Consider the following 144,179-nt stretch of genomic DNA (forward strand, 5'->3'; position numbering starts at 1 on the left):
AGAAATAAAGGGACGTCAACGAAGTGACCATTTTTATTTTTTTTCTCAAAAACTAGACATTTGCACGGGATTTCGACTTCGGATTCGCAATCTACGCCCCAAAATTAGTAAGTACTGAATTTTTCATCTAAAATATCCGTTGGTGGCATGTTCTCCATAATTACCGTCCACCCTAAAATGGTTCAGAAATAACACAACGAATGACAAATCGAAATGGTACTCACTTTGAAGATTCCGTCCTGCACTGTTTCCACTATTTTCCGGCATTTCTTTCACCGATGGAAATGGAAATCGAAATTTGGAACCACCCGGCGAGAATTGACAATTGGAGGTTAGCTGATAGAACACAGAACTTCGACATCGAAACGCGCCGTCAACGCGGACCATAGAGTGGGAGTAACCGAGATAGCATTAGCCGAGTATACGCCACCTGGAGTAGATTAGGTGAACCTGTTTAATGTAAATCCGATCTCAATCGTCTTGCCGTGAATAGTCAAACCGTTAACCGGACTTAGTAGATTTCACCGTGAAAAATTTAATCCCCTATTTCATCGTGGATTCAATTTTTCAACCGAAGCCCGGGGGATGTAACGAGAGGGTAGTTTTCAAACCTACCCCCTCATTTTAGAATAATTATTTTAGTTTTCATTTATAAATAATTTTGTTTTGAATTAATTTTCCGAGAAATATTTTCAATTTCCAATTCAGGATTCCGACATCGTTCGGAATTGTAAACATACCGTACCGTTTTTATTCCGTTTTTATTTCCTAAAAACGATGTCGCACCGTATAAAACATCCTGAATTGGAAGATAACCGAGTTTTTTTGTTCGCTAGCACAGATAAGTCGAAATTAAAACGTCTTCATCGACGCAAATTTACCGAATTTCGACTGTCGGGCACATCTGATTTCCGCACCCCCCTGTGGGTATAAAATCAGATGTTCCCCCGCAGGCCACTTCACTTACGATTAACCTGCTGTCACCTAGTTTTTCGCCTGTTACGAGAACTTGCCTACGACTAGTGCCGTCCGCCATATTAATCAGAAGATTTCTTTTAGTTTGTTTTAACGAATAGAATTACAATTTTCTTTTTTTTTTTGTTTTCTTATTTACCGTACGTGGGCGATTCTTTCTGTTTTACGAGTGCAAGTGGCCAAACCATAGGTAAGACGACACTCCGTTATTTTTTTTATATAATATTAGAACTTCAGCCTCCCTCTATCCCTTCCTACCCCGGGTTAAGTTCCACCCCTACTGCTAAAGCACCCCGCTGGCGTGGATACTCAGGGGGTGCGGAGGCACTTTGGAGTGGCAGAAAACCTTCCTTTATCCCTTCCTACCCCGGGTTAAGTTCTACCCCTACTGCTAAAGCACCCTGCTGGCGTGGATACTCAGGGGGTGCGGAGGCACTTTGGAGTGGCTAACCCTCTTTCCTTTCCCGTTGTTTCGACGCTCACCTCAGTTGTTATCGAAGAACCCCGCTGGCGTGGATACTCAGGGGGCGAAGAACGCACCTAGGGGTGAGCTGTTGTAAATCTGGGCCGTCTTTCATCCCCTAACCTGGCTGAAGTCCGATATCTGTCCGTCAAGTGTACGTCTCAGGTTCTGGCTGGCGAACTAGTCCGTTAACCCCCGTATAACGTTTGAGATCGGATCCCGTGTTATTCCGTCCGTCTTGCCCCTGTAAATCTCACCGATTTCGAGTCACTGTAAAAATTTTGTAGTAGTGCCATTTGTGTTCCCCTTTTTCGAATCGACAAATAAAAGTTGTATACGTTGATTCTGCCTATCATTGTGCGTCGCTAACACCCTAGACACCAGGGAACCCTGTCTCCGGCTAGTAGCTGCCAGGGTAGGTTTGCTATTCTCCCTTAAAGAATAGCTGGCGCTCGAGTACACCGAGGAAAAACCCGTTACAACTTCTTTTTCAAATAATTTGAGTTGCTAGGGGGTTTTTCTAGGAGAGCGGGCTATGATAGTTATTTTTTTGACAGATTGTAAAAAATAAAATAAAGAGACATACGTCGATTAGAAATTCAAACATTTCTTGTATTTAACACTCTCTTACCATCATAATTTTTCTGCAACCTCCACAATTCATCTCTTTTCAATTCATCCGCTACGAAAATCAATGCGCCATATAAATAATAATTATTTGGGAAGCTGCTGAATACTTCTATGTTCGATTACCGATGACAATAATGCATTAATAGGAAATTAACCAATAAAAGGGTTCATTAACAGCTAATTTCGTGTACGTTTCATTATTACGAGGTCGGCGGAAAAAGATGTTTATTAGTCTTTTTGACTGTTCTGTCAGACTTTTGCAGTCCTATCTTACTATTACCTGAATCCCAGTGCGGCTTTCGACCAAATCGAGGTACGGTGGACCTAATTTTTAGACTGCGGCAGCTGCAAGAGAAGGCCCGTAAACAACGATCAAGGATCTATAGGGTAGGGAAGGAAAATAGCTCTAACTCTGTTAAAATTGAACGCCCCAACAATCCACGTCAGGTTAAGGGCGAGGGGAGGCGGTCTTTCACACACAGCGCTGCAAACGTAATGTCAGCTCACAGAACACACCCATACTCTTGACTTACTTTATGTGTCAGCTCGCGTCATCCAACTGTGAAGTGCCTTTCTTTGTTTGCGACTGCGCTGATCTAATTTTTGGTTAGGTAATTTCTGTCGGTAAGTCCAAAATGTCAATGCTTGTTTAATTATTCATTTTACTTTTCTGACAATATAACTATTCTTTTTGTGATGATACGATCCATTTTCAACAATTGTGTAATATTTTTTTTAATTCAGATTAATTACAGAACGACCGTTTCGGGTAATACCGCTCATTTGAGCGCCATGACCCTGTAGTGGTTTGTTTACTGTTGTAGATATGCCAAAAATCGTCAAAGGCCCACCGCGAAGAACATACTTTGTCAGGTCCATCAAATGAAGATCAATATGCAGACTCTGTTTCGACAGTTACCAATAACCAAAAACTTGTTGATGGTCGAAGAACTGAAGAATCTTTTGCTGCTATAGCAAGCACTCCTATAAAAATTATTTTAGAGGATAAAGAAAAAATAGTGAATCTCAACAAGACTGGAAAAGATAAATAATCAAGACCAGTTCCAAAGAAAAGAAGAACCAACACATGAAAGAAACATCTTACAAGAGGAAAATTTTACTATAAAGTTCTTCAGAGAGTGGAAATGAAGAGCACTTTTGCGACGATGACAGTGAAGACGAAATGAAGTATTTTTGTGACCAAAAATAAAATATTATCATATCTTATTTTGTAATTGTAGACTTCTATTGTATGTATTCCTGGATTAAAATGTATGTTACTTGGTACTTATATTCCAAAAAACATGTTTTAGCGTTATTAACCCGTACCCTGACCGGCATTACCCAAAGTCGGGGGCAATGCCGCTCAAACAAGTTTTCTTTAATAATGTTTTCCTACCATTGGTCGGTCGAAGATATATGGTTTTTTGTTGAATTGTTGATTACTCGCTAATTGAAGAATTTGTTACTTTTCTCTATTCTGATTTATAATAAATAATTTAAATGATATACCATGTTTTCCTGAAGTGAACGCCATTCCCCCTGCCTACCCTACAGCCTACATCGATTTAAGTAAGGCCTTCGACTCGGTGAATCGGAGAGAGCTATGGAAAATCATGGGATGCCATTGAGTACCCAAAAAATTCTTAGCAGTGTGAATAAGCCTTCATACCTACAACACCGCTAGAATACAGAATAATGGCTCTACAACCGACCATTTTTTAACCAACTCTTGAACTGTTCAATATTTTCGCCATAGCTGTCTCGATAATTGCTACATGAGTATGCCTGTAAGAGGTGTTGGAATAAGATTCAGATTTGATGATGGCCTGTTTAACCTGAAGTGCCTCAGAGCAAAAACCCGTACAAAGTTTATCACGGAACTTCAATATGCAGACGACAGCACACCTATCGCTAGCAGTTCAGAGGATTTACAGATAATGTTGAACACCTATAAAAATATATACGAAGCGTAAGGCCTTAGACTCAATCAGCAGAAATTGAGTCGGTATCGTGGCAATATATTTATTATTCAATTCTTACAAATTGCTACAGTTTCGAGGAACGGTTGTCCTCTTCTTCAGGCTAAAAAAACAAAACAATGAACATACAGACTTCATCGAGTACGAAGGGAGGAGGCAACCTACCAACATATAATGAAATTAAGAAAAATAACGACATCAGCGGTATAACGAGAACAGATAGGGCATGACTCTACTCTAACCTAAAAAACGGTGTAGAAATCATATGTACTGTGGACGACTACAGAAAAACCTATCAACAATAGTCACAGAATAAACTACAACTAGAGGTTACAAAATACAGTTTCGTGAACAAGTCAAATTTTAGAAGTGACACAGACAATTTAAGTAATACATATTGCCATCTCATCAATGAAATTAAAATTTGGAATGGATAGTTGTTGACGAACACAACAGTGTTGTCAAATGTATGTTTCTCTTTTTTATCCTGTGACTGTTTGTTTGTGATCTCTACGCTGTTAAGTGAGATCACATCCATTTGACTTGTTCACGAAACTGTATTTTGTAACCTCTAGTTGTAGTTTATTCTGTGACTATTGTTGATAGGTTTTTCTGTAGTCGTCCACAGTACATATGATTTCTACACCGTTTTTTAGGTTAGAGTAGAGTCATGCCCTATCTGTTCTCGTTATACCGCTGATGTCGTTATTTTTCTTAATTTCATTATATGTTGGTAGGTTGCCTCCTCCCTTTGTACTCGATGAAGTCTGTATGTTCATTGTTTTGTTTTTTTTAGCCTGAAGAAGAGGACAACCGTTCCTCGAAACTGTAGCAATTTGTAAGAATTGAATAATAAATATATTGCCACGATACCGACTCAATTTCTGCTGATTCTTGTTTTTTGGCAACTAGAAGTATTTCATTGCTTAGACTCAATATCTACAAAACCAAAATCCTGGTAAGTCCGCCAGAAAGTCTTCAAACAGATATCAGCCTGGAGAATGAAACTCTAGAATAGGTCGAGCAGTTCAAATACTTGGGAACTTCATAAATACTAGGGCTAACCTAGACACGGAAATACACAACCGTATCAATTCGGCATCACGGGCATTCTGGAAGCTAAAGGACACAGTGTTTCAAAATTACCTCAATCTGAAGACCAAGGCAGCTGTTTACAAAGCAGTGGTCTTCCCAACGCTTCTTTACGGAAGCGGAAGCTGGAGACCCTACAGGCGACATATTAAACAACTTGAACAAACGCAACAACGTCATCTAAGACAGATAATGCACATCAGATGGTTCCACAAAGTTTCCAATGCAGAAGTCTTGCAACGCGCGAGTTGTACAACAATTGAGACTCATCATCATTCATTTCTGTATCCCGTTACCGGGAATAAATCTACAAAAAGACAAAAAAAAAGAACAGACTTATAATTCCTTAGGGCTAATTGCGACTGTGTGCCCCCCTGTGACTGAAGAGGAAGAGACCCAACCGTGGCCTACAGATCCTTCCACACTCCGGGCATGGATAGTCACCAACCAGATCTGGCCGCCGCTGTATTCTTCTCGAGTCTCCATTATAACTGTGCACCATAGACCTCCACTGTGACCTTGCTAACGCTAGTTGTTCCCAGTTATGATTGGCATTAACTGATTATATGGATTTATGAAGTGCATTGAAATATATTGAATTCACAGAGGGAGCTCGGAAACCAGGAGGCCAGTACAAGCGGTTTAAGGATATACTACATCAATCCCTAAAATCAGAAAATGCCAATCATAACTGGGAACAACTAGCGTTGGACAGGTCACAGTGGAGGTCTTTGGTACACAGTTATAATGGAGACTCGAGAAGGATACAGCGGCGGACAATTCTGGTTGGTTACTATCCATGCCCGGAGTGTGGAAGGATCTGTAGGTCACGGTTGGGTCTCTTCAGTAACAGGAGGGCACGCAGTCGCAATTAGCCCTAAAAAATTATAAGTCTGTTCGCACCTTTATTTAATTTTTTTTCTTTTTTTTTGTCTTCTTGTAGATTTATTCCCGGTTACGGGATACAGCAATGAATCAATGAGTATCTTACAGTCATTCAAATTTGGATTAGTCCTGTTTTTGGTAGTGATTCCGATTACATCTACGTTTCGGCCGAGATTACGACCTTCTTCATGATTCGAATAGGTGGACACTTCTTGAAGTCAGAAAAGGGCACATGTACACACAGGTACATAGGAGTAAATTCTTACAATACAAGATCTTACAGAAATACTTTCCAATTTGCGATCTCTAAACATCGATTTGTGTCCCAATAATTGAATGTATTCATATAGAGAGGTCGAGTCAGTAACACTTTTTATCATGATTATATGAATTGATGAAAGACCACGAGAAATGAGCTTAATTAAATTTATCTACGGTGATTCAAATCACTTATCAACCGCAATGAGAATACCACCGCCTCTAGAGCAGTTACACTCGACAAGATTCCTATCAAACGATATAGGTACCTCATAATAGCTATAGGAAATAACTCATAACTTCTGGTTGCACCATTCAACCAAGTTTCAGTTAGAGTTATAACAGAATACTGACATGTAGGGGAGTTGCTATAAGTGAGGTTACTTGGATGCTATGCAATACCTTATAAATCATCCCCAATATTTTTCAAATCGCCATGTATGAGGAATGTCAATGGAATATGAGGCGACAAATGAAACTTTTTAACACTTGGCTCAAATAGTAACCAGTTCGCGAGAGCACCTGCATCACAAAGTATCGCTCGGAATCCAAGGCCAATAAAATTCAATGCAACTGAACATTGAGAGGCCGATGCCAACATAAAATATGAAAACTTTTATCAGTAGATAAATACTTCTCTATATTCATCGATGCGATTGAATGTTCCTTCGTTAATCGAATTCCTATTCTTAATCGATACTTAGGGTCTCAGGAATATCGACTCGTCAATAAAAACACCATAGACTCTCAAAATTATCGGGACTGCTATCTAAATTCACCTAAGCTCCAACCGCAGGTACCGGTTTTCAGATTCAAAATATCTCTGTATCAGTGTATCTATATAAACTTGCACGGAAATTTCAAACAGTTACTTTCACATTGAATTAAACCGAGTTCCACTTCGATTTCAGACCACGGACGAGCATTGTTTAGTGAGACTACCGATCGTAAAGAACAAGAGGTGTAGGTGTGAGTGATAATATTATTAATCTCTCTATCAGGTAATTGCTGAATGATTCAGTTGACAATTATTTCCATTCAGGCCGAAACGATGAATTCATAATCGAAGTTGTAATTCAGTTTTTAAGTTGTATGATCAAAAACGCTCTATACTGTCCTACAAGTTTTCGCTTAATTTTTCATCCATTGCATGAATGTTTACTGCAATTTTTTCAGAATTTAGGTGAAGTTTAAATATAAGGCGGTAAATTTGGATTAATAGTTCAAATCAACAGTGTTACGATGAAAAATTCTGCAATAAAAATTAATTTGTGTTAAACAGAAATCTCATCAATGACTGGAACTCCTGATGTCATAATATTCAGGATCCAGGGCGAGTCAAAATAGTTCTGATAAATCTTGTATCGAAATTTTTTTTTTTGAGGTGGAGGTGAGTGTCTTTGATGCATTTCTCAGAGTGCATCCAATATGATTCAATATAAGTGTGACGAAAGTAGTAATAAAAGTCTATTTTTCTCCAACAATCCACAGAAACAGATTCATATTTGGCTTTTCATTTTGGAATAATGAATATAGCTATTTCTTTGAAGCCTTGAATTTGAATATCGTTATTTGATGACTTATAACTCTTTTCATAGGCAGATATTGTTGTTCCGGAAAATGGATAAATCCATATTTATTTCGTCATATATTGAAAATGTGCATAATTATAAATGACAGTTTTCTCCGTTCCTTCCATAATCTGCATGACGTAGACGAAACATTTCAGCGTACATCTAGAGTGAAACTTATCATATCAACGTGAAGACAGAAATTTTCATTTCTATTCATTATGTATAGTTCTACAATGTAATAGGTATCTATCCTTTATTTCTGTCCGCTACTATATTACCCTCGAGATCTCCCATAATCTAATAATAATAATAATAATAAAGGTCTTTATTTCTATATCTCATATAACAGTAGTGAAATGTTTACATATTAGAGGGCGAGATTTAGTTCACATGATCTTGGGCAGAATACTGAATTATTAATTAATTATTAAAAAACTGAAACAATTCCAAAACCATGCGTCATAATGATTTTTTTAATTTGAAATATTTTTTATGTCAGTGTGGACCATCGATTGATAGTTACCAAAATTTGTTTTGTTCCTATTTTGAAGGCAATTTTGCAAATAATGCAATACAGTTTTCTAATACCTATAATGTAAAGATATCCCTTGTTCGGAGTTTTTTGATACAAATGAGTTATTTCGAACATTATGAACACAGTTCATAGGGTAAAATAATTTGTGTATCGAAAACTACCCTCCACCAACCCTTCGAAATTGAACTATCTTGATACAGTATGAAAACAACCCGTTGCTCGGGGTTTTCCATGGAAATGGGTTGTTACTAACATGCCCAACAAGACCTATAGGGTGAAATATTTTGTGCATCAAAAACTACTCACTCATCAACCCTCTGAAGTTGAACTATCTTGATACAGTAAAAAGTGTAAAAAATAACCATTGCTCGGAGTTTTTTAGAAATGGGTTGTTACCAACATACTCAACACGAGCTATAGTTTTGAAATATTTTGTGTATCAAAAACTAACCCCGCGAACCAAAAAACAAAAAACACCGAGCAAGGGTTATTTTTCACACTTTTTACTCTATCAAGATAGTAATAATAGTATGAAAATGGGTTAATACCAACATACTGAACACGACCTATAGGATAAAATATTTGTGCATCAAAAACTATAGCCCCACCTACCCCTTGAACTTGAACTATCTTGATACAGTAAAAAATGTAAAAAACAACCGGTGAAATAATTTGTGCATCGAAAACTACCTCCTGCTAACCCTAGAAGTTGAAGTTGAAGTACTCACTAAACCTCCGAAGTTGAACTAACTTGATACAATAAAAAGTGTTAAAAATAATCGTTGCCCGGGGTTTTTTGATAAAAATGGGTTCTTACCAATATACTTAACACGAATAATTATAGGGTTGAAATATTTTGTGCATCAAAAACTACCCCACCTTCAACCAAAAAACAAAAAACACTGAGCAATAGTTATTTTTTTACCACAGATAGTTAAATCAGAGGGTTGGTAGGGGGGGTAGTTTTTAATGCACAAGAAATCTGTGTGTGCCGATATTCACCTTTAATATTATTGTTGGAACGAGAAACATTTTACTATATTCAGTATGTTGGTAACAACCCATTTCCATCGAAAAATCCCGAGCAGCGGGTATTTTTCACACTTTTTACTGTATCAAAGTATTACAATTTCAGAGGGTTGGTGGGAGGCCGTTTTTGATGCACGAAATATATCACAATATGAGTCTCTTCATAAACTTTTTAGGGTGTTCACTCCCAATCTCTGAAACAAAATCAATTAAAAATGAAATCAACGATTTGCTCCTGCGTAAATTCTTGCACTAATTTGTCAGGAGCAAATTAACTAGAAAAAATTGTTGCCTGACAATGAACTCAAAATAAATAACGTTGAAATTATAATTCTTTGTAACGTTTCGGAGTCTATATCAGACTCCTTCATCAGACGAAAAAATCTACTTTTGAAAATCTTCTGAATTGTCGCTTTTTGTCTGACATTAATTGTCTACACACAGAAACAGAGACTGCACAGAAACGTTGATTCATTTAATTTTGAAATTACCGGATGACAGTTCCTTCTTTAGTAAATTGATCCAAATATGATCTATTCCTATCGAACAATTTGCCAAATTATTATCTTGATCTAATAGAATACACGTAGACTCTTTAATTTTTCGTTTAAAATGGTCTGGTTCTGTCATTAAAATTTTTGTGTTGTCCCAATTTTTTCTAGTTAATTTGCTCTTGACAAATTAGTGCAAGAATTTACGCAGGAGCAAATCGTTCGGAATAAATCATTTGTATCAAAAAACTCCGAACTTAGAGTATGTTTTTGGGCGATTTTTAGCGTGTTTCTGGTTACTTGTGGCTTGTGGTTATATTATGTCATCTGAAGTTAACGTTGTATTTTAGCGTGAAACCGCCCAGCAAACCCTGAAACTCAGCCACTGTACAAAAACTGTACAGCGTTTCCTGCACTTGACTGCGCCGATGGTAATGCAGAAACTGTACCAAAACGGGCTGTTCCGCTGAACTGTACAGTACAAAATGCATTTGACATACAGCCACAGTACAGCGTAGCTGCACTTCAAATACAGCGATGGTATTGCAATGAGCTGCATTTCAAATGCAGCAGTAATGTGCGGGAACTGTACAGCAACCTGTACTTTGAATGCAGCAGTCACTGTGCAAAAACTGTACTGCAAGCTGCCCTTCGAATGCAGTAGTCTTAAAAACACATTTGAAACCCAGATGGCGCACACATCACTTTAGTCGCTGCGTTTCCCATCTTTCTACTCTATAATTTTCGCTCAAAATGACAGAGGATAGAGCAAATTCATGTTATTCATTTATATATTTTTTAACACATTTTTTAGATGGAATGAAAAAAAAATTCATATTGGTTGATATTGTTCATGCAAAATTGAATTTTCATGTAACATATCAGGACTTGAGTCGCTTGACTCCATAGCACAATCGTAAGACTCTATTCACACCACGAGTTTTTACCGTCAAGTTTTTACCGGGAGACAACTGGATGAAAAATTATTCATCGGGTTTTATCCGTACGATAGGCGCATTGTGCTCTTGAATCTCGCGGCGATAAGCGCCGCCGAAAGTGCAATCCGGTTGTTTTCGGGTGCGAAAGTGAACCGGAACTCGTGTGAAGGATCCTATTATATCAATATTATACGGTGCTTTTCTTATTCATTGAGTTTGTTCCTCAATTTTACCTTTTATAAGGATTCTAAGGTACCAAGTGAATTCTTAGGGACCCGAGAATTGAGATTGGAATGCGGATCATTTGATAATAAATGTTTGCTATTCGAACCTTCGTACTTATATACATTGCTAGAAACCTAAACCGAAAGAAACGACAACTCTACCTGATCATAATGAAAGAATCAGTTTTTTGCTCTTACATCAAGTAACCAAAGCTAACCTTAACTAACCTAAGCTAACCTAAAATAAACGAAGAATTAGGAGAATGGAGAATTGAATTGAAATTAATAAAAGTATCTTATTTCATCTGAAACTTCCATCGGCTAAATATGACGGTGCCAAAGAAATCTCTTTTAGTCATCAATATTATTCATTCTATGCTCACAACTGACAAACATAAAATTAGAGTATAATAAACATTATCCAGAATACACTTGATTGAAACTAAAGGTGGCGTAACTTTTGAACCTAATTTTGAAACCACTTATATTGAATTCGCCCCGTCAAATTACACAAAGCTGCCACTAGAATAGACTCAACATTAGAACTTCAAAATGCCGTTACTTTTGGACAAATGGTTTTCTAACGTTGAAACCACTTAATGAACTCGTCTCCTCAGAATACAGAAGATAGAATACCTCCTGTACAAAAAATCGACTTCCGCTAAAGCGTTGTCGAGCCCAAAATCATTACAACTCCATTCACATTCATTTTAGCACTCGGTTGGGCATAAAATAATTTTCACAAGATCAGCTTGGTTATCATCCATGAATAGAATTCTTTGACAAAACTTTCTCAGGAATTTTTTTTTTATAGCAGGGGGAATCTGCGACCGTGAAAAACACGGGGCTCTATCTCTCGCCCAGAGGAACCCATTTCTAGGGAACACTGTGGGGTTACTCACTCTTCCGAGTTTGCGACCCACTAAACCTATCCTGCTTTTTTGGTTTCGGGCATTTGCCTATAAACCATTTATCCCTTGATCGGTTAATTTCTTCTTGCACATTGTCGTGCTAGGGTTTTCATGTTCGTCCATTTCGGATATCTCTTCTTAGTATAGTTTTAATAAGTTTAAGTTCTCATTTATATCTCTCCTCAATTGATCTCGCGGTCTCCTTCTGTAAATTCTCATTCTTCCTCTGTCTTCCTCCGGATCGTAGTCCACTAGTCTCCTGAGCTCTTCGTTTGGATGTTCCTTCGCTGTTTCGAATAACTTTTCAGCTTTCCTCTTCATAAATTCGGTGACGGTTTCCCACTTAAAATCTGTTTGTTCTGGATATATCTGTTTGTTCCTGACAAACCAAGGCGCACCTATGGCACATCTTAGTAGCTTGTTTTCTGTTGCCTGAATTCTTTGTAAATTGCTCTATTCCGCGAATCCCCAAGCACCTGATCTATAAGTCCTTTGCGGTCTAGCAACGGCTTTGATTATTTTCAATTTTGTCTCATTTGACATGTGGCTCTTTCTACCTATCAGCGGGAAGAGCATATTCATCGCTGCCTTGGTTTTGTCAACGGCTTGTTTGATATGGCTTCTCCAAGTTAGACCTTTGTCTAGGGTGATACCTAAATATTTCGCTTCGTTTTTCCATTCGATTTCTTCTCCATCTACCTCTGGATTTGTTGTAGTTCTCAGTCTCCTCTTTTGCAGTAATATCGCTTGGCTCTTTTGTCCGTTGAGCTTTATTTTTCATTTAATACACCAGTCATTTATTTCATACATAGCTTCTTGTAATTTTCCTACTATGATTTCTGGCTTGCGATGTCGCATTGCGATTCCCGTGTTGTCGGCGTATAGTGTCAGCATAGTCCCTGGAGATTTTGATATATCGTGAATATATATGTTATACAGTAACGGCCCAAGTACTGACCCTTGAGGCACCCCTGCTTCCATATATCTGGTTGTGGAGTTTTCTCCTTCCACTTTCACGTAGAATCTTCTGTTCCTCCAAATAATTCCTTATCAACTTGCACAGTTTGATTGAATATCCAGCATATCTCATTCTGTAAATCAATCCTTCATGCCATACTCTGTCGAATGCTCTGGCGACATCTAGTAGTACAAGACTAGTTGCTTGTTTATTTTGGAATCCTTCTGTTATGTATTTTGTGAGTCTCAGTAATTGTTGTTCTGTTGAGTGATCTCTTCTGAATCCGAATTGCTCTGCTGGAATGAGATTCAGATTTTCAGTTTTTTCTGTAAGCCTCCTAGCGATTATTCTTTCTACTACTTTTCCTAGGGGTGGACAATAAACTTATCGGCCTGTAGTTTTGGGGGAATTTTTTATCTTTGCCTGGTTTGTTGAACACTATGATTTCTGCAGTTTTCCACTTTTTCGGATAGTGTTCAGTCCTCATTATACCGTTTGCAATATTTGTGAGAGCAGCTATACCTTTTCTAGGTAATTTCTTCAACATAACATTCGTTATTTTATCACTTCCGGGAAATTTTCTATTTTTCAAGCTTCTGATTATCTCCTTTATTTCGAATGGAGATGTTGGTTTTTCTATTTTGTCGTCTACTGGTGGTTCGTCTATTTCTTCTTCGTTGTTCTCAACTAGTTCTTCCAGATCATCATTATCGTCATCAGGTCTGTAATTTATTCTTGATTCTCTTTCGATCGAGTCCGCCAGTGCTTCTGCTTTATCGATATTCGTATATGCCATTCCTCTTTCTCCGTGGAAAGGATGTATTTTAGTCTTTTCTCTTCTCAGACATTTTTGCATTTTCCATGCAGAATGATCGATATTATTTAGTTCTTGAACTCTTTTGTTCCATCTATTTGTTCTCATATCCTTCAGGGCATTTTTTAGAACTTGGCTGTGTCGGTTTAGATTTCTCTTATTCATATCTGTTTTGTTGAGCCTGTATGTTTTTCTTAGTCTCCGATTTTCCCTGATGAGATCTTTGATTTCTCTGGGTGTATCACCGTGTGGATGTATCGGTGCTGGTCTCGTTATTTTCTTTGTGCTCCTTTTGTAGGCATCTAGTATATTCTTTTCTAGTTTATCAACTGCTCTTTCTAGGTCTTCCGGTGTGTTGATTGTTGGTATTTCTGTTACCTCCGATTGTATCAGATGGCTATATTTAGTCCAATCGGTGTATTCTCTTGTTTGCATTAGTTCTCTTCTTGGCCCTTCTCCTATTGTTAATTCGATGGGGTTGTGGTTAGAGGTTCCGTCCCACAAGGTCTCTATCAAGAATTCTCCAGTGATATTTTTCATAATTGCGATATCAATTATGTCTGGTAATCCATTTCCGAATGCTAGGTACGTTAGTTCTTCAGGTCCAATAACGATAGCTTCATGTTTTTCAGCGAGATCTTTCAGTTTTCTGCCATTTATGTTTTCCATCCTGCTGTTCCATTCTGGAGATTTGCGATTAAAATCTCCAATGCAGATTTTCGGGTTTGTTCCATCTAGTAATCTAGTTAGTTGTTGATTTCTTCTTCCAGTAAGTTATTTGAGGGACTTTTATATGCCGATGTGACTTCGACTCTTTGTCGATTCATTTCAGCAACAATCGTCACTGTTTCTATTTGTGACTCGTCAGATCTTCCTTTGAAATAATGTTTCAGATCTCTTCTAACCAGTAAGGCAACACCTCCCCCAGTATTTGTGATTCTGTCACATCTATATTTCTCATAATTCATGATGTTCAATCGCGTATTTGGTTTTATTCTTGTTTCCTGTAAGGCTATAATATCAGGTTTTCTCTCTGATATTATTTCTTCTATCTCGGATTTTCGAGTTCTGACCCCGTTTATGTTCCAGGAGACTATTAAGGGAATTTTTCCTAGTTGTATGTTCCATTATTTCAGTTTACTGAACATTCCTCGGAGTTTTTTCTCCATCTCTCTTTCAATTTTCAAAATGATTTTGTTGAAAAATTTTTCAGTAAAAGTGTCTAAATCAGATTCAGAGACTTTTCTGTTTTCTTTTGTTTTGTTGATTGTAGGTTTAGCTTGGAGCATTTTCGGTTGCTCCTTCTTCTGTACTGGTTTGGGTACTTCTTTTTTCTTGTCGTCTGCTTTGGAGAGGGTGGGCTTCTTTTTCTCCTGGACTTTTTGAGGAATCGTGCTCTGGTGAGCCGATTTCCGGCCTGTTTTCCTCTTCCTTGTCACTAATTTGAATTCGCTACATCCTTTGTAGTTTGCTGGATGGCCTTCTTCACCGCACAGAACGCATGTGGCATTTCTCTCCTCACCATTTCTGGTAAGTTCGCAATCTTTTGTGCAATGATTGCCCAAACATTTGACGAATCTGTATGGAAAAGAGCACTTGTTTTGGGCATGTCCGTACCTCTGGCATATTCCACTACAATGCAGAGATTGTAGAGGCGTCGAAAATCTCCTTTCTCTGAGTTTTGACCAGGCATAAGGGTATAAACTTTTCGGTTTTATTGGATGTCATTCTGGACACCACGGCGTCATGGATTCCTTGGACCTTTAGATCATTTTTTATTATATCTAGGTCAGCATCTATTGGGAGATGCCTTATGACTGCGTAGATCTTTTTCTCTTCCTCCATCTGGTAGGTGAAGTACTCCTTACCAATCTGGTCCAAATATTTTGTTATGTTTCTGTAGTCATCCACAGTCGAAGCTACGATCCTAATTCCGTCTTTTACGACGGTTGCTCTGTTGTAGCTGATTTTCTTCATGTAGAGAGCTTTTGAGATCTCTACCCAATCGGCTGTACCCATCGTCGTGATGGGTGGAATTTCATCTTTTTTAGGTAATTCCGTTGCTTTTTTTGCGGTCTAGTCGTCTGAAGATGAACTTTCTTTACGCGCGCGTTTTGTGGGCGGCGCGTTCTGGGTTTTTGCAACTTGAGTTGCAAGATTTTTCTTCTTTTCCGGTTCTGGAGCTACTTCCTGTTTGGAGGAATTTTTGGGGACTGTTACCGGCTTTGCAATTTCTGCAAATGTGGGGGATTTCTGTGACGTAATCTGTTTTGCAATTTCAGCAAAACTAGGGGATTGAGGCTCTTTATTCTTATTAACTTCCTCTCTCAAGAAGCGTATCTCCCCGACCAACTGAGCCACGGTTTCAGTTAGTTTATTTATTTGAGCCTTCAACTGCCCATTTTCTTGTTTGAGCCTTACAAGCTCCTCGTGTTCGCCGTCGCTGAATTCTTCTGCATCGTTCGCTTCCATATAGAAACCCTCGTTATCTGAGGTTTCCGACATGGTTTTATACTCAGATTTCTCAAAATGTCAAACAATTTGAAAATAATAAAATATTCAGGAATCTTCACTGAAATAGTCTAATATAAAACTATGGTATGAAGCCGAAATTTTTCTACGCTATGAGAAAAATCTTCTCCATTTGCTTGTCCCAGGTAGTAACCGGTCTTCCGCGCCTTCTTTTTCCCGTAACCTTTGCTTCCCATACTTTTATAGCGATTTTTCGTGATTCATCCTATTCAGATGTCCCCACCAACTCAATTGTCTCTTCTCTATGAAATCCTGCAGAGGTTGTATTCCGATGTCTTCCCTGATTAGATCGTTTCTCACCCTGTGCATCCTTGTTATTCCCTTCACTTTTCTTAGATATTTCATTTCCATTGCCTGCATTCTGCTTTTTGTCTTTTATCAATTTTATCAATATTTACGATTCGCACGCGAATGTAAGTATTGGTCTATAAATCGCTTTGTATACATTCATCTTAGTACTTCTTGATATTTCTTTCCTATTCAGGAAGTTCTCATTCATGGCATGGTATATCTTCAATGTGTTCTCCAATCTACTGTTTATTTCCAGATCTTGTTTTCCATTTTCTTCTATCTGCACACGTATTTGAAAGTTTTTAATTCATTCCGATAACAAATATAGAACCTACACAAACTTCACAGACGGAATCAAATATTCCGTAGCTTTGTTAGTGGGCACTTTCACTTCAACTTTCTCTTCCGCTTTCTCTTTTTTATAGCACTAGGAGTTTTTGTAATTAGAACGGTTGGCACTCATGAAATTTCGTTTATGTCATAACGCCCAAAGATTATAGAGTAGAAAGATAGGAAACGCCCTCATATCGCTAGTACTGAAAACCGACTACATTTTGACCAGAAAACAAACATCCTGAGTGAGAAAACAAAAGGATGGTTTTGTTTTGTGACCAGAATGTTAGTTTTCATATGAATATTGTTTGGAATCGATTGGCATCAATGAAATACGCTGTTGGGTGTGATAAATTTTTATTTGCAATTTATAAAAAATTCACAAAAATTTTAAATTATGGAAAACGAATAGAGCTTTGACTAGGATACAAGAGTACATGATTATCTGCTATAGGTACGTCAAAGGTGTTTTTTTTTTTGTGAAAACGTTTTGAATTAATATACTGAGTTGAGTTTGTACAATTTATATCAGAACCACAATTGAAAAAAAACATTTTTTCATCTGAAAATATTCAGTGCTGCAGTACGGACGCCACTGGTAAAATAAAAAGAAATGAAAGAATAACAGTATTTGATTCAAAATATTCAAATACTGTTATACACAGTATTTGATTCAAAATATGGAAATGGTATTTCCGTATTAATCGACTACTATTCCATGAATCAGTTAACAATATAATGTGAATATGTTCCTACAAGTAGGTATATCGTATAGTCTCGGTAGCTAGGACGGTTGCAGCGAAGACTCAGTAATGCGATGTCCCCACGTACTCGCGAGTTCGAATCCGGGCCAAGTGTAAAAACTTTGTAGTAAGTATGGATGGAAATGAGAAACAACACAGAAAAATACCATCTGCGTCTGAGTGTAAGACATTGGGTTCTAGGACATTAAAATTCTAATAGATAGGATAGCCAACGTCGTGGTAAATTTTTGTACCGTTGAGATAGCTAATGACGGTCCCAACGGGATATCCATTGGACGTCCGCGATGTACGTCCGAATTCGGTTCGAAGTTGTGACATTTGTACGTCCCTCGGATGTCCATAGAACGTCCATTGTACCAGAAATGGACGTCCCATGGATGTCCGTAATGTCCGAAGAGGACGTCCTATGGATGTCCATAGGACTACTTTGTGCTATTAGGGAAGAAATGATAATATGCAAAAAGTGCTCCTTGACGCTCAAAACCTATTTCTCGAATTTCATAAAAATATTTGAAGCAGTGTGAGAGTTATTAATAAAAAACATTTTTTTTTTCTATAATTTTAACACCCCGTACTTCGGAGAGGAAACATTTCTCGAAATATGTTTATATGACAAACTAGGGCTTATTTTCGATGTCGTGGTTAAAATTTCTTGGTTACGATCTGGACCACCCTGTATATTGAAGGCAATTGAGAATCTTTGAATGGACGTATAAAAGTCATAATTTCCCGTAAATGAGCCCTTTATGTGAGGGATGCTTCCTGCATGCAACAATTTATGTGGATAAACAGTTCCCAATCGACTTGCAGTAAAATGTTCATTGCACATTATGTAGTCAGTAGTGTTTGCAGGCCTTTACGCCCTGAAAATTTTATCCACTTCGTAGCACTGAAAATAAAAATCAATGAATGACCGAGTCACATGTTACCAGTTTTAATACTTGCATTCCCATTTTCCTTAGTAAAATTTGTTTCATTTGATCCACAGTTCTTCATCATACAATAATTTTCGAACGATATTCTGAGGTTTTCGCCAAGAAATTAGACAAAAATTTAAATAATCAGCAACTAGAACGCCAGAACGGGCTCGAAAAACAAAAGGCGATACGAGGTTGTCTATGGATACGAGAATCAAAACATTCAAAACCTGTTTGATCAAAATGGCCATATGACTCTGACATCTCGCAAAATTTCATGTGTCCCTCGAATTAAAATTTTAACCAGTTTTAGGGCCTTAAAAACACATTTGAAACACAGATGGCGCTCACATAACTTTAGTCGCTTGGTTTCCTATCTTTCTACTGTATAATCTTTTATAACGCCGTTGCCACAAGTAATATCAACTAAGATTACAAAAATGCCGAAAAGTTATTGAAAAAGAGCGAAGGGTTTCAGAGAGTGCTATGTATTTAACATTCAGGTCCGCTCATTCAAATAGTAGGTAACCCTGATATTCTAATAACTACAGTATATATTTTTGTTGAATAATTCAACATTCTTGTAATTATCCGTTAATTCTTTCGAGATACCATTCCCTACTACTGCATCAGATGCATTTCATCTTCCTGTTGATTTTGTAATCTACAACTGATTTAACGTATTCATCCTTCAGCCAAAGAAGATAATCAAAATTAACTCTCCTCAAGCTAATGATTATTATGTGTCACTAATTCAATCATCTTCCATAGCAAAAATAAATAGATTTTAAAACTAAACTCTTGTATTTTCCATGCAAATAACTAAATTTGGTAGGTATGCCTTCAATCAATTTGTATAAACGTCAATTATGTTCGTCACATATTTTCGACTTCTTATTTTCCGAAATGATTAGACATTGTGATAAAATACGTAATTACTGAGACTTTTACGTAGAAAGGACAACATAGCGCTGATTTGAAACCCAAAAATGTTTCGACTAGCGTCATAACACCACATTTTGTTCTACGACAACAATTTATTACTTCGAAATTCAAACTGGCTAAAAGAATTAATACAGATTAGAGAAAATATTTGTATAAAATATATGATTTCAAACTCGAAAGAAAAAATAAAAAATTTAAAGTGTCTGAAGGATTACTCAATTGCTCGAGAAGAGTTGATGAACTGTTCTGAAGTTTATTTAATGGTAGGGTAACTGGAAATTGTTTAATGGACGAACAAAATGAAAAGCGATAATAAAGGTACGACTTACCTATGGTGTGATGTGAAGAGACGAGCTGGCCAGCTTTATGAAAAGCATCCAAAGATGGGTCCACTCTCGAAATTATTTTCAACAGCGAGAAATACTTTACTTTATTTCGTAAAGTGTAAAAATGCGAAAAAAATCGATCCCAGTGTTTTAGCGAAGTCTGCGGTGATACTGAATTGATACATGTATTCACCACTCCTGGTCAGGAAACTGTCGAACCTTTATCTAGATGCGCGATTATGATTGAAAGACCCATACAAAAAAAAAAACAATAACTCCCAAGTACCCTAAATGAACATTGGTAAAAGAACCAAAAGATGAACATAGATGCACAAAACTGAATATCAAGTTTAATACATACATTTACAGAAAAAATGAAATTACTAGAGAGCCTGTTCAATATTGTTGATTTTATTTTATCCGAATCAAAAAAGAAACCAAAAAAATGTATGCTCAGCATCCTTCTTGATGAGAAGTTTGTTCAACTAGAATACGATACTGGCGCAGCAGTCTCTTCCATTTCCTACGATCATTTCAGCAATTTGCCACCAAAGTAATCTTAAAAGTACACTGACTCTGAAGACCAAGGTGAAATTATACATTCTACTTCCGAAGATAAATATGAAAATCAGAAAACATTGGGAATTTTATATGTACTCCTTGGACAGGTAGAACCAATTTTCCGAAGAGAATGGGTGTAAGATATCAAAATCAGTCCTCCAGAAATCAGCCAGATACAGCAAAAAGTCGAATATTTTCTAGAAGATAAGTCTCGAATTCTAACTCGATTGTGTAATGAATTCATTGATATTTTTGAACCTGAAATCGGTAGAATCAATAACAATCGCACGAAATCATCCCTAAAAGATAACACGAAACCAATTTATTTCACCGCTAGAAAAATTCTGTATGTGATTGAAGGATAAGTGAAAGATGAGATAGACTGTTTAGAGAGGGTATAATAACAAAAATTGCATACAGTGAATGTGGTACTCCCATAGCTCCAAGAGTTAAAAAAGACAATTCGTCTATGTGCTGACTTTAAAATCACTCTGAACAAAGTTCTGAAGGATGATCGGTATCCAATACCTGATTCGGAAGATATTTTTGCCAATACTATCAGAGGTGGGAAAACCTTCCTAGAACATTAGACATCAGGCCAGCATCTCTACATATGCCAATGGATGTAGTGCTAAAATTCAAGCTATCACTACTGCAGAAGTTGACTACAAGGTGAATCATCTTATGAATATAATGAAATATTTCCGAATGGAAAGAAGGTTGTATCTGCAATTTTGAAACGTTATATCACCAAAACCATATCGGATATACCAGGAGTATGCGTTTTTTATATGATATCGAAATGCAAGTTATTTGCTGATCATTTTCAAAGGTTACCGAATTGAGAAGTTGGTTAGGATAAGTTAACTATTGTGGGAGATTTCTGAAAGATCTGGCATTTACTACAAAAATGTAATGAAGAAAGAGATCACATCCAATGATTCAACTATTATATAACGTATCGATCTACAAATTAACATGCTAATGCTGATGCTTTATCTCGATTACCTGAAAAGGAAATACAATATCCGAATCTATCTACAGTATATAGATTGCCTAGTATACCTTTATCTTTGTGCTTTTAGCTTTTAGACATCTCCTTCTCACTTATAAAGCTGTTGTTCATCATATGGTATAACCTCATTGTACTTGCTAATTTCTACGTCTTGTTTTCCATCCTCTATTATTTCTACTCCCAAGTATCTAAACGTCTTCACCTGTTCGATCTTTGTTCCGTCCAATCTTATGCTCAGTTGATCTCCTATCACCATAACTTTCGTCTTGGTTTTATTGACTTTCATCCCGAAATCTCTGATGACTTCATCCCGGATGTCCATGTTTCTCTGCAGATCTTCTTCCTGTTCATTGATTACGATGGTGTCATCTACAAAAGCGCATTCCGATATTTCCACCCCCTCCATATTTTTGTATCCAACCTGAAACTTCTTAGTTCTCTTCGTGCATTACTTCAGAATTTCATTCATAAATATTAGGAACAGCACTCAAACTTCTTCCCTGTCTCAATCCCGTTTTTGTTTGGAAGGTTTTTGATGTTCTATTCAAACTTATTACACGATTTCTGTTGAATTTGTAAATATTCTTCAGGACTTTCATCAGCTTTTCCCATATTTCTCTGTTTTGAATTATAGCCCATAGTTTTTCTCTTTTTATCTCATCAAAGGATTTCACTAGGTCTATAAAGCCTATATATAGTATCTTGTTCTCCATTCTTGCTTTCTCGAAGTGTATCTTCATAGTAAAAACATGATCTTGGATACTTCCTCCTCTTCTGAAGCCGCTCTGTGTTCCTTCTAGTGTTTTTTCGATTTTCTCTCTGATCTTTCTGTCCAATATTTTCTCATATATTTTCATAGCAGTGCACAATAAAGTTATTCCTCGATAATTACTTCAATCTTGTTTGCACCTTTTTTATATATCGGAACTATTAGGGCTGTTCGCCAATGTTCTGGGATTATTTCATCTTTCCAAACCCTATTAAAAACCCTCAGTAAACTTTCCAATCCATTCTGTTCTAAGTTCTTGATCATTCCCGAGGTTATCTTGTCACTTCCAGGCGCCTTCCCATTCTTCAACGTTCCTACAGCCCGCATCAGCTCTTTAAGTGTTATTCCTCCTTCTTTACCAACTTCAAAATTTCCAGGTGGTTTGTATCGATCTTTTATTTCGTTCTGATGATCATTCAGTAGTTTTAAAAAAATATTCTCTCCATTTCTCCATCATTTCCTCATCTCCCGTTAACAGAATGCTATTTTTACTCTTTATATTCACATTTCTATTCTTTCTTTCGCTTCTTTGTGCTTTTAGAGTTCTGTAGAATAGTTTTTGATTTGTCTTATAGCTGTTTTCCATTTTCTCCCCAAACTTTTCCCACTTTTCCTTTTTCAGAGATAGTATAAAGGCCTTAACATTCTTTGTCTTCCTTCTTTATAATTGTCTGAGGTTCTGTTGCTTAGATACTTCTTCCATTTTGCCTTTTTAAATTTAATTGCTCTTTCACTTCTTAATTCCACCATGCTGTTTGCTTCTTCTTATTCGATTTTTTATAACTTCCACAAACCTCACTTGCCGATTTTATGACTATATTTTTGAATTCGTTCCACATATTATTCATTGTTGTCATTTGTTGAGTCATTTCTGTGATATCTTTTCCGCTCAAATTTCATTTCCGTCCCTTTTTTGTACCTTGCTGCTACTGTTCTATTTAATTGTCTATGTGCTCTCAGGCATTCGTCTTCTATTTTCCTTTTTTTGCTTTTATTTTTCTTAATGCCTCTATTCATATCCACTTTCATCTTAGTTACTACTACGTAATGATCGCTCCCATTTTCTGGCCCCCTTCTCACTCTTGTATCTATAATATTCGATCTTTATTCTCTTTATAGTTGAACATAATCTATTATTGATTTCTCCCCACGACTTTTAACCTATCTTGTGTATCTATGTATGTCCTTGTGTTCAAATAAGAAATTGGTTATTGATATACTATTGAGTAAACAAAAATTAAGCAGTCGCTCATCATTATCATTCCTAACCGTTTCTCCAAATCGTCCCATCACTTCTATATACATCCTGTCTCCTCCATCCACACTACAATTGAAGTTGCCCAAGATAATTATTGTTCCCTTCGCTTCTCCGGTGATCGTTGCTAGTTGCTCCCAAAATTTCCCTTTAGTTTCCTTTTTGTCATCTTCATTAGATCCATAAATCACTATTATAGTATTTATTCTATCATTCAGGTCCTTGGTTTCTACCGATAAAATCCGCTCTGACCAACCTCTTCATTCATATACACTTTCTGATATTCTCCCGCTTATCTTCACTTATCATCAAAAAGAATGACAAATGCGAGATCAAAAACTATAGGCCGATATCGATCCTGTCCAATTTTGCCAAGGTATACGAGGAGGTATTGTATAGAAGTATGCGTCAGGGTGTACAGTCCCACCTGGCTGAGGGTCAGCATGGTTTTGTGCGAGGTAGATCGACTATCACAAATCTGGCCACCTTATCACATTATATTACAGAGACTGTAGATGATGGTGGTCAAGTAGATGGGATTTATACTGATTTTTCAAGGTCGTTTGATTCGGTGGATTTTGATGTGCTTCTCAGAAAACTGTCTTCATTCGGTTTTTGTCCTGCTTACGTGAGGTTTATTGGATCCTACTTGAAGTGAAGATATAACTATGTTTTTTATACTGGTTTTCGGTCCTTTGAATATGAACTGGAAACTGGGGTTCCTCAGGGATCGAATCTTGGCCCTCTACTATTTGTGATATTTTTAAATGATCTCTTAAATTCCCTCGGATGCATGGCTTTGGCGTATGCTGATGATTTAAAGTTGTTCCTGAGAATATGTGGTGTGGATGATCTGAGGATGCTCCAGTTCAGTTTGCAGATTGTCTGGGATTGGTGTAAGAGGAATGGGCTAAAATTGAACTTCAAGAAATGCTTCCAGATGTCCTACACTAGGAGACTCCTGCCCTTGGTTGCCAATTATTTCATTGGGGACCACTTTCTTGCACGTGTAGATCAAATACGCGGTCTTGGTGTATTATTTGACAGTTCGTTGAGCTTCTTTCCTCATATTAATGGGCTGTGTGCCTCTGCTTGTAGAACGCTGGGTTTTGTCTTTAGATGCTCTAAAGAATTTGATGACATAGAGCTATTTAGAAAACTTTATTTAACTCTGGTTATTAGCAAGCTAGAGTATGGTAGCATCATTTGGTTTCCTACGTATGATTGTCACGGTTGACCTCTAGATCTGCTCCCGTCTTTCGTTTGCCGACACCTCGCACTAACTTGTTGATTCGTGCACCAATTTATCGTGCGTGTAAAAGTGCAAATGACCTGAGATTGAATATGTTTCCTTGATTGTTATGGACAAGTGTTATGATTATTTTTCTTGTTTTTTTTTTTTGTTCATCCTTTGGTTGGTACATTGTGGGGAATTTTCTGTATATGTATATTATTTTTCAGGTTGCGAATTTTCTCATTTTGTTTAATATGTTTTTTATTTTACCCTGTAATTGGGAGTACTCCTGTTGGGTAATAAAGTTATATTATTATATTATGACTTTAGCCTTGCTTTCACACTCCTCTCCAAAGGAAAATTCACTTATCCCAGATATCTCAGATAAAAAAAGGATTAAGCTCTGTTGGAGCCCTTTCCAGGTTTTCGGGCTCGTGGTGGTGGTCGGGTCCGGGTCGCTCCTCGGCTCCTTGTTGTAGGTTGGATTCCTGCTCCACCCGCACTTCCTCTCGGAGTTCCTCTGCATTCCCCATGTACTTGCGTACAGTTCTCGCCGTTCCGAGCAGTACCGCCTTCTGCATGACTTTATAAATATTTTCGTCCCACTGAAGTTTTCTCAAATTCTCTAGTAGTTTCTTCGGTATCAGGCCTGTAGATGAAATGACAATAGGGATAGTCTTTATATCTTTCAGTTTCCACTGTCTTCTGGTTTGTTCCTCGAGATCTCTGTATTTTGAAATTTTTTCAGTGTGTCTATCTAGAAGATTGTTATTATTTGGAATTGCCACGTCGATGAATAGTGCTGTGTCCTCATCCTTATTGAGCAATATGAGGTCTGGTCTATTGTGGGTTTTTTTCCGGTCTGTGAGAACAGTGCGATCCCAGTAGAGCTTGTGCTGTTCGTTTTCCAGCACTGCATCTGGATGGTAATTGTAATAAGGAACCTTTTTCGGAGTTAGAAGTTGGTGTTTTAGTACCAATTCTTGGTGAAGAATCTTGGCAACAGCATCATGTCTATTTTTGTACTCCGTGCCCGCGAACTTCTGACATCCCCCGGTGATGTGCTGGATAGTTTCATGTGTCGCACAGTCATAACGACAGCTATCGTCCGCCACTGAGGCATCCTTGGCGATGTATTTCATGTAATTTCTTGTTGCAATCACCTGATCCTGAATAGCGAGCATGAAGCCCTCTGTCTCAGGAAACAACCTTCTGGAAGTCAACCAGTAGTTCGACGCAGGTATGTCGACGTAATCATGGTTGACCTCATTCTGGTGCCTCCCATGCAAAGGTTTGCCAATCAGTTTCTGCATTTTACTTTCTGCAGAGTGTTTCCAAGTGATCCTGGTGTAGCTTTAACAGTGTAGAAGTATCAGCAACACAAACTACTCGATGGAGTTCTGACGAAGCTGCCTTCAATTTCCTGGGATATACGGTTGGACAAATCGACAATTCCTCTACCCCCAAGATGTCGTGGCAGCTCTGTCCGTTCTATTGAGCTTTTGGGGTGATGTTTATTGTTTATTTTTCTCTGTAAAGCTGCTAAATCGGTGGTCGTCCAAGAGATAATACCAAATGAATAGCTCAGCGCCGAGCAAGCGTAGGTGTTAATGGCTTTGATCAGATTCTTGCTGTTAAGACCAGTTCTCATTATCCTCCTCAATCTTCGGGTGAACTCCTCCGTTAATTCTTTCTTCATCTGGGTCTGATTGATTTTTCTTGCCTGTTTTATGCCTAGATACTTGTATGTGTCTCCTTCATCTAATTCTTCAATTTCTGCACCTTCCTTGAGTTTGAACGTACCATCTTCTATTTTCCCTCTCGTTATGTTTAGCAGTCGACATTTTTCTAGTCCAAACTTCATTTTGATGTCTTCCGAGAAGCCTTCCACCGTTTTCAGCATCAGTTGCATTTGTTTTTTGGTAGATGCGAAGAGTTTCAAATCGTCCACGTAAAGGAGATGATTCAGTTTCATCATAGTTCTACTGCCGCTCTTGATGTAAAATCAGTAGTCCGTAGAATTCAATCTATGAGACAAGGGATTCAGGGCCATGCAGAACCACAGAGGGCTCAGCGAGTCTCCTTGGAAAATTCCGTGTCTTATTGGAATAGGTCTTGTTGTAATGGAGCAATCTGCTGCTTTCATTTGAAGATTAGTACGCCAGGTTGACATGGCGTTTTTCAGGAACTTAACAATATTGGAATCCACCTTGTAAATCTTCAAGATCGTCAAGAGCCATTCGTGAGGTAAAGAATCGAATGCTTTTTTGTAGTCTATGTACGCAGCGTAAAAATTCCTTCGCTTGGAGAACGCTTGATTGCAGATAACTGAATCTATTATTAGTTGTTCTTTGCACCCTCGGCTGTCTTTCGTGCATCCTTTCTGTTGCATGGCGATGAAGTTAGTCCTTTCGCAAAGGTTGTGAATTCGGTATGAAATGCACGATGTGATTAATTTGTACATCGTTGGAAGACATGTTATTGGTCGGTACTTAGATGGGTCTTCTGTATTCCTTTGGTCTTTAGGTAACAGGTATGTTGTGCCATGTGTAAGGAATACTGGCATTCTTTCAGGATTTTCAATGACATCATTTATTGCGGCGGTCAATTTGTCATGCATGATCCAAAGTTTCTTGATCCAGAAGTTCTGTAATCCATCAGGCCCAGGTGCTTTCCAGTTGTGCAGTCCTCTGATAGCTGATTTTAATTCTTCAATTGTGATCATGTTATGCTGCATCGGCTTATATTTTATAGCTTCAGATTTTTCATCTTCAATCCATCCGGTATCTCCATTGAACTGAGGTTTCGTTGATAATTGTTCGGTCCAGAATGATTCAATGGCTTCCTTTGGTGGTAACTTTCCATTTTCTCCATCCGACGATGTGAGTGACCGGTAGAAAGATTCTTCCGACCTTCCGAATGAATTATTGTCTCTTTTCCGTCTATAATTGCTTTTATATCTCCTCAGGCGTTCTGCATACAGACTTAATTTTTGCTTCAGAGTGTCGAGGCAATGGTGAGCTGTAGCATTCTCCGTCTCTCGTTCTGTGTGTGTCTTGTTTCTATCCATGATCTCTTTGGCAGCTTTCAAAACCTTTTTTCCCGTTCAAGTACTCCGTCAGTCGTCCAATGTCTCTTCTTAGCCTTTCTGTTTTGTGTTGAAGACGTTTCTGCCATGCTGGCTTGTGTAATTTGTGTAATTTTGGACCATCGTTGTTCGTTCGGCGAATTTTTGCCCCTATGGTTTTCGGAGTCGTTAGCGCTGCACAGTGAAAAACTAGATGCAGATTCCAATGAACTTCCGTTCTGTAGGTATTCAGATAAAACGTCCTTATTCAATGTGTCGATTATAAGTGACAGTTTCTTGGATGTATTGAGTCGTGGAGGTGCTACTCGATGAAGAGGATCTGTTCCTTCCAGTTCGGCAAAGTATCTCCTCATGTCAGAGTCAACTTGTCGGTGGAGCTCTTCCCTATCGTCCTGGTGTTCAGGCTCACTTGCATTGCAAGATGGACTTTGAGTATAAGTTTCTTCGGCCTGTTGTTGCCCAGGCATGTGAATTTCATCAGAGGTGTTGGTGTTGTTCTCTATTGTAGGCGGACGCTGAAGTTCTTGTTTAAATGCGTCGATTCGGGCCGTTGGTTTTAGTTCATTTCTCAGAATTACGCGGTACTGGTCTGCCACTCGTTGTTCAGTGACATTGAGATTTGGGTAGGCGTTGCAGAATTCCTCATGGAGCTTTTTCCTATAGTTGTTCATGTTCTGCCCTAGTCCCGTGATGGAGTTATATATGCGTACAATAGTTTCATTCATGGACGTTGTCCACTTCATGCGCTTTCTCACTAACCCCGCTTGGGTGAGCACTGGCTGAATATCCTGCGCAGCACCTTCAGCGGTTCGAGTCGGCAATTGAATTGGACTCGTTGGTTGCTGTTGTTGCTTTGGAGCTGTAGCTTCTTTTGCAGCAGGAGCCCGCTTCCTCAACATCCTGCCACCGACGTCCCGCATGCTGTCATGTCCAGCGCCGGCTCCAGACATGCCCTGACGATCCCCAGGCAGCGATTTGTTTCCGAGGCTTCTCGTAATCACCATTTTCATGGGTTTGTGCTCCCCTTTCTCGGTTTGGGTGAGGGGTAGAGAAATGAGAGCAGAAAGAGCACCCCTATAAAGGATGTGAAAGAGAGAATAAAAAGGAATGGGACTGCGGACAGCAGGCGTGGCTGGCTGCATCGTCTACGTCGTTACGATGGTTACTGGGTAGATCATCTACCAAATAGCTGCCAGGCAGGCCAGACATTATGATTATTATTATCAGACATTCTACACCAGATTTGTACCTTATGCTTTCCTACACTCCACTATAGATTAATAGATGGCCATTTTTTTTTCTTATTGATCCTTCTCATTTTTTCTCCGTTTCTGTTAATGCCAGTAATTCCAGTCCCATATCCTCAAATTCAGCCTCCAGTTGAACCTCCTTTCCCTGCAAACTCCTCACATTCCAAGTTGCTATCTTCCACATAGCCTTCCATTTCTCCTCCCTCGATTTATCGTTCTCTTGTCCTTTTTCATGCTTTGGCCTTTCCTCCATTGTGATTCCTGTTTTTATTGTTGTTTCCTCTTTTTTCATCCCAACTATACTTCACGTTGTCTATGATCAGTTTCTGAAAACCCTCCCTGACATTCTAGCCTGCTCTCTTCTCCTCATTTCCAAAAACTTTAATTTTTTTCTGTATCTCCCTTTGTGCTTTCGTCATATCGTCGTTGATATATTATACTATTTCTCCTCCACAATTTTCAAATCAGATACCAGACGAAATATTCGTTTGAAAAATTTCTATCGTGCTAAGTGGAGCTTGACTGGGAACGGAAGATACTATGAAGATTTCAAGCGTTTGAAGGCATTGGTTAAGTCTCAGGTGTCTTCTAAGTATAAAGATTATTCGACTGGAGTACAGAGTGAGATCAGGTCTGACTCGGCATCATTTTGGCGATTCATAAATCGGAAGACAGGCGTAACTCGCATTCCTGGAATGATACAGGATGAAGATCACACTTACAAAGATCCCAAGGCCATAGTTGATTCGTTTGCAGTACAGTTTTCTAATATGAAAAGTAGGATTGTCTTGTTATCTGAAGATAATCTACCTGAATTCGTTCAGTCCTCTTCCTTTGTTTTGCTCAGAATAACTGTAGAAGAGATTAAATCTATCACAGAAAAATTTCCTGATAAGATCACAACCGGTGATGACCAACAGCCTGTCTTTTTTGTTTAAGAGTGCAGTGCTTGCTAATCCCATTCATCTCATTATAGCGAAAAGTTTGCAAACGTCTGAATTTCCAAGTTTGTCATAAAGAGCACGTGTGGTCCCCGTCTTCAAAAAGGGTGGTAATACCGAAATAAAAAACTAAAGACCTATCTCTCTGCTCTCCAATTTTGCAAAAGTCTATGAGGAAGTACTTTATTGAAGTATGTTTCACGGTGTTCACCGCCACTTGCCAGCACGTCAGCATGGTTTTGTGAGAGGTAGATCGACAATCACCAATTTGGCTATTCTATCACAGTTTGTTGCCGAGTCCCTGGATGATGGTGGTCAAGTCGATGTGATTTATACCGATTTTTCAAGGGCATGAGATCCTTTTGAACAAACTTTCTTCATTTTTGTCCTGCTTACTTGAAGTTGATTGGGTCTTACTTGAGTGATATAATCAATTATGTGTATATAATGGTTTTGTGTCTTAGAAACTGAGGTTCCGCAGGGGTCTCATCTTGGTCCATTATTATTTAAAGTGTTCATAAACGATCTGTTGAATTCCCTGGGGAGCATGGCATTGGCGTATGCTAATGATTTGAAGCAGTTATTGAGGATACGTAGGGTAAATGATTTGAGGCTGCTTCAGTCGAATTTGCAATTGGTTTGGGATTGATGCTTGAGGAATGGACTAACGTTGAATTTGGTGCTTTCAGATGTCTTTCACAAGAAGATTTCTTTTTTCTCTCTTCGACAAACATGTATTTACCCTGAATGTGGAGCTAATCTTTCCTCAATTATGAAAGATATGCGAATGTCATTGTTGGCCGAGATAGATGGATACCAGTGTGCTAGGATCGCCCAAAGGCTGCTGATGGGACATTACGACTCATCGAGGATGGACATTGCCGTTTCGAGGATGGTCTCTAGAACTGCCCTTGCTTTTCGTCTGCCAACTCGTACAAACTTGTTGGTGCAAGCAACAGTGTTTCGCCGTCGTAAAAGTGCGAATGCACTCAGAATGAATATGTTTTTTTTTTGTTGCAATTTTGTTGAATGCTTATTATTCAAGAAAATTTATGGTATATTTTTCTTAAACTGTTCGACATCTACTAGTTTTGATATTTTCTCTAAATTGTGCCTGTATATTTCACCCTGTATTTGGGATTCTTCCTGTTGGGTAAATAAAGTTGATTCATTATTTATTATTATCATTAAAACGCCATGTTAACCTGGCGCACCAGTATACAGATGAAAGCAGCAGATGGCCCCACCACAACTGGTCCTATTCCAATAAGACGCGAAATTTTCCAAGGAGACTCGCTGAGACCAGTGTGGTTCTGCATGGCCTTGAATCTCTTGTCTCATAGATTGAATTCTACGGACTACGGATTTGCCATCAAGTGCATCATTAGTAGTATGATGAAGGTGAATCATCTCCTTCACATGGATGATTTGAAACTTTTTGCATCTACTAAGAACAAATTGGAACGGATGCTGAAAATTGTAGCAGAATTCTCTGAAGGAATAAAAATGGAGTTTGGACTGAAAAAATGTCGTCTTCTCAATAAAACCAGAGATAAAATGAAAGACGGTACCTTCAAACTCAAGAAAGGTGCAGAAATCGAAGCATTGAAAGAAGGAGACACTTACAAGCATACAGGGATCAAACAGGCTAGAAGGACCAATCAGAGCCAGATGAAGGAAAAATTAGCTGAGGAATTCACTAGAAGACTAAGAAGGATAATGAAGACTGATCTAAACACCAAGAATCTGATCAAAGCGAATAATACCTAAGATTGCTCAGCACTGAACTACTAATTCGGTTTCATCACTTGGACCATCACTGATTTAGCAGCCCTGCACAGCAAAATAGGAACAATGCTGACGACACATCAAATACATCACCCTGAAAGCGCAATAGAACCTACAGAGCTACCACGATATCTTGGAGGTCGAGGAATTATTGATTTGTCTAACCGTATGACCAAGGAAATTGAAGGACTTCGAAAATATTTTATTGACAAGGCTTAACAAAGGTACTACATTAAAGCTGCAACAGGATCACATAGACATTATCAAACACTCTGCAGACGGGCCCGGACGCATATTTGTATCGAGCGTCCAGTATACCGCATTCGGATAACATCGTACCTGCGCTATGGGTGCTCTGAAATCGCGCGTCCTATACCGTATGCCGAACATATTATTTCTATTAAGCACTATAATAATATGTACACCGCGTTCGGGCTGTCGAACATGGTCACATTTGTTTTAATCTTAAAATGTTTGGTTTTGTTAGAATGTCGAAGTTGCAAAGAGTGATTGTTATTTGTCAATATCTTGGGAAAAATAATTGGCATAGTTTCAGTATTGTTTTATCGTCTTCTAGATATTGTAATGTTGGTGATTTTTGGAAGTTAACCAGGTTTTCAGGTTTTAATTTCTTCTTCAGTAATCACTAAGCTTTCGATTACTCTCGTGATCTTCCTCAGAGTGTTCCAAAGAAACATAATCAGCTAATGAAGAAATTTTACGAATGAAATGTCACATGTTTTTTATCCTTCTGGAGAAGATCACGAAATTGATCAGAAGCTTGGTGATTAATAATAAAGAAATTAAAACCTGGTTGACTTCCAAAAAACCACGAATCATTACAATAAGGGGCATAATTGTATATTTTTAAATTGCTTGATTTTTGAGGAAGACATACCTATATAATTATAACCAGTAATCTTGTACATGTGAAAAAGGATAATAAGACGGCGGACACAAAATAAAAAAAATTTATTCAGTGAATCATTGATTATTCAAAAAATCAGAACATTCATTTAGTAAATTTGTTTACCCCGAGTCCAACATTTTATCTACGCAGGTACTGAGAGAATGGGGAGCTTTAGACTTCCTTACTCTAAGACTCCCTACTTTCCTCTCTGCCTGCGTTGTTCTTCATCCTGTTATTTTGACTTTTCTTCGAGATACAGAAGTCGGCTGAACTGAAATCTTCTTTACTTTTCTCGCTATTTTATTGGCCTACAGTTAAAGAACGCGACAACTGATCGAATCTAAATGCCCTGCGTAATCCAGTTATAAATGTAGAAGTACTATTAATGTTTCTCTCGTAATTCTTCATAAATTTATAAATAGCAGGGCTAAATCCTGCTAGATCATCTTCCAAATTTTACATAATAGTCTCACTGAATCTTGGAAGGAATTCACACCAATTTTTTTCGATACTATCAATTGTGCTGTCTTCAGGAGATTCTATACAATGGTTACTACTTGTGGATGCAACACTTTCACTACCGCTAATATTTGTGGCTTCCTGAACCAGCTCGTGTAAATCACTTAACACATCTTAACAATCATTAAGTTGGGTGCAATTGGCAAGTTCGAGAGGTAGCAATATATTATCTAAAGGTTTTCTTCCAGTAGCGATAAAGTATAATTTTTTTTTTACTTCTCCTTGCTTTGTTCTGTTTTTGACATAAGAATGTTTCTGAAGAGTTGATACAATGATTGTCCATCTTCCCTATGAATTTCATTCTTGGCGAGCTGCAACCATCTCCAAACAGCTTTCAAAACGTGAAAACTGCAAAGCAGTAAAGTTGACTTGGGCCAATATTTTTTTAATACACGACGTTCAGCCAATTGGCTGATGACTTAAGTCATCGTCGGTCATAATCACTGAAGGCGAAATATTAAAAGGCATTGTTTGTATCAAGTCCTTTGAAGCACAATCAAAAATAGCAGATTTCTGACTATTTGTTATGATGCAACCTAATGGTATACCTCCCGCTGGTGATTGAGTTGCCAAAAAATATAATTTATGGTTTTGCACATCACAGTTACTCGTAGCATCCACGAACAATATATCTGATGCCTGAATTAAAAATTTTGCAGCACGTTGCATTATTGGGGTGCATAATGAAACAGCATAGTCTTCTTCGTTACGAGTTATTCGATATATGTACTATGTCAATTGAATTTTTGAGATTCTCTTCTAACTGAACGAACATGTTTTTCCCTGATCTATTTCCATATCGGCATTTAAAATGAGACTTCCACAAATTGGAAAAGTCTGTTTTAGTTGGAAAATAATATCTGTCACATACAACTCCATTATATTGATCTCCTAACTCTTCCATTTTATCGAAGCAAACGGTGTTATAAGCTGAAGCAACCGAATGTCCTTTTTCAAACAATTGAAGAATTTCTTTCTTTGTATCATTTGCTATTGGTCTCTTCGTCAAAGCTGCTACACTATTTATTGTATGATTGTAAGTATTTCTTATAGTAATTACACATGGCCACTCTTCAACCAATTCGTCAATATTCTTAAAGTTTGCTCTTGAATGAAAAACATTTTTTTTAATGACAACTAATAATTCCACTGGACAATTGATATTTCGTGAAGAATGTTCTCTTTTTCTAGTTCCTTTCAATTGATTAACTTTCGTTCTGACTGCAAGGATAAACTCTTTTGAACAAATGCTTTATGGCTTTTTCGTTATTATGGTTTTAGTTATATACCATGTATTTTTAGACACTTCTTCAAAATCCTGTACCCATTGCTGAAAAAAAGTGTCATTTCAGCATATGAGTACCTTCATGCATCTGATTTTATACAGCTGCCATTTTTCATTTCGAACAATGACGTGAAGAAATATTTGACATGGCGATTCATGCTTCTACGAGTATATGAAATATGAAACTGAAGAAATGATTTTTGTTAGTTTCTGTAATTGGCTTAGGCTGTAGATTGGTGTAGTATTTAAATTAAATTACGTGATCACAAACAGAAAGGTAAAACCGCAACATATCCTTGATGTCAGAGCACTAACATCGGCAAACATAGGAACACAACGTAATCTTATCTTGTGCAAGTACCGAACTGAAAGGGTACGGAAAAAAATGAAAGAACCCATACACATCACTAAGTTCAACATAGAATCGATAAAAGATGACAGCACAAGAGGATTATACGAACAGAGACTCAATGAAAAAATTAGAGAAGATCATATATCAGAAAACGACGACGAAGAATTAGCCTGGAAAAAAATTAGAAATAATATAATACAAAGTGCAACAGAAGCCATGGGAACAAGAACTGTAAATACTAATTCTAAAGGTAATACAAAATCTTGGTTCACTAGCGAAGTTAAGGAACTCGCAGGAGAAAAAAAAAGGGTATATAAAATATATAAACGACAGAAGCCCAGACGAATACCGAAACTACAGGATCGTTAGAAACCGAATAAACAACAGGATAAAAAAACTTAAAAAGGAATACTGGGGAAGATTCTCAGCCGAAATGGAGGGAGACGTATATGGTGGCCAGAGGAAGATATGGAATATGCTACGAAATTGAAAGAAACAGGTGACGGAGGAAGTGAGAGTAAATGAGATAACACAGGAGACATGGATTAGATATTTTGAAAGCATGTATAACACCTCCAATGATAAGGCATCGATTATTGAAATAATGCCAAACGAAGACAATAATGAACCCTAAATAACGATGGAGAATAAGTTCAGGCAACAACAAAAAAACTGAAAAACCGAAAGACGCTCGGCATCGATAATATAAACAACGAACTCATCAAGTACGGGGGAACAGAGTTACAAGAAGAACTCAAGCGATTATTCCAGAAGATTTTAACCACTGGCACTATCCCAGATGAATGGAAATCAAGTATATCCCTTCCCATTCACAATAAAGGAGAAAAAAGAGATCCGAATAATTTTAGAAATATAACTTTGCTCAGTTCTGCTCTAAAACTTTTCACAAAAATCAAATAGATATAGCAAATAGAATAAGGAATAAGATGGGTAGACGGGTAGTGGCACGCCTTATAGCTCGAACGTTCCAGGAAATCTCCCCGTGTGAACGATATGTTTGAGTTTGCTTCATGGCGTCACAATCGTAGGGGTAGGTTCAGCCGCGTTCTAGTGGGGAGTGAAATGCTACCAAAGAGTATCAACAAGAGGATTCACTCTATCATTTTGGCCGGTTCCGTTTCAATGCCCTTGAATGTTCCCTGGTTTAGTGGAGCATAGACATATAGACATGGACTGTGGCTTCCCTTTATATCTATGCATGAAATACGCTCAAAAAAAGTGACAGAGAGAAAAGCACGTCGGGCATGCAGTTGTCTTTTTCTAGAATTTTGATTGGTCCACACTCACCTCTATGTGAACAAAAAAGAGACAGGTCAATGCCCGACAATCATTTCTCTCTTTCTATAAAAAAGACATTTTCATGCTGACATTGCTCAGTCCATGTCTCTATGTCTATGAGTGGAAGGGACGAAAACTAAAGCAGATAGTAACTTGGTTATCATCCATTGTATTAGAATTAGGAAAGAAAGAATATATTGGGAGTGTTGGACACTGTTTATTATCTATTGTTCACTGTGTAACAATGCCGACGTTTCGAAACAAATCGTTTCTTTTTCAAGGCTAGTTACGAGAACAATATTGTACGCTTTTTAAAAACATTAGGATTCAACAAAGAAATCAAAATCTCCTGGAGAGCAGACATACAATCCCATCACAATGATCATAAATATAGAAACGGATAAAGTGATGGGATTGTATGTCTGCTCTCCAGGAGATTTTGATTTCTCTCCAGACGATTCGTTTCGACATATTATTCGTATTTCTCTAATCGAATGAGAAGCAAATTTAATTAACGTGATCTACAATAGTTTCATTCTCGATCCCCACTCTTCGCGCAATGATTTCGAAAGCAGAATAGAAAGCTTGCAACGTTTTTTATTTTTAGCTCCGTGAGAACGCTGCTTAAGCGACGTAATAGGGAGTCTACAGGATGCAGGATACAGAATGGGTCACCGATCCCTAAAGGTGTTGTTTCACGCAGACGATGGTGTTGTCGTAGCAATGAAGATGACCTGCAACGTCTATTATATAAGATGAAAATATCCGCTGAAAAATTTAATAGGAGCATTTCCATCAACAAGACACAATCAATGGTCATCTCTAAAAATCCTATTAGATGCAAATTGGCAGTCGATAGTGGAATAATGCAGCAGGTATCAAGATTCAATTACCTGGCAATAAATATATCGTGTGAAAGAAACCTGACAGAAGAGGCACGAACACAAGCGGCATCGAGAGTCAGCGGCTACCTGAGAGATATAGTGTGGAGGAACAAAGCTATGAGCTCACTGAGGAAGACCAGAATCTACAAAACGTGTGTAAGACCTATTCTCACGTATGTCTTAGAAACTAGAGCCGAAACATCGAAAACAAGAAGCATAATGAGAACCACAAAGATGAAAATATTGCGAACCATCAAGGGAGTCACTCTGAAGAACCGAATAAGGAGTGATGACATAGGAGCAGAATTGGGCGTACACGATGTGGTGAGATGGGTCAGGACACGAAAACGTTTCTGGAGGGATCACGTAGAAAGATGGGCAAAGTGGGCTAAAAATCAAAAACCGAACAAACGCAGACCTGTAGGCAGACCACCAAAAAGGTGGTACGAGAGCTGGAGTTCAGTATCACAGGAAGATCCCAGAAGAGGGCCAAATGTACAGGATTGAACAGAAATTGGTCCTTTTGAAAGAGGAAGAAGAAAAAGAAGAAGAAATGTCTGTTATACATTTTATGAATAACAATCCTAAGCTTTTTCACCAGGCTATAAACAGCTTTTTTGGTCGAGTCTATTCTCAGATACTGTATACTAGCTTGGGATGCCCTTGATCCCATAGAAATGCAGAATAATATTTTGAGGATTAAATTGAAGAAAGGGCGTCTTCACCCAACCAACTCACTTCACGATGAAGATAATTTTTTCACTATTAGAAAGATGTAATTTGTACATGTCGATACTCTGGACTAGAAAAAATCTTTTCCTTTTAGAATCAATTCCACTCACAGAAATATTTTTTATTGCGGCCCGAAATTCTCCTGCCTAGAAACAATTTAAATGAAAACATTTTGTCATCTTTCAAAGCGCCATCGAAGAAGTACATTTCATTCGATGTTAATGATTTTTGATACCTAGTGAAGTTTTATTTTTTTGTCTCTGAAATGGGACGATATATGGTATTGGTCTCTCAGTTAGTGTTTCCCCATTTCAAGAGTAAATCTGTTGGGCATGAAATGAGGGTAATTTGCACAAATACCTTAAGCTTTAGTAATTCGATCTCACACGAGTTGCTGGGGCACGGGTAAAAAAGAAGAAATATAGTTTATAGAATTCTCATGTGAAATAACTATAAGAAGAAGAACAATTCTATGTTACACATTTTTCTATGCTCTAACATAAGATCCAGCATGCTCTGCGTAGCATTAACTCTCTTTCATTCTGTATCGGTAACTGTGAAGATCTCCTGTAAGCTGTAAATTATACTTGTATTCCTGGTCCATTGATTAAATATATAGTCAAACGTTGTGCTGTGTTATTCTACCTATGATCATAGGTTATGAGCCCAGTTTCTGTATGTTAATATGAATAGTGGACTGTAAAAGTGTTAAGTTACCGAAGAAACAATTTCGAGAAGAAAGTGAACGATGGCGTGCAATGTGACCTCAAATATTCGTCCATTTGATGGAACAAATTTCGAAAACTGGAGATTCAGATTGGAAAGAGTGCTTGAAAGAAACGGAGTTCTATCAATGCTGGAAAAAACGTACCCGGAAGAAATGGAAAAGGTGCCTGCTTTCAAAAGAAATGATGCAAAAGCACGTGACATCATTGTACAATGCATCGACGATTCAGTGCTAGAAATGGTCAAATCAAAAAATACGGCCAAGGACATGATGGAGACACTGAAGACAACTTATTTAAGAAAAAGCTTAATGTCAAGAGTTTCTTTGCAGAAACGCCTTAGAAATATGACATTTGATGGATGCAGTTCCCTGAATAAGTTCATTATCGAATTTGACAAAGTGGTGTCTGAATTAAAGAATGTTGGAGGATCCATGGACAATGAGGAATATGTGTCCCAACTGCTTTCCTCGATGCCAGATGATTATCGGTCTGTAATAACATCAATTGACATTCTGCTAACCTCTGACCCAGACGTTGTAAATGAAGACTTTGTTAAAGGGAAATTACTATCTGAGGAAGAAAGGATACTTAAACCTAGTGAAGGAAAAGAAGTGAGTGGAAACGCATTCTACACTCATAGAAAATTTCCTAACAGAAGCAGAGGTTCTTCGAATAGCGGTTCAAAACCAAAAGGCTCTTATGCAAAGCTGTGGGGCATAAACGTTCAGAATGTCCTCATCGAAATAAATCGAATGTCAACATGACATTGAATGAAAATCATAATAGAGACATAGCATTCATGTCAGATAACATTAGTTCTGAAAGTCCTTCGGAGAAAATTGTTGGAGTAGTTCAAAGTGACGAATTCTATTTTGCTGGAAACGTAACCTCAAATGAAGAAATTGTAATGGTGATCGATTCAGGTGCCTCAAATCATCTAATCAAAGCAGAATTTGGACGTTTTTGTAAAAACGTGAAGAATATATCACATACAATAAATGTGGCTAAAGAAGGTGAAACCGTTTTGTCAACCACTTCAGGTGACCTGCCACTAATAACCCAAAATAACACATCGATTCTCTTCAGGGATGTGTTTACCTGTGAAAAACTATACCACAATCTACTCTCAGTAAGGAAGATGGTAGAGTCAGGATTGAAAGTTGAATTTCAGGAGAGAATTGTTAATATTTGGAAGGATGGAAAAATATTATTACAAGGTAATCGTGTTGGCAATTTGTTTATTTTAAGGTTACGGATAAGACAACTTTATGAAGCCAATCTTACAAAAAACACAAATGAATTGTGGCATAGAAGAATGGGGCATTCATGCAGATTTCCTATTGATGGTGTTTGTGAAATATGCTTAAAAGGTAAACAGACAAACCATAAGTTCCTGAAGCATTTACCAGAGGAAAGGAAGCCAAGAAGAATACTTGAATGCATTTCGTCTGACGTATGTGGAAAAATTACCCCTCCCACACATGATGGGTATGAATACTTTGTATCCTTTTTGGACCATTATAGCCATTTTTCTATTATATATTTGATGAAGAAAAAAAGTGAAGTTGAGTCATGCCTGAGAAAATATGTTGCAATGACTGAGGCTATGTTCAGCACGAAGATATCCAAGATACGATGTGACAATGGAGGAGAGTATGTGTCTAAGAGAATAAGAGACTTCTGCAATGAGAAAGGAATTGAGCTGGTGTATACCATTCCACGCAATCCTCAACAAAATGGAATTGCTGAACGCTTCAACAGATCAATTATGGATAAAGCCAGATGCATGATCTTTGATTCGAACTTCGACAAGAAGATGTGGGGTGAAGCAGTTCTGACAGGTACATATTTATTAAATCGTACGCCAACATCAGCAATACCAGACGGAAGAACACCTGCTGAACTTTGGTATGGACATTAGCCCGATTTGGGAAAAATACATATTTTTGGTTGTACTGCTCATGCATTGATACCTCCTGAAGATCGAAATGGAAAATTATCTCCACGTTCAAGAAAATTAAAATTGGTCGGATACTGTAACAATGGGTATCGACTCTGGGATGAAGAACGAAGCAGAATCGTAACTTCTCGCTCTGTTATATTTGATGAATCCATTAATCGAATGCATGAAGTTATAGGTTATAATCAGGATGAAGAACCGGCTGATGATGGGTCCGAACAGCCAAAGGACAATAATATTAATCAAGTCTCCGAACAGCCAAAGGACAGTAATATTAATCAAGTCTCCGAGGTCCAGCAAAGTATTATCCCGGATGTTCAACCCGAGCCAAGAAGGAGTGGAAGGCAGCGGAAACCTCCTGATCATTTCAAAGATTTTTAGATGATGATGGCCTTATCTGCAGGAACTATCCCATCAGAAGTACCCTCATCATATCATGAAGCCATAAGCTGTGATGAAGAGTGGAAGAGTGCTACAGATGCAGAATTGGAGTCGCTGGTGGCAAACAAGACATGGGAAATTGTTGACAAACCAGCAGATGCAGTTGTTATCGACTCAAGGTGGGTGTTTACATTTAAATTGGTTGATAACTCTTATGTGAAGAAAGCGCGTTTAGTGGCAAGGGGTTTTCAACAACCAGATTTAGAAGATTCAAATTTTTACTCCCCAGTGGCTCGAATGTTCACGTTGAGAGCAATATTATCGTTGGCTGTACAATTTGAAATGAAGTTGTTACAACTCGATATCAAGTCTGCATTTTTGTCCAGCAAACTATATGAAACCTCCATGTGGTTTGAATGTGCCAAAAGGTAAAATGTGTAACATAGAATTGTTCTTCTTCTTATACCCTCCCTCAATTCTACAATACATGACACTTATTTAACAGTAATCATACCCATAATAACTTGATTGTGTAAGTTTTAAATTGGATTATAAATAAATAAATAATGACAATAACGTTAAAAAAACGACTAACCATTGAAGTGCTTCCCTTCCAACTAACAAAGCTCTGTGATTCACCCAAATCCGTCAGAGCGGAATCAAAACAAAACCTCTACATTGTCTACATCAAAGGCGTTGTTATATATCAATGAGTGTACTCCAACAGCCATTGGATACTTTGTTAGGTACTACCTTAGACCTGCTAGTGGTTTATTACACCAGGAGGGTACTTTGAATGATCCATATCTCGTAACGGTAAGTGGAAGAGAAAAACTAAATGCAGATTCGAAAAGAGCATAACTAGAGCAAAATGCCCACACGCTAGTGTGATATTACACAAGCAGCACTTTGAATAGCAAAACGGAGCAAAACGAGGGCATTAAAATTGCAAAAATTTTTGTGGTGTCCTGGTAGTGTAAGGCCGCTCTCGGGAACCGCATCTTTTGGACGCTTCACTATGTTCCTAGCCTCAGCCCGGGGGTCCACTGGAAGCGTATTCGAGCGGCTACGCGAAACGAGCGTGAATGTGCGGCAAGCCGCTACAGATCCCAAGTAACGTATTTCAATACAGCGTTGTCCTCTGCAGGCGACTTCGAGTGGGCGATTCAAGCGGCTACGAGCTCTTTCGCGCGATCCGCCTGAAATGGGATCTGAGGCGAGTGTGGCGCGTGCACGCCCGTTGAGCTCATCCTTTTCAATCGTTTTAATTGAGTTTCAAGAAGGATTTAGTGCCTATAAAAGATTTCTATTGTTTTAATGGCTTCATCAGTGAACAAATTGAATTATCTTGGGTTTTTTCCTTCAAAGAAATTGAGCATAACAATCCCAATAAAGTGAATAGCCAAAACACAAGCATCATAGGAAATAAGAAATCTGTATTCGTTTGCAACAGAGAATATCGACTGAATCCTATGTTGAACGAGATCGAGTATGTACTTTTTTTCACTAATGGATACCAAAGTTGGGTCAATTTCCAGAAACACTGTGAAATGTTATGTTTCATATTGATTTCTCGGAAGAATCTTAGAAAGCAGCATTCATATAAGGAAAGTAATGCATAAAAAAGTTGAAAATCAATATATTTCACATCGATTGAAAGCACGCGTTCATTTTTTTTTACAGCATACTAGAAAACCCTGAATTTGGACTAATGAAAAACATGTATTTGCCTCATTACTCAAATACAAGTTTTTCATCAATATTTCAGACTTAAAACGTCATAGACGTCATAGACGTCATAGGTCATGGATAGTCAACGACAATATCTCAACTTCGATATACTTTGATATGGAAACGGGTTGAGGAACGTAGCCTCATTCGAGAATTTGGTGATCTACAATTTGAAAAAAATAGATCTTTGTTCATATTCGGTTTTCTAGGGGAGATGCAACCGAAAAAAAAGAAGGAAAACACGCATTTTTGCGTTAAGCTTATTAAGCTTAACTCTCTGAGGAGGAAACCTAGGATAGTGTTCCTGGATGAGTCGTTAAAACAATTGAATTCTTATAAGAAGAATTACGTCATCGCTGCATCGGCTCGAACACAAAGCCGCCTCCAGTGGACAACCTCTGTAGCGTCTACAGACGCTCTTTTCGCAAGAGCGTGTAGCCGCCCGAAAACACTTCCAATGGATACTAGTGCTGAAGGTTTGATAGTTTCTTTCGACCACAACTACGTCTCTAAATATTAGAGAAAATTGTATTGATTGTATGACATTTTTGCCCGTGCAACGTAGAATCCTACCTTTAGCGTATGTCGCAAGTAGAGGGTCTTTGCCGACTCAATTTCACATAAATAACACAGGCCAAAAAAACCATGAAGGAAGAATATGAAACAATAGCATTAGTTTTGAGAAAAATTAAATACGAAGAACATCAGTGGTCAATTTGTGTTGATTTAAAAATGATTAACTTCCTCCTTGGACATCAGAGTGGTTATACAAAATATCCTTGTTTTTTGTGCCTTTGGGACAGCAGAGCTAAAAATGAGCACTGGGTTAACAAAAATTGGCCTTCAAGAGATATCATGATTCAAGGAATACAAAACGTGATCAACAAACCTTTGGTTTCAAGAGAAAAAATTCTTACTTCCGCCCTTGCATATCAAGCTATGCCTAATGAAGCAATTTGTGAAGGCTTTAAATCGAGATGGAAATTGTTTTGGGTATTTGTCACGTAAATTTCCTCGCATTAGCACGGAAAAACTAAAAGCTGGTATATTTGATGGTCCTCAAATAAGGCAACTTGTTAAAGACCCACAATTCACCACATCAATGAACGAGACTGAATCTAACGCTAGGAGTTCATTTGTTCAAGTAGTACAAAATTTTCTTGGCAATCATGAAGCAGAGAATTACGTAGAATTAGTGGAAACTATGCTTTCAAATTTCAATATTCTCGGCTGTAACATGAGTATAAAAGTTCACTACCTCCACAGCCACCTAGATCGTTTTCCAGAAAACTTAGGTGATTGTAGTGAAGAACAGGGGGAAAGATTCCATCAGGATGAAACAATGGAAGATCGTTATCAAGGACGATGGGATAGCCACATGATGGCGGACTACTGCTGGAGCCTTCAGCGAGACTGCCCTAGTAAACTCCATTTTAGAAAATTGTATAAAAGAAAATTTTTATGTGATTAGTGATTAATGTAATTATGTAAATTAAGTTTTTGCAATAAATACTTAAATCCATGTGTCTTTGTTTTTTTTAACTGTCAATAGTAATATTATATATTATAACAGTTATAACGTAAATTATATACACAATTTTTTTTAAAAATCTCAAAAACTAGATCTGATAGACAAAATCTGAGAACTTTTTTACATTCTGCATCCAAAAATTACTCAGGAACAGTTAACAAATCGCAGGCACCAAAATGTGTGTTGGCCTGTGTAATGAACGCAAATATTTTGAAGACATATTCTAAAATGGGCAGTAGGTACTCGAAATTTCATAAGTCATCACAATGTTTTCTATTTTAACGGATTTTATCGAATTTTTTCTTGAAGGGATTTGATGAAATTCACAGATGGGTGTACGGGCATATTTTGAGGGGTATTTTTAACGGTTTTTCGTCGTTTTTAAAATTTGTGCGTCTGCTATACTCAATTTATGTGGTTTTGCAATTCCATGAGGTGCATTTGCCAAAAAGGTGTATCTACCATCAAAAAAATCTACTGATATGGTTCATGTACCGGATCATTAGTTATTTCAATAAACAACCAACATCAATCACGCGTGCTCCTCACGTGAGTATGATAGCGTGAGGTACCGTCATTGTGTCTCTGGACAGTTGATTACCTATAAAATACACGGACTAAATTTGTTCACACATCTATGACGTGAAGTCACTTCCCATGATAATACATGAATGAGTTAATGTGACGTTATAGTAGTCTCTTTCCGTAACTTTCTTATCACTTCATATCATGCATGCTCCTCACGTGAGTGAGTATGATAGCGTGGGGTATCATCACTGTGACTCTGGACAGTTTATTACCCATGAAATACATAAATGACTTTGAACCACACTTTTTTGACGTGACGGAGCCCATGATAACACGTGAGCTCACGTGACGTAATAGCAGTCTGTTTCCACCTTTAGTCAATTCCTGCCAGCGATTTGGCTTCACTTTTTCCAAAGAAATTAAACACCAAGATCCCTTTACTGGATGCATAGAATGTTGTGTCCTGATAATAAACACTGGATGTTTACAAACAAACGCGTCAACAGTAAACAGAAACCAGAGGCGTAGATGAAAAGTTGTAAATAATAATATGTTATATCTTTGATTAAAGCAGTGTAGAGAATATTGATGATGGGTATATATGAATTTGATAATTCCATCAATTCGTTTGAAAAATAAAATTGTTTGATATAATTTCTCGATAAATTGAACTGAAATGACCATAGGCATGCATTTTTCGATATAACTCCGAAGTTCGAAAGACTGTCAGAAAGAAATTTTCGCATAAATGATTGTGATATTCCGTGAAAAAATTTCTCTTGCTGACCGCCCCTATTTATTTATTTATTTATTTATTTATTTAATGCTTACAAGGAATACAAACAGGCTTAGCCCACAGAACAGTATTCACCTATTAAAAACTACAAATACATCGCTTCAAACTATCACAAGTAAAAGGAACAAAAGAGTTGTTTTTGCTTTATGAAAGAGTATTCCTGAGACTTCGCTTCAGATTTTTAAGTGTTATATTGAAGATGTCCAAGTCAATGCAAATGTTATTATATGCAGTGATCATCCTAAAAATTGGAGCATTCTGTGCACTGTTCGTCCTCCGAAAAGGAGCATAAAATGTGTCTCTATTTCTCAATCTAATATCAGGGACTCTGAACGGAATTGACTGCAATATATCCGGTACACGAAATATACCATTGACAATTTTATACAGAATAGTAATGTCAGCCATTTGTCGACGATTTCTTAGGTCCATTATACCAAATTTCTCCCGGATATGTGAGTACTCATGATTACTATAGACGATATTATTCTTGAAGGCTAGGAATCTGAGAAATTTGTTTTGTATTCTCTCAATTCTCTCTATATAGCATTTGTATTGAGGATTCCAAATTGTTGATGCGAAATTCAGTCGACTATAAATATACGAGTAATATAACACCAAAAATGTTTTATTATTTTTAAAAGTTCTACAGTGCCGAAGAACGTATCCGAGCAACCTATTGACATCCCGTAGAAGATTTTCGACATGCTGATCGAATAAGAGCTTTCTGTCAAACGTTACCCCTAAATCCTTAATATGGTCTACCTGCGAAAGAGAATAATCCGCCATGGTGTATTGATGCTCTATAAGTTGTACATTTCTACTAAAAATAACCTTGTGGCATTTGTTATAATTCAGGAAAAGATTATTCTCTGCACAATAATTTAATAATCTATCAATGTCCTGCTGTATCAGAATAATATCCTCCATTCCCTTAACTCCTCTGAAAAATTTTAGGTCGTCGGCATACAACAGAAAAATGCAATTTCTGAAACATTTTCCTATAGTGTTTAAATATATAATAAAAAAGAGTGGTCCCAGGTGAGAACCCTGGGGCACCCCTGAAGTATAACAAAATGTGGCAGATCGAACGCCATTTATTGTCACAAATTGAGACCTCCTACTTATATAGGAGGAAATCCATCTTAAAAGATCCCCGCATATACCCACTTCAGCGAGCCTCCGAAGCAATTTCGCATGACTTATTTTATCAAAGGCCTTCTTAAAGTCCGTACAAATAACATCAACCTGAGTTTGTTGGTCCATGGTTCTCTGAAGATACTCAGTAAATGTCAAAAGATTAGTTTCGATGGTCTTTCCTTTTTGAAAACCATGTTGTTGATCGATTATCATATTCTTAGTATGATTATAAATATATTTATAAACCAACGACTCAAAAATTTTTGGGATAATGGATATTATGCTTATTGGCCTATAGTTTTTAATTTCATTAATCGGGCCGCTTTTATGTACTGGAGTTATAGATGAGATCTTCCACTGTTCCGGAAATGTTGCAGTACTCAAGGAAAAATTAAAAATGTGGAGTAGAGGGAGGGCTAAAGATTGTGCACAACTTTTCAGCAATATTGGAGGAATACCGTCAGGTCCAGTGCCTTTAGAGACATCAACAGATCTTAATGCACCCATTACTTCGTCCAATTCGAAAACCACACTCGTCAGGTAATCACTACTATATAAATTTTGAGTGCATTCAAAAGCTGAACTACCCTGATCTTCCGCAGTTTCATAAACCCCATGAAAAAATTTAGCAAAGAGCTCAGCTATGTCCCCCGAGTTATTGCCTCTTTCACGCCCGAGATTCATCTCGACAGGAAAACGAGAATTTTTATTCTTACGAGCAACATGCCTAAAAAATTTTTTCGGACAAATAGTAACCTCATCCTCTATCCTTTCCAAATAATACTTGTGATCCAAAAATATAAGTTTTTTACATAGTGATCTCAAGTTTCTGAAATGACGAAAATCATTCAAGTTCTGATATTTCTTCCACTTTTTATGAATTCTTTGTTTTGTTTTGATTAGTTTAATAGTTTTCATGGAGAAAAAAAGAGGAAATTTTTTATTTCTTTTTGTCTGAGGAACACTCTCTCTCACAATATCGTTCACAATTTGATAAAAAATATCCACCCTGAGATGCACATCACCCCGGAGAACATCAACCCAATCTACCGCTTCAAACCTTTCATTTATCAAATCGTAGTTGGCTTTCTTAAAGTTGAACGTGAATAAGTTCGCTCTGTTTTCTAAATAATGTGTAGTTTTAACATTAAAAGTAAATTCTAGCGAGGGATGGTATTCATCCTCCCTTACAAATGGGTTTTCATTTTTCATCAAATGACCAACATTATTTTCAGTACACAAAACAAGATCAAGCAGTTTCCCATTTTTATTTAATACATTATTGAATTGAACTAGTTCCATGAAACAAAATGTATCAACTATACGGGAAGAATATACATCAACATTAGTTGCAACCAATATATTGTCTCTGTCATTCTGACTTACCCATCTGACGGAAGGGCAGTTGAAATCATCACACATCAACAAAATATTATCCTTGATGGTCAATTTATTCAATTCAAGTTTGGAGAGAAATGAAGCAGTAGCAAGTTCATCGCCCGGTGGTAGATAGACACAGCACAAATACATCCTTATGTTATTTAACCTAACCTTAACCCATACATCCTCCGCTTCACTATTAAAGTTCACCAGCACTTCAGGTCTTAGACTATTTCTCACCGCAATGAATACTCCGCCACCCTCCTTCTTGAAAGAAGATGCAGAGCTACGATCTCTGCGGAAGATTGAGTATTGGCTCTCATCAATTAATTCGGAGTTAACCACAGTATCATTTAGCCATGATTCCGTTATAAAAATTATATCATGAAAATTAGATATGACATTCAGTTTGAAAGTACACAATTTAGTTCGTAATCCACGAACATTTTGATAGGCAATACTTAGAGACATAGTGATCCGTGTACTTCAGATATTTCATGTTAGCTTACATTTGTTAGGAAAGCTATTTTGTTATCATCTTCAAATCAGATTCACTCATTATGTGTAAGATCTTTGAGGTGTCATCTTTTCGTGCGAGTATGTTTCCATTCTGAACCCAGACATATTTAAAATTGCTGTTATGAGCCGCTTCTCTAGCACTTTTATAAAGTATTTTATTTACTGTTGTGAGATGTTCGTTGATGAAGCATCTTGGGGAAACATTATCAACTTTGAACCCTTGTTTACCTCCCTGTTCAGTACGTTTCAATTTAACAGCTGCTAAGAAGTTTTGCTTCTCAATTTTTGATCTAAATTTGACAACGATGTTCTTGGGTTTATTTGTTAACTTGGTTGGTACTCTAGTTATGAAGTCCAGTCCTTCAGGCCGCACTTCGTGATTCACATAAGAGCTAATCTTAGTCATTATCTCAAACAAGTTCTCATTTTTTTTCTCAGGTACATCCATTATTTCTATGTTATTCTCTCTCGAGTGTTGCTCTAACTTGTTCATACGATGATTCAGGTCGGAGATTTCCTTTTTCATTGATTCATTTTCCTTCTTTAACTGATTAGTAAGTTTAATCGTGTCATCCAATTTCGACAATTTCTTCTCGAAGTCGGTGATCTTGCCCGAGCAGAATTCCACAGATGTACGTAGTTCGCGTACATTCCTATTCAAGTCTGCAATTATCTTCGTTAGATTCTCGATACCCGCGACTTCAGTGCGATCGCCGTCGATGTCCTCCCCATCTGATTCGACAGGTAAATCTGTTATATCCTTCATTGATCGGCATTTGACGCACAACCAGTTTCCACCGGGAAGATTGTTTATTAAAGACAGTTGGTTTTTCGTCACATCAGAGCATCGATTGTTCGCATGGAAAAACTGCTTGCATGCACCGCCACATTGCAGACCTGGCGACTTTCCAGTGAGAGAATTAGTACACTTTCCACAAATTTTCATTGTAGGAGACGGGATATCAATTCGGGTTACTAATCTGAGGCACGAAGATTTTCAGACTTTCAAATCGAAATATTCATACAAAATTGTTGAGTATTAAAAATTTATATTCCGTGAAAAACTTTTCACGTTTCTTTAAAAAAAAATGATAATTTTGTTTAGTATAGTATAACATTGCCATACATCGTGATATTTCAAGTTTCAAACTAGACCGTTCGCTTATTGCGTCAGGGGAAATTTTTCAATACAGGAAGATTCCATTTAGAAGAATTGCTGAAACACTGATGTGAGATATATTTATATTTACATATCATTCAATACAGATCCGATCATGTTGAAAGCTAGTACTTCAGTAGTATATTACGTAATATAACCTTAAATTTTAGTTTTCTCTATTTTATCTGGAAATAAATTACAATTATTTATTATACTTTGGTTTTGTAGTCGAACAGGAATATAAGAAATATTCCTATAGAAGAAATGAACAAACTCCTAGATGAACAAATTTTAATATGTAATAACAACTCCATCAAGAAAAATATTACAGTTCGATGACATGAATTAATAGGTCAATAAGGAGGTCACAAAATTAAATGAGACCGCCGTATCAGACGGTATTAGACAATTCTCCAAATAGTTAATGCATCCTGATCAAAATTATACTTGAATTTTAATGTTCTATTGAATGATTGAAAACTAAATACTGACTCTATAAAAACATACCACAATAATCATGTAGCTCAACACTTATATGCAACATTAATAACAATAGGGACTAATTAGACAGCATAATTCTTTTATTTCGTTGAACATTACTAAATTCATTTGTGAACTTGAATCGAGTATTATTTTGTTTTCAACCATATTGCACAATTTAATATGTGACGAGTATCACACTATTACAAGAGAAAAATTATCATATTAAGCATTGTTCTGAAAGAAAATGTAATAACAATCCATACGTCTTGAAATAATCATTATTGTGTACCACTAGGTATTTTATTTTGTTTAAATATGAAATAGAATAAATGAACTTCCAGCACCTTTTCATTCAGAGTTTGATCTTATGCAAGGAAAAGGTAACATTCCTCAAAATATCTTCTCTACAGTTTGTTTGCATTATCTGAAAAGAAGCACATCGTTCCATATTCACCTGCCTTCTTATTCCAGTGGAATAGGATATAAATCTATTCTATCCTATTCTATTCTATTGGTAGAAAAGAAGTTATGTTTTCATGACATGGAATCATTACTTGCCCGAAAAGGTCGAGAAAAAAGGTGCAAACATTGCAAAAAAAAAGGTTTTGGAAGCTGTAGAGTGTGTTTAGTGTGGTTGTAGTTTTCATCCCAGTTGTGCCAGTCACACCAAAGTGCTGGATAAAAGTGGAATATTGAACTGTTGTGCATCAAAAAGTGAGGTTAAACTAACCCAAAAAACACGAAAAAACTAGGAAAATTTAGAGGTGCCCCTGGATATGGATGAAAAAAATTGAAATATATTATTGACCAATCTCTTAAACAAATGTTTGGACCATTGGAGAGCAAAATGGAAGGAAAGTTTGAGGACCTAGAAATGTCAATGAACTTTATATCTAGCTGCTTTGAGGAACAAAAAGCACAGTTTGAAAAGGTATTGCAGGAAGTAAAAGAACTCCTAAAAGAAAATAATACTTTAAAACTTAAAGTTTGGCAGCTGGAAATAAAACTGGATAATATCGAATCCAAGGAAAAAGCGAATAATATGGTAATTGTTGGGGTTCCTAAGCAAGCTAATATGAATGAAAAACAGATAACACATAAAATTTTGAGCACTATGAATGTGCAGATTCATGAAGAGGATGTGCTGGAGGGCTTCAGGCTTACAAAACATGAGGATGGACCTATTTTGGTGAAATTCAAAGATCTTCATGTAAAGACCGAGACGCTTCGAAGAATCAAACAACTAAAGGGAACTACAGTAAGCAGATGTGGTCTAGATGGAAGAGACCGAAAAATTTATCTCAATGACGACCTCACTGTAAGGAAAAGAGAACTATTCAAGCTTGTGAGAGAAACCAAACAACGAAAGGGATATAAGGCCGCCTTTTGCTCAAATGGAAATATCTATTTATTTATTTATTTATTTATTTATTTATTTAAAATAAACAGGAATCCTAACAGGAAAACCCAATAACAAGGATTCACCAAAATACAAGAAAACAAACACCTACAATAATGATCATGAACTTATATTACAAGAATAATAATAATAAGGGAGGAAAAGTTTAAAAATATCTTCTTTTTCTAATAATTTCTACACGTATAAGCACACACTCTTCTCCTAAAAACAGCTTGTGAAGAGTTGAATATGTCAATGAAAGAGATATGCCAGTTATAAAATCGTGTAATTCTTAGAAAAGTGGAGTTGTAATACAATGATGTGCGGGCTCTCGGGATATAAAAAAGATCTCTATGGCGACCAGTGAAAACACGAGTATTGAAATAAATTTCACGAACAATGGGAAAATCGAAATGATTATTCATTATTCGAAATAAAAACATTTGATCGAGAATAACTCTTCTTTGCTCTAGGGTAATAATTTTGTACATTTTTAATCTCGTCTTATATGGACAAGCTACCTGCCTGTTACCGAATCTGTAATATAGAGTTTTTGTGAACTTCTTCTGAATTCTTTCAATTCTGCTGATATATTTGTGATAAAAAGGGTTCTATATTGGGGTTGCATACTCGACTATACTGCGGACTAGAGAAAAGTACAGAACCTTCATGGTTTCTCCATTCTTGAAATTCCGTGTAATTCTTAGAACAAAACCGAGCATTCTGAAGCCTCTAGAAACAACATTATCAATATGATGTTCAAATGACAACTTCTAATCCAGAAATATTCCCAGGTCTTTAACAACTGTCACCTCCCCCACAATCAAGCCAAACAGGCACAGAGGTGCACTCACAATGTTGAAATTCTTGGTGAAAGTTATATGTTTACACTTACTAACATTCAGGGACAGGTAAAGCAAAGAACAGAACTCGCAAAATCTGTTAAGATCATCCTGAAACCTCTGAACGTCCTCCAAGGTTTTCACAGCTAGGTACATTTTAATGTCATCAGCGTAAAGCTCCAAATTCACATAAACAAGATACCGGCAGACATCATTGATATACAAGCTGAAGAGAAGTGGTCCAAATGAGACCCCTGGGGTACTCCCGATTCAACATTGTGAAGGGACGAGCAAGCATCACCCATAACAACATACTGAAACCTTTCACACAGGTATGACTCAATCCAACTTAACAAATCTGGTCCCACAGCATAATCTAAGAGAACCTGCAGAAGTGTTGCATAATGTACTTTGTCGAAAGCCTTGGACAAATCCGTGTAAACAGCGTCTACCTGGACACCCCGATCCATATTTTCGGATATGTAATTGATGTATAGCGACAGATTAGTGAGAACCGATCTGCCTCTATTTGATCTATTTGAAGAAGACTGATCAGGATCCACTTATAAAGATACAATCAGAGACTGACCTATAAGAAATTTAGACTTTGTAGGTAAGCTTTAGTACCCTAAGAAATCTGTAAATCGTCATGCTGGAATTAATGAATTTCATGGACAATTACAAGCTATGTGATACCAAAATATGTGATAATATACATGAGACTGCCACATTCGATAATTACCCCAGGGACTTTAACAGAATACATGTAAATATAAGAAGTTTATATAAAAATTTTGATCAATTTCTGGTGTTCCTTGAAGCATGTGATAAAAAATTTGATTTACTTGTAATGTCGGAAACCCACAATATATATAATGCTAATAATTTTAATATCTCAGGTTACTTAAAATTTTTTTATGATAGTACTTTGAACAGATGTGATGGATTATGATATATGTTAAACAAGAATATTACATAGATCATGAACTTTTAGTACATAACAGTCTTAAAATTATGAAGGTAACATTACAAGAGAACAACATAACCATTGACATCCTAGCTACATATAGGTGTTTCTCCAACTCTACCAATATATGATGAGTCCTGGGAGTCAGAGGCCTTTTGTCTGAAGCTGCTAATGCTGAAATCAAAACATTAGATATTAGTGTTTTACCCAAGATTCATTATAGTAACATTATTTAAATTATTGGTTTTACTTAATACATTCAAAATATTCAGTACATTCACCAGGATCGGGCGATGAAATCGTGGATTTCAGTTTTAAAACATTTTGTTTCTAATATAAGAATGAAATCTTCATCATAGAAATGGTCAAAGCAAACATATACCCATTTAGAAGATTTTGTAATTTTCAGTTTTAACTGGCCCATCCACGATCTTTGTCGAGCACTATCACTAGGCATTTTAATGAGAGGAAAAATTCTTTGGTGATGAGTTAAACAATACTAATGAAAAGAGCCAAGTCCCAAGCTACGCCTATGGAAAAATAATGTTTGTTATTGTTTACTTACCAGTGCATGGATTTTCCACTGCCTTTACTGCCGATTTTTTTGCATCATTTTGATCATCATTCGGATAGCTTCGGAAAACACGATTCTTTCAAGCAATCGTTGCATGTGGTTTATTGTTTGATCAAATATAAACATATAGCTATCTTATTTCGAGGACGTTTTCTCTCTCACTATGCTCTATCTTGGTGTGTGATATCTTTGACTTTTTCCCTTAGCATAGAATGCTTGTTATCAATATTGGTATGATAGAAATATGTGAGGCCATATTCATGAACCAGCCGCTCAGTTAGGCTAAAATTGTCATCGACCAGAGAATAGGAACATAACTTGTAGGTATTTCACAAAGTTAATTTTGGCGAATTATAATGAGGTATATTGTAATTAATTTCTTTATTCGATAAGAATTTTTTGTTGCAAGCGAATACTGATTTCTTATCTCCTATGATGTTTTTTTTTTATTACAGATATGAGGCTATTGACTTTATTGGGATTGTTTTGCATCGATTATATTAGGTAAGATAAATATTCTTGATACAGTTTTCTATTTGAGATAAACCCGCAATAATCTTATGAAAAATAACATGGTCAAGTTTTCAAGACTCAAATGTATCCACGGGAGTCATATACCTACCTACATAACGGGTTTTTCACTACGAGTTTCTGAAAGTATAGACCCTGCGTTTGACAACTGTTTGACATATCTGTCGATATCCAAAGAATATAGACAAAGATTATAGAGTAGAAAGATAGGAAACGCTCTCATATCGCTAGTACTAAAAACCGACTACATTTTGGCCAGTGAAAACACGCGTGACAATGAGATGGCGCTAAAAACGCACTGTCAATACAGGAAAACTTTTTGATAACAGTTTTCTTTTTTAATTGAGGGGCGCGAAATTCGAATTCTATTTCTCGTATTGCATTCCAATATTGACTTTGTTTCTATCAGAAAACAAACATCCTGAGCGACAAAACAAAAGTATGGTTTTGTTTTGTGATCAGGATGTTAGTTTTCATCTAAACATTGTTTGGAATCAATTGATATCAACGAAAAACGCTGTTGGATGTTTATTTGCAATTCATAAAAAATTTACAAAAATTGAAATAGTGGGCAATAAATGAAGCTTTAACTAGGACACTAAAGTATATGGTGATCTGCTATACGTCGAAGGTGTTGTTTCTGTACAAAAGGTTGTTCTGAATTAATGAAGTTGAATTTGTAAAATATACATATATCAGAAACTAATATGAACCAATATTCAACATACCATCATAGCATACCTATTCCAGTAACTTACATATGTAGGTATTATTTAAAGAATTTTCAGAACCACACTAAAAAAAAACCTTACAGACATATGCAAGACCTGTATGTCAGTATAGTTTCTTGGTGCTTTTTTTTATGATTTCCCTATGATATGGTCTCTTCATGACACAATATCCAAATTGATTAATGAATGAACAAAACACTCACAGCAGGTTTCATAAAACTTTGATTTTCTAAACAATAATTTGACAGTCACTCGGTTCCCAAATGGAAATCAATAAAACCTCTGCATTTCTGAATATATTGAAAGAGTAGCAATTGAGAATCATTGAATGGACCTATAAAGATCATAATTTCCCCTTAATAGGCCGTTCATGCAAGGGATGCTTTCTGCATACAACAATTTACGTCTATGAACAGTTCTCAATTGACCTGCAGTAAAATGTTCATTGCACATGGTGTAGTTAGTAGTGTTTGCTGAAGTAATTGTTCTCAAGACCTGAGAATTTTATCCACTTCGGAGCACTGAAAATTAGAATCAATGAATGACCGATTCACATGTTACGACTTTTAATACTTACGCTTCCATTTTCCTTAGTTGAGTGAAAAACTTAATCATGTAAAATACATTTTATTATTTGATCCACCGTTCTTCACCATTCAATACTTTTCGAACAATATTTTGATGTTTTCACCAAGAAATAAGACAAAAAACTCCAAAAATCAGCAACTAGAACGAGCCAGATAAACAAAAAGCGGAATGAGAATCAAAACATTCAAAACCTCTTCGATCAAAATTGACTTCTGAAATCTTAAAAAATGTCATATATTTCTGCAAATGGCACTCAAATTAATATTTTAACCAGTCCTAGCGTTTTAAAAACACGCGTGACACACAGATGTCGCTCAAATCGCTTTAGTCGCCTCGTTTCCCATCTTTCTACTCTATAATCTTTGATTCAGGTCTTGTATATGTATAAGGTTTTTTTTAAGTGTGGTTCTGAGAATTCATCTATAAATAATACCCACATATTTAAGTAACTGGAATGTGTATGCTATGATGGTATATTGAATATTGGTTTATATTAATTTCTGATATATGTATATTTTACAAATTCAACAAAATCAAGTTTATTAATTCAAAACAACCTATTGCACAGAAATAACCCCTCTGACGTATAACAGATCACCATATACTTTGGTGTCCTAATCAAAGCTTCATTCATTGCCCATAATTTCAATTTTTGTAAATTTTTTATAATTTGCAAATTAAAATATAGCACATCCAACAGCGTTTTTCATTGATATCAACTGATTCCGAACAATTTTCAGATGAAAACTAACATCCTGATTACAAAACTAAACCATACTTTTGTTTTGTCGCTCAGGATGTTCGATTTCTGATCGGAACAAAGTCGATATTGAAATTTAATGCAACGAATAGAATTCGAATTCCGCGCCCCTCAATTAAAGATCAGAATTAAAGACAGTACCTACGTTGTAGCGAAATAAAGTGCATGTTCAAGGTGCAGAAGAAACGGTGTTGCTGGCATATTTCGCAAAAATCTCGGTGAAATATTCTGCGTCATCCTTATGGCCTAAATATTCCATGTTACGAGCGACTCTAGAACTGAAGGAAAGAGTGGAAATCGACAAATACGGCGCCTCAAAAGGTTTCATCAAGAGAACAACGAATTTGTGAGTTCTGGCCCAGACAAAAAGTTTTTAATGATGAAAGTGGTTTTTTCAATTGGAATTGGAGGAGCCTGTCGATCTAATGAATCAGCGAAGATGACCACAGAAGATGTTTACGTTTTAGACAGCTGATTGTTACTAATCCCGGCTAAAAAAACCACAAGAAACGGATTTTCGCTGTGGTATCTGACGGCGAAGTGCTTTCATTTAAATGTACGCAATATTAATGCCAGTCCATGTTACTCGCGAAGATTGTTTGTATCATAAAGAAAAGGGAAATGTGTGGTAGAGCCCTGCGGCATACATTTCTTCTCCAAAATACCTCAAGAAATTGCTGAGTATCTCTCACTTGAAAATCCTAATATGTACCTATTCTCGTCACTGCGTTAAAAGATCTTCCGCAAATTTTCTTGTTAATGCTGGAGGAGATATATTAAACCTACAACTTGGTGGATGGAAATCGGCGAAGGTTGCTAGAGAACTAGAACTAGAACAAGGTGTGACCAAAAAATTTCCATTGCCACCAAAATTCAAATCGGCGATGTTTCCGGCTGTGGATTAAGCACTGGGGAACCGCACGAAAGCGAAAGGGTCATTGATCAATCTTCAGATGATATACCTATGATCGTGGACGCTAAAGGCAAAGGTGTATCCATCAAATTTGAAAACAAAATATTATTCAGTATCTAACGTATTATGCTTTCGTAACTAACATATTGAATTATGATATAACTAATGCCTTATGAGTAACTAAGGTTTTATGTAGGTTTTTGTACATTTATGTTAGTAATTATTACTAAAGATTTCATATAAAAATGTCTTAATTATCAATGATACGTTGAAAAAATAACGGTCGTTGTTGATATGGTTGATACGATTAAATGGTGATTCACGAAATGTTATCATTGATAAAATATATTATAGTTGATATGATTGTTATTTGTTATGTACAGAAAGGAACTTTTGGTAATTATTTAGGGTTTTTATACATGTAGTTTTGCTTGAAATTTATCGTCCACGCGCAGAAATTCTTATTGTGGAATATTTTTGTTTATCCATCCTGAAATTTTGTTCATCTATAGAATGTATTATATTCACAGAATGTATATTTTGTAGAGGATAATAAACATTATTTTTAATAAAGTCCAAATTCCTCGTATCAATTTCTGTATGTAATATATGAATGCATACAGAGGCAGATAAATTATGTACCTATGTATTTATTTTTTGTAGTGCATTTTCCTCTCCTTGGTCATGGGAATGTGAGAACCACAAATGTATCAAAAAAGAGATCCGGAAAGGCGAAGAAAACGACGCGGTGTGCTTGGAAGCTTGCCAAATGTTCTGTTCAAAAACTTCGGGACTCTGGCCGAAACCAACTGGAACAGTTGATATTAGCAGCCATATTGTACCCCTGGACCCTGCTCGAATAGAAGTTAACTCAAGAAAAGCGGGATCGTTAATAAATAAAGCTGTGAAATCATTCAAAGAAGATATCATAAGTAGAGCAGCTACTACGAGAGATTCTTCCGAACGTGATGGGAAACCACTTTCAATCAGTATTTTTCTAACAGAACCGCAAGAAACTGATAAACTCACCATGGAAACAGATGAATCTTATCATTTAGTCATCAGTCCTGATGAAAAAGGAAAATTGGAAGTAAATATAACAGCTCCCAATTTCTTTGGAAGCAGGCATGCTTTAGAAACTCTTGGTCAACTAATAATATACGATGATCTGAGAAACAAATTGATGGCACCATCGAATGTTAATATTTCCGATAAGCCAGCGTATCCGTACAGAGGAATTCTATTAGATACTTCGAGAAACTACATATCAGTGGATACTATTAAGAAAACTATCAATGGAATGGCTGCTTCTAAACTCAATTATTTCCATTGGCACATAACCGATTCACATAGTTTTCCTTATGTTTCCAAATCCAGACCAGAACTATCTCTGTATGGAGCTTATTCTCCGAAGAAGGTGTATACAGAAAGAGACATTGATGAAATCATAGATTTCGCTAAATCAAGGGGAGTACGGGTTATACCAGAATTTGACGCCCCAGCTCACGTTGGTGAAGGCTGGCAGAAAACTGGATATGTTATATGCCTGAATGCTCAACCATGGGGTTCTTACTGCGTGGAACCCCCATGTGGTCAATTTGATGTCACCAAGGATGGCCTTTATGACGTTTTAGAAGGTAAAATTTATGCCGGATGAAATGAAAGCTGGTTTGAATTTGTCAATTGGATTTTCAGATATTTACGGTGACATGGTAGAGCAATTTGATCCCGATATTTTTCATATGGGAGGTGATGAAGTACATTTCACATGCTGGAACAACACCAAAAGCATAACAGATTGGATGACGGAAAGAGGATGGGGTAGGGAAGAGGCAGATTTTGCAAAACTTTGGGGATACTTTCAAGACAAAGCAGCTGACCGACTCTTCAGAAAGACAGGGAAAAATATACCAATTATTATGTGGACTAGTACACTAACCAAAAAAGAACACATAACTAAATATTTACCTAAAGATAAGTATATCATTCAGATTTGGACTACTGGAAGTGACCCCCAGATTGACGAATTATTAACTGGAGGATATAAACTGATATTGAGTAATTACGATGCTCTTTATTTGGATTGCGGTTTCGCTGGATGGGTTACAGACGGTAATAACTGGTGTTCTCCATATATAGGATGGCAAAAAGTTTATGACAATAATCCACGTAAAATCGCAGGTGAGTGGAAATTAGTCCTCCTAACAGTTATTATTGCAAAATGATTGAATTATCAGATAATTCAAAAACCCCTTTTGAGATAATCTCTATGAGGCACTTTCTTATAGCAATCAGTAAACTAACTCTAATATGATATTCAAGAAAAAAAATTGTTATTCAAAATATGACTTCCCATTCCAAGTCCATGTAGATTTGTTTGTTCCTAACAAACCAGGGTACATCCATTGCCATTCTGAGGAGTTTATTCCCAGTGGCCTGTATTCTCTTGATGTGGGTCGTGGCTGCGAAGCCCCATGCCGCCGATCCATATGTGAGTTGTGGTCGCGCGATAGTTTTAATCATCGTCAACTTGATGTTCTTATTCATATGACTTCTTCTGCCTATGAGTGAATAAAGTCTACTCACTGCAGCTTTTGTTTTATCAACTGCACATTTGATGTGGTTTTTCCATGTAAGTCCTCTGTCAAGCTTCACTCCTAGGTATGTTGCTTCATTTTTCCATTCAACCTCTTCTCCATCAACTTCTAGGTTTTCTTCCATCCTCAATCTTCTCTTTTGCAGTAATATTGCTTGAGTCTCTCTTCCATTGATTTGGATTTTCCATTTCATGCACCATTTGAGTAATTCATCTATGGCTTCCTGCAGTCTCTGGTGTATGATATCTGGGGGTCGATGTCTGAACGCTATTCCTGTGTCATCTGCGTACAAGGTGAGCATATTTCTAGCATTCTTCGGGATATTATGAACGTATAATACGTAAAGCAGGAGTCCAAGTACCGATCCTTGAGGCACTCCCGCTTCCAATTGTCTGGTTTGAGAGGTTGCTCCATCTATCTTCACATAAAAGTTTCTATTCCTCAGATAGTTCTTTATAATCTTGCATAGCTTGGTCGAATATCCTGCTTTTTTCATCTTTTAGATGCACTTCGTGCCATACTCTATCAAAAGCTCTCTCGATATCCATCAGAACTAATCCTGTGGCCTGTTTGGTCTGCATTCCTTCGGTGATGTATTCTATGAGCCGTATTAATTGGAGTTCAGTCGAATGTTCTCGTCGAAATCCAAATTGTCCGGGTGGAATTATCTTCAACATTTCTGTTTCCTCATTCAGCCTTTTAACGAAAACCCTCTCGACGATTTAAGTGCTGATAGTAGGCTGATTGGTCTATAATTTTGAGGAAATTTCCGTTCCTTTCCAGGCTTGTTGAAAACTATCATTTGTGCAGTTTTCCATCTCTTTGGGTAGTATTCGGTCCTCATCACTCCGTTTGTTATATTTGTCAAGGCTGCTATTCCTTTTCTAGGCAATTTCTTCAACATATAATTCGTTTATCGATTGAAATTTATTCTGGGAGGATTCTGCATCTCTTCATAAACTTTTTAGAGTTTTCACTCCCAATCTCTGAAACAAAATCAATTGAAAATGGAATCAACGATTTGCTCCTGCGTAAATTCTTGCACCAATTTGTCAGGAGCAAATTAACTAGAAAAAATTGTTGCTTGACAATGAACTCAAAATAAATAACGTTGAAATAATTCTAAGTTGTAACGTTTCGGAGTCTATATCAGACTCCTTCATCAGACGTTATCCTATCTTCTCCCGGCGCTTTCCTGTTTTTCAATTTCATTATCATCTCTTTGATCTCTGTTGGTGAAGCCGGTTTTGGAATGATTTCGGTTTCCGGTGGTTCCATCATCAGTTCTTCGTTTGCCTTCACTTCTTTTTCTAGATCTTCATTGTCATCATCATTTCTGTAGTTTATTCTGGCTTCTCTCTCAATTAAGTCGGCAAGTGCTTCGGCTTCTTCAAGTCTCGTATATACCATTCCGTTTGCTCCATGCAGTGGAGATATAACTGTCCGTTCTCGTCGTAAGCGTTTTTGCATTTTGAAAGCCGAGTGATGTATTGTATTCAGTTCCCTTAATCTCTGGTGCCATATATTATTACGCAGTTCTGTTGAAGCATTTTTCAATATCTAACTAAGCTTATTCAGTTTCTTCTTGCCTTCTCCTCTTTTTGTTGTTCTGTAGATTTTTCTGAGTCTTCTGTTCTTTTTTATAAGTTTCTTCATATCCCTTGAAGTATGTCCATGTGAATGTTTCGGAATTGGTTTCCTTATTCTTTTGGTGCTTTCTTCATAGGCTTCTCTTATTTGATTTTCGAATTTTTCAACTGCTTCATCTAATTCATCCCGGGTGTTTATTTGGGGAATTTCCGTGATTTTCTCCTGAAGTAAATTCTTATATTTCCTTCAGTCTGTACGATCATTGGTTTGTGTCTCTTCTTCGTTTCTTGGGGCCATGTCCCACTATGAATTCTATGGGATTGTGGTCTGAAGTTCCGTCTTCTATTGTATCAAGGCTGATTTCTTCAGTGATGTCTTTCATTACGACAATGTCCAGTACATCGGGTAGTCCATTTACTCTTGGTATGTAGGTCGGTATATCAGGTCCTATCACAAATGCATTAAGTTTTTCAGCATAAATCTTCAGTCTTCTCCCGTTGGTATTTTTCACCCTACTGTTCCATTCCTGCGATTTGCAGTTAAGATCACCAATTATGATTTTCGGGTGTCTTCCTTCTAGTAGCATTTTTAGATCCTCTCCCAGCATCCGGTGATTTATAAGTCGAAATAATCTTCACTTGTCCTCGATTGGTGTTCACAATAATCGATATTGCTTCTACTTATTGACCATTGAATATTGGGTTGAAATGGTGATCCATATTCCTTCTATCCAGTATAGCAACGCCACCTGTGCTGTAAGGTCTATCATTTCTGAAGATATCGTAATTGGGAAATGCTATCCGAACGTTGGGGTTAAGTTTTGTTTCTTGGAGAGCTATGACATCCGGTCTCTTCTCTTCAATCAGTTCTTCGAATTCGGGTCTGCGGGCTCTCAATCCAGGAATTACCGGAGCATTTCATGCACCTCCATGGGAATGTGCATTTGCTCTGGGCATGTCCATACCGTTGACAACGATAGCACTGTCCAGGCCCTGCTGTCCTTCTTTTTGGTTCGACAACACAATTCATTTTGTACAGCCTCTTGATTTCGAAGACGCCCTTATTCTGGGTTTTCACCAGTAGTAAGGGCATTGGCTTCTTAGTAATGTTCGAGGTCATCCTCATGACCTCGGCATCAACGATTCCTTGATCCTTGAGGTCCTCAAGGATCGTAGCAATATCTGCATCTATCGGTAGGTATCTCACTACCGCGTAAATTTTCTTCTCCCCAACTCGTTGGAGAGTGTTAAACTCTCTGTTGATTTTTTGGAGAAATTGAGTCATCCTTCGGTGATCTTGTGGGGTTTGTGGGACGATCCTAATTCCGTCCTACACAGTTGTCGCTCTGCTATAGATAATGCCGTTTCGCATTAACGCGTTTGAAATTGACGTCCATTCTGACGTACCTCTCAGGGTGACTGGGGGATTTTTTCTTTTCTCTCCTCCACTGGAGTGGTTTTCTGTGGGGCTGGGGTTTCCAAGATTCTTTTTTTGTTCGAGTCTTCATTGGACGAGGAGCTATCTTTTCTCACTCTTTTGGCGGGTGGGAAAATTTTGTTTTGAGGGGTTTTGACCACCTCCATCTTCTGTTTTTGAACCGGTAAGGTCACTTCTTGGACATTTTTGGAAACAATGTTCTGTTTGAGTGCTTTGGAGTAAGGACTTTCCTTATTTCCCTCCTGCAACTCGAGCCTCCCCCTGAGATTTTTAATCTCAGCCACTGAGCTAGATACGCATCTATCTAGCTCATTCATTCTCGCTCTTAAACTTATATCGTGTTCGGACACGACATTAGCGATTTCTAACGCGTCTCCATCCATTACGGGATCGCAGTCCGAATAGTCAGACATTTTAAAATCTAATTTACAATTACTATACTACTCAAAGCAATTTGAAATGAAATTTTTCAAGACGAAAAAAGTTTGCGAGTCTGATAAAAATGTGTTACAGTGCTCTTCCTGCCGCATACTATTTCATTCTTCGTGTGTTGATATTTCGCACGTCGACTTCGAGTTTTTGAAGGAGTCGAAGGGTAAATGGAACTGTCCACTGTGTCTGAGTAGCAAAAGATTGCTACGCAGTAACTCTCAATCTGATCGGCCTGTAACACTCGAACATTTTTCTCTCCTAATGAGCAAAATGAATTCATTATCGGAGGACATGAAATCAATCAAATCCGATCAGTTTCTAATTCTGGCGGAGTTAGGTAAATGCAGATCAACTATCGACGAACATACCTCACAGTTGAATAGCCATAGCTCTATTATCAACGAGTGTCAAAATAAATTGTCTCTTGTAGAGTCATCACAAAGCTCTGTGGTTTCGAGACTTGCTGAGATGACGAACGATATAGTACAAATTAAATCTACTTTATCCGCTGCTCCTGATGGGGTGCCATCTCCATATTCTCTGGATTCCGCTGAGATCTTAGAGCGAGTCAAACGTTCTTACAACATTTTGCTCAGAAATGTACCTGAATCTGAAACAGAGGAAGGTGACGCCGATGTGGCCGTCAAGATACTAGAGTGTATTGATAAGTCAATCAAGAGAACGATGGTGAAGGTTTCCCGGATTGGAAGGCGTAATCCACCCCACCCGCGTATGCTTAGGGTTTCTTTTTCGAACAACGATGTAGTCGGAACATTTCTTAGAAATAAAAAGAAACTTCTCAATTCTGGAGATTTTAGGCGCGTACTAGTTTCTGACGACAAGACTCCTCACCAGTTGTCAACTCTGAGTCAACTTCGCCTTGAGCTGAAGGACCGCGAGAAGTCAGGAGAGAGGGACCTGACAATAAAGTACATTAAGGGAACGCCAACTATTGTAACCCAGACTCCAAAAAATTGAGTGGTAGTATGCACGAGTGGAGCTTTATTTACACGAACATCCAATCTTTCCATTCGAAATATGCCGAGCTCCTCTCTTTTGTTGGAGAACATAATCCATCGCTTATTTTCATTACTGAATCTTGGTTGCAACCTGATATCTCTGATACTTTGATCCACATTCCGAATTACCAATTATTTAGGGGGGATAGTATAACTACGAAAGGCTATGGTGGTGTTTGTGTGTACATTAGACTTGACATCTCGGATAGATCTACAGTCGTGTCCCATCAGATTGATGCACCGGGTATAGATAATATTTTTTTCCAAGTTACATTTTGTAATTGTAAATTCGGCTGCGTTTGTCGCCCAAGAGCTTGCAGTGGTGAAAACGCCCTCTATCGCTATATATCTGATCTATCCCTCTCATCAAGTAATATTCTAGTAGTTGGTGATTTTAATTTACCCCATTTACCCTGGCCTCACATATCTGGACAGCAAGCTGGATCCTCAAATTGCAATTTTACTGACATGTTTCTGAAATCCAATTATTTTCAGCTAGTTGATAAGCCGACGAGATACCGCTCAGGTCAAACTCCATAATGATGGATCTAAATCGAGTAATGACTCGATTTAGTAATGGTAAATGATCGTGATCTTTTAACTGATATTGAATATCTTCCACCGTTTGGGAAATCTGACCACGCGACGCTTCGATCGTCTATTCAGTTTCATTCTCAAATACCTAAAGTAACTCAAAAAAAATATGTTACTGTGACTAATGAAGTTGCTCTCAATGAGGATCTGGCTGCTCTCGACTGGAATCATCTCTTGCAGGGTTTGGATATTGACGAGATGTGGAATAAGTTTGTCGATGTTTTCAACGAGTATATTTCATCCAACTCTTTTCGTAGAGAAGTTCTCAATAACCCTTCTAAACCATGGATCACTCGAAATATTTTCAGCATGATTCGTCAGAAGAGGGGACTCTGAAGAAGGTATCTGGCTAGTCGTAGACAGGAAGATTATATAGTCCACCACAAGTTCTCCAACATGCTTTCTGCTACCATTTATGACGCTAAGAAACAACACGAGCTCAATATTGCATCTTCTAATGACCCAAAAAAATTTATAAGTATGTTCGAACATTTTTTGATACTAAAGTCTCCACTCCTGTCATAAAAAAAAACTTCAGGTACTATTTGTCAGAGTTATCTGGAGAGTGCTGAAGTTTTTGCGGATTCGTTTCTCAACGCTTTCACAACTGAGCCGCCGGGAGCCATGCCTAGAGTTTCAACACCCAGGCAATCCGTTTCACTTAGCGGCGTTTCTTTTCCTGTTGATGTTCTCGAGGAGAACATCAAGAGGCTCAGTAGCAATTCTGCCGCTGGTTTGGATGGGCTGACTACAAAGCTCCTGAAAACTTGCGCTCCCTCCCTTTCCAACCCATTGAGTATGATTTACACGCGTTCTCTCGAATCGAGGAGAGTACCTACTGCATGGAAGAGGGCAATCGTCACACCAGTCTTCAAGAAGGGTGACAAGTTTTCAGCTAGTAATTATCGTCCTATAAGGTTGCCTCCAAGGTGTGTGAGAGGATGGTGGTTGATCAATTGCAGAATTTTCTCCTTACCAACAAAATTTTGCCGCCCTGCCAGCATGGGTTTTTACCGGGAAGATCCGTGTTGACATGCCTGATGAGGTGCGTCGATGATTGGAGTAAATCTGTCGATTCTGGTATACCAATCGACATAATCTACCTTGATAACTCTAGGCCTTCGATAGGGTACCACTTCGTCGTCTCGCTCACAAACTTGAATACCTTGGTGTACGTGGTGACTTGTTGCATTGGATTGTGTCATTCCTTGGTGACAGAGAATTTCAGGTTCGTATTCGTGATCCGTTGTCCTCTCCCAGATCTATCAATAGTGTGTCGCAGGGATCTGTCTTGGAGCCTCTACTTTTTCTCTTATATGTTTCCGATTTACCTTCTCTTCTGACTTCAATCTGCTCCCAGTATGCTGACGATCTCAAATTGTATGCCAATCCGCTTCTTCATCATGACATCATACAGAAAGATCTCGAGTCGATTTGGCATTGGTGTAATGAGTGGATGCTCCCCCTGAACGTTGAAAAATGCGTAGCCTTGCATGTCGGCAAAAATAATCCAAGACATACCTATGTTCTGGAAAATATTGTTTTGAGAACAACATACAGCCATAATGACTTGAGAGTGATAGTGACATAAGATCTTTCGTGGTCCAAACATGTTGAGTATGTGTTATCAAAGGCGAGACGATCTACCTACCTGATAAGCAAAGCTTTCCATGGATGTCACCCAGAAGTTTGTGCGAAGATCTATACCACTTATATTCGACCTATTCTGGAGTTTTCCGGTCCAGTATGGGGCCCCCACCTGGTGCGAAATGTCGAGGCTCTTGAAAGGGTCCAGAGATGGGTAACAAGGACAGTGGAATACTTTGAATTGCAGCGGCAACATCTTTTTTCTCTTCAAATAAGGCCTGGACCACTTCCAACATGCATTCTTTCACTATTTCACAATCTGAAAATGGGTTCTGGTGTTTGTTGAGTGTCCAGCAAACACTCAATGCTGCTTCTGTGGCCCTTTCTTGCTCGCTCATGCAACTAGCTAGTATGTTCGTGCTTTTTTCGTGAGAACTTAGGTGAGCATTGAGTTTTTTTTTTCGAGCCTCACTGGCAAGAGGATAGTTCTTCTCAAATTGTTGATGGGTTGTTTCGTAGTGTCGCTTTAAATTAGCACTTTTAATAATTGCGACGGTCTTATTACATATCAGGCAAACTGGAACTGCCTGAGGCCTATCAGGCAGCGTGAAACAGTATTGTTCAGTCCACTCAGTCAAAAATCTTCTATTTTCGCTGTCCAGCTTACGTTTTTTAGAATCCATATTATTACGTATGAAACGTTTCTCCTTGATCTCTTCTAAAAGAAATGGTTCTGCAACAATCTACAAACGGAACTACGCTTGACGACTTACGAAGAACCGCCAATCCACTCCATTTCTTCCGCACCTGCGCACTACCAATTTCGATATTCAACGAAGTTACGGGTGCGACAAAGTTATAGCGATGCCTTGTCGACCGAAGCCCGAAGCGTTTACCGGGTCGATTCGAACGCACATCGCACGAATCGTTGGCGGGTGAAACAGGTCATGAATGTATTTCGAATGAATCAAAGTAGAATCAGAACCAGAAGTAGTAGGTTTTGGATTAAATGTTGCTTTAAAACGTATGAGAGTAAGGCGAGAAGGGACAAAATTTCAAAATGAAAATAAAAAACAATCAAACTCAACAATATTTGACGGTCCAAGTTTTACCCTTTCGCGGTCCGTATCCGGACCGCGGTCCGCCTGTTGCTGACCCTAGGTCTAGACCCACATATGAAGAACGACTCAAACTACTCCATCTACCAACATTAGCAGAGCGTCATTTGAGAGGAGATCTAATAGTTACATATAGAGCAACACACCAAATGCTCTACGGACTCGATCATCATAACACCTTCTTCCTCAATTTAAATCACCTCGGGGTCACGAATACAAGCTTCTGAAGCAAAACTTCAGAACGACTACAAGACAGCAGTTTTTGCCAAATCGGGTGTTCAACGTCTGGAACAATCTGCCTGCGGATATTGTTGGAGCCCCTTCTGTGAACGCGTTCAAGTCGAGATACGACAGGTGGTGTGCTCGGCGGTGACTGTGTTTGTGTGATTTGTCTTTGTGCTTGTTGGTGTTTTATGCTTTAGTTTCTCTTTCTGGTGTACTTATATTTGAATTTAATTTTTTATTTCTGAGCTTTTATAGGTTCCAAACCTCAGCTCTCATTTCATTTAATAATAATAATAATAATAATAATAATAATAATAATAATAATAATAATAATAATAATAATAATAATAAATATGTCTGGCCTGCCTGGCAGCTATCTGGTAGATGGCCTGCCAGGGAGCCATCGTAACGACGTAGACGGTGCAGCCAGCCACGCCTGCTGTCCGCAGTCCCATTCCTTCTTTCTCTCTCTTTCACATCCTTTATAGGGGTGCTCTTTCTGCTCTCATTTCTCTACCCCTCACCCAAACCGAGAAAGGGGAGCACAAACCCATGAAAATGGTGATTACGAGAAGCCTCGGAAACAAGTCGCTGCCTGGGGATCGTCAGGGCATGTCTGGAGCCGGCGCTGGACATGACAGCATGCGGGACGTCGGTGGCAGGATGTTGAGGAAGCGGGCTCCTGCTGCAAAAGAAGCTACAGCTCCAAAGCAACAACAGAAACCAACGAGTCCAATTCAATTGCCGACTCGAACCGCTGAAGGTGCTGCGCAGGATATTCAGCCAGTGCTCACCCAAGCGGGGTTAGTTAGAAAGCGCATGAAGTGGACAACGTCCATGAATGAAACTATTGTACGCATATATAACTCCATCACGGGACTAGGGCAGAACATGAACAACTATAGGAAAAAGCTCCATGAGGAATTCTGCAACGCCTACCCAAATCTCAATGTCACTGAACAACCAGTGGCAGACCAGTTCCGCGTAATTCTGAGAAATGAACTAATACCAACAACCCGAATCGCCGCAATTAAACGAGAACTTCAGCGTCCGCTAGCAATAGAGAATAACACCAACACCTCTGATGAAATTCACATACCTGGGCAACAACAGCCAGAAGACATTGATACTGAAAGTCCTTCTTGCAAAGCAAATGAGCCTGAACACCAGGACGATAGGGAAGAGCTCCACCGACAAGTTGACTCTGACATGAGGAGATACTTTGCCGAACTGGAAGGAACAGATCCTCTTCATCGAGTAGCACCTCCACGACTCAATACATCCAAGAAACTGTCACTTATATTCGACATCTTGAATAAGGACGTTTTACCTGAATACCTACAGAACGGAAGTTCATTGGAATATCTGCATCTAGTTTTTCACTGTGCAGCGCTGACGACAGCGAAAACCATAGGGGCAAAAATTCGCCGAACGAACAACGATGGTCCAAAATTACACAAATTACACGCGCCAGCATGGCAGAAACGTCTTCAACACAAAACCGAAAGGCTAAGGAGAGACATTGGACGACTGACGGAGTACTTGAACGGGAATTGAGGAAGAAAAGTTGTGAAAGCTGCCAAAGAGATCATGGATAGAAACAGGACACACACAGAACGAGAGACGGAGAATGCTACAGCTCACCATTGCCTCGACACTCTGAAGCAAAAATTAAGTCTGTATGCAGAACGCCTGAGGAGATATAAAAGCAATTATAGCCGGAAAAGAGACAATAATTCATTCGAAAAGTCGGAAGAATCTTTCTACCGGTCACTCACATCGTCGGATGGAGAAAATGGAAAGTTACCACCAAAGGAAGCCATTGAATCATTCTGGACCGAACAATTATCAACGAAACCTCAGTTCAATGGAGATACCGGATGGATTGAAGATGAAAAATCTGAAGCAATAAAATATAAGCCGATGCAGCATAACATGATCACAATTGAAGAATTAAAATCAGCTATCAGAGGACTGCACAACTGGAAAGCACCTGGGCCTGATGGATTACAGAACTTCTGGATCAAGAAACTTTGGATCATGCATGACAAATTGACCGCCGCAATAAATGATGTCATTGAAAATCCTGAAAGAATGCCAGTATTCCTTACACATGGCACAACATACCTGTTACCTAAAGACCAAAGGAATACAGAAGACCCATCCAAGTACCGACCGATCACATGTCTTCCAACGATGTACAAATTAATCACATCGTGCATATCAAACCGAATTCACAACCATTGCGAAAGAAATAACATCATCGCCATGCAACAGAAAGGATGCACCAAAGACAGCCGAGGGTGCAAAGAACAACTAATAATAGATTCAGTTATCTGCAATCAAGCGTTCTCCTAACGAAGGAATCTTTACGCTGCGTACATAGACTACAAAAAAGCATTCGATTCTATACCTCACGAATGGCTCTTGACGATCTTGAAGATCTACAAGGTGGATCCCAATATTGTTAAGTTCCTGAAAAACGCCATGTCAACCTGGCGTACTAGTCTTCAAATGAAAGCAGCAGATTGCTCCATTACAACAGGACCTATTCCAATAAGACGCGGAATTTTCCAAGGAGACTCGCTGAGCCCTCTGTGGTTCTGCATGGCCCTGAATCCCTTGTCTCATAGATTGAATTCTACGGACTACGGATTTTCCATCAAGAGCGGCAGTAGAACTATGATGAAACTGAATCATCTCCTTTACATGGACGATTTGAAACTTCGCATCTACCAAAAAACAAATGCAACTGATGCTGAAAATGGTGGAAGGATTCTCGGAAGACATCAAAATGAAGTTTGGACTAGAAAAATGTCGACTGCTAAACATAACGAGAGGGAAAATAGAAGATGGTACGTTCAAACTCAAGGAAGGTGCAGAAATTGAAGCATTAAAGGAAGGAGACACATACAAGTATCTAGGCATAAAACAGGCAAGAAAAATCAATCAGACTCAGATGAAGAAAGAATTAACGGAGGAGTTCACCCGAAGATTGAGGAGGATAATGAGAACTGGTCTTAACAGCAAGAATCTGATAAAAGCGATTAACACCTACGCTTGCTCGGCGCTGAGCTATTCATTTGGTATTATCTCTTGGACGACCACCGATTTAGCAGCTTTACAGAGAAAAATAAGGACGATGCTGACTAAACACAATAAACATCACCCCAAAAGCTCAATAGAACGGACAGAGCTGCCACGACATCTTGGTGGTAGAGGAATTGTTGATTTGTCCAACCGTATGTCCCAGGAAATTGAAGGACTTCGAAACTACTTCTTGAGCAAGGCAGCTTCGTCAGAACTCCATCGAGTAGTTTGTGTTGCTGATACTTCTACACCGTTAAAGCTTCACCAGGATCACTTGGAAACCGTCGAACACTCTGCAGAAATTAAAATGCAGAAACTGATTGGCAAACCTTCGCATGGAAGGCACCAGAACGAGGTCAACCATGATCACGTTACCATATCTGCGTCGAACTACTGGTTGACTTCCGGAAGGTTGGTTCCTGAGACATAGGGCTTCATGCTCGCCATCCAGGATCAGGTGATTCCAACAAGAAATTACATGAAGTACATCGCCAATGATGCCTCAGTGGCGGACGATAGCTGTCGTTATGACTGTGCGACACATGAAACTATCCAGCACATCACCGGGGGATGTCAGAAGTTCGCGGGCACGGAGTACAAAAATATACATGATGCCGTTGCCAAGATTCTTCACCAAGAATTGGCACTAAAACACCAACTTCTAAGTTCGAAGAAGGTTCCTTATTACAATTACCATCCGGATGCTGTGTTGGAAAATGAACATCACAAGCTCTACTGGGATCGCACGGTTCTGACAGACCGGAAAAGAACCCACAATAGACCAGACCTCATATTGCTCAATAAGGATGAGGACAGAGCACTATTCATCGATGTGACGATTCCAAATAATAACAATCTTCTAGACAGGCACACTGAAAAAATTTCAAAATACAGAGATCTCGAAGAACAAACCAGAAGACAGTGGAAGCTGAAAGATATCAAGACCATCCCTATTGTCATTTCATCTACAGGCGTGATACCGAAGAAACTACTGGAGAACTTGAGGAAACTTCACTTGGACGACAATATCTATAGAGTCATGCAGAAGGCGGTACTGCTGGGAACGGTGAGAACTGTACGCAAGTACATGGGGAATGCAGAGGAACACCGTCTGCGCCCACAGGAAGTGCGAGTGGAGCAGGAATCCAACCTACAGCAGGGAGGCGAGGAGCGACCCGGACCCGACCACCACCACGAGCCCGAAAACATGGAAAGGGCTCCAACAGAGCTTAATCCTTTTGATATCTGAGATATCTGGGATAAGTGAATTTTCCTCTGGAGAGGAGTGTGAAAGCCGCAAGGCTGAAGTCATAATAAAAAAGAAGAATATATCTCATGCATAAAAACAAAACGACTCATCAAAAATTTTCTACGCTATGAGAAAAATCAGGAAACAGATACGAAAAGTAAGCTCACCTGATGCTTTCTGCAGAACCAACGATCTAGACATGGACTCTGGCAGATGAACACGGACTTTGAAAATTAAAACGAATTAAAATTCCGAGAACACATACACGTATAGATCCTACACAAACTTCATAGACGGAATCAAATATTCCGTAGCTTCGCTAGTGGGCACTTTCACTTCGACTTTCTCTTCAACTTTCACTTTTAAAGCTCACGTCTGCTCCTGTCAAGATCTTACTCGACACTTGGCTTATATTACCCAAATCCCCACCCTTTTTCTCCCACTTGGATCCGGATTCCTAGAATCCCGAAACCAGAAAAACAATTTGGCAACACGCCATCGGGGTTGGATCCCAGATAAAAAACTTTATAAATGGCCAAAACTAGAACAAACAAAGCAGTTCGGTTCCTTTACTTTTTCAGGAAATTCTTTTGAGAAATGACCTCTGACTCCACAGTTGAAACAATGTTCTAAATTATTTTTCTCATGTTCTATGTCACCTTCATCTATTTCAGTTTCTCGTTCACATGCCTTCCTAGAAACTGTTTCTGGATCTTTTCTTTGCTCTTGGGCTGATTTGGTACTTTTAATTTGGTCATATTGGTCATCCTGAATAACTTCAATGATATATTGAATCACAGCTTCTGATTCAATATTTCCTCTGCTTCCAATTTCTCTCATGATCAGTACCTACATGTTCTTGTACCGACTCTTCTCTTTTATTCCTTGTCATCAATAATTTATGAATTTGAGCACTACTTTCATGAACCTCAAATTCTATAATTATTTTTTTTTCAGAATCGACCACTTTGTTATTCCTTTCTCAGACTGAATGAAGAGTTCCGCAAGTCCTGTCAGAGATTTTTTTGCGAATATCAACTTTTGAAGTTCATTCCATTCCATCAACACTGAAATTTCTTCAAAATCCTCAATCCATTTGCCAAATGGATGATTGTCTTTTCCATCGAATGGTCTGAAAGTATCCCGCACATCACTGAATGATAATGAAAACGAACCCTTCATTTTCACAACTAACGAAAAAGTCTCTCCTCTTCGCTACTGAATCACGTCCAACTCCAATAGTCTTCAATCGTCCTGCTCAAGTTTTCGACCATTGGACTCCATACGTCTCTACTTCTTTTTCTTTATACGTCTATACAGGGTCTTTCACGAGGAACCTCACCCATATTTATACGGGAAACTACTGAACGTATTTTCATGAAATTCAGCACTTATAAGTATTTCACGATGCTGATGAAATCTAAAATATTTTCAAGGCATGAGCACCTCCGGTTTTTCCGGAAATGACGTCAACTTCCGTTTTTCAAATTAGAACACCATTTTTTTAATGCAGAAATAGATTCCTTAGAAAATTTCAAGTTATTTTGATGTAACATTTTTCAGTTTTGGTTGGAAAATTCTCTCTGAGCGGGAAAATTCGAAAAAAAAAATCGAAAATAGAGCTCCGCTGAAACAAGAATAATTCCAAGGTTTTTTGATGGAAAATTTTCATTTTTGGGATTTTTCAAGATGTAAGATGGATGTATCTACTTTAAAAATCGAAATCGCGATTCATGATACAGGGGGTGAAAAAATCGCTTTCAAAGTTAGGGATGACAAAATCGTGAAAAATCAATTTTTTCAAATTAGAACCCCATTTTTTTATGGCAGATATTGAATCTACGTTAAAAAATAATGTGAGTGTATGCATCACACCCTTGCCCTAAAATGGATATTTTCTGAGTTATTCACAAAAAACTGTTTTTCGTCTTGAATTTTCAGCTATTTCTTTTCCCTTCACGCCAAAAAGATGAAATTTTCAGGAATCATCGATTTCATAACTTAATACGAATTATCACCAGATTAATAGTAAACACAAAATGCTACTGAATAAAGAGGAATTTGGCAGATGTAATTAGTGATATCTATCATTAAAAAAAAAGAATGTAAAACATGGTAAGTTTTTGCATATGGTTCATAAGGAATTATTCATTTATCACTGGAGAGAAAACCGATAGCCGATTAGTTGAAATAAAGTGGTTTCCGATACAAATTCGAATCAAAATTCGCCATCTATTTAGGAACAACCTGTAACGTTTTTCTCTTGCATATTAGGGTAGTAAAATCTAAAACATGGTTTAAGTAACAGTTCCTGAAAATTTAATCTTTTTGGCGTGAAGGGAAAAGAAATAGCTGAAAATTCAAGACGAAAAACAGTTTTTTGTGAATAACTCAGAAAATATCCATTTTAGGGCAGGGGTGTGATGCATACACTCACATTATTTTTTAACGTAGATTCAATATCTGCCATAAAAAAATGGGGTTCTAATTTGAAAAAATTGATTTTTCACGATTTTGTCATCCCTAACTTTGAAAGCGATTTTTTCACCCCCTGTATCATGAATCGCGATTTCGATTTTTAAAGTGGATACATCCATCTTACATCTTGAAAAATCCCAAAGATGAAAATTTTCCATCCAAAAACCTCGAAGTTATTCTTGTTTCAGCGGAGCTCTATTTTCGATTTTTTTTTCGAATTATCCCGCTCAGAGAGAATTTTCCAACCAAAACTGAAAAATGTTACATCAAAATAACTTGAAATTTTCTAAGAAATCTATTTCTGCAATAAAAAAATGGTGTTCTAATTTGAAAAACGGAAGTTGACGTCATTTCCGGAAAAACCGGAAGTGCTCATGCCATGAAAATATTTTAGATTTCATCAGCATCGTGAAATACATATAAGTGCTGAATTTCATGAAAATACGTTCAGTAGTTTCCCGTATAAATATGGGTGAGGTTCCTCGTGAAAGACCCTGTATACGTCTTGATTTCTTGAATGTCTTTTACCTTTCGTCTTCCTTGATTAGTCCTTAAATAAATCTCTCGTCGATAAACCTTTGTTGAACCTCTAGTTCGACCAATGTCAGGGAAAAATGACACCTTGTTCTCAGCTTTTGATTTTATCTTTATCCCGGACAGGTCCCCAAAATGTAGGTTTTTATAAATGTCTAGTTTGATTATTATATTCTTCTGAGCAGTTTGAATAGTTTAATCATGAAAACAACTTGATACACCGTCGTAACTCCTTTTAATTTTTAGATACCGGTCGAGTATCGACTTTTGTTATCATCAAACTCTTTTTTAGTAATTTTTCCGAATATCTCAATTCTAACGTCTTTTTCAATTTACGTCTGAATTGACAACTATCTTTCTAGCCGGCAAATTCTGAAACTAAGCTCAATATTTAGTACTTAATTTGTTCTAATTTGTTCCGTATAGAACTTTTCAAGCACCCTTATAGTTTTTGAGTAATTCGCATTTCTATGATTTGGAGCTGACTTCACACTCAGCACCATTATTTTTCAGTTTCGAAAAGATTTTGATGCCAATAGTTAGTACCCAATTTGTTCTAGTAAAATTATTCCAATATCTCAATTAGATATTTTTTTATTCACATTCATATGTTTTAGTGCCCAGTTCACACTCGCACCAACACTTTCTGCTTTTAGAAAAAATTTCAATGCCAATATTTAGTACCGAATTTGTTCCAATTTGTTCCGTTGAAATGACTTCAATATCATTTTTGGTTTTCGAGTAATTCACTATTGTTTTTGATGAAGCGTGAAGTTAGCGAAAAGGTTTAAAATTTAGACTTTTTTTTACGCCATTATTTTGTGTCTAATTTGTTCCAATTTGTTCGATATCATAAGTAATTTTTGACTTATTGACGATTTTCTCTGTTTCACACAGTTCGCCATCTATGAAACCCAATGTGTACTTAACAAGCTTCCTTTGATACACTGATGGGAGCAAAATTCGTTGTCTACTGAGGGGATGCCGAGAACTATCGCAGCTAGAAGAAAACGGATGACACATTCTCGAGCTCTTTTTTCATGACTAATCCAAATCTGAAAACAGAACCGGCTTATCATTTCTAGATTTTGAGTTAAAATCAAAAATGGGGATTTTGACGAATTCGAAAAGTTCTCATAGCTTTTTTGTGTTCGAAGTTACATATCTGAAACTTACTTTCTTAGTCACTTTTATACGTAGATTTTACTGACCGAATCTTTTTTACCAATTCAAAAATAAACAAATTCAATGAAACTTTGCATTTAAAACAACGAAAGTTTGCCTAATGTTTCGAAATGAAAAAATATTTGGTCCTCGTCAGTGGATTCTACGACGAAAAGGGTCTGTAGAAGGTTCAAGTTTCAGATCTGTAACTTCAAAGACAAGAAAGTTATGAGAAATTTTCGAAATAGTCAAATTTCATTTTTTGCTGATAACTCAAAAACGGTTTTCACCATTCTTTGTTTCTCTGAAAAAAAGCTCGACAATGTGTCATCCGTTTTCTTCCACCTGCCATAGTTCTCGAGTTTCCCTCAGTAGACAAAGAATTTTGCCCACCCTGTATACACCAGCGACTAATTGTTCGGGTGAGAGAAGCATTTTTTGCTTGAAAAAGTTGAAAAGTTAGGTACCTAAGAACCAAATTTAACCAAGAAAAGCTGAACGCTTTGGCTCTTTTGTGTGTAAAGTCATAACTAAACAAAATTTCGTATGACGACATCGCAGAAAGATATTTTAACAGCGGGTTTCATAAAACTTTGATTGTCCGATCAACGCTTGATTTCTAAAACGAAATCACTGAAACCTTTTCATTGCTGATATATTGAACAAGTAAAAATTGTGAATAATTTAATGGACGTATGAACATAATTTGATTCGAGAATGATATTATGAATGATCATGACTGAATTATCGATTGAAAACAAATTGACGTTTTCTGTTGGTCAATCAATATGCCCTGATCAAGCTTTATGAAACCCGAGGTGAGACTTTTATGACTTACGTTCCTATTCTATTGTTATCGTCAATAAGATTGTGGCCATATAATACATATAATAATATTAATAGTAGGGAAGGTCTTTTCTTTTTTGTGCCTTTTTAGTGCTTAGTTACAGTCCCCTAAAGATGGCGCCCGAAAAGCAACTTTCACGTATTGAATCAACCAGATATTTTATACGCGTGGGAAGGCATTAAAAAAATTTTGGTTCTCTTTGTCTATGATAGAAAGGGGTAGAAAAATCCATCCTTGATCCTTGCTTCGCAAGAAACTTTTTCGATATTGATATCTTATAATAAAAAATTGATTTCGGATAACTTAATCCATTCTCAAAAAATCATCTCGAGATTTTTGTCACATATGCTCATCAAGATGATTGTCTACACAAACGCAGAAATATTCTATATGCAATTTGTTTACGGCTTTTTTTTCTTGAAAAAACGCAAGTTTTCCCAAGAAACAAGAGACCTTATTCATTAAGTATGGATCATGCTATCCAAAATCAATCTTTTATTTTGAAATATGGATATGGAAAAACGATTCTTGCGGAACAATGTTTAGGGGTGGCTTTTTCTAGCACTTTCAACCATAGCGCCGAAAATTTCTACCCCGCATAAAATATCTGCTTGATTTCATTCTTGTCAGTTTTTCGATTCTCAAGTAAAAAATTGAAAACTGCTTTTCGGGCTGTAACTAAGCAGGGGGACTCAGAAAAGAAAATTGCACACTAAAGGTCCACCCTATTTTCTGACGAAGAATCAGCCCCTTAATTATTGCAACTATTCTTATGGACCATGTTACCATGTATATATGGTGCCATACTAAATGATAAGAAATATCTTCTTTTCGTTTGATATAGAATATATTTATTCTATTTCAAACTGGGTGCCCAACAAAAATGATTTAATTACGGTTATTGAATGTATAACACTGTGTGACTATTATCAATTAATATATCCATTACTTTGCCCATTAGAAGTCTATGACTAAATTTTATTTCATTCAGAAATAAACGTTCTATTTCTTGTGAAATCCCAACTTAATCGATGCGTTGTAAAAATTATCTGGAAACTCGGGAACTGACACATCGATTCTCTAGGTCACAATAATTATGAGTAGTTATTAGGACCAACGTGTACAAATCTCAAAGTTACATTTTCACTGACACAAAAATTTTCATTAATATTTTGAACTAAATAATTATGGTAAGGGCGGCAAAATTTGAATCGCCTACTGGCGGCAAATATGTAAATCCGTTACTGTGCTGCATCGGGAAAGTGATTCGACCATTGGTAATTCTGATCACAAAGTATTGAGTTCACGAAAAATAAATGCATATTCAACAGTCGCTATGGAAACTCCTATGTAATTATTGAGTCGTATGCATAAAGAAGAGTATTTGCTTTTACTATAATACTATCTTTGTCAGTTGCCTATAAAATGTATAATTTCATTTCAATAAACTGAAGTGAAAGCATTTACTACTTCTTTATGCATATGGACCATTGTCTTATTATTCAATGGTGAAATGAAAAGCAGGAAAACTATCATATTCTTTCTCGTTTAGGTGAATAGTTACATATGAAACATTTTTGAAAATCAGCAAAAAATTTGCAACAAATTAAAAGAACTTTCAACTATAGTTTACATTTGAAAAATCAGAAAGCCCGGTTATATCTCGATAATGACCGAATCGAAAAATGTAATACAATGGTATTGAAATTACTTCCTCATAAAAAAGTACTAATGTCCAAATGATTTTCGAGTAAGAGTTGAAAAAAGCGAGTAATTCAGCATCATGGAAATGTGAATTTAAGGAATTATAGGCCGATTCTGCTTTCAGATTTGTATTATAGTCAGGACGAAAGATCTTGAGAATGTGCAATCAGTTTTTTTCTAGCTGCGATAGTTCTCGAGAATCCCTCAGTAGACAACGAATTTTGCCGACGAATTTCGTAGGTACATCCACTTCATCAGGAAAGACTAGATGCTGACCATGGGTTTGGTCTCATTTGACCTCGTCAGGGCAACAACTTTCACACTTCGATGAAAATAGAACAAATTGGTGGACCCCTCAATCGATGTGAACCGTCGCTATAATGCCCGAATAAACACTAGCGTTACCTTAGAGAAAACTAGATCCAACTAAATTCTCTGTTAATTAAGAACCCGAATGAAGATGGCAGCTTTCATCCATGTGTTCCAACTCTAAGGGTGACCGGCTACTGAATGCGAAGTTATGCGAAGCTGAGCGTTTTCAATGCTAATATAATTGACAAGCTACGAATCGAGTGACGCAGCTCGTCATTTAGCATTGAAAACACTCAGCTTCGCACAATTTCGCATTCGGTGGCCGGTCACCCTAAGTTTGCCGGAAAAACTTTTTTCGATGTCATCAGTGTCATCCTACCTATGGCGAGATAGAGAGCAGTGGTCTTCCACTCGTGTTTACGCAGTAAATGCTGACTGGGTAATGACTAAGCCTTCGAATTAAGGCGCTCAGAAATGAACGAAATTAATTAAGATACACAATTTACCCATTGATATGAAAAACAACAATCCTATTCATTGAGATAGGAGTTGTGTTGCTCTGACGAGGTCAAATAAAACTGAAACAATGGTCAGCATCTATTCTTCCTCGATGGAATGGAATATCTGCTGATACTCAGAGTGATGATAGTTCTCTAATACGATGTAGATCGTAACATTTGTTGATTTTTAAAGGGGAAACACATTATTAACACGCGACGCGAGCTGATGAAACGTGACGCGTGTTGAGTCGAATCAAATGTATTGATTTCTATAGATCAGAATCATACTATGAACACCCGACGCCACGCCACGCGCGTACAAGTTATGCGTCAGCTCGCGTCGCGTGTTAATAATGTGTTTCCGCCTTTATATCCATATACTTATTATTATACAGGGTGTCCCGGATAAAATGGGAAACATTTTAATTATGAGATAGAGGGTCGAGGGTCACGAAAAACCCCCTTGTAGTGTCTATGAGTTCTAGATTCTGATTTACAGGGTGTTTTTCAAATTTGAATGAAAATTAAAACCACTTTTTCTCCTGAAAGGAATCACCGATTTATCCGAAATTTGGAATGAAGATAACTTGTATGAGGTTCCAGAAAACTGCAATCAAATATCATTCGATTTGCAGGACCGTATCACATAAATTTGGACAGTCCTTAAAAGTTCGCGAAATCACCCTCTGAAATGAATTCCATGATTTCTTCCATATCTTTGTAAACTGCAAAATTGATTTATTCAATTCGCCAAATAATATTGCATAGCACCATCCAGGTTGCCAAGGACTAATTTTTTTTCTTGATAGTGAATAATTTTTCTCTAGTGTCGATATTTAACATCCTATTCCTCTCACAGCTAAGTGAATTCTGAATATTTATGAATTTAATCAATTGAATATGCATTGAATGTTAATTTTAGTTTTCATCTGATCGATTACATCAGTTTTCTGAAGTTCAACTAATAGAGATACAGTGTGAGATAGAGAACACTATCTGACCTTAAAAAGTTTCCCATCTTATCCGGGACACTCTGTATAATACCTACATCGAGTGATTTTTTTTGGTATTCCTAACAAACCCAACAGAAAATTAAGCTCCAGTCTAATTAAGCAGTTCGAAATTGCTCGTTTTCCTTATTTCAAGTCTTAGCCACTGATCCAAAGATTAACACAGAAAACTAAAAAATGACCACCAATGAGTCACAATTAGTTCAAATAGCCAACTATTTTGGCAACTGCACAGGATTAGTTAATCTCTTCTCTTTTGTACTTGATCTTAACACGACGGTTTAAAACATAGATTAACTTTAATCGGAGATTTCTTAATCGGAAGTTTAAACTACGATTGATCTTACGGGCCTTAGTCTGAAAAGCTTGGAGACCCCCGCATTAGATAATCCGAAAAATTGAAACAGATCAGATCTTTCTCTACAAATTTTCCTAATTGCATAGGTGGGAGGATACTCAACAGATACACCAAATCTTCCATCAGCTTCAAAGTGTTTGAGATCTCACTTTGAAAAGCCTTATTCACATCCTCCAAGTCCTTAAGAATTTAAAAAAAAAGTCAAATACAAGTTTCTCTCATCTGACTGCACATCAAACAGTTGTTGTGCTACGTAACATCTTTCTTTTTCTTTTGCTATATAAAAATGCAATTTCAAAATGTTCCATTGAACAATGATCTTATTGATAGCATTGCATCTAGCCAACTACCTTGTTCCACTCAGTTTATCAATTTTTGTTGGATTCCGCTCATTCATTGTCTCATATAACTTTTTTATATTCAATTTGTCGCTTTGAGCTACAACTTACCCAATGGGGAATTCCCCTCAATTTGGGTTATCACAGCATATGTAAGTTTGAACTGAATAATTATGAGTTTATGAGTTTCATTCATGATTTTTTCAAATGCACCGCGGGAACTATTCAAAATCATTCTTCAAATATGGGGTTTTAAAATTCAAATCGTTTCGAGTTTACGATTTGTTTTTGAAACCATGAAAATAGATCGATGAAGGTCATGAAGATATAAAAGAATGGCGATCGAAATGCGAGATGATGCAAAAGTTATACCCAATGAAGCAAAAAAAAAAAGAAAATTCATTTCTTTATTGACGATGAATAAATTTTGAGATTCTGAATACAATGAAATTATCATATTATCGCATATCGTCGTTAAAACCCGAAAAATGTGTAACTCCATTTTAGCTGATTTTACAGGAGAGGCAAAAAACTTTTTATTATTACCCGTACTCCCTTAATATTTACCTTTGTTTTCACAGCAAAGCAGCACTATTTTTCCACTACTTCTTATGAAATCCACTGATGTGATGTGAATATATGCACTGACGCCGTGCTAGTGTAAGGGAAGTACACGTATTTCTTTTAAACAATTTGAAGTACGGAGATACACATTATTCTATTTTGCGCGGGAAAAATATTTAACTGTTTGAATAACTACACAAATTTCTGAGCATGTAGATGTTGAAAACCGCTAGGGGATGGCATCAAAATCGCTTTTTTGATCAAATTGGGAGTTACACATTTTTCGGGTTTTAACGACGATATGGCACAGCATATATTTTTTTTAAGCACTTCAGAATAGCTCCTGCCACATATGCTACCGAAAATACAACGGTGTTTCCAGAAGAAACTTCTCTTGAAATATCAACTGATAGTTCCTGAGGTGACATCTGGAACTGAGTTATTTGATCGGTCAAAGAAGCATCTTCTGGAACTTCCCTCTCCTCGCTCTTAAGGAAAATATTGAGGAATGATTTTAATTTGCAAAAAAGTAGATTTTCATTATCGTCACAATTTCTCCCCTGAAAGCTCTGATGAACCAATCATTGAGGAGTTGTGTTTTCAGGGTTCCAATGCTTTGCTGCACTATAGGATTGTCATTGGATCCGCAACCATACCTTATTTGCCCAAACAGGTTCTCCAACGGATCTTGATTCAAAGATGTGGTCTTTAGGGTTTAACTATTATGCCTCAAGTATTTCCAGATATTTTGAATCGCATTGATTGACTGGAGCCAACCTTTTAGAGAAGGTGGCATAGATTTTCGGATGCTGCCATTTTTGTTATGCCTCATGAACTGCCAATTTTTTACCTCCTCATGTTTCTCCTTGCTTGCCATTGATGCTGTCGAATAGCATGTCCACCTTTGAAATGACAGTAGTAGTTTATAAGGGAATTATACATCTGATTGAATTGAAGAAAACATGAAACCATATAAACTAAATTGATATTTTATAGAAATGAATATAATACCCGATGATGGCAATGTAGAAACACCTGATCTACCAGCATGTTCCTCATCAATTAGGAAAGAAATGCTTTCCAATGTACTTATTGAAACATCGGAATGAGAGTTAGCATTGTAATATCTGAATATGACAAAATTATTGAAATAAGATTAATACCTGCAGAAGAGGGGATACCCAAGCCATGGAAATAGCATTTTTATTGATTTTCTGTAAAATTGCATCAGTGAAAGCTTCATCCCTACTGAAGTGGTTGTTGAAAATTCTGTGATGCCTTCTAACGACAAATTCTTCCAAACCCAGAGTTTGCATCCACAACTGATTCCTGCGAAAGAAAATGTAAATTTTCCCAAATGATCTTGGGTTTAAATAAACAATTTTTTTTACCTCTCAGGGTTGTATGGAAAACAAAATAATTTCTTCTGACTCAGAAGCTCCATATAATAATCACTTTCTATCAGCCATAGTAAAAATTCAAATCTAAATTAAATAAGTCACTCTCAAAATTCTTCTGCACGAGGAGTTTTCTAAAGAAATTCAAAAATAATTCTTGCAGATCAGATGGAGGAGGGGATTGTCTCGATATAGCGCACCATCGCTGACACGTCTCAGTCGACCTAGGAAAGTCTTAAAAAGTAGTACGCACATTGTGTATCATTTAGTAATATGGAAAAGAAGCGAAAAATGAACTGTGAATTCAGAAAATTCAAAGATCAATGGAACTTTCAATAAGGCGCTGTGTTTGATTTGCAATAAAACCATAGCTGTTATGAAAGAATACAGTATTAGACGTCATTATGAAACAAAGGTTTCCCAAAATTATTCTAAAGTTCGCGGGTAGAAAAATTTGAATATTTGAAGCGCGGATTGAAATCGCAGCAATCTTTGTTTACGAAATTCAATACTGAACAAGAGGCTGCAAAACGTGCGAGCTATCGTGTGTCCCTTGAAATCGTAAAACGTGGAAAACCATTCGGCGATGGTGAACTGATCAAAAAATGCGTAGTTGCAGTAGCCGAAGAAATTTGCCCCGAAAAGGTAAATTCATTCAAATCTGTCAGTTTGTCAGCAACGCAGTGGCTCGGAGGGCGCAGGACATTGCAGAAAATATAACATCTCAACTTTCTGTCAAAAATGAACATCTCGAATGGTTTTTATCTGGCCTTAGATGAGTCATCGGATGTGTCTCAGGTGTTAATTTATATTAGAGGTGTAAACAAAAGCTATGAAGAACTTCTTGATATCGATAGTATTCACGGCACGACTACTGGGGAGGATCCTTCTAGAGGAGTTGACAATGCCATCATTGGCAGAATTTCTGAACTTTGGATATGCAATTGATGAAGCAGCTGTAGGAATACAGAAAAACGAGATTGACATTGTCCGAGAAGATGCAAATGCTTTCTGTTTGAATTATGCAAACAGATGCAGAAAAGATTTCCAAAAAATATTGAAATATTATAAAAAAATTAATATTTTGACCCCGGAAAATGCAACGGCGCAAGTAAGAAGACCAGAGATCACTCCTCTGGCTATACACTTCAAAAGTATATGTGCAGATGTTGATAAAACAGTGAGCGAGTGGGAGGCCCTCCATCGTATCGAATGGAAACAAACTGAGAATGTAGAACATTTTGCATTGAGGTTTCCGAAAACAAAAATGCTCAAGAGGAGGCACGTTTTGGAGAAATATCTAAGCTTGCTATACCTACCTCTGCTATCTCTGCCCTTCGCAAATGCGACTGTAAAAAGAGCATTTTCCTTAGTGAATATAATTAAAGTGAAGTTAAGAAGTGGATTGTCGATTTCAAGCACGGAAGCAATTTTGAGAGTTCGATTTCATTCAATGAAAATCGGATGTGCCGCCTTTAAGCCCACCGAAGCTATGATAAATAATTTTAATATAAATATATATCGAACGAGTGCAGAAAATAGTTCTGCTCTATACATCTTCTTAGATTAGATGCAAACCAATAATTTCCATTGTTTTTAGAATCTGATAGTAATTTTTTATATGCATATATTTTTTTTATTAAGAATGATTAAACATTTATCATATAAGTTCTGTGTATTCATTTATAGAGAAATTGAAAAATTTTCAGATTTCCTTTCAAATTTGTTTATACAATATTGATTTTCAAAAAATTCAAAATTTATTGTTTTTTTTTTATCTGAGGGTAACGCTAAAAATCAACAAATAAAAATCTGGGGGATTTTGCGGAAAATATCATGATTTTGGGGGAATTTTGGGTATTATCTTGGGTATTTTCAATGAAGTCCTGCTCGGACCTTTCTTCTCGATTGACTGGCTTGAGTCTGGCAATATTGACCTCATTGCGCAGAGTCAGCAAGATGGAGTCAGAATATAGGCAAAAATCGAGGTAGACTATTTCACGCATACAATTGCATTGTCAATGACATGATATGGTACTACATAGTATAAGTTGAAAAATATATGTATATACAATAAACGAGAATAGAGCATCGTCCCCTTCTTGAAGAAAGGAAGATATTCTTCAGAGTCTCAATTCGTGGGCAGAGGACACAGTTTGATCGAATTGAATCAGTAAACTAAGAGCGTTTGAAAATAATGCGGCAATGTATAAAATTTCATCATGATATGCAATTCTGATACTCCAGACTGTTGATGTAGTGCAATAAAAATTATATTTATCATTACTTCCCGTTCCCCTAATTGTGGGCTATGCTGTTATAGATTCTTTTCTACCAAACATATAATTCAGAAGACTGGACAGTGATTCTTTTTTTTATTTCAAGGTTCTAGGGTCAACCAAGTACTAGGTTCCGAAGCAGCCTTATGGACTGAACAGGTAGATTCCACAGCAGTAGATTCCAGACTGTGGCCTAGAGCTGCAGCTATGGCAGAAACATTGTGGTCTGATCCTCAGACATCGTGGCGCGAAGCGGAAAGTCGTCTTCTCATTCATAGGGAGAGATTAGTAAGGAGGGGTATTAATGCAGATGCTTTGGAGCCTGAATGGTGTTTACAAAATGAGAACGAGTGCCCTATTGATAAAGTGTAGACCTCTCTCATGAGTTGAATATGAAACATACAGAAATGAATAGATATATCTTTCTATCAAAATATGAAATTAAGACATGAATTAAAATGATCCACTGAAAAGTTTCAAGTTTTTTTTATTTATAATACTAACAATATCTTTTAGATCCCTCAAGACATTTGAAATGCATAGGACAAGTCCATACAACGAACACAGAAAAAAAATTATTTTTGCTCATCAGACGAAAAATATTTTTCGTCTGATTTTTCGGAGTCTGCTATAGACTCCGAAACGTTACAACATGAAATTATAATTTCAACGTTATTTATTTTCAGTTCATTGTCAGGCAACAATTTTTTCTAGTTAATTTGCTCCTGACAAATTAGTGCAAGAATTTACGCAGAAGCAAATCGTTTATTTCATTTTTAATTGATTTTGTTTCAGAGATTGGGAGTGAAAACCATAAAAAGTTTATTGAGAAATGCAGAATCTTCCCAGAATACATTTCAATCGATATCTCATTCTACATTCATCATCCCGGTACTTTTCAACGCTATGTTAAGTCTTTCTTCCAACCTTTCGTTTTATTCTTTGAATTTCCTCGCACTGAGCAATGTGAGCTTCAAAACATGTATCAGAAACTTCAAATGATTGTGACTACACCGGGTAAGTTTCATATTTAGATGTCACATGAGTTGGGATTAATAAAGTTTCCTCATATCTGGTAGAAGTGTCATGAAAACTATAGAAAATTTATCCATCTAGTTTCCGTGCTCCTCAGTACGCCGAGTGCTGTCAGTAGAGGCAACTACCCCTTCAGTTACTAAAGGTTTGATTGGCACTTTGGTTCTGCTTTAGAATGTAAACTTGAAACCGCACGTCTGTCAGGCGTGAGGGTCGCCTTATTAGTAAAATTTTAAAAATGAGAAACTATTACCAAAATGAATGTTGCACGAAAATGACTAACCATCTTTCCTTAATTGTAATCATATGCATTGGAAAAATGGTAGCTTTTTTGAAACAGATGCTGTAAAATATATCAAGAAACTAATGTTTCCTTTTTTTGTTATTGTTAGTGATGCTCACTTGTGATACTAGTGTGTTCCAGATTGAAACTCACTTTTACTTGTAACTCGTCTATTGACTTTACAATTATTGAGCGTGCCTAATCTTGTCAATTTACGGCAAGACAAGCAGGGCAATGGTTTCTGGGGGGCTTTGGGCCTGTCACAAGTTTGTGCTTTTTGGATGCTGAATATTCATATATTCGATAGATTATGGCCGGTGAAAGATCGGCAATATTCAATTGAACACACACTTATACAAAATTTCAGTTTTATTCAGATCTGCTTTATTTATCATTATTTTCGATTTTTTTGATATTTTTGATGACCTTGGTATCGATGTGTATTAGTGATTAGAGGTTTCTTTTCGGTCGAAATTTCAGAGACTCAATTGGACAAAATGCCGACGTTTCGATTTTATTTTAAATTCATCTTCAGGGCTCTAAAATAGATGACAAACTTTATAGTAAGAACAAGTGAAAATTCAAAGGAATAGAGAATAGATCTCGAAACAGGACAAATATAACAATTATTGAATAAGAACATTAATCAGACTAACAAAGAAATAAATATGATCAAAAATATCTTTGAAATTATCACATATATACAAATAGCAATTAGAAGCTACTCACATTGCCAGTTGGTCTCTATTGTCAATTCGAAAATTAAAAACAACGAGGATGAAATAATAAAAGACATTATATACGGTTGACTAACTTGTACGAAATAAAAAACTTCAAGGGAAAATGAACTGGACGAATGACATTCAGTGTTAATCATCTGATAATTATCAAATAAGAAAAACGAAATAATATGTAGGTAAACTCAAGCGAACACGAACAATACAAATCTGTGGATGTTATAAATCTTGTATTCTCTTTATGAGATCAAAATAGGCCGTATTCAAGTTATCAATGTCGCTTCTTTTGTTAACAGAATTCGTATCTTTTTTAATTTCAAGCATTTCACAGAACAATCTTTTTTTCAAGTTGGTTGAGTATCTAAAAAAGTGACACCTTCAAAATCAAAAGAGTGTAACGTATTCAAAGTATGTTCAGCTAATGCTGTGTTATTATCTTTATTTTTAATGGGATTGTGAATATTAACACAGTCTCTTTTGTGTTCAGTTATCCTCGTGTTGAGGTATCTATTCGTCTGACCTATGTATACCTTGTTGCAATCTCAGCAAGGTATTCTATAAAAAACATTTGATTTCGAGTCGAGTGCAGTTTTTGACTTAAATCTGGAATAAAATGCCTTAACAGTATTGACCGGTTTGTACGCTATTTCTACTATTTCATCTCTTAGGAGAGAGATGACCGACCCTCTAAGATAGCCCTTTAATATAGGGAACCTTGAAAAATCTTTTCGGCGTGGAGTGCGTTCTGGAGTGATGTGTATCATTTTTATTTAAAATTCTCTTGATCAGTGTTACAGGGTAATTGTTTTTTATCGAGAAACTCTTAATTTTATTCAAATTATCATAACGAAACTCCGTGCCAGCTAAACGGGCAGATCTGAATTTGAGATTTTCTATAAGGTTTATTTTTTGTCTGAAAGGATGTTGAGAATTAAAATTCAAAAATCTTCCAGAAAAGGTCGGCTTATGATACCAGTCCGTCTTTAATCCGTCTGATGACGTAAGGACAAGTACATCCAGAAAAGGTAATTGGTTGTTATTCTCGATCTCTGAGGTGAATTTCAAGCGTTGATGGAAAGAATTGAACGCATTAAGAACAATATCAATGCTGTCGGATGGTATTGAGGTGAAAATATCGTCAACATATCTTTGAGAAATTGGAACCTCGAAAGGTAATTGCGACAAAGCGAAATTCTGTAATTCTGACATTACTACATCAGAAACAATTGGTGCCAAACAGTTACCCATGCCAAGCTCGAAAGTCTGGCTAAAGTACTTACTGATCATTAAAAACAAAATAACCGTTATTAACACAAAACTCGAACAATTGAATGAACTCATCAGCGGTCAGACGAGTGTGTGGTTCTACTTTGGCCCAATACTTTCTAATAAGATCAATCGCGAGTTCTATCGGTATATTAGTAAATAATGGACTAACATCTAATGAAATTAAAATGAAGTCATCTGGAATGTTGACATTAGTCAGATTTTCGACAAAATGAAAAGAATCCATAACATATTTTTCATCCTTCTCAAATATAATCATCAAAAGTTCAGCTAAGTATTTACTCGAATTATAGAGGGAGGAGCCCAAAAAGCTCACTATAGGTCGTAGAGGACATTCGATTTTGCGAATTTTTGGTAGGAAATAAAGTTTGGGGCAAATGCCATTATTACATTTTAAAAATTTAAGCGTAACATCATCAATTCGCCCTTGTTTATACAAATGAGTCACTAATTTGTTAAGTTTGTTCTGTATGCTAGTGGTTGGATCTTTTGATAATTTCTTGTACGTATTCTGATCATTGAGCAAAGTGAGAGCTTTCTCATTATACCTATAGATCTACTGGCATAATAACCGTGATATTACCTAAATCAGCCTTAAGGACTAATTTCATTCATTCATTCATTGCTGTATCCCGTTACCGGAAATAAATCTACAAAAAGAAGAAGAAAAAAAAAAAAAAAAAATTCGAACAGACTTGTAACTTCTTAGTGCTAGTTGCGATTGTGTGCCCTCCTGTGACTAAAGAGACCCAACCGTGACCTGCAGATCCTTCCACACTCAGGGCATGGATAGTCTCCAACCAGATCTGGCCGCCGCTGTATCCTTCTCGATTCTCCATTATAACTGTGGACCAAAGACCTCCACTGTGACCTGTCTAACGCCAGTTGTTCCCAGTTATGATTAGCATTAACTGATTTTAGGGATTGATGTAGTGTATCCTTAAACCGCTTATACTGGCCTCCTGGTTTCCGGGCTCCCTCAGTGAGTTCGCCGTATAGAGCTATTTTGGGGAGTCTTGTGTCTTGCATCCTCAGAATGTGGCCGCTCCATCTGAGTCGGGCCCTCGTTACTTGAGTCTCAATTGTTGTACAACTCGCGCGCTGCAAGACTTCTGCATTCGAAACTTTGTGGAACCATCTGATGTGCATTATCTGTCTTAGATGACGTTGCTGCGTCTGTTCAAGCTGTTCAATATGTCGCCTGTAGGGAGTCCAGCTTTCGCTTCCGTAAAGAAGCGTTGGGAGGACCACTGCTCTGTAAACAGCTGTCTTGGTCTTCAGATTGAGGTCGTGATTTTGGAACACTCTGTCCTTCAGCTTCCAGAATGCCCGTGATGCCGAATTGATACGGTTGTGTATTTCCGTGTCAAGGTTAGCCCTAGTATTTATGAAGCTTCCCAAGTATTTGAACTGCTCGACCTGTTCTAGAGTTTCATTGTCCAGGCTGATATCTGTTTGAAGGCTTTCTGGCGGACTTACCAGGATTTTGGTCTTGTCAATATTGAGTCTAAGGCCTAAAGCTTCGTATATATGTTTATAGGTGTCCACCATTATCTGTAGATCCTCTGAGCTGCTAGCGATGAGTGAACAGTCGTCTGCATATTGAAGTTCCGTGATAAACTTGGTACGGGTTTTTGCTCTGAGGCGCTTCAGGTTAAACAGGCCTCCATCAAATCTGAATCTTATCCCAACACCTCTTACGGGCATGCTCATGTCAGCAATTATCGATACAGCTATGGCGAAAATATTGAACAGTAAAGGCGCTAATACGCAGCCTTGTTTTATTCCAGAGTTGGTTGAGAAATGGTCGGTTGTAGAGCCATTATGCTGTATTCTAGCGGTGTTGTTGGTATGAAGGCTTTTACACACTGCCAGGAATTTTTCGGGTACTCCTAGACGTGCCATGATTTTCCAGAGCGCTCTCCGATTCACCGAGTCGAATGCCTTGCTTAAATCGATGAAGGCTGTATAAATCCTTGATTGTTGTTCACGGGCCTTTTCTTGTAGCTGTCGCAGTGTAAAAATTAGGTCCACCGTACCTCGATTTGGTCGAAAGTTAAGGACTAATAATTCACTATGTTCTCGCAAAAAACGTGTAGGCTCTATTATGCATTTAGTCAAAAACTGAGCAAATCTGGGTTGTGTAGTGGAACTACGATGAACTAGTAAGTTGTTAAGATTATTTGTGGCGATGTTGATGAATTTATTTCGTTTATCTGTGATGTCCACCTCATTTGTCCGAGAACTCAAACAAAACTCTGTATCAATCAATAGTTGTTGTAATGGCGGTGGTTTATATTTATTGTAGGGTAAGTTGTATTTCTCTCCAAGATTCAGAAGATATTGAACATTAACCGGAATAGGAACCTCAGAGAGATTTCTGAACCATCCTGTATGTGAGTCAGGATTTTCGCCCCCATCGAATTCATTATTAGGTAATTGGGACAACCTTAAATTTGTGAGTTTACGTATTTGTCCTTTTTTCACGATAGAAAATTCTTTTTTGTGAAAAATTATTTGGTGATTATTAAATCTGTTGTTCTTCTGGTAGTGATTGCAAAAGCCCTGTTTAAACTGTCTCAAGATGTCAACAACTTACTAGTTCATCGTAGTTCCACTACACAACACAGATTTGCTCGGTTTTTGACTAAATGCATAATAGACACTAAACATTTTTTGCGAGAACATAGTGAATTATTAGTCCTTAAGGCTAAAGGTAATATCACGGTTATTATGCCAGTAGATCTACAGGGTCTTTCACGAGGAACCTCACCCATATTTATACGGGAAACTACTGAACGTATTTTCATGAAATTCAGCACTTATAAGTATTTCACGATGCTGATGAAATCTAAAATATTTTCAAGGCATGAGCACCTCCGGTTTTTCCGGAAATGAAGTCAACTTCCGTTTTTCAAATTAGAACACCATTTTTTTATTGCAGAAATAGATTCCTTAGAAAATTTCAAGTTATTTTGATGTAACATTTTTCAGTTTTGGTTGGAAAATTCTCTCTGAGCGGGAAAATTCGAAAAAGAAATCGAAAATAGAGCTCCGCTGAAACAAGAATAACTTCGAGGTTTTTGGATGGAAAATTTTCATTTTTGGGATTTTTCAAGATGTAAGATTGATGTATTCACTTTAAAAATCGAAATCGCCATTCATGATACGGGGGATGAAAAAATCGCTTTCAAAGTTAGGGATAACAAAATCGTGAAAAATCAATTTTTTCAAATTAGAACCCCATTTTTTTATGGCAGATATTGAATCTACTTTAAAAAATAATGTGAGTGTATTCATCACACCCTTGCCCTAAAATGGATATTTTCTGAGTTATTCACAAAAAACTGTTTTTCGTCTTGAATTTTCAGCTATTTCTTTTCCCTTCAAACCAAAAAGATGAAATTTTCAGGAACTGTTATTTGAACCATGCTGTTGATTTTTCACCCCTTCTTGAAACCGACTTCAAGTTACTATTAGGAGAACCATGGCAAACTCTCGCAGTTATAACTAGAGAAGATGCTCAAAATTTTGACCGTTAATTTCTAGACATTTATTTATACGTCTCAGGAATGCTTCGTGCGTTGCTCCTCTTATTTCATCGGGAGGAAGAGATCTGCAAAATTGTTGAAAAACCAAATTGAGTTTCAAAACTATGAATCTAAAAATCTAAACAAACATGAACGCATTTCTGACTCGTTCTATGCAGTCCTCTTTATCATTCAGGGGAGTTGAGTAGACAATATTTTTTATCCTACCCCAAACATAATAGTCTAAAGGAGTTAAATCGGGAGAACGTGGTGGCCAAAGATGTGGACCATTGTTCGCCAACCATCGATCTTCAAATAGCCTGTAGAGGATATTTAACACATTGAGTGAATTGTGTGGAGGCGCGCCATCTTGTTGATACCATAAGTCATTATGGTTCTGTACTAGCGGCTCAATTATTTGAGTCAATATGTCAGAATATCTATCTCCTAAGGGAGAACATTCTTTAAATAATGCAAACATGTGTAGTGTTCTATCTTACCAGTTGAAGTCCCATCATAAATGTGAACATCGAGAATTGCAGTATTTTTGATGGCGCAAAAAACATTGAAACTCCAGGTCTCTTGAAAGTTCCATTGTCTGAAGTGGTGGTTGTTCTCTTCATCCCAATAATGACTGTTATGCCTATTGAAAGAACCATTCTTTGTGAATTTAGATTCATCTGTCCAAATTATACAGTCCAAAAAGTTTTCATTCTCTTGAAATCGAATCATCATAGCTTCGCAAAACTCTGTTCTCCTGACGAAATCAGTTTCCTTCAAATGCTGTACCCTATTGAATTTATATGGGTGCATTTTATGTTTTTTTAATATTCTCCAAACACTCGATTGAGATAATCCCAGATCAATCTCGGCATCTTTGAGAGAATTTTGAGGATTCACACGAAAATATTAACTGTAATTTCGTTGTTCTCCTCTTCTACTACACTTTTTTCTCTGTGTATAGTTTTCTTAACGAAAGATCCGACATTTCTCAAGTTTGTCATGGTTCTGTTAATGGTATCTCTCGTTGGTCTGGGTCGGTCAGGAAACCTCTCAATGAACAGTCGAATCGTTCTATCTACAACTTTAATACATTTTCCATGAAGTAGAATGAGATTTAAATAATCTTCATTGGTAAAATTAGGCATAGTGATCTATTTTATTACTTAATACGAATTATCACCAAATTAATAGTAAACACAAAATGCTACTGAATAAAGAGGAATTTGGCAGATGTAATTAATGATATCTATCATAAAAAAAGAATGTAAAACATGGTAAGTTATTGCATATGGTTCATAAGGAATTATTTATTCATCACTGGAGAGAATACCGATGGCCGATTAGTTGAAATAAAGAGGTTTCCGATACAAATTCGAATCAAAATTCGCCATCTATTTAGGAACAACCTGTAACTTTTTTCTCTTGCATATTAGGGTAGTAAAATCTAAAACATGGTTTAAATAACAGTTCCTGAAAATTTCATCTTTTTGGCGTGAAGGGAAAAGAAATAGCTGAAAATTCAAGACGAAAAAGAGTTTTTTGTGAATAACTCAGAAAATATCCACTTTAGGGCAAGGGTGTGATGCATACACTCACATTATTTTTTAACGTAGATTCAATATCTGCCATAAAAAATGGGGTTCTAATTTGAAAAAATTGATTTTTCACGATTTTGTCATCCCTAACTTTGAAAGCGATTTTTTCACCCCCTGTATCATGAATCGCGATTTCGATTTTTAAAGTGGATACATCAATCTTACATCTTGAAAAATCCCAAAATGAAAATTTTCCATCCAAAAACCTCGAAGTTATTCTTGTTTCAGCGGAACTCTATTTTCGTATTTTTTTTCGAATTTTCCCGCTCAGAGAGAATTTTCCAACCAAAACTGAAAAATGTTACATCAAAATAACTTGAAATTTTCTAAGGAATCTATTTCTGCAATAAAAAAAATGGTGTTCTAATTTGAAAAACGGAAGTTGACGTCATTTCCGGAAAATCAGCATCGTGAAATACTTATAAGTGCTGAATTTCATGAAAATATAATACGTTCAGTAGTTTCCCGTATAAATATGGGTGAGGTTCATCGTGAAAGACCCTGTATATAATAAGAAAGCTCTCACTTTGCTCAATGATCAGAATACATACAAGAAATTATCAAAAGATCCAACCACTAGCTTACAGAACAAACTTGACAAATTAGTGACTCATTTGCATAAACAAGGGCTAATTGATGATGTTACGCTTAAAATTTTAAAATGTAATAATGGCATTTGCCTCAAACTTTATTTCCTACCAAAAATTCACAAAATCGTCCTCTACGACCTATAGTGAGCTTTTTGGGCTCGCCCCTCTATAATTTGAGCAAATACTTAGCTGAACTTTTGATGAATATATTTGAGAAGGATGAAAAATATGTTATGGATTCTTTTCATTTTGTCGAAGATAGGACTAATGTCAACATTCCAATTACTTCATTTTAATTTCATTAGATGTTAGTTCATTATTCACTAATATACCAATACAATTCGCGATTGATCTTGTTAGAAAGTATTGGGCCAAAGTAGAACCACACACTCGTCTGACCGCTGATGAGTTCATTCAATTGTTCGAGTTTTGTGTTAATAACGGTTATTTTGTTTTTAATGATCAGTACTTTAGCCAGACTTTCGAGCTTGGCATGGGTAACTGTTTGGCACCAATTGTTTCTGATGTAGTAATGTCAGAATTACAGAATTTCGCTTTGTCGCAATTACCTTTCGAGGTTCCAAATTTTAAAAGATATGTTGACGATATTTTCACCTCAATACCATCCGACAGCATTGATATTGTTCTTAATGCGTTCAATTCTTTCCATCAAAGCTTGAAATTCACCTCAGAGATCGAGAATAACAACCAATTACCTTTTCTGGATGTACTTGTCCTTACGTCATCAGACGTAGAACGTGACCTGTTCTACATTTGGTGTGAGCTTAACAGATTGTCGTTAAATATTGATAAATGTCACCTTATATCATTTCATCGCTCCCGAGCCCTAGACCATAGTTATCATATCGACAACTGTTGTTTGCAGAGAGTGAGGGAGGTTCGGGACCTCGGTGTATTGTTGGACTCTAAGTTGACTTTCTGCAGTCATATGTCTGAGGTTAGGAAGAGGTGTATGCAGCTGCTCGGTTTTATTCAGCGAAATGGCAGGTTCTTCACGGTTGAATCTTTCAGGTTGTTGTATTGCACATTTGTTAGAAGTATTGCTGAGTATGCCTCTGTTGTGTGGTCGCCGTCGTACGTCACTCACATCGCCTGTCTCGAGAGAGTTCAGAATAGATTTCTGCGTATGTGTGCATTCAAGTTGGGTCTCTCATTTCGGCACCTGGACTATGAAGCAGCGAGGTCCTCTCTACGCTTGCCCTCTTTGGAGTCGAGGAGGTTACTCCTGGATCTTTTGCTTGTCTACAAGTTGTTGAATGGCATGATTTATTGCCCTGAATTGTTGTATAAGTTTAATTTTTGTGTTCCGTCATTCAACACTAGGAGCATGAATATTTTTTACCAGGAGACACCCCATACAAACTACCGTAAACACTTTTTTTTACACCGCGTCACGGAGCGTTTTAATGTTATGTCTCCTCTTTTGAACTTGTTTGGGACCTCACTTGACCGTTTTAGATGTGAGGTGTTACTCGCTTTAGGCTAGAATATTGCCATTTTTGTGAATTTCATTGTTTTGGTTGTGATTTACTGATATATGCTTATTTTGTGATTGTAATTATTGTTCAATTTTTATTTTCAAATGGGTTGTACCGTTTAATGTACTGAGCAATGCTCATGTTCATAAATAAATAAATAAATAAATAAGTAATTTTGCCAGACTTTCGGGCTTGGCATGGGTTCAATTCAATTCTTTCCATCAACGCTTGAAATTCACCTCAGAGATCGAGAATAACAACAAATTACCTTTTCTGGATGTACTTGTCCTTAGGTCATCAGACGGATTAAAGACGGACTGGTATCATAAGCCGACCTTTTCTGGAAGATTTTTAAATTTTAATTCTCAACATCCTTTGACACAAAAAATAAACCTTATAGAAAATCTCAAATTCAGATCTGCCCGTTTAGCTGGCACGGAGTTTCGTTATGATAATTTGAATAAAATTAAGAGTTTCTCGATAAAAAACAATTACCCTGTAACACTGATCAAGAGAATTTTAAATAAAAATGATACACATCACTCCAGAACGCACTCCACGCCGAAAAGATTTTTCAAGGTTCCCTATATTAAAGGGCTATCTTAGAGGGTCGGTCATCTCTCTCCTAAGAGATGAAATAGTAGAAATAGCGTACAAACCGGTCAATACTGTTAAGGCATTTCATTCCAGATTGAAGTCAAAAACTGCACTCGACTCGAAATCAAATGTTTTTTATAGAATACCTTGCTGAGATTGCAACAAGGTATACATAGGTCAGACGAATAGATACCTCAACACGAGGATAACTGAACACAAAAGAGACTGTGTTAATATTCACAATCCCATTAAAAATAAAGATAATAACACAGCATTAGCTGAACATACTTTGAATACGTTACACTCTTTTGATTTTGAAGGTGTCACTTTTTTAGATACTCAACCAACTTGAAAAAAAGATTGTTCTGTGAAATGCTTGAAATTAAAAAAGATACGAATTCTGTTAACAAAAGAAGCGACATTGATAACTTGAATACGGCCTATTTTGATCTCATGCAGAGAATACAAGATTTATAACATCCACAGATTTGTATTGTTCGTGTTCGCTTGAGTTTACCTACATATTATTTCGTTTTTCTTATTTGATAATTATCAGATGATTAACACTGAATGTCATCCGTCCAGTTCATTTTCCCTTGACGTATTTTATTTCGTACAAGTTAGTCAACCGTATATAATGTCTTTTATTATTTCATCCTCGTTGTTTTTAATTTTCGAATTGACAATAGAGACCAACTGGCAATGTGAGTAGCTCCTAATTGTTATTTGTATATATGTGATAGTTTCAAAGAACTGGAAGGAACTGGAAAGAGCAGATCCTCTTCATCGAATAGCACCTACCCGACTCAATACATCCAAGAAACTGTCATAATCGACATCTTGAATAAGGACGTTTCACCTGAGTACCTACAGAATGAAAGTTCATTGGAATATCTTCATCTAGTTTTTTACTGTGCACCGCTAACGACGGCTAAAACCATAGGGGCAAAAATTCGCCAAACGAACAACGATGGTCCAAAATTACAAAAATTTTATGCGCCACTATGGCAGAAACGTCTTCAACACAAAACAGAGATACTAAGAAGAGACATTGGACGACTGACGGAGTACTTGAACGGGAATCGCGGAAGGAAGGTTGTGAAAGCTGCCAAAGAAATCATGGATAGAAACAGAACACATACAGAACGAAAGACGGAGAATGCTACACCTCACCACTGCCTCGACACTCTGAAGCAGAAGCTAAGTCTGTATGCAGAACGCCTGAGAAGATATAAAAGCAATTATAGCCGGAAAAGAGACAATAATTCATTCGAAAAGTCGGAAGAAACTTTCTATGGGTCACTCACATCGTCTGATGGAGAAAATGGAAAGTTACCACCAAAGGAAGCCATTGAACAATTCTGGACCGAACAATTATCAACGAAACCTCAGTTCAATGAAGATACCGGATGGATTGAAGATGAAATATCTGAAGCCATAAAATATGAGCCGATGCAGCATGACATGATCAAAATTGGAGAAGTAAAATCAGCTATCAGAGAACTGCACAACTGGAAAGCACCTAGGCCTGATGGATTACAGAACTTCTGGATCAAGAAACTTTGGATCATGCATGACAAATTGACCTCCACAATAAATGATGTCATTGAAAATCCTGAAAGAATGCCAATATTCCTTACACATGGCACAACGTACCTGTTACCTAAAGAACAAAGGAATACAGAAGACCCATCCAAATACCGACCAATCACATGTCTTCCAACGATGTACAAATTAATCACATCGTGCATTTCAAATCGAATTCACAACCATTGCGAAAGGAATAACATCATCGCCATGCAACAGAAAGGATGCACCAAAGAGAGCAGAGGGTGCAAAGAACAGCTAATATAATTGATTCAGTTATCTGCAATCAAGCGTTCTCCAAGCGAAGGAATCTTTACGCTGTGTACATAGACTACAAGAAAGCATTCGATTCCATACCTCACGAATGGCTCTTGACTATATTGAACATTTACAAGGTGGATCCTAATATTGTTAAGTTCCTGAAAAACGCCATATCAACCTGGCGTACTAGTCTTCAAATGAAAGCAGCAGATGGCTTCATTACAACAGGACTTATTCCAATAAGACGCGGAATTTTCCAAGGGGATTTGCTGAGCCCTCAGTGGTTCTGCATGGCCCTGAATCCCTTGTCTCATAGATTGAACTCTGCGGACTACGGATTTGCCATCAAAAGCGGCAGTAGAACTATGACGAAACTGAATCATCTCCTTTACATGGACGATTTGAAACTCTTCGCGTCTACCAAGAGGCAAATGCAACTGATGCTGAAAATGGTGGAAGGATTCTCGGAAGACATAAAAATGAAGTTTGGACTAGAAAAATGTCGACTGCTGAACATAACGAGAGGAAAAATAGAAGATGGTACGTTCAAACTCAAGGAAGGTGCAGAAATTGAAGCATTAAAGGAAGGAGACACATACAAGTATCTGGGCATAAAACAGGCAAGAAAAATCAATCAGAGCCAGATGAAGAAAGAACTAACGGAGGAGTTCACCCGAAGATTGAGAAGGATAATGAGAACTGGCCTTAACAACAAGAATCTGATAAAAGCTATCAATACCTACGCTTGCTCGGCGCTGAGCTACTCATTCGGTATCATCTCTTGGACCACCACCGATTTAGCAGCCTTACAGAGAAATATAAGGACGATGCTGACTAAACACAATAAACATCACCCCAAAAGCTCAATACAACGGACCGAGCTGCCACGACATCTTGGGTGTAGAGGAATTGTCGATTTGTCCAACCGTATAACCCAGGAAATTGAAGGACTTCGGAAATATTTTCTGAGCAAGGCTACTTCATCAGAACTACATCAAGTAGTTTGTGTTGCTGATACTTCTACACCGTTAAAGCTACAACAGGACCACTTGGAAACCGTCGAACACTCTGCAGAAAGTGAAATGCAGAAACTGATTGGCAAACCTTTGCATGGGAGGCACCAGAACGAGGTCAACCATGATTATGTCGACATATCTGCGTTGAACTACTGTTTGACTTCCGGAAGGTTGTTTCCTGAGACAGAAAGCTTCATGCTCGCCATCCAGGATCAGGTGATTCCAACAAGGAACTACAAGAAATATATCGCCAAGGATGCCTCAGTGGCGGATGATAGCTGTCGTTATGGCTGTGCGACACATGAAACTATCCAGCACATCACCGGGGGATGTCAGAAGTTCGCGGGCACGGAGTACAAAAATAGACATGATGCCGTTGCCAAGATTCTTCACCAAGAATTGGCACTAAAACACCAACTTCTAAGTTCGAAAAAGGTTCCTTATTACAATTACCATCCGGATGCTGTATTGGAAAATGAACATCACAAGCTATACTGAGATCGCACGGTTCTCTAGATACCGTAAAATAACCCACAATAGACCAGACCTCATATTGCTCAATAAGGATGAGGACAGAGCACTATTCATCGATGTGGCGATTCCAAATAATAACAATCTTCTAGATAGGCACACTGAAAAAATTTCAAAGTACAGAGATCTCGAGGAGCAAACCAGGAGACAGTGGAAGCTGAAAGATGTCAAGACCATCCCTATTGTCATATCATCTACAGGCCTGATACCCAAGAAACTACTAGAGAACTTGAGGAAACTCCAACTGGACGAAAATATCTATAGAGTAATGCAGAAGGCGGTACTGCTGGGAACGGCGAGAACTGTACGCAAGTACATGGGAAATTCAGAGGAACACCGTCTGCTCCGACAGGAAGTGCGGGTGGAGCAGGAATCCAAACTACAGCAGGGAGGCGAGGAGCGACGCGGACCCGACCACCACCACGAGCCCGAAAACCTGGAAAGGGCTCCAACAGAGTTTAATCCTTTTGTTATCTAAGATATCTGGGATAAGTGAATTTTCCTCTGGAGAGGAGTGTGAAAGCCGCAAGGCTAAAGTCATTTATTGATCCTGTCAGACATCAAACAATGTATAGGACAAGTCACAGAAATCGGACCATTATAATTGATCATATAAATATTCACTAACCGAGTAATAACAGTTCTCTAAGAGCAATTCTTTGACTACTTTCTTGAAATTCTTCAGACTGAGAGATCTTATATTACTAGGAAGATTATTAAAAAGCTTAATGCATTGATAAGATGGTGACATCTGGTATTTAGATGTTCTGTGTTTTGGAAATGACATTTCGGGTGTTGTAATTGTGAGAAGCAGACAGCTTTGTCAGGTGGTTTTCATTCTCTTTGGCATATACCAGGCACTTGAGGATGAATATGGAAGCAACTGTCAAAATATTGTTCCGCTTGAAAACCAGTTTACAAGAACTGCGAGGTGCAATACTGAAATTCATACGTATAATCCTCTTTTGGGTTATGAAAACTCTACAAACGTCCGATTAGTTCGCCCATAGCATAATATTATAAGAGATATGACTGTAAACAAGACTATAGTAGACATTCATTAGTGATTGCAGAGGAATAATATCTTTTATTCTACTGATCGCGTAGTATGAACTATTTAGTTTCTTGCAGACATGATCTACATGTAAGCTCCACCTTAGGTTTTCGTCTAAATGAATCCCGAGAAATTTTGCATGGCTTCCAGCTTGTATCACATTATCCGAGTACCGCAATGTCATCCTATTCATATCATTACTCCGATTTTGAAAATGAATGAACTCCGTCTTATTGATATTAATCATAATATTATTTTGTCTGCACCAATCTACAAAACAGTGCACCAGCAGCTGACATAACGCCTGTAATTCCTCAAAGAAACCTGCACTAATCACCACCGAAGTATCATCGGCGAACAATATCAATCTCAACTTTTCGAAGAGAAGACGGAAATCAGGGATACCCGTTATCAAAATAAACATTTTTCTCAGATTCACAGGTAGATCATTAATAAACAATAAATAGAGAAGTGGTCCCAGCACAGATCCCTGGGGAACGCCCGAATTAACGCTATGCTCTCGTGAAAATGAGTTGTGAACCCTGACAGATATAGTTCTTCCTTCGAGATAACTTCGAATCCAGGTTGAAAATATACCCCTGAATCCAATGTTGTAGCATTTATCGATCAAGAATTCGAATGAAAGGCTATCGAAAGCTCGGGATAAATCGAAAAACAACCCGGCGACGAACAAGTCCCCATCGAGGCATTCGTGGACGTATAAAGTTTGTCATCTATTTTAGAGCCCTGAAGATGATTTCAAAATAAAATCGAAACGTCGGCATTTTGTCTAATTGAGTCTCTGAAATTTCGACCGAAAAGAAACCTCTAATCACTAATACACATTATTTTCGATGACCCCTTGGCCAATCCGAATCCCTTAACTCACCCGGCGGTGACGTTTACGTACCTACACGTGCTCATATGATAACAAAGAAGTTCGGTATCTATCAGCAAAACAACGGAGGAGCGCAAGTTAATCTTAATTATAGCATATTGGTTAACTACTTTCACGTTGATCACGATTCGCCTATTCCTTATTCAATTTGTTCAAGTCTTAAGATGTTTCTAATCAATTAACAATAATGTTCAGAGAGCAAAGGAGATATGATAATCGTAAGAGACAAAGAGAAAGACAAAGTTCTAGGGCGTTGATTATGGCAAAAATTACCAAATTAACAGACATTTTAAAAATGAAAAATATACAATCTGGAGTTAGTACTAGTGATATAAACCAAAATTAAAGCTATAAGAATATTTTGAGCGCTCAAACACCCAATGGTGCAGGAGAGAGATTATTTTCAAAGTTGAAGTTGGTGAAAAATTATAAACGCTCGACCATTGGTGAAGAGAGACTGAATTCTTTGCTACTCTTATCTATAGAAAATGAAATTGCAAGAAGTATTGATTTCGAGGAGGTAATAAACAAGTTTGCCAAACTCAAATAATAAAAACACATTTCCTAATGTGGAGGTTGCTGTAAGAATATTTGTGTACACTCATACATCCAACTATGCAGAAGAGATATCATTTTCAAAGTTAAAGTTGGTGAAAAATTATAAGCGCTCGACCATAGGTCAAGAGAGACTGAATTCTCTGGTACTCTTATTTATCTAATTAAATCTTACTGAGCAACCTTTTTTTTACAAAAATAGGTTTTTAATTATCTACTGTATAAACTTACGTAACAAAAATATTTATTTTGCATTAGAATGATTTTTGTTGAATATTTGAATTGTTAGTTAGTTCCAAGAATAAAAAAATATATTTTTATTCATGTATTTATTTGAATAAATATAGATGAGTATCCGATGCCTTGGGACGCCGACTCTCTTGAGATGGCCCTGGTGGTATGTTAACGGGTTTATCCTTGCCATACTCATGCACTTCACATTTAATGGTCATGTCATTAAAGTCTCCAACTCAGTGAAGTTTCTAGGATTCAATTTTGATTATTTTTCGAAATCAAACGATCTTATGGAGTATATAATGGGAAAGTTAAATTCTGTAATTACTAAGAGACAACGTTCTCAACTTTCCAGTCGCTTCTAACTTACGGTCTTATTTTCTGGGGAAGCAGTTCTTCCTTTGAAGCATTTTTAGTATTCAGAAACTAGCTCGGAAACTAGCTGTGAGAGTCATTTTCCGACTTTGTTTTAGGGGGTCCTGTAGGGTTATCTTTAAGTCCAGTGTAATTTTGACTGTTATTGATTTATATATTCATAAAAGTTTATTATTTTTGTAAAAACAAGCAAACTACTTTAATGAATTCAAAAATGTAAATAACAAGAATGATGCACCATTATTTCTTCACCATTCACAGGCTAAATAGACATATAGGGCTATAAAATTTTATAACATGTTACCAAGTTTTGTTCAGGCACAACTTGAGTATGAGAGATATCTTTGGGTTAATTATTAACATTGAGCCCAATACTATTGAGAAATTTGAACTAGCATGCATGCCGTGCATCTATTAAATTTTGATATAATACTTTGATATAGGTAATTTCTGTAATTGACCCGTTTCCTCTTTTTTGATATTTGTGTCAATGATTTTTAGAAATAAAAAAATATTTCACTCTATTCTAATCTATTTGCAAGAATAGATTCGAAGAGTGCCGAGTTTTTCGCCTACACTGTTTACATTCAGAGCGCTAATATATCGCCGGCCTCTAAATGACTTACACTTCGAAAACACAAAAAATATTTATTGAAAAATCATTCACTATTTGTCTCACCCTATTCACAAATTTCTTCTCCGATTTCTTCCCAACTCTCATCTTGTTTTGCGAATATTCTTGTAATCCTCATGAGAAATATCATACAAGATATCGTGCCCCCGAACTTACTCAATAAGATTATTGGGTAAGTTCGATGGACCCACATTGGCTTTTATACATCATTTGAATGAAGCGCTGATATATTTGTAAGCTTCTTTGAAGATGGAAATGAAATTGCCTACTCGTGTACCTAGATATTGAGAAGTTTATGTTATTTTGAAGTGATAGATATATGTAGATACCTATTTTATTGTTTCTGTTGGATGATTTTTCGTATAAAATATTACTATTATAAAATAAGAAATGGATCACGCCTTCACAGTAAGGCAGGTAAATAATAAACGAATTAATTCAGATGCATAACTTCCGCAGATAATTAAATCAACGAATGTTACGATCTAAATCGAACTAACAAACTACCATCGCTCGAAGTATTACCAGAATTTTCATTTCGTCGACAAAGAGTAGATGCTGACCATGGTTTCGGTCTTATTTGACCTCGTCAGAGCAACAAAACTCAATTGTCAACGAAATGCTATGAATTGCCGGCTCCTTTTATTCCATATCAGTAGCGGGTATGATGTATAAATACATCGTACCGACATCTGACAGAGAAACGGGAACTCTTACGCGTTCATGAAAATTATTTGGCAAAAATTCTTTCTTCAAACGATCGCATGTCTTCCTGAGACGTTACTCTTGACTGAATATATATGAACCAGGTTTCCGCACGGCCCCCAAGACGAATTGAAAATGATCCCAGGAGTTTTGTCTCCAATACTTTATGCGCGTTACTAAACTGATTAACTTTTCAAATAAAGAACAAAACGTGTAAGCTGTTCCTATGTCTAACCTCAAATCTGGTACCTATTCCACTTTGCCATTTGGAAATAGTCCGGATCACTTATAAAAACTCATTTTTAATCAAACTAAAATCAGTTTCCGGTTTGGACAAAAATTCGTCTATCAAAATTGAGCGAAGTTTTTTGAACTCTTTGAAGATTGAGTCATAACTGTCCACAAGATTATTGATTCTACCAGTGCTGTTTTCTGATGAAGAATCTAACCGTTCAATTCTAGCCTTTACATGCCAGAATGACACATCTATAGTCCATTCACATTTATTTTAGCAGTCGGTTGGCCATGAAATAATTTTCTCAAATTTTTGAACTAGAACGGAGCAAGGTTGGCACTCATGAAATGTCGTTAATGTCATAACACCGTTGCCACAACTAATATCAATTTTTTTTACGAAACTGCCGAAAGTGATTGAAAAAAGAGACAGGGTCTCAGGAAGTGCTATTTATAATTCAGGTCCGCTCATTAAAATAGTTATACCCTGATATTCTAAAATCCACAATACGTTAGACGGTACTGATTACTGATTGCTGGGTGTGTTGGACGGATAAACCAAACCTGCCACTGCGACCCAGCGGTCTATTGTAGCACACAGGCAAGCTCGTAGAGCTAGATCTCTCCCTCCAGTCCCATCGTACCCAAAGAGGAGATTATGTCGGAGGGGGAGTGATTCTTGAGTTCCTCTAGATAGATCTCAGATTTGTTCTAGAAAATCCTAGCCAACGATTGGTGTATGGGCTGGAAGGCACTAAAATAGCCCTATGCGAGTGACGCAGTCCAGGACGGTTGCCCCAGTACTCCAGGACCTTTTGCATTATCCAGCTGTTGTTTCGGTTCCTGATTGGGGAATTGGAAATTCCTATACTAGGTTCCGTGCCAATAAGCGCTGATGTTGCGCCTTCTCTGGCTAGAGCATCCGATGCATCGTTGTCCCTGAAGCCAGAGTGTCCAGGTACCCAAATCAGTTGCAGTCTGTTTAAACTTCCCAATTTGGGGAGTTAAGATCTGCATTCAAATACTTGTGCCGAGTTGCATTTGTCTGCTGCGAGAGATTTAATCGCAGCCTGACTATTCGTTAGGATTTTTATTGATCTACTCGCCAAACCAATGTTGAGCAAATGGCTTGCACATAGATCAATGGCGAAGATTTCTGCCTGAAAAGCTGTCGCCGACTTTCCCAGACTGGCACTGAGTTCAGTCAGCGGTCTATGACTGTAGACTCCGGCTCCAGATCCCTGACCGGTTCTGGAGCCATCAGTAAACCAGCAAAGTCCTTGTAGATAGAATTCCTTGTGACGGAGCCATTCGTCTCTGCTTGGAATCAGAGAATTGAAGGTTCCATCCGTGCTGGTTTTAGTGATTATCTGATCAGTTCTCATGCCCATCACCTCGTCTGTCTCCAGTTGAACTGAAAGACGACTGGGCACGAAAGTGCAGAGTTTGTCAGGCGCATTTACAGTAAGGTGGTGGAGCCTGTGGGTTGCTAGTCTAGCCTCTCCCTGGACAAGAATGTGAAGAGGAGGGAGGTCTAATAGCATCTCCATGGACGCAGTTGGAGAAGAGCGGAATGCCCCCGAAATCATGAGGCATGCCGTTCTCTGGAGTTTGGAAAGTTTGTTTTGGGTTAGAACGCGTTCTGTGCAGGACCACCAGGCGATACAGCCGTAGGTGATCAATGGTCTGATCACCGTGACGTAAATTGCATCATGCAGACTTCTGGGTTCATGATTACTGTTCTCCAAGAAAGATTAGGATAGGTCTTTCTGGTCTTTGCACTTTCATGCATTTCATAAAAAGATTAATCAACAGTTCACTAATCTGTTGGCTAAGGTCAAAAAGTTTTTAGAATAATTGTGTCTATGTTATGCGTTGTGAGAATTAGGAGAATACTATATGCATATATTGCATATCTTTATGAAGAGAATTCGAAATTTATATCATTCATTCATTTATTTTTAGACATAAGCTCTATGTAACACGTGAGGAAATAACCTATATCGGAATCTACACCAAACAGGACATTATTTATTCAAATATAATTTTTATATGCTAGATATCCATAGCACTTTCTTGTCAGTAATTCACCATTTCACTGGAAAATCACTATGACAAAGATTATAGAGTAGAAAGATGGGAAACGAGGCGACTAAAGCGATTGGAGCGCCATCTCTGTGTCAAGCGTGTTTTTAAGACGCTAGGACTGGTTAAAATATTAATTTGAATGCCATTTGCAGAAACATATGAAATGTAAGACTTCAGACGTTAATTTTGATCAAAGAGGTTTTGAATGTACCGCTTTTTGTTTATCTAGCTCGTTCTAGTTGCTGATTATTGAATTTTTTTGTATTATTTCTTGGTGAAAACATCAAAATATAGTTCCAAAATAATGGAATGGTGAAGAACGGTGGATCAAATAATAAAATGTATTTTACGTGATTAAGTTTTTCACTCAACTAAGGAAAATGGAAGCGTTAGTATTAAAAGTCGTAACATGTGAATCGGTCATTCATTGATTCTAATTTTCAGTGCTCCGAAGTGGATAAAATTCTCAGGGCTTAAAGACAATTATTATACTTCAGCAAACACTACTAACTACACCATGTGCAATGAACATTTTACTGCAGGTCAATTGAGAACTGTTCATTGACGTAAATTGTTGTATGCAGAAAGCATCCCTTGCATGAACGGCCTATTAAGTGACAATGATGTACTTTATAGGTCCATTCAATGATTCTCAATTGCTACTCTTTCAATATATTCAGAAATGCAGAGGTTTTATTGATTTCCATTTGGGAACCAAGTGACTGTCAAATTGTTGTTTAGAAAGTCAAAGTTTTATGAAACCTGATGTGAGTGTTTTGTTCATTCATTAATCAATTTGTATATTGTGTCATGAAGAGACCATATCATAAGGAAATCATAAAAAAATGCACCAAGAAACTATACTGACATACAGGTCTTGCATATGTCTGCAAGTTTTTTTTTTAAGTGTGGTTCTGAAAATTCTTTAAATAATACCGACATATTATGTAAGTAACTGGAATGTGTATGCTATGATGGTTTATTGAATATTGGTTCATATTAATTTCTGATATATGTATATTTCACAAATTCAACTAAGTTCATTAATTCAGAACAACCTATTGTACAGGAACAACACCTTCGACGTATAGCAGATCACCATATACTTTAGTGTCCTAGTAAGAGCTTCATTTTTGCCCACTATTTTAATTTCTGTAAATTTTTTATGAATTGCAAATAAACATGTAGCACATCCAGCAGCGTTTTTCGTTGATATCAATTGATTCCAAACAATATTCAGATGAAAACTAACATCCTGATCACAAAGCAAAACCATACTTTTGTTTTGTCGCTCAGGATGTTTGTTTTCTGATAGAAACAAAGTCAATATTGGAATGCAATACGAGAAATAGAATTCGAATCTCGCGCCCCTCAAAAACAGAAAACTGTTATCAAAAAGTTTTCCTGTATTGACAGTGCGTTTTTAGCGCCATCTCATTGTCACGCGTGTTTTCACTGGCCAAAATGTAGTCGGTTTTTAGTACTAGCGATATGAGGGCGTTTAATATTTTTCTACTCTATAATCTTTGTGTGAGTGTTTTGTTCATTCATTAATCAATTTGTATATTGTGTCATGAAGAGACCATATCATAAGGAAATCATAAAAAAAGCACCAAGAAACTATACTGACATACAGGTCTTGCATATGTCTGTAAGGTTTTTTTTTAAGTGTGGTTCTGAAAATTCTTTAAATAATACCTACATAAATGTAGGTAACTGGAATATGTATGCTATGATGGTATATTGAATATTGGTTTGTATCAATTTCTGATATATGTATATTTTACAAATTCGAGTTCATTAATTCAGATGAACAACCTGTTGTACAGAAAAAACACCTTCGACGTATAGCAGATCACCATATACTCTAGTGTCCTAGTTGAAGCTTCATTTATTGCCCACTATTTCAATTTTTGTGCATTTTTTATGAATTGCAAATAAACATATAGCACATCCAACAGCGTTTTTCGTTGATATCAATTGATTCCAAACAATGTTTAGATGAAAACTAACATCCTGATCACAAAGCAAAACCATACTTTTGTTTTGTCGTTCAGGATGTTTGTTTTCTGATAGAAACAAAGTCAATATTGGAATGCAATACGAGAAATAGAATTCGAATTTCGTGCCCCTCAATTAAAAACAGAAAACTGTTATCAAAAAGTTTTCCTGTATTGACAGTGAGTTTTTAGCGCCATCTCATTGTCACGCGTGTTTTCACCGGCCAAAATGTAGTCGGTTTTTAGTACTAGCGATATGAGGGCATTTCCTATCTTTCTACTCTATAATCTTTGCACTATGACACACAAATATCTAATCAAACGTTCAATATCTGCACTTAACTTTCAGTAATCCACTATGACAAAACGTCTATAGTATTTAACATTACTAGCAAGGTAAGAGGGTTTTTACTGGCGAATGGAGGATATAACTGACGAGCCTCAGGCGAGTCAGTTACCTCCTTAAGCCAGTAAAACCCGTTACCTTGCGTGTATTGTTTTAGATTTTATTTGTTTCTCATTTGTAAAAATGATAGATAAATTCCAGAAAAATCTCAATAATTTGTCGCAAATGTCGTAAGCTACGGAAGCGAAAATGAATGTACCAAAAGAAATTATTGAGGCAGCCAGCAGTGTAGCTTCAAATTTATTACCTGCAAAATCAGCTTCAAGGTACGAGCGAGAATACGACGACTTCAAAAAGTGGCAAAACAAAAATAGTGTGATTGGGGTAACTGAAGATGTTTTGTTGGTCTACTTTAATCAACTATCAGCTAGATTCAGCCCTAATACTTTATGGGCAAAATGGTCTATGCTGAAAAGCTGCTTGGAAATGAAAGAAAATGCCCCTGTTCGCAGGTTTGTTTTCTTCAAAAAATTTATTGAAAAATATGACGTTTAGTTGTCATTTGCAAATTTCAAAAGGTAATAGCGTTTCTGAAACGAAAAAATGAGCGTTATACGCCAAAAAAGGCCGAATTATTAAGTAAAGAAGGAGCTGAACAATTTCTTTCACATGCTCCTGATGACCAGTGGTTGCTGGCGAAAATTGTAACAATATTTGGGGTTTTTGGATGTTGTCGATGTGACGAAATTCTCTCCTTAAAGATGAATGATGTAGAAGATATGTAAAAATACGTTATTGTGACATTGCGGCGAACAAAAAATTTAACAACAAGAAGATTCACCATAACCAATGATGGCTGCAGCTTCAAGCCCTGCATGTTATACAGAAAATATGTAAATCTTCGGCCTCCTGGAACAAAAAGCCTAAGATTTTTTTTGACATACCGACATGGAAAGTGCAAGAGACGGACAGTCTCGTGAGAGGATATTTTCCCATTGGCATTGAGAACAGAAGATCCTCGGTGGCTTGCGACATTCTCGACGCATGTGGGAATATCCACCACACCGGAAACCCTGTGTACCAGACACAGGGCACTCTCCTCCCTGATGCTGGTTCGTTCCATTCTCGACGCATGTGGCAATATCCACCACACCGGAAACACTGTGTCTGGTAGGACACTCTCCTCCCTGATGCTGGTTCGTTCCGATCAGCTATTTTCGGCTTGACGGCGGGGTGGCGGTGTTGAAGGTATGGATCGGCCTTCGGTCCTGTCTCCAGAACTCGGACGGTGTGATTCCCGTTGCTGGACTATTGACTCCCTAGATCTGGGTGTCTTTGGACGGCTCTCCCCCAGCGGAGAAAGTCGTGTCTGTTTGGCTGGTGTCGGCGGTACTGATTCCCGGTGATCAGTTGTTTGGCGAACCTACTCTCCGGTATCCTTAGAAAAACTTGCTTGATATCGGTTCAGTTGACGGGAAATTTGGCAGTCTCTTGTGAATTTGGAACTGAATTGGACATTTGCCTGCGAGATCGTTTTGTCTGTGGTCTTGGAAAAGGGATGATTCTAGACAGACTCCTGGAAGAAGAGAAAAATATCACATTTGAGTAGGCGATCACCGTAACAGAAAACAAAATGGCGGCATCCCAGTGTTATCAAATTTCGCAATCGATCTTTTTTTTTTTTTGGTGTAGCAGGGGGAAAATAAATCTGCAAGTCAGACGAACCACCCTCTCCTGAGGGGGAACAAGTGTGGGGTTTCTCACTCTCCTGAGCTCGAGACCCACTAAAAACCCTCAACTGCTTCTTCAATTTTGGTTCCGGGCATTTGCCTATAAACCGTTCATATCTCAGTCGGTTTTCTTCTCGCGCAGTATCCTGGGATTTATGTGTTTATCCTCTATTGGATTAACACTTTATTGGATTTTTCAATATGTTCATGCTCTTATTTTTATCTCTTCTTAATTGATTTCTTGGTCTCCTTCGATAAATTCGCCCTCTCCTTTTGTCTTCCTCTGGGTCGTAGTCCACTAGTCTCCTGAGTTCTTGATTCGGATGGTTTTTCGCTGTTTCGAATAATTTCTCTGCTTTTCTGTTCATGAATTCCGTTACGGTTTCCCATTTTAGGACCCTATAAATCTGTCTATTCCTGACAAACCAAGGAGCATCTATTGCACATCGTAGCAGCTTGTTTTCAGTGGCCTGAATTCTTTTGTTGTGGCTCTTTACCGCGAAACCCCAGGCAACTGATCCATAAGTCAGTTGAGGCCTAGCAACGGCTTTGATTATCTTCAATTTTGTCTCGTTCGACATGTGGCTTCTTCTTCCTATCAGAGGGTAGAGTCTATTCATCGCGGCTTTCGTTTTGTCGATTGCTTGTTTGATATAACTTTTTCAAGTAAGTCCTTTGTCCAGCGTTATTCCTAAATATTTGGCTTCATTTTTCAAGTCGATTTCTTTGCCGTCAACTTCCAGTTTCGTTGTGGGTCGCAGTCTTCTCTTCTGCAGCAATATTGCTTTGCTCTTTTGTTCATTGAGCTTGATTTTCCACTTTATGCACCAGTCATTTGTTTCGTCAATCGTTTCTTGTAGAACTCGTTCTATTACTTCTGGGTTGCGGTGTCGTCAGCATATAACGTTAGCATGGTTCTTGGATTCTTCGGAATATCCTGAATGTATATGTTGTACAGAAGTGGCCAAAGCACTGACCGTTGGGGTACTCCAGCCTCTAAATCTCTTGTTGTGGAGCATTCTCCTTCCATTTTCACGTAAAATCTTCTATTTTTGAGATAATTCCGGATCAACTTGCATATTTTGATCGAATATCCAGCACATCTTATACATATAATATATTAATCCATCATGCCATACTCTGTCGAAAGCTCTGGCGACGTCTAGTAACACAAGACATGTGGCTTGTTTATTTTGGAATCCCTCTGTAATGTACTCTGTGAGCCTTAATTATTGTTGCTCTGTTGAATGCTCTCTTCTGAATCCGAACTGTTCTGGCGGTATCAGTTTCAGATTTTCGGTTTCCTACTTTTCCCAACGCCGATAGTAGACTTATCGGTCTGTAGTTTTGTGGGAACTTCTTCTATTTAAATGGTTTATTGAATACTATGACTTCCGCCATGTAGTAGTAGTGTTCTGTCCTCATAATTCCATTCGCGATTTTTGTTAGAGCGGCTATACTTTTTCTAGGTAATTTCTTTAACATAACATTCGTTATTTTATCGCTTCTGGTAGCTTTCCTCTTCTTCAAACAAATTATTTCCCTGATTTCATTCGGCGATGTTGGCTTGTCTATTTCAGCAGCCGCTGGTAATTCATCAATTTCTTCATCATTTTCTTCAACCAGTTCTTCCAAATCTTCATTATCGTCGTCTATCCTGTAATTTATTCTCGATTCTCGTTCGATCGAGTCCGCCAATGCATCTGCCTAATCAGTATTAGTATACGCCATTCCCCTTTCTCCGTGTAGGGGTGGAATTTTAGTATTTTCTCCTCGTAGGATTTTTTGCATTCTCCATGCAGAATGATCGATTGTAATCGGTTCTTGAACCGTTTTGTTCCATCTGCTTGTTCTCAGATCTTTCAAGGCATTTTTCAGAATTTGGCTTTGGCGGTTGAGGTTCCCTCTATTCAGATCATTTTTGTTCATCCAATATATTCTTCTGAGTCTTCGATTTTCTTGTATAAGATCTTTTACTTCTTTAGGAGTATCGCCATGCGGATGACTTGGTGCTGGTCTCTTCACTCTTCTCGTGCTTTTTTCGTAAGCTCTCAATATAATCTCTTCCAGCTTATCAACCGCAAATTTCAGATCCTCTGGAGTGCATATTGTTGGAATTTCTGTTATTTCCGATTGTATTAAATGGCTGTATTTAGCCCAATTGGTATATTCTCTTATTTCCATCAGTTTTTCTCTTTGTTCTTCTCCAATTGTCAATTCGACGGGATTGTGGTTTGAGGTTCAATCTTCCAAAGTTTCAATAGAGAATTCTTGAGTTACCTATATTTTTCAATATCGCGATATCTATTACTTCTGGTATTCCTATACCAAAAGCAAGATATGTCGGTAACTCTGGTCCAATCACTATGGCATTTTGTTTTTCGGCGAAATCCTTGAGTTTTTTGCCATTTCTATTTTATGCTCTGCTGTTCCATAATGGGGATTTTCAGTTGAAATTTCCGATGCAGATTTTCAGGTTTGTCCCTTTCAACATGTTGTTTATCTCCTTTTCCAATAAATTGTTTGGTGGTCGCTTATATGCCGAGGTAATTTCGATTATTTGATAATTCAATTCGGCAAAAATGGTCACTGTTTCTGTTTCTCCTTGTGTTTCGTCGGATCTACTTTTGAAATAGTCTTTCAAATCTGTTCTGACCATTATTGCTACTCCTCTTCCGGTGTTTGTAGTTCTGTCACATCTATATGTTTCATAATTCATGAAATTCAGTCGTCTGTTCCGGTTTATTCTTGTTTCCTGTAGGGCTATAATATCAGGTTGTCTCTCTGATATTATTTCTTCTATCTCGGCTTTCCGAGTGTTGATCCCGTTTATGTTCCACGAGATTATCTTGAGGGATTTCTTCCTAATATCCGTAAAGTCCATTAATTCAGTTTTTTCTCCATTTCTTTTTCAAATTTCAACATTATCTTGTTGAACATGTTTTCCGTGAAGATATCTAGATCATCGGCTGGTTCAGATATTTTTCCTTTTTCTGGTTGACTATTTACAGTTGGTTTGGTTATTACAGTTTTTCCTGAAGTTTTCGTGCCAGTGTTGCTCAATTCGACGGCTTTTTCTGTTTTGTCTGTTTTTGGCCGGCTCTCTTTTTTCGGGTCACTAGCTTCAATTCGCTACATCCCTTGTAGCTTGCTGGATGGACTTCTTCACCACATAAAACGCATGTAGCGTTTCTTTCTTCACCTTTCCTGGTGAGTTCACAATCCTTGCTGCTATGGTTTCTCGAACACTTCACACATCTCCACGGGAAGGAGCATTTATTTTGTGCGTGTCCGTACCTTTGGCATTTGAAGCATTGGCTTGGACTTTCTGCCTTCTTTTTTGGTTCGACTGTAATACAAAGGTTGTAGAGTCGTTGGATGTCGAATATCTCCTTCATTTGCGTTTTAACCAGATATAATGGTATCGGCTTTTTCGTTAGTTTGATGTCATTTTAGTCACCTCAGCATCATCGATTCCCTGGAATCTCAGGTCATTTTTAATCAATTCCAGATCTGCGTCTATTGGAAGATGCCTAATGACGGCGTAAATTTTCTTTTCCTCTTCCATCTGGTATGTGAAATACTCCTTTCCAAGTTGGTCGAAGAATTTAGTTATTTTTCTGTAGTCATCTACAGTTGTGGCTTTAATCTTGATTCCGTCTTTCACTACAGTAGCCCGGTTATAGCTGAATTTCTTGGTATAGAGAGCTTTTGAGATCTCTACCCAATCTGATGTACCCATTATCGTGATGGGTGGGATTTTATCCCTTTTAGGCACTCCCGTTGTCTTCTTGACGGTCTCCTCATCAGAAGAGGAGCTTTCTATTCGCGCGCGTTTAGTTGGGGGCGCGTTTGGGGCCTTCGCAACCAACGTTGTATCATTTTTCCTCGTTTCGGGTTGTGAAACAATTCCTCTAAGGGAATTAGTTTTGGAACCCGCTACCGGTTTTGTAATTGTGGCGTAAGTGGGGGATGATTGGCATATTATTTCGGGTCATTTTCTCTCTCAAGAGGGGCATCTCACCGACCACAAGCTCCTCGGGTTCGCCGTCGCTGAATTCTTCAGCATCGGTCGCTTCCATATAAGAACCCTCATTATCTGAGGTTTCCGACATGGTTTTATATTCAGATTTCTCAAAATATCAAACAATTTGAAAATAATAAAATATTCAGGAATCTTCACTGAAATACTTTAATATGAAACTATGGTATAAAGCCGAAAGTTTTCTATGAGAAAAATCAGAAAAAAGATACGAAAAATAAGCTCACCTGATGTTTTCTGCAGTACCAACGATCTCAAGATCTGGACACTGATAGATGAACACCAACTTCGAAAATTTTAACGAATTAAAATTCCGAAAACAAATAAAGAACCCACACAAACTTCACAGACGGAATCAAATATTCCGTAGCTTCGCTAGTGTACACTTTCACTTCGACTTTCTCTTCCACTTTCTCTTTTACAACACGTCCGCTCTTGTCGAGTTCTCACACAACAATGTTTCGCAATCGATCAAGACTGAACCGATCAACGTCATACGCAGCCGCAAATACGATAAGCCACGTCATAGGGCTGGTCAACCAGTCAAGCAAGGAAGTGAAAGTGCCGGTGGCAATAGCGCAGATCAACAACATGCTCCTGTTGTGGAAAAAAAGCACACAAAAGATAAGTGCTTTTTCAAAAATAAGTATTGTAATTTTCGTGAAAAGAAAGGTAATCTTTCAGGTGTTTGGTACAACAGAAAAAGCAAAAATCAACATAATTATATAAACAATGATACTGATGAAATTCCCGATCAAACAGATGATTTTCCATTATATGTTCTGAACGATAATTAAAACATTTCTTTTCAAATTGATATAATGATAGAATCAATAATAATCGTCTTCTCGCTTTAGGCATCATCTTTCCTGTAGATTATTGTGGATGGGGCACTCCAGTAGTACCTGTAAAAGAAAAATGGGTCTGTGAGGCTATGTGGCGACTACAAGACCATTAACCCATGTATTGAAGTCGACTAATACCCCCTTCCACGCAATGAGGATTTGTTTAGACGTCTACAAGGAGGATCTCAGTTTTCGAAAATGGACCTCTCTGATGCATATCAACAAATCTGCCTAGACGAAGAGTCGAAGGAACTTACCACTAGAGTAACACATAAGGGTTTGTCCACATATGATAGACTAACTTACGGAATTTCCTCAGCACCTTCCAAATTCCAAAAATTGATGGAATCTTTGGAAGGAGTAGTAGTATTTCTAGATGATATTTTAGTCACGGGTAAAAATGAAATTGAACTTAAAAATAGATTAAGAGAATTTTCAAAAATATGAAAAACTTCTTGAATTAAGCCCATCGAAATGTAAATTTTTCTAAAATAGTGTTGAATACTTGGGTTACATAATAGATAAAGATGGTTTACGTACAAGTAAAGCTAAAACTTTGGCAATCGAAAATTTCGTTGAACCTAAGAATGTTAGTGAGCTGAAGTCTTTTTAGGCATGGTTAACTACTATGGTAAATTTGTTGGAAACCTATCTACTGTTTTTTATCCATTGCATCAATTACTTCAAAAAGATGTAAAGTGGGAATAGACGGAAAGTTGCAAAAAATCTTTTCAAAATATCAAATATCTGTTGAAATACACAGAAGTTTTGGATCATTTTGATCCAAATTCAGAAATTAAATTAACTATAGATGCTAGTTCTCCTGGTATCGATTATGAAATTGAATACGTCAAATCTACAGAAAATAATGCAGATGATCTGTCTAGGATGTTGGCTGAAAATTCAACACAAGACACATTTCAGAGTGATATTGACTCACCTTATTGTAATTTCTTAGCGAAAAGTGATCATTTTCCTATAAATTTTGAAGAAGTTCAAAAGGAAACACTCGGAGATGTTGAATTGGCTAAGATTAGGAATTTTATGATCAAGTATATAAATGATATAAATATCCGACCCTTTTTTTCAAGGCGATCGGAATTTGCCATATCTGATAAGTGTTTGTTTTGGAACCATAGAATTATAGTTCAATCTAAATTGCGTCAGAAATTTCTTGAGAATTTACATTTTCATTTGGGTATTGTAAAAATGGAAAGAATTGCGAGATCTCATTTTTGGTGGCCTAACCTGGATGAAGATATTGAAGGTTTAGTTAAAAAATGCATTGGCTGCTCAAGAAATTCTAGTCATCCTCCCAAAGTCCCTTTGGCAGAAGGGAAATGGCCTAAAGAAGTGTGGCAAAGATTACATATTAATTTTTTCGGAACAAGCATTACCTGGTTGTTTTGGATGCTCATTCTAAATGGCTAGAAGTTTTTGAATCTGCATCTACTAGTACCCAGGTGACGGATAAGTTTTTGAGACAATTTTTTTGCTAGATTTGGTTTGCCAGAAACAATTGTTTCCGATAACGCTTCTTGTTTTACTTCAACGGATTTCCAAGATTTTCTGAAGAATAATAATATTTCTCATGTTACTAGTCCGCCTTTTCACCCTCAATCGAATGGTGCAGCGAAAAATTCTGTTAGGACTGTTAAAAATTGTCTCAAGAGGTCGTTTTCGGAAGGAACTCCTTTGGATACTTATACAATTCTTTCCAGATTTCTATTAGATTACCTTACTTCTAAGCACTCCACTACTGGAGTGAGCCCAGCTCAACTGATGTTTGGCAGAAATCTGAGAACCAGATTTGATGCTTCATTATATAAATCACCTTGTTTTTCTGTAGAGAATAGAGTTGAGCATAATCAACAAATACAAAAGAGAAATTTTAAAGGTAAAAATAAAGTTAATTGTGAGGTGTATGATACGGTTATGGCTAAAGATTATAGAAATCCAAATTCAGTAAATTGGATAAAGGGTCAAATAATCAAGAAAATTGGTAGAGTAACATTTTTAGTTAAAATTTTCAGTTTGGGTGAGACATGGAAAAGCAGGTCCATCTATTGTCAATTCTTATAGACCAAAAAGAGTTGTTAAACCTCCAGAACGTTTTGTACCATAATAACTGGAATGTGAATATGTTAATTAGTAATAAGTAATATTTAGTAATTGCAAATTATCTAAAACTGAAATGTATATATGTTTTAACTTACCTGATTAAAAAAAAAATTCTGTGTTCTGACTATTAATTGTAAGGAGGAAGATTGTAGTATATTTAATACAGACAATCATTTGCGCATCTCCCCTCTATAAAATATTGTGAAATATTTTTGCTGTGATTTCAATACTGTGAAAAATCATAATTGATGTTTCCCAGTCAATGTACAATTGCGAAACGAAATATATGCTACGCTCAAGCTATCATTTTCTTTCCTGTACAAATCCGGCATTTAAAGGTATAAAAATACAACACTGAACACCCTTGATTTTGAGGAGTAGTAGGATCATGAGTTAGAACATATTCTTTTATCAGCAAATTGTCGATTTAGTCAGCTTCTATTACTCAACTCCAGTTAAAAATAATGAATATTTCATTTTCTGAACTAACAATCATTAATTATTGTCATTGAAATGTTTGGCAGTTTATAAAGTGTCCGTGAGTGTCATTCATTTAATGAACGTTCACGCTGATGAGTCCGAAGCAGTTTATGATTATCTTTTATGCCAAGATGTTTCTTATATATTCTATAAATTTTCTCGAGTGGGCTATCCATCCTCTGTTCAACTAGTCTATGTCTGGAATCTACATTTGAATCCCCAATTGAAGAAGTTGGCGCACACCTAGTTGGTTGGATTTACGTCATGTAACAATGCAATAAAAACAGAATGACGCAATCCGAAATACTGAGTATTAATTATTTTTATTCAGTCTTTAGTTCGATTATTAATTTCTAACAAGTATCGGCCATATCAATTTAATTTTGTAGAATATATTATGTTTGAAAGAAATAAAACTACTCTTCTTATTGAATAGACGCATGTATGCAACAAAGTGTGTCAAGCAAAAAAAGAAAAATCTCAGCGCATTTCCCTTTATTCTACAGGTACATTCAAAGAAAAACCTCGTAGTAAAATTTTGCGCATGTCGATAACGCTATCGGGGGCGAAGCTCTGAAGCGCCAGTATGAAGGGTGCTGTTGGACGGTGTTCATAACTCAACCGGTTGATCGATTATTCGTCAAAACCTCTCGCAAACTAAATTAAACGTCGCTTCTGTATCGTACAAGTAGTGTAGTATATTGTCTTGACGAATTTTCTAGTGATTTCACTATTCGGGTATTTCCAGTGTGAAATTGGAATCTGTGATCATATTTTCCGTAGCGATTGTTCTGAATAAATAATCTTTGTTCATTTTTGTGGTAATGAAAGATTGATATTCCGATGGTGCAATTATAATGATTTAGTGTTCCAAGAGATCTCCTGCTTCATACTCAGAAGCATCGAATCGAATATGTTCATCTTAAGGATTATCCTCATTTTTCTGTGTTCTGCTTTCGTCAAAACAGCATCAGTAGAGAAAGATGGTGAGAACCTTTCCAAAAATATTTTTTGACCGATTTCCATTTTAATCTCAGGCATGAAGCTTGAATACAGTGCAATAAACAAAAATATGTCCTAGGCGAATTCACAATAAATGCTAACTCCAGATTCACCATAGATGTTCTATTCACACTAAACTTAATGCAGTAAAACCAAGACTAAAACACAGTTTATATACGAATAACATTTAGTAATTGGTTTCCATATTATTCCTCTTCACAGTCCTTCTACTTCTTCCTCATAGTACTTCTACAAGTCTGCAAATAGCAAATGCAATTATTTTCTATAATTGTCCAGCTGCTCAATATTTATTTCATTCAGCAAAGGCATCGACATAATTATCATCTGATATTTATTTTATTTATCTTCAGAGTGTAACGTATTCCTATGCGGCTGATGTGTTTATTCTTTCATTTCTTTACCCACATTAGAGATGTAACACAATTTATAGATGTTTCATTACTTGTGATGATAAACCTTATAAATGGACCCCTCTCAAATTCATATTGCTAGGATCTAGAAAAAAAATTCTTTTAATAATTCACAATGATTTAAGAAATATATATGTTCCTACAAGTGCGAAAACGAATACTTTTCCGCATGCGAGTGTGCATCGAGCATCAATCGTGCGCGGGAAAGACACTTCACCCGTAAGTTTGAAACATTATGTTTTCTACTTTGTTAACTCTACTTGTTTTCAATAACTTCTTTTTCTAAAATATCCTTTTTCCGTATGTTAAAAAATCGAGGGTGTTATGATTTTGTAATTAAAGAGTAGTGGACTGTATGACAAGATAATTGAGTTGGAGATGGTATAAAAACATTTATTGAGTATCATTCACAACCATAAAATGAATATGTCACCTGCATGAAGCTAATACAGTAAAAAGCAACTAATATTTACCACATCTATAAACTCAGAGAGACAATATCCAATTAAAAACAAGAGATGATCCAGAGCAGTTCAAATGAGAAGTCACTTGATGTCAGACTTAGACGTTGAGGAGTTCAATAAATTCAATATCAACACAACGGTTACACAGTGATAGGGCAATCAATTGAAAATTAATTGCGAGAGCCTCCTTTTTCTATCAGAAAACGCGAAGGTTAGAATACTGAATTTTAAAGAGAAGACGCGAGAGTACAGAGAAATAGGCCCGAGGTGAAACTGCAATGTCTAAGTCTGATCATCAACGAGAAATCGATACATTAAATTCGAGTTGATCAATAATGTTAATGTAAGTATGAGCAGAACAAGAGTAGCACAAGTTAAATGAGAAGCACAGAATTAATGAATTTGAGAAGCACTAGAATATTAAAAATAATATGAAAAGGGCAATAAATTCTAATTAAATGAGAAGTTCGATAATAATTAATTAAATGAAAAGGACAATCATAATTAATATGAGGAGAACATAGTATAATTCATATACATTGAGATGATCTTGAAGAGTGCAAAAATCTATCAATGAATTCAACATTTACAGAGACGAACTGCTTACAAGTAAGCACGATTAGAACGTTCATCAGAAAAACAGAAGAAACAATTGATAAATTAAGAGAAGTCATGAGAGTACTGAGTTGAATAAATCTCTAATCGTAGATTTTGAGATGTGCTGAAGGCTGAGAAAACTAACATGCATGTTGAGTCCGATGAATGAATATAGAAGAGAAACAATGAGAGTACATATTATAAAGAGTAGACCATACCAAGTGAGTAGACATGAGTGTTCGAGCAGACTTTCCAGGGTGCAGCCTAGGTCGAGGTGTATCGAGCATTAACACTGATCGCTTAACGAAACTTGAGGTGTTCATATCCTGTTCTGAGGAAAACAGCTACGTCCAGGGTCCACCCTGGAGAATATGAGGATTCATTCATCTGAAACTCAACACCATGAATTAGTCATATTTATAAGAGGTGATCATAAGAGTTGTTATAAAAATGATTAAACTGATTTTGATAATAAGGAATATTATGAGCAGACAATGAATCAGTAATCATTTTTATTGAGATGGACTTGAGAAGTTTCAATCCTGGTGCTACATACCCATTTTCATGTGAGAAGATCTAGAGAAGTCTGAAAATCTATATAAATCATGAAATATAATGAAATATATAGGTCTGAGACGACAATGGTTCGTGTTGAGTTGAGTAGACGTTTCAGGTGAGCGGTGCTAGCAAGGATTATGAATCTATTTCAAGATTCTATAATCTCTTGCACGTGGACTTATTTCAGCAGAGTGAAATTATCATGAAAATGGAGTAATTAATAATTTTGAGTAGTCTGAGTGTACTTTACCTTATGAGAAGAACAATTTAGCACCAGGATTGTGCGAGAAGACTTAAAAATTGAGAACAACTAAAAGAGGTGAACTTAAATTGAGGTGTTACAAAATCACATTGATTGCAGCGCGAAGTTAATTCAACGGAGCTAACAAAGAGAATCTTAAGAAAAATGTGTAAATGTGTGGTTTTTCACTCCTGAAAAACACTGAAAGTGGGGCCGCTGCGTCGTTCAACCAGCGCACCGCCGAATCGGAGTACCATACGCGGCCACCGGAGCTGGTCAGGAGCGTAGACTAGAGAGAGGTCGGAGGAGGGCTTTGCTCAATTTTTAACATTCCGCCCGCCATAACTAACAGCGTTAGTTATCGAGATGACTAGAGAGGTTGAAATTCCTTCTTGGTTGCTTCTGGAGAGGAGACTGGCAGAATTGCAAACTTCGAGATCGGTCTAGTTAGAGTGGACGTGGAGGTCTTGAGGGGACCCTGGGTGCATGGTCATTACTCGCCCTAATGGCCACTTACAAGGAGGTAATCGCTCGTCAGTGATGAGAAAGGGACGAGATGGTCTGAGACGTTGTTCTGGTAATTGTCCCATGAGTTGTTGAGCTCTTGTACCTCGTTGCCTTGCACATATAACACACTTCAGGATGTGGGATTTCACTGGGGCTCTTCTTCCAATGATCCAATATTGTTGTCGGATGGTGGACAGTGTGAGTTGTGTACCTCCATGGAGTGTTCGTTTGTGAGCAGAATCTATAATCAGAGAAGTCAATTGAGGAGCTCGAGGAATTTTTGCAGGATGCTTGCTATCTGGGTCTAATAGAGCGTTGGTGATTCGTCCGCCTACACGAATGACACCTTCATGGTCGATGAACGCCGTGAGTCTACTGAACACATGTGAGGATGACAGAGCAGTACCATTTTGAAGAGCCTTGAGTTCTTGAGGAAAATACACTTGTTGAGTAGCCTTGATCCAATAGATCCTTGATTTTTCCAAGTCAGTTGAGGTGAGCGGAGTTGAGAAGTTCAGAGTTGAGGAGTGTCTGAGTCGGGCGAGGACTCTTAAACAGAGAGAGGTGATTCTCAACAGTTTATGAGAGAAGAATACCTGTATATAAGATCCCACGAGTAGTCTTGAGTTACGGCCGTGAGGAGGTTCTTGGTGGGTCTTGCTTCAGATTCGGGGTCAATTGTCGTGGCCGGCTGACGATTGGGCCAGGAATCTGGTGACTTGGAAATCCATGGTGGTCCCGTCCACCATAGAGTGCTGTTCAGTAGTTGAGATGACGAGAAGCCACGAGAAGCACTGTCCGCTGGATTTTCCTTGCCGGAAACGTATCTCCATTGCGCAGTTGGAGTTAGGTCTTGGATGAGCTCTACCCTGTTTCGAACAAAGTCCTTCCAGCGTGCTGGGTGAGAAGTGATCCACGTGAGAGAGACTGTTGAGTCCGTCCACACAGTCGTTGAGTGTATCTGTGTATCTAAAACACGATGAGCATAATTAGTTAACCTGGCCAGGATGAGAGATGCTGAGAGTTCGAGTAGCGGGATTGTGAGGCGTTTCAAAGGCGTTACTTTTGTTTTCGAGCAGAGCAATGTGACTTTGGATCCTGTGGACGGTGAGCGGACTACGAGATAGAGGACTGCTGCCATGGCAAGTTGAGAAGCATCAGAGAAACCGTGAAGTTCTATGGTAGCATTTTCTTGGGTGCCTACCCAGCGAGGTGCTCGTACATTGATCAATGATTTGAGATCTTCTCTGATGTTACACCATCTTTCTGTGAGTTGAGGTGACAGTGGTTCGTCCCATGACAGTTTCTGGAGCCAAAGTTCCTGCAACAACATTTTGGCCCTGATCGTGACAGGGAATACTAAACCAAGTGGATCAAATAGTTGAGCGATATGAAATAACATAGTACGTTTAGTTACCACAGACCCAGATGAGCTTGAGTTGATCTTGAATGAGAAGTAATCCTCTTGAGGATACCAGAGTAGGCCTAGAAGTTTCGTTGAAGTAGGACAGTCGTCAAATGAGATCGGCGATGGTATCATTTCTTCCTCGGTTACCATCTTGAGCGTACTAGGAGAGTTCGATTGCCACTTTGCTAAGGGGAAGCCGCCCGCCATGCAGAGATTTTTCAAGTCGATAGCGATTTCTGAGAGTTCTTCCTTCGTGTCTGCACCACCATAGATATCATCAACATAGCGACCTTTGGTGAGTGGTGGAATGGCGAGTGGATACTTGCGACCTTCATCTTCGATGAGCTGGAGGAGGACTCGAATGGCCAAGAAAGGAGCAGCCTTGGTTCCATAGGAGACGGTGGTGAGGTGGTACGTCGCTATCTCATCTTCTGAGTTTCGCCAGAGTATGCATTGGAGATCCCAATCGTCCGGATGCACCATGATCTGTCTGTACATCTTCGTGATGTCTGTGGAAAACACAAATTTAAAGCGACGTACCCAGAACAATACATCAATCACATCTAACTGAAGTTTCGCTCCTGTGTGCATGATGTCGTTCAGTGAGAGGCCTGTTGAGGTGGGACTGGAACCATTGAACACTACTCGCAATTTGGTGGAGGAGCTGTCTGGTTTGAGAATTCCATGATGCGGCAAATAGTATCTGGGATGCGAGATGTCTGAGGGAGCCTTCTTCATATGCCTGAGTTGTTCGTATTCAGTGAGGAAGTCCGTGTAGAGCTGGCAATATTCTTGGTTTCCCTCGAACTTGCGAAATTGTCCTTGGAGGCATCGGAAGGCACGTTGTCTGGAAGATCCCAAAAGATTAGATGATGATTTTAATGGGAGTCTTACCATGTATCGTCCAGAAGGAAGTCGAGAGAGAGTGGTCTTGAGGTGGTCTTCACATTCCTGCTCGTCAGCAGTGAGGTGACTTATGGAGGTGGACTTGACTTCTTCTTGTTCCCAGAACTTTTCGAGAAGGCTTTGAAGGTCAGATTCTTGAGTGGCATGGTATTGAGGAGACACACTTGAGCAGACTTCTTGATGAGGGCATATTGGACCTAGGACCAAACATCCAAAGATCGAGAGCTGAGCTGTTGGAGTTGACCCATCTGGCCCTTTTCGGAGTTGAGGAAGAATGATGGAACCATAGACATCAGCACCCAATATGATTTCGATTGGCCTGGAGGTGTAGAACTCTGGATCGGCGAGCTTCAAATTGTCGAGGTGTGGCAAACGTGGTCGTGTGCAACAATTGAAAGATGGTAGATTAGTAAATGGAGATGACAAGATATGAGCATTTATATTCACGGTTTTGTGATTGTGAAGAGATTTCAGTGTTATCAGTACTGATCCTCTTGATCTTGAGGTGGCTCCACCAATTCCAACGATGGTGACTTTGGATTGGCTTCGAGGAAGGCTGAGCTGTCTTAAGAAGTCTTCAGAGATGAACGAGAGTTCCGATCCAGAATCGATGAGGAGTCTTGCGTTGTACGAGATGACTGGTGTGATGAGCGGTCGATAATGAGATGAGCTGTCTTCGAGGGGTTTTGATGACTGCCTGAGCACTTTAGGCCCGTTTCGAGGTGGCTGGCTTGGCTTCGCTGGTCTTTTGAGTTGGCTTGGATGAGAAGGCTTGAGGTGACTTTGGTGAGACGGCTCGGCTGAGCGGGTCGTGTGGCCGTTTTGGCCATTAAATGAGAAGGCTATTTTTGAGCAGATCTTAGAGGAGACTTTGGAAGAGGCGACATTAGAGGCGGCATCGTGAGAATATGAGGATTTCGGTCTAGAGCTGGGTCTCAAAATAGAAACGAGGACTTAGTTGAGACGAACATTGAGGGGTCGAGAAGATCTTATAGCAAAGAGCAGCCAAGAGCAGATGTTTGTCCTCGTATTGAGAAATGAGACTTCCCCAAGCTATGGGAAGTGAGGTGTGCCAGTGAGAGCCAAGCGACAGATCTACTTCAGAGGAGTCGACTGAAGAGAAGATCTGAGGTAATGGAGGCGTTCAGCATTAGAAATTGAGGAGTTGAATTACTTGAATAGTCGCCAGAGAAGACTGGTAATGAGATGTCTGAGCAGACGAGGACGAAGCAACCGGTTGAGATGGCGTTTGAGGTGGCTCGAGAGACTCCTTGAGATGACGAATGATGTGAAGATAAAGCATGAGCAGGCTTATTAAGAAAGAATTTCTCTTACTCAAAGTATTCGTGGTCGAGGTGCACAATTCCATGAGAGGGCAGAGAGGAGAACTATGATTAGTGAACGATGATAAAATTCCAACTCAATTATCCGACTCGAAGGACCAAATGTTAAAAAATCGAGGGTGTTATGATTTTGTAATTAAAGAGTAGTGGACTGTATTAAAAGATAATTGAGTTGGAGATGGTATAAAAACATTTATTGAGTATCGTTCACAATCATAAAATGAATATGTCACCTGCATGAAGCTAATACAGTAAAAAGCAACTAATATTAACCACATCTATAAACTCAGAGAGACAATATCCAATTAAAAACAAGAGATGGTCCAGAGCAGTTCAAATGAGAAATCATTTGATGTCAAACTTAGACGTTGAGGAGTTCAAGAAATTCAATATCAACACAACGGTTACACAGTGATAGGGCAATCAATTGAAAATTGATTGCGAGAGCCTCCTTTTTCTATCAGAAAACGCGAAGGTTAGAATACTGAATTTTAAAGAGAAGACACGAGAGTACAGAGAAATAGGCACGAGGTGAAACTGCAATGTCTAAGTCTGATCATCAACGAGAAATCGACACATTATATTTGAGTTGATCAATAATGTTAATGTAAGCATGAGCAGAACAAGAGTAGCACAAGTTAAATGAGAAGCACAGAATTAATGAATTTGAGAAGCACTAGAATATTAAAATAATATGAAAAGGGCAATAAATTCTAAGTAAATGAGAAGTTCAATAATAATTAATTAAATGAAAAGGACAATCATACTTAATATGAGAAGAACATAGTATAATTCATATACATTGAGATGATCTTGAAGAGAGCAAAAATCTATCAATGTATTCAGCATTTACAGAGACGAACTGCTTACAAGTAAGCACGATTAGAACGTTCATCAGAAAAATAGAAGAAACAATTGATAAATTAAGAGAAGTCATGAGAGTACTGAGTTGAATAAATCTCTAATCGTAGATTTTGAGATGTGCTGAAGGCTGAGAAAACTAACATGCATGTTGAGTCCGATGAATGAATATAGAAGAGAAACAATGAGAGTACATATTATAAAGAGTAGACCATACCAAATGAGTAGAAATGAGTGTTCGAGCAGACTTTCCAGGGTGGAGCCTAGGTCGAGGTGTATCGAGCAGTATCATTGATCGTTTAACGAAACTTGAGGTGTTCACATCCTGTTCTGAAGAAAACAGCTACATCCAGGGTCCACCCTGGAGAATATGAGGATTCATTCATCTGAAACTCAACACCAATGAATTAGTCATATGTATAAGAGGTGATCATAAGAGTTGTTATAAAAATGATTAAACTGATTTTGATAATAAGGAATATTATGAGCAGACAATGAATCAGTAATCATTTTTATTGAGATGGACTTGAGAAGTTTCAATCCTGGTGCTACATACCCATTTTCATGTGAGAAGATCTAGAGAAGTCTGAAAATCTATATAAATCATGAAATATAATGAAATATATAGGTCTGAGACGACAATGGTTCGTGTTGAGTTGAGTAGACGTTTCAGGTGAGCGGTGCTAGCAAGGATTATGAATCTATTTCAAGATTCTATAATCTCTTGCACGTGGACTTATTTCAGCAGAGTGAAATTATCATGAAAATGGAGTAATTAATAATTTTGAGTAGTCTGAGTGTACTTTACCTTATGAGAAGAACAATTTAGCACCAGGATTGTGCGAGAAGACTTAAAAATTGAGAACAACTAAAAGAGGTGAACTTAAATTGAGGTGTTACAAAATCACATTGATTGCAGCGCGAAGTTAATTCAACGGAGCTAACAAAGAGAATCTTAAGAAAAATGTGTAAATGTGTGGTTTTTCACTCCTGAAAAACACTGAAAGTGGGGCCGCTGCGTCGTTCAACCAGCGCACCGCCGAATCGGAGTACCATACGCGGCCACCGGAGCTGGTCAGGAGCGTAGACTAGAGAGAGGTCGGAGGAGGGCTTTGCTCAATTTTTAACACCGTACCAGTTCCGGAAAAACTCAGTTTCCGCCAATAATCTTTGGAAAAAGTTCAAAATAGGTAACAAGTGTGGGGAGCGAGGTCTTCTTCTTCAACCTGCATTCGTCCACTACTGGAGATAGGTCTCTTTCAACCACTTCCATGTTTCCCTATCCTGTACTACGTTTATCCACCTCTTACCAGCCAGCCTCCTAATATCATCCACTCACCGTTTTTGGGGGCGCCCAACACTTCTTTTGGTTTCTCTATGTCTCCACACTGTTATCCTATGAGCCCATCTGATCTCGGACATTCTTGCCACATGACCAGCCCAACTTTTCATTTCCGCCACTTCCTGAAGAACATCTCTGATTTGGGTATACGTTGTCTGATGCACTCGTTGTATTTTGAGAAATACCCAGCACGCGGGTGTCCGTGAAGGTAGCACCCACCTTTTTGAAAGTGAAGAAATTTTTTTTGCACTCGTTAGTAACTAGTTAATAACTATTTGTAACATCAAAATTTTCGTTTGTACCTTGAAGATACTGCAAACACCGAATTCCGCTAGGTGCTCACTTCACGGGCACCCACTGTTCGATTTTTCGCGAAAAATAAAATACAATTGGAAAGTGCATCGTTAGTAACATAAAAATTTTTGTTTGTAACCTAACCTATAAAGAGAAAATGACACCCTCAAAATGTCAAGTTAGCACCCACATTTTCGAAAATGAAGATAATTTTTTTTGCATTCGTTTGTAACTCGTTAGTTACTATTTGTAACACAAAAATTTTCGTTTGTAACCTAACCTATGATGTGAAATTGACACCCCCAAAATGCGAAGATAGCACCCACTTTTTCGAAAATGACAAAAATTTTTTTGCATTCGTTATTAATTCGTTAGTAACTGTTTGTAACACCTAAATTTCCGTTTGTACCTAAAAGATACTGGTAGTAATACACCGTATTCCGCTGAATGCTAACTTCACGGGCAACCACTATTCGATTTTTCGTGAAAAATAAAATACAGTTGGAAAATTCATTATTAGTAACGATTCCTAACACAAAAATTTTTGTTTGTAACCTTACCTATAACGGGAAAATGACACCCTCAAAATGCGAAGTTAGCACCCACATTTTCGACAATGAGGATAATTTTTTTCGCATTCGTTTGTAACTCGTTAATACTCTGTTACTAAATGTTCGACACACAAAATTTTTCATTAGTAACCTACTCTTCAATTGACAAAATAACAACCTTAAAGTGCAAAATTAGCATAGACACATTTTGGAGAATTCTGAATTAGTGTATTGCTTCCGTAAAATGAATACTCCATCTGTAACTACACATTTAACTAACATTTGTATCTGTAAATACATTTGTGACACAAATTTCAGTTTCCCTTTAAGTTTTTTTTTTCATGGAAATTTTCGTCTGATGCCCGATGTTTGTGCTCGGAGTATCTTTGTATTTTTATCCATACCCACATATTTCACATCCAATTCATATTGATTTTCATCTGTTATTTCACCGAGCAGTCGAAGAATTGTCAGGTAGGAGGAAAAATTGAATAAACGTCTTTTTACCCCAGCCTTGCACTGTCTTATCAATTTTAGTTCTGTAGCAGGTGCTTTCAAAAATTCATCAAAAAATTATGTATTTTCATACATTCATGAATATAAATTGAAAAATATTTTAATGGAAAGTATATTTACAAAATAAATTTACATGGTATAATATACAATTCTTCAAATAATATACAGTAAATGTGGTTACATTGTTATAGCCCAATTAACAGAGTGCAGAGAGAGATAGATTGCCCTACATCTTCCTTTTCAGTCCTCCTCAGTTTGCCTTTTCTAATTCTAATGGTTACGCAGATCAACTGCGCATGTCAAAAAGTCCTTCGGATTCTTAGAGCGCCGGTCTGATGACTTTGGGCCACTAACCGTAAGAACTATATTACCATACGCATTTATTGAGAAATTCTGAAAGTTTTGAAAAACTGAATGTGTGATATAACATATAATTATGATTTTCGATCCGCAAACTCTGTTTTTAAAAAGAATTTTATTCTTTCAATTATAAATCACAATTTCGAAAAACTAAATGACTTTATAATTGGACAGAGCGGAAAGGAGTTACAAACAGAATGAATTCTAAAATGGAACTAAACTAGAATGTGTCTCTTTTCACATGGAAACCTTGGATTCTGGAAGAATCCGAGTCATCACTTTCTTCTCGCACTAACACTTTCCGCGAAGACGAAGCTGGCGTCAGCGTTCCAGTACGAGGAGCATCTCGTAATACTTTCCCCCTTAAGAGATAACGTCTCTGTTATCTGCTGGGTGGCCTTGGGTGATGTCTTCCATTTCTACGTGTATGATTTTCCTTGGACTGTATATTAACTCGGAGATCCTTGTTTTGTTCTTTATAACGAAGATGATTCCAAGAATTGTGAAACAGCACAATATCACACTTGTAGACTGGTGAATGACCTGAGTTATTGGATGTAGGTACATGGGCTGGTCTGAAAGTTTTTCTGCTTCTTGAAGGATTGAAGTTGGTTCTTTCAGATGCCTCAGGTGAAATTCAATTTTGTGGGTGGAGTTCAATGAAATTTTCGAAATGTTTTTGGCAGTTATTTCGAAAATCGGAACTGTGTCATCGTAGATGGATTCTTCAATAATAATTCGGCAGGTGGAACTTAGAAGGTTGATTCCCTGGATTGATTTCCTGAATAGAATTCCATGGCAGTCTTCTAGTACTGTTTTGTTCTTTTTGAAGAGGGTCAGGAGCTGGTGATTCTTCAGCGGGTGGATGATGTTGAAGTCGTTGTTCACTAGTGTTGTTTGGCATCGACCTGGGGTTGACAGAATGCATGCTTCCTTGGTAGGCTGTTGAAGGCAAAGCACCATCGAACTTCCCAATGTTGATTTGCATATTTCATTGGTCCAATATTCCTCGTTGTTGATTTTGATGGAATACGTCCTTGGCGGGATCACAGCAATATCTTGGGTATTGGGTACAGGGTAGATTCGGGAATATGAAGCAATTACTCGTTTGAGAATTGGGATTTTGAGAAGGAATGTGATAGTTTCCTCCGTTCCAATGACAGACATTTTTGCATATTCGATTATTTTGAAAAGATGAACATGATCAATTGGTGATAGTTGCTGTGTCTTATAAATTTTTTCAAGATATGTCCCGATGGAATGAAGTTCTTCAACTTTAATGACTTCTAAATTTGGAATTTCTCTCATTGCAAAACTTATAGTCCTTTCTAGCATTAATAAAGTGTTCAAGAGTGCTTGGGACTGAACCATTTGGTATTCTACAATGATTTGAAATCCTTCGGTAGATTCAATATTCTGGAATAATGCTTTAGTATGAATAATATTTTCGTTTAGCAGAGCCAAATCTTCTGAATATCTTTTTGACAAATGATTAGCAAAAGAAGTTAATTTATTTATCCTTTCGATTTCGGAAGATTTGCTGTTGTGAAGGCTTTCTAAATTTTCGTTAATAGTTTTCAGATCATCATCGTCTAGGTTACCTGTAATGAATTTAATACCTTTTCCGATGAAATTAGCCAAACCTCTTCTAACTTTTCTATTGACAAATTTTCGTAAGATTTGTTCGATTTGATCCAAATTCAAACTCAATTGGTGAAAAAGTCGACGGGGTAATTCATCGAATGTTTGGTCTTTCTGAAGGTCATTAAAATTATCGTTCAACTGATCGAAATTGTCTTGCAAATTGGTAATATTTATGAAGAAAAGAAAATTATGGTAATGATCAAGAATTTTGGCATGACTCAAAGGTTCTTCAAAGTATCCATTACTTTTTATTTCGTGGACCTGAAGGGCCTGGTTTGTTTGGGTCTGAATCAGGAGGATCAGCAGTATCCTGAAAAGAACAAACGTTTTTTCTTAGTTTTTTGACTTTTTGTATGTGCGCTGTTGTTTCTCTTGATTTTGTAGTTAGACCACTTATTTTGTTTTGTTGTTGCTGTTCAACAATAATTTTTTCGAAGGGTGGATCCGTTTTTCTCGGTCTGTTTCGTTCGACGTAAACTTCTGCTTGCTCTAAATTTGGAGGGTCATTTCGCTTTTCGTTCAGCTTGTTTAATGTTTTCTGAGCTTTGTTTTTATTTCGTTCGTAAATATGGTCAAAAAATGGCAAAATTTCCTGTTTTCGTTTTTCGTTATACTGCTCATAAATAGTCATATTCAAATCAAATTCTGTTAATTTGTCGTATGGACCATAAAGTAAATGAAAAGGTGAATAACCAGTCGCTGAATGTATCGATTGATTATAAATTAATGTTGCTGTAATCATGAGATTAGCTGGATTTTCATTTGGGTTTTTCAATTTGAGAATTCTGAGTTTTTCCAAAATTGTTGAATGGAATCGTTCAATTGGAGAATTTGAGCTCGGATTGTTCACTGTTGTAAAATGTAGATTGATTTTGTTCAATTTACAATACTCTGTGAAAGTCTTGTTCTGAAATTCTCGTCCTTCGTCACAAACAATCTTTTGTGGAATATTGTGATGTGAAAAATAATGACGTAATTTATTGAGAATTGTTAAAGCAGTGCCGTCTTTTAAAAGGTATGATTGCGCGTATTTTGAAAATAAATCAATTATTGTTAAAAACTTCGAATTTTGAAAAGAAAATGTATCAATGTGGATTACTTCGAAAGGTCGCTTAGCTAGGAGGGGACCTGAAAATTTCAATTTATAAGGGTTTCTCTCGTATTTTGATTTAAGGCATAATTCGCATTTATTTATGATTTCTGTGATTTTATTCCTCATTTTTGGCCAATAGTATTTTTTCGATAATTGATTAAATGTTTCTGAAATACCATTATGGTTTTTATCATGATATTCTGAAATGATTTCGACTTGATTCTCTTCACAAGGTACATCTAATAAAAGGGTGTTGCTTATATAAAGTTTCACGGAGTAATTGAAGGATTCTTTGCAAAATCTGATGAAAGGGAGTCGTAATTTATTATCTCTGAAAAATATTCCGTAAGATTCATTCGGTCTAAGAATTTCTTTGAAAAAGGTTGAAAAATCATTTTCCATGAAATTTTGTCTTATTGTTATGTTGTAAGTATTTTTCTGAAAATTTTTTGTGAATTTTAAATTGTATTGTTCGCCAATATTTAGGATAATTCTATTCGGATATATATTCACAGAAGATTCCGTGATTGGAATAACTTTTCCATTGTCTTCTTGAGTTGAATGAATGGTGGCATTAGAATCATTATTATTTGCTTCATGTTGATGATTGGGATCATCGTTATTTTGACGATTGTCTGGGGGGTTCAAAATATTTTCAAGTTCTTCATCACTAAGTACCGGAAGATCATTAATATTAGGTAAAATTGAGGAAACTTCTATATTTAGGTCATTTTCTGATAATAAAGAGTCTTCATTTTCTCTGTTATTGATTTCAATTCGCGATAGGGCATCCGCAACTTTATTTTCTTTTCCTTTTTTATGAATTATGTTGAAATCAAATTCATCAAGTTTCAATTTCCATCTTATGAGCCTGGAATTAGGTTCTTTTATTTTATAAAGCCAAACAAGGGGATTATGATCAGTTTCTATTATGAAATTTTGTCCGTAGAGGTATGGTCGAAAATGTTTCGTTGAATCTAAAATTGAGAGGAGTTCTTTTTCTATGGTTGAATAATTTTTTTCGGCTGAATTTAGGGTTCTTGAATAATAGGCAACTGGGCGGTTGTCTTGTGATAATACACTTCCAATTGCAACATTTGAAGCATCTGTTGTTAATTTAAATGTTTTTTCAAAATCTGGATAAGCTAATATCGGAGCATTTGTCAATAATTCTTTACATAATTGAAAAGCATTTACATAGTCGGGATCATCAATTTTAATTTTCGCTCCTTTCTTAAGGCATTTGGTCATGGGAGAAACTATGTGAGCAAAATTTTGAATGAATCGTCTGTAATAACCTATTAATCCTAAAAATGATTTGATTTCCTTCACTGTGCGTGGAATAGGGTACTTTTCAACAGCTTTCAGTTTAGAAGGATTCGGAGATATTCCGTCAGGAGTTATTAAGTGTCCTAAGAATTCGACATTTTTACTCAAAAATTCACATTTGTCAAGTTCAATTTTGAGGTTGAATTCCCTAATTTTTTCAAAAATTGATTTCAAATGGCAAATATGTTCTTGTAACGATTTTGAAAATACGACAATGCCATCCATGTAAACGAAACAAAACTTATGAAGATATTCTTTAAGTACATTGACCATTACGCGTTGAAATGTACTGGGTCCATTTTTCAATCCGTAGGGCATACGAAGATATTCGTAGTGACCATTATTCACGGTGAATGCAGTTTTTTCTATTGATTCCTCGTCCATTTCGATTTGGTGAAAGGCTTTTGCCATATCGAGTGTCGAAAAATAGCAACTTTTTCCTAAATTATCCAAAATTTCTTCTATTCGCGGGAGCGGATATTTATCCTCAATGGTTTTTTCATTTAAACGGCGATAATCAATGACCATACGATATTTCTTTTGGCCGGAAGCATCTTTCTTTTTGTCTACAATCCAAACTGGAGCACTGTAGGGTGAAATAGATGGACGAATGATATTATCATCTAAAAGTTTTTGAATTTGTTCTTGAATAATCTTTTTCATGCTGTGAGGGTGTCTGAAAGATTTAACGTGAACGGGTTCTTCATCTTTCGTTCTTATTTTATGCTTGACAGTATTGCTAAAAGAGAGATCGCAGTTTTCGTTATAGAAGATATTTTTGAATTTACTACAAAGTTTCAAAATTTCTCGTTTTTCTTCAGAATTCATGTGTTGCGTACGAATATTTTTTGAAAGTTTTAATTTAGAATTTTCAATTTGAGGAGCACATATTTCTGTTTCAGATATTGATTTCACGGGTATTCTTTCCGAAAAGTTAATCTCTAAATTCCCGTTAATTGATTCTGAAATAGGAATTAGGCAAATACCATTTTTTGCTCGTGCTATACATTCTGGTGTTGAGAATTTTTTAAAATTAATTTCGGGTAGTAAAACGTCACCATTTTCTAGGGATACTGGAATTTTTACAAATGTTCTTGCTATAGTTTTATTTGGTTTAAGTTTATTCGTGGAGTACTCAAGGTTAAAAGGTATTTTCAAATTTTTCATTTCCAAAATGTGGTTTTGATAGTCAATCTTTGCACCTAATTTTTGCAAATCGGATGTTCCTAATAAAGCATCGAAATTTTTATGCCAGTCGACAACATGTAAATGAATATTGTCGAGGATTCCTAATTCGTAAAACAGTGGAATATTGATGTTATCATCAGCGTTAATTGTATTTCCTAATCCGGACACACTGAATTTTTCTTTGAACAAAAATTGGAAAAATTTCTCAAATGCTGGTTTTCTATTAATGACTGAATTTGTGGCACCCGAGTCTATTAAAATTTTCAAATTTATTTTTGGAAGATAAATGTAAGGAAGTTTTGATTTTATTTTCAAGGAATTGAGATCTAAGTTCCTGGGGTTTCTGGAGGAGCTTCTTGAAAATTTTCATCCATTTCGTAATAATAATTCTCATCTTCTTCGGAAAAATTCATAACATTTTCTTCAGAATGTTCGGGTTCGTAAGATTCAGCTTCATGATCGATTACATCATCGGGTTTGAATTGTACGTTGAATAATTGTTTTTGTGGGAATTTCGAATTTCTGGTAGAAATCGACATAGGCGTCGGTTTTGTATTTCTGGTCGAAATTGACATTGGTGTCGGTTCTGGATTCGATTTATAGATACTTGACCCTGGTTTAGTACCAAAAACTTCTTGATTTGTGAAAAATTTCTGATTATTTCTCAAAGGTTGATTATTTGGAAAAACAATGTTTGGTAAGTTTTGATTAGAGTTGCTATTGGAAAATCTTGTTGGTAAATTTTGATTGAAATTGTTATTAGAAAATCTAGGTAAATGATCATTATAATTTTGATTCTGTTTGAAATGAGGTTGTGCCAAAGGCTTCTTGGTTTCTTGGGATTTACGAAGAAATTCGGAATATTCCCATTCTTGTTTCCTGTTGTCATAAAATTTACATTTATTGATGCATTCTTCTAAGCTCTTCAACTCGAAATTGCTTATATAGGATCTATAAGGTTCGAGTAATCCTGCTTGGAATGTTTTTAGTGACAATTTCTCTGCTTCGCATTTTTTATAAGTTAATAGATTTTGGTCTTGTATATTCAAAGAGAGGTGTTGTAAGAGATCACTCAGAGTTTTTGAAATTCGGCAATAATAATCTAAATAATTTTCGTGTCTTTTTTGGACGCATTGTGAAACCGCAGCAATTAATAGTTCTTCGTTCCTTTGATCTCCGTATCTCTGAAGGAGAGCACGTCTGATCGAAGGCCAATCCGTCGCATTTTGGAAAGAGATGAAGTCTCGTGCTTCATTTAAGATTTTCGAACGGATCGAAAAATTCAAGCAAAATTCGAGATCGGTTGTTAGTCTGCCACGTAAATGTAAGACTAAATTATCTACCTCGTTTATGAAAATTGATAAATTTTTACCCGGTGAAAATTCTGGAATAGAATTATGTAATAATTGGATGTCTTGTCTAGACATAGGGTCGGCTACTGTTGGGAGTGTTGGGGTGTTAGAAGAGTTTTGATTCATTTCGTTATTGAAATTTCTAATAGGATACGGCCGAAATCGATTATTCCTAAGTAAGCGTTCTTGAATATTATGAGAATTCAAAGATTCTAAAATTTCTGGCTCTTCAGCAATTATCTCTAATTGATGAGATGAGTCTGTCATCGAAATAAAGAATACTGGTGATATAGGAAATGTGGTGGAAAATAGGACTTACACCAAGATTTGCATCCTAGGGTGGAACGTCCTTCCTTCTGGTCGAAGTGGGTTGGTGAAGTTTGGAATTTCGCACTAAGAGTTAAAACTCAACGGGGTTCCTCGAACAGTTTGTGTTCACTAGTGGAAACTATTTTCAGTTAGTTCGTTTCTTGAAAAAACCGAAAACCGTTGCGAAATCCTGTTCGCAGCGCCAATTATGATTTTCGATCCGCAAACTCTGTTTTTAAAAAGAATTTTATTCTTTCAATTATAAATCACAATTTCGAAAAACTAAATGACTTTATAATTGGACAGAGCGGAAAGGAGTTACAAACAGAATGAATTCTAAAATGGAACTAAACTAGAATGTGTCTCTTTTCACATGGAAACCTTGGATTCTGGAAGAATCCGAGTCATCACTTTCTTCTCGCACTAACACTTTCCGCGAAGACGAAGCTGGCGTCAGCGTTCCAGTACGAGGAGCATCTCGTAATAATATGAATCCAATGATTATACCCAAAAGTTATTTCTACCCAACATCACTTTAGAATTTGTTTTACGAATATTAACAGATGAAATATTATCGAGAGCAATGAGGTAATTCAGAATTTTCCAAAATGTGGGTGTGCTAACTTTGCATTTTATTGGTGCTATTTTGTTTATTGCATATAAGGTTACAAATAAAAAATTCTGTTCCACGAACACGCGCCCAGCGGAATGCGTTGTTTTTCTAGCACTATCTTCGAGGTACAATACGAATTTTTTTTTGTTACAAATAGTTTCTAATGAGTTAGAACGAATGCAAAAAAGAATTATCTTCATTTTTGGAAAAGTGGGCGGTAATTTCGAATATTGGTGGGTGTCAATTTCCCATTATAGGTAAGGTTACAAACGAAATTGTACTAACGACGTTCATCTATTGGAAACAAAGAGCAAATGGAGGTTTTTCTCAAATGTGTGTGAGATAACTTCGCATTTTGAGGGTGTTATTTTACCAGTTGTATGTTAGATTACAAACAAAACTTCTTGTGTTTCAAATAGTAACTAACGATGGACTTTCCAACTCTTTTTTCGCGAAAAATCGAACAGTGGGTGCCCGTGAAGTTAGCACCCAGCGGAATGCGGTGTTCTTCCACCAGTATCTTTAAGATAGAACGAAAATTTTGCTTTGTCAAATAGTTACTAACGAGTAACTAACGAATGCAAAAAAAAATTCTTCATTTTCGAAAAAGTGGGTGCTAACTTCACGAACACAGCATGCGGCGTTCCATAGCTCTTTGAGTTATTGAGAGTTTATTTGCAAAACTTTTAGTCAGACTTGATGTTTCCATTCCGTATGTTTGCACGGGTAGTACGCATGTGTTGTATACTTTGCGCTTCAAATTTATAGGAATCATGCTGTTGTTTAGGATATGTCCTAGTTTACCGAAAGCTGCCCATGCCATCCTTATGCGTCATTGCGTCTTGTTATATTTGCTGTTATATCATGCTGATTGTCCTTGCCTAGTTTGATGATATTCGATTGTATTGTTTCGGACATTTATGGTTATATTGCCTGGACTCACGACTTTCGTTTTATGAAATTCAGTTCGAGGGCTATTTTAGACGCTGCTAGTTCAAGTTCAGTCAGCATTTCCCTCATTTCTGTGATGTTATTACATATTAGGACAATGTCATCAGCGAGTCACAGATGGTTGAGTCTAATGCCATCCACTACTATGCCTCTAGTGTCCCACTTCAATTGTTTGAATAGGACATCCAAAGCTATTGTGAACAGCTTGGGCAAGATAGTGTCTCCTTGTCGTACACCTCAACCCAAAGGTATCCGTCCGGTCACAGATGATTCGTCTAAGCGTGTACCTAGCAGACCGTTTCTAGTAGACCGTTCGACGGTCTGCTAGAAACGCAGTGACCAGTGGCGTACAGCCGGAGGCTAAAATTGATATGATAATTACGTTACAGCATGCAATAGATATCAATAGAGAATGCAAGGAGATCTCCGACTTGCTGAAATTAGAGTGTGACAATAGAAGGGGATGAAAAAACTTGATCTTGAAAATTATTTCGAGGACTGGATGTTTTCATATTCGAATATACGTGTTTCAATATAAGAAAAATTCGGTTCAAACCGGTCCTCTCATAGATGTTTTCGATGATCTTGGTCTACCTTGAAACCAGGTAGGAAGTAATATTTGTCCGCATGACTCACGTTTCAGGAGAGATATGAGATATTTCTTAAAAGAAACTTTATTTCTTGAATGAATAACAAGTACTTTTTGGTAAATGGAAATAATGAATACATCCAGGGTTTCTGTCAAAGCTGAGCATTGTGATATAAAGAAATACTTTTGAAATCAGAAAAGCTACTGTTCAATATTTGGATTTCATATTTTGAAGAAACAAGAGCACTTTTGAAATCTGATATTCAATACTTAACACAATCAGTCCCTACAATCAGAAAGTCTGTTTTAACCCTAACCCATAATATTAATTCCCTGCTTGGGGTATATCATAGAAAGACACCATAGAACATTATCAAAAACAAATTAATGGTTCCCGTTTCTCTGTCAGATGTCGGTACGATGTATTGATACATCATACCCGCTACTGATATGGAATAAAAGGAGCCGGCAATTCATAGCATTTCGTTGACGATAGGTTTTGTTGCTCTGACGAGGTCAAATAAGACCGAACCATGGTCAGCATCTACTCTTTGTCGACGAAATGAAAATTCTGGTAATGCTCAGACCGATGGTAGCGAGGATGGTAGTTTGTTAGTTCGATTTAGATCGTAACATTCGTTGAGTTAATTATCTGCGGATGTTATGCATCTGAATTAATTTGTTTATTATTTACCTGCCTTACTGTTGAAGGCGTGATCCATTTCTTATTATCAAAAACTTTTCCCTGGAAGATCAATTTGGTCAGGGGGCTTTATTCTACGTACAAATCTTGTTTCATTACAATTATTATGTCCATGTTCATAAACATCTATTACATTTTTTGATTATTCCCAGTTTCAATATTCTCTAAAGTACTATTTTCTAATACATAGGTATTCATCATTATTCATTATCGTACGTTTCTGAATTCGTTTTTTACGTGCTGTATTGTCATACTGAGTTTTAAGTTCTACTTTTTGGTCACATAATTTTTTGAATTTTTGGTTGCAGATTATGGCTAGTAAACGGTAATTTGCCTCTTGACCTTGTGTGAAGTTTCCACGCCATGTGAACTCCTCTAAAAGTGTCATTGTTAATGAAAGACCAAATTGTTTTATTTTTAGGTGCCGAGTTGTTGAATTCATGAAAGTAATAATTTTGTTCCGCTTTTTGTTATTGCAGCAACATAAGTTGATTTCAGTTTTTCATAGATTGGTCTGATTTCCGGATCCTTACTAGAAATTACATAGAAAATATCGAGAGCATTCTTCAGTCTATCGACTTCTGGATTCTCTAATGGTGAGAATTTCTTTCTTGCTGTTATTTTTGTTGGAAAAGAAATCTGAAAAATACTCTTATATAAAGCTATAAATTGATCTCACTGGTAGATAACATCTTTTGAAGGAATGCTATATATAAATTCCCAGTTTTGTTTAGACAAATCTTGAGTGAACTTAATCAGGCCTTATTCACTTATTCGGCGTATTTCCGTGTAATGGTTTGAATTCTGTGGTCTTAAAAACTCAATGGATACAGCTCAATAGATTTGTTTCCAGATTTCTTCTCCTCATGAACCCGTACTGGTTTTCTAATATTGTATTGTTAACATGGTTAAGACCCTTGCTCGGTCCACCTCCGCACTTTCAACAGTAACGAATATGCTGCATATAATCAATACTCTATATGTTTTCTACACTCCCTAGGTCTTCACTAGAGGTAGTGTTTTCCTCATTAACGGAACTAAAGAAGTCAGCAAAGAGATTAGAAATATCCAAAGGTGATGATCCCTCAATATTTCCCGCCCCCATTGTTATATCTTTACTTATTTACCTTTTGAAAACTTAGAATTGAACAACTTATTAGTTTTTCAAAAGTGACTTTTATTTTTCTATATTGACAACTCTCAAAAAATATATTTCAACATTAACAATCGAATTTAATGATGTACTGATATTTTCAATAATGAATCAATCTAGTTCCAAGCGTGTTCCAAGTTCCAAGTTTGAAGCGTGTTCTTAGACCTTCCCGGAGCTGTTGGATATATCTTTGTCGTCTGAAGAAGCTGCTTCTGTCTTTTTGATCTAATTCAGCCATGTCACTGTTGGTTATGTCACTAATAAACATAGCAGAGATTGAAGCACTCAGATAATTTCCATCATCAGATACAATCACAAAAAAGCGTAAGTAATTCTTCGTAGGCGACTTCCGCGTTACCTAAATTTCTTCGGAGTAAGTCCTTTACGAACCATACGTTCCCACCATCCTCTCCACCAGGCAGCTGTGGGTGTAGTGAAAATCCATTTTATTTTATGTACAGAGGAATATGATAACACCCTGTCCCAATCGATTTTCTTCAGTAGATTAAATGCACCAACAAAATTACTATCACTGTCTGAGTAAATAGTGGCAACTCTACCCTGTCTGGCTGAAAATCTTTTCAATGATGAAAAGAATGCTTCAGTAGAAAGGGAATTTACCAGTTCCAAATGTATCGCTCTATAAACTGCGCATGTGAATAATACTATCCACGTTTTCGTTTCATCTTTGAGATACAGAGGTCCAGCCAAATCTATACCTACCACATTGAAAGCTTTTCCACATGTTATTCTATTTCTAGGTAAAGGTGCAAAAGGTGTCTATAGGTTAACTGGTATATCTTTTACATATACAGCATTTTGAAATTACTTGTCCCACAGTTTTCCTACCCTTTAATATCTCCCTCAGAATACTCAACAATGTTTGAACTCCTGTATGACGATTGAGTCTATTGACCAGAACATACTTACTAGGAAGTAGAATAGGATATTTGAAATTGATGGTGGCATTGACCTGGATTCGAACAAAAGGACAATGGAAAACTTTTGTGGAACACAGGGTCAAAGAATTAAGATTACATACAAATACAGATGATTGGTATGATGTAACAGGCAAAATCAATCCAGCAGACCTGGCTTCCAGAGGCTGCAATGCCAGAACTTTGCTGGAAACTATGTGATGGTTTGGTCCAACATATAATAATAATTCAGAAGAATGGCCTTATAATGAAATATTTTATCCAGATGAAGCGAATGCAGAAAAAAGGAATGCAACACAAGTTCTTTTATCAAGAGTGAATAAAACAACTGAAGAATTTCAATACTTTTCAAAATACTCTCAAGCTTTATTCATAGTCCGGGAGGTCGCGTCACTTTTGAACTAAGGATCGATCTTCACACGAATTTCTCAGCCTGAACTTTTTTTTTGGTGTAGCAGGGGGAAAATCTGCAAATCAGACGAACCACCCTCTCCTGAGGGGGAACAAGTGTGGGGTTTCTCACTCTTCTGCGCTCGAGACCCACTGAAAACCCTTAACTACTTCTTGAATTTTGGTTCCGGGCATCTGCCTATAAACCGTTCATCTCTTAGTCGGTTTTCTTCTCGCAAACTATCGTGCTGGGATTTATGTGTTTATCCTCTATTGGATTAACACTTTATTGAATTTTTCAATAAGTTTCTGTTGTTATTTTAATCTCTTTTTAATTGATCTCTTGGTCTCCTTCGGTAAATTCGCATTCTCCTCTTGTCTTCCTCTGGGTCGTAGTCCACTAGTCTCCTGAGTTCTTGATTCGGATATTTTTTGGCTGTTTCGAATAATTTCTGTTCTTTTCTGTTCATGAATTCCGTTATGGTTTCCCATTTTAGGTCCCTATAAATCTGTCTATTCCTGACTAACCAAGGTGCATCTATTGCACATCGTAGCAGCTTGATTTCAGTGGCCTGAATTCTTTTGATGTGGCTCTTTGCCGCGAAACCCCAGGCAACTGATCCATAAGTCAGTTGAGGCCTAGCAACGGCTTTGATTATCTTCAATTTTGTCTCTTTCGACATGTGGCTTCTTCTTCTTCCTATTAAAGGGTAGAGTCTATTCATAGCTGCTTCCGTTTTGTCGATTGCTTGTTTGATATGACTTTTCCAAGTAAGTCCTTTGTCAAGCGTTATTCCTAAATATTTGGCTTCATTTTTCCAGTCGATTTCTTCGCCGTCAACTTCTAGATTCGTTGTGGGCCGCAGTCTTCTCTTCTGTAATAATATTGCTTGGCTCTTTTGTCCATTGAGCTCGATTTTCCACTTTATGCACCAGTCATTTGTTTCGTCAATCGTCTCTTGTAGAACTCGCTCTATTACTTCTGGGTTGCGGTGTCGAGTTGCTATGCCTGTGTCGTCAGCATATAACGTTAGCATGGTTCTTGGATTTTTCGGAACATCGTGGATGTCTATGTTGTACAGAAGTGGCCCAAGCACTGACCCTTTGGGTACTCCAGCCTCTAAATCTCTTGTTGAGGAGCATTCTCCTCCCACTTTCACGTAACATCTTCTATTTTTGAGATAACTCCTGATCAACTTGCATATTTTGATCGAATATCCAGCACATCTCATCTTATATATTAATCCTTCATGCCATACTCTGTCGAATGCTCTGGCGACGTCCAGTAAAACAAGACCTGTAGCTTGTTTATTTTGGAATCCCTCTGTTATGTACTCTGTGAGCCTTAATTATTGTTGTTCTGTTGAATGCTCTCTTCTGAATCCGAACTGTTCTGGTGGTATTAGTTTCAGATTTTCGGTTTCCTCATTTAGCCTCGTGGCGATAATTCTTTCTACTACTTTTCCTAACGCCGACAGTAGACTTATCGGTTTTGTGGGAACTTCTTCTCTTTAAATGGTTTATTGAATACTATGACTCCCGCTGTTTTCCATTTTTCTGGGTAGTGTTCTGTCCTCATGATTACATTCGCGATATTTGTATTTCTTTAACATATATATATATATATTAGACTGATTCAAAAAAATCGACTTTCTTTTTTTTTCGAGAAACACCCCTTATTATCTTCAGGGCACTGAAAAATGACGTCTGTGAAAATATTAGTCAAAAATCTTATTATTTAGAGGTCGCTCATCGAGGATTTCTATTTTCCCTACTAATAGCAGGGGAAAAAAATTTATTTCTAGTTAAAAAATTCCAGTTCGCAAACCAATGGACGGATT

General features: G+C 37.3%; 2 protein-coding genes across 2 annotated transcripts; one reads left to right on the top strand and one right to left on the bottom strand.

Annotated features, from left to right (window-relative positions):
• The first annotated feature begins 7,014 nt into the window (after positions 1-7,014).
• Positions 7,015-86,289, top strand: LOC123306773 (chitooligosaccharidolytic beta-N-acetylglucosaminidase). Its single transcript, XM_044888911.1, has 5 exons — positions 7,015-7,286; positions 54,323-54,371; positions 58,054-59,027; positions 59,086-59,571; positions 85,920-86,289. The coding sequence occupies exons 2-5, from the start codon at positions 54,325-54,327 to the stop codon at positions 86,183-86,185; spliced, it is 1,773 nt and encodes a 590-aa protein (XP_044744846.1). The 5' UTR covers positions 7,015-7,286; positions 54,323-54,324; the 3' UTR covers positions 86,186-86,289.
• Positions 48,448-49,389, bottom strand: LOC123307052. The gene has a single exon (XM_044889255.1). It carries the CDS (start codon positions 49,387-49,389, stop codon positions 48,448-48,450), a length of 942 nt encoding a protein of 313 aa, XP_044745190.1.
• Positions 86,290-144,179: the final 57,890 nt, after the last annotated feature.

This window comes from Coccinella septempunctata, chromosome 2 (genome assembly GCF_907165205.1).
Source record: "Coccinella septempunctata chromosome 2, icCocSept1.1, whole genome shotgun sequence".
Classification (NCBI taxonomy): Eukaryota; Metazoa; Arthropoda; class Insecta; order Coleoptera; family Coccinellidae; genus Coccinella; species Coccinella septempunctata.

What these genes read in the sequence shown, in the direction of transcription:
- LOC123306773 (XM_044888911.1), top strand. Translation starts at nt 54,325, where the DNA reads ATGAGGCTATTGACTTTATTGGGATTGTTTTGCATCGATTATATTAG. An exon ending in CCTTTATGACGTTTTAGAAG is followed by an intron (nt 59,028 to 59,085) that starts GTAAAATTTATG and finishes TTGGATTTTCAG; the next exon opens with ATATTTACGGTGACATGGTA. An exon ending in TAATCCACGTAAAATCGCAG is followed by an intron (nt 59,572 to 85,919) that starts GTGAGTGGAAAT and finishes TTTTATTTCAAG; the next exon opens with GTTCTAGGGTCAACCAAGTA.
- LOC123307052 (XM_044889255.1), bottom strand. Translation starts at nt 49,389, where the DNA reads ATGAAAATTTGTGGAAAGTGTACTAATTCTCTCACTGGAAAGTCGCCA.